The 144,179-nt window shown below is 32.5% G+C and overlaps 2 protein-coding genes across 5 annotated transcripts; one reads left to right on the forward strand and one right to left on the reverse strand.

Annotated features, from left to right (window-relative positions):
* Positions 1-24,733: 24,733 nt before the first annotated feature.
* Positions 24,734-57,266, reverse strand: LOC127712583 (IgGFc-binding protein-like). 3 transcript variants are annotated; one of them, XM_052219093.1, is made up of 22 exons: positions 57,114-57,266; positions 52,657-52,821; positions 51,243-51,379; positions 50,629-50,761; positions 46,236-46,343; positions 45,103-45,344; positions 41,196-41,491; positions 40,019-40,314; positions 38,962-39,164; positions 37,918-38,110; positions 36,774-37,067; positions 35,906-36,016; positions 34,980-35,224; positions 33,885-34,189; positions 33,124-33,419; positions 32,140-32,342; positions 30,795-30,984; positions 28,322-28,420; positions 27,582-27,608; positions 26,646-26,870; positions 25,810-26,088; positions 24,734-24,842 (listed from the first exon to the last, which is right to left on the reverse strand). In XM_052219093.1, the coding sequence occupies exons 1-21, from the start codon at positions 57,172-57,174 to the stop codon at positions 25,838-25,840; spliced, it is 4,080 nt and encodes a 1,359-aa protein (XP_052075053.1). In that variant the 5' UTR covers positions 57,175-57,266; the 3' UTR covers positions 24,734-24,842; positions 25,810-25,837. The 3 variants fall into 3 exon arrangements, with proteins under 3 accessions (XP_052075053.1, XP_052075054.1, XP_052075055.1); XM_052219094.1 differs by lacking the exon at positions 28,322-28,420; XM_052219095.1 differs by lacking the exon at positions 26,646-26,870.
* A 21,630-nt stretch (positions 57,267-78,896) lies between these two features.
* Positions 78,897-96,213, forward strand: LOC127711047 (troponin T, skeletal muscle-like). 2 transcript variants are annotated; one of them, XM_052217001.1, is made up of 5 exons: positions 78,900-79,058; positions 80,354-80,419; positions 93,205-93,264; positions 94,413-94,457; positions 95,964-96,213. In XM_052217001.1, exons 1-5 carry the CDS (start codon positions 79,007-79,009, stop codon positions 96,095-96,097), a joined length of 357 nt encoding a protein of 118 aa, XP_052072961.1. In that variant the 5' UTR covers positions 78,900-79,006; the 3' UTR covers positions 96,098-96,213. The 2 variants fall into 2 exon arrangements, with proteins under 2 accessions (XP_052072962.1, XP_052072961.1); XM_052217002.1 differs by lacking the exon at positions 94,413-94,457 and having other exon boundaries at positions 78,897-79,058.
* Positions 96,214-144,179: the final 47,966 nt, after the last annotated feature.

Consider the following 144,179-nt stretch of genomic DNA (forward strand, 5'->3'; position numbering starts at 1 on the left):
TCTGGCAACGAAATCTTATTATATTATATGTTGTTCAATGTTACTTACATTACATATTTTCGTTAATGATTTATCCAGTAAAATGAATAAGGTGGCCACCTTTTAATTGTTTATAAATAAAATGGATAAAATACTATAAGTTAATTCACTTCAAGGGATATAAAACAAAATACCTTCAAATGTATTTTGTATTTTGACTCCGATAGCATTCCCGTTAAACAAATTATTACAGAACAATCCCTAATCGAACACACCTTAATTCTAAAAAACAATATTTATAGGTATTTTTTATCAATACATTTTATAATGAATGAAAAATACTTTTGTTTAGAAATTAAATGGAAGCGATAGTTTTATCTTAATTTTCGACTTTAACAAAGAGACAGATTCAGACAAACTCTGGTTTCGATATTTTTGAAATTGTAAAAAAAATATCCTTCTAAATATTTCCTCCCAACACATATTACAAAAAGATAGATAAAGTAAGACAAACAAAAAGTGTAATGATCATCTGCAAAGTATACTTACAAATAATTGTCATAATAAAATTCATGAAAGATAGCTCAAATCGTACGTACGTATGATAGGTATGGGATACGTGTGTTTATACGTGATCTTATATCAGTAATCATAAAGGCGGGAATCTGGAAAAACCACGTGATAAATAAAAATGCAAGATTTCTATCATTTTTCGTCATGATAAAATTATATCATATGGACGAAATTCCCAGTGTTTGATTTTAAAATGTCTTGAAATACGTTGTTTAAACTTGAGCGACGTATTTAATAAAATTCAATGGTTGGCAATAACCAGTCCCTTTAGGTCTCTGAGCTAATTACGTATGTCATTCTATTGGAAATTTCTAATAAGGGTAATGGTCTTAAACTTTGTACTTGTTTGGCTTTCTAACTATTTTGATCTGAACGTCACTGATGAGTCTTATGTAGACGAAACGCGCGTCTGGCGTATCAAATTATAAGCCTGGTACCTTTGAAAACTAATAAATGTTATATTCTGTGTAAGGGTTACGGTAATTGTCAGTGCTAGGGTTAAGGCTATATTCCGGGTAAGGGTTAGGGTCAAGGTTAGGGTAAGGCTAGGGTTATATTAGAGGTTTCTCAACATCTTACGAACGGACGAAAATCGCCTTAACTTGACGTAACTTGCCGTAATGAGAAAAGAGGGAGCACTCATTTATTGAATGATTTTGGACTATCGGATGTGCACTTCCTTTCATTAAGATATGCATGCAGGGTTCTTTTAAACCATTTTGAGTTGTGGACATATTATTATATTGAATGCGAGTTCTCTCTGATGTGTACTTAGTGACTGAGTGTCCTTTTTTGTTGAGATTGGAGGGGCAAAGAATATTTTTGAAATTTATCTAGGCTCAGATCAAAGGTAAAAAGTCCTGCGCAGAAAACAGGTAAATTGAATCTAGGAATGAACGATTCTAGAAAAAATCGGTTTTTAATTTGAAAAAAAAAAATCATTGGGTTCGAGATAACTTTGTTGCCTCAAAGCTATAAAATCCAAATGGTCAGTTTTTCACCTTACATAATTATTATTGAACTATTTTCTACCTAAATTGGCAAGAAAATTAATAAAGGGAAAAACTGAAATAGATATTTGAGAAAAAAAGTTCACTTGAATAGATATTCTGTAATGTATTGTTGATTTTTGTTTTATTTTCAAGGCCTTTCTTATCCTTTTTGTCTATGTTTTTATTATCGTACACTTATTAGTATATTAGTATAATTTAAATTGTTTCAATGTACATTTTAATATCTATATTACAATCAGTTTTGTTGGTGCTGTAGCACTCATACTTTCCATTAGAATACACACAACTCTATTACTGACAATATAACTGAATCCCCCAAAAAACTTTTAAAATACATATAAATAAATAGCGGTTTTAACGACGATATCAAAGATACGTAAAAAATACCGCCTTTTCTTGATGTTAGGAGTAGTTCCCAATATTTATTATTGAATACTATCGAATAAATGTGGAGATAGACGAAGAAAGCAAACTGTTTTAAACCACATCTTATCTCTTTATGCGTTTTTATTCAATATGTATATATATTCATCGAAGTTGTTTTACACTTATACATGTATTAACATTAATCAGAATATATGAAAAATGGGTTATTGGTTAACGAGTTTTTGTGTTAGACCTTTCTTGCCACCTTAGATTTGTTTATGAAGTGACCAAATTTCATTTCTCTTTGACTTTCAAAATTCAATCTTTATCATTTGTCTACAAATATTAAGAATAGGAATAGATTAGTCTACTTTGTTTGAACTATAAGAACTAGCTAAGGCCATATGCACTGCTGATATATTAGTCTGTGTGGCCTATAAATCCACGCAAAACATCTCTATAATACAGTGATCTGCTGGTCTCACGCAGGTATAGAGTTGTGGTTTTTAAAGTCCAGCGCGCTGGGGTGTAAAGTCTAGCGCTGTAGATTGTAGATCTAAAGTCGAGCGCTAGAGATGTTAAAGTTATATGAAACGAGTGACTGGTGAAAAATAATGTTTATCCAATTCTTGAACCAGTGCATGTATATATCATAAACTTAGTCTTCTGTACACGATTTTATCATTTTTTACGCAAACATATCGTATAATCGTCAATTTTTTTTTCTCTCTGTCTGTTACATGTATGATGTGAAAATATGGCAGCTAATTAATTGTCGTATTTTGAAGCTGTAGTTTACCGATTGTCAACTTATAGTAAACAATCAACAAATAAGCATGGATATTGAGCACGTGTATAACATGAACAATCAGATAATAGTTCATTTTAATGACAGATCCATGCGTATTGCGATCACCGGAATTTTACGAGGAGGGTCACGCTAATGTCACTTGCATACGGAAAATATGTCGGCGAATTGCTTCCTGGAAGCAAGCAATTTACAAAAAAGTAAACTTCTTCTAAATGTGGACAATTTAAAAAACAATCTTCAGAAAAAAGTATATGCACACAAGTTTTATAATGAAAACTGTCCATTAAGTTATAAAAAACATATACATCATTTTTTTTTTTTTTTAATTTGAGGTTTCATATTACTTTAAGTCCAGAGTTGGAGATTTTAATATAAAGGTTGTGTCCTCTCAACCACTTTCCAATCCTTTATCGAATGTTAATATCGTCGTGAAATGCATGGAATACTCGCCACTGAACGTTGCATAAAAAAAAACACCCAACAATCACTCAGTCAAATGCAAACCAAATGCGCAGATTTTTTTTTAAACAACGACTATCAAAAACATTGTTCTTTTTAAATAGATAAGGGAGATAAATCGAACGCATATTCGACATGTAAATAAACGAAACTCAACGTAAGGTTACTCAACATTCAACAACACAAAACCAATTGGAACACTAATGTTTAACCACAACAATAATTTACAAGGTTGCAAAATGAATATTAAATTGTTTACTGTTGTCTTTAAACACGCTGCAATATCGGTAGAAAATTTTACTGCATAAAATTACAGCTCCCTAACGATACGTTCGTCGAGTTACGTCCGTTCGTAAGATGTTGAGACACCTCTATTAAGTGTAATAATAAGGATTGTATTTAGGGTTAGGGTTATAGTAAGGTAAGGGATACAGTTAGTGTAAGAGTTATATTAGATATTCCCAATAAAATGACATTACTCGACATAACCAACCTATCTGACCGTATATCTGTCTATTGCATTGACGGATGACGGAAGAGAGTATAGACTGCATGAATTTGTGGCTCGTTGAATACACATACTTTGTTGGAATAGCTGCTATTTAAAAATTAGCACAAACTACTATTTTAATTCTTTACATATTTTGTTATTAAATTTTGGATGATTTCATTTACAACAACCTTTCAAGGGAATAATTAATTCAGTTAACGGTAATCAAATGCACCTATCATTACTTCGTCATTTTACTTGACCCATATATTTATCTCTCAAACGATAAATTCTTAAAGCTTCTAAATCAAAACTAAGTTTGAAAAAATAAAAATAATGGAATCTGAAGCGAAATCATATTCTCATTTTTGATTTAAAAGTAACAAGATTGAAACAAGAGTTTCAAACACGCCGGAATGTAAAAAGTGTACACGACTAGCTTTTTTAGCATACGTCTATAATTTATTTCAAGATACTTTTCTCACAGGTAAAAATTCAGATCACTGATGCATCCTTCTGATAGTACTTTGTCACCTTTCCGTAGAATTTTATCAGATGGAATTTATCAGGACGCATCTTCAAGAAAAAATATGATTTCACTTTACTGAATCAGTTAATTTTTTTTATATCTTGTCTTTATTTATAATGATGCATGGATTCTAGGAAGAGCCCGTACAAGCTTATGCATAATTTAATCATTGCTCTTACAAATTGTTTTTCTAAAATGTTTGGCGTTTAACATATACAAATACGGATAAAAAACGGACATGTACGGAATATTTGATTGAAGTTTTTTTTAAGTAGGATGATCATTTTAGTTTTATGACCAACTTATGAAAGAAAGGGGATATTATATTTACTGTTCTGTGCATCCGTCCGTTCTTCCGTTCTGTTCAAAATATAAAACGTTTAAAATTATATACCAAATAAGAGTTTGACCCGTATTAAGTGGTGTACTGACATGAAAATATGATCATGTGAATGGGCACGGTGTCTTAAGGCCACACATTCTTGTTGCAAATGTTTTGATTAATACACGTACATGTATATGTATCTTCCATATTTATAACTGTCTCTTTGGTCGCGCGCTCTTTTCGACAGTAACCCTTCAAAGGAGATCGGAGGAATAGAAATATGGTCACTATTGGTCTTGTTCCGATCGGCGGTTAAACCATTGCCAAAGTGGGGAGTCCGTTTGTTGGGTGGAATGTACAAGTACGCAGTCCTGTCCGGTCAAAGTAGGGACGTTAAATCCGATGCCTCTTGTAGAGAGAATGCAACGCTCTCTACAGGTTAATTACGCATGAAATATTTGCCACTGGACGTTAAACAACCAACTATCAATCAATCGACAGTACCGTAACTTGAATTTTATTTCTGGTGAGACTTGATTTGAATCTTGGCAGTCAAAGCCTCACCTTGGTTAAAAGACGTCAATGCCAATAGGGAGTAGACGATTAATTGAAAATATGAATCGCAAAATAGGTGTAGGTAATCATGTTCTTGATAGGTCACACACTGGAAAAAAAGATCCTGTCTATTAAAAAACCAGATTTGTGGAATTTTATCATGAAATAATATTTTTAGTGCGCATTAAATCAATAAATGTCAATGAAATACTGGTTAAAGGTTAATTATCAGTATTCAGTTAGACAGGTCCTGATCAAAAGAAAAATAATTGACAGAATTATATGTATGACCTCCTATTAAATGCTTTGTACAGATTTGAGGATATTAAGTTAAAGATCCACTATGTCTTATAACTTTATACGTTTAGCTTTTGTAAAAATGTATGGATGATAATAAATAGGTGAACTATGAAGTCTTGCTTATATTAACCAAGGTAGAAGTGAACTACATAAAATGCAGGAATGCCAAGTGTCTGTTGAAAACTTTGTCCACCAAAAGTAACAAGTTCGTTGTCAAAACAAAAATCAAGCATCATATTAGTTTTACAGTTATGACCTCTTGTTTCAATCAGTTTTTTGTGAGGTATACTTTGTTACTTAAAACAGATATTTGCATCTACCTTGTTCATTTTATGAAAGAAAGTTTTCAAGACGTGAATAATGAGGAATGAGTGAGTAAAGAGTAAAGAAGTCAACGTTTAAAACCGTCGTCACTTAGTATACTTTATACTATGACGAACATGATATATAATTCTCTTTATCTCTCTTTTGAATGGTCAAAAATTTGGTCAGGCGATTTTCTTATTGCGTCAATGAAATCTACATCACTGCTCGAGTGCAGGAAGTTTTGGGCTCGATCCTCGCCCGTTTCAAATCGAAAATTGGCTGCCTCTCTGCCAAGCACGTAATATTTAGGAGTTAGAGCAAAGATTAGTCGGTCCGGTGTCAAAAGCATGTGTCCAGGTAGGATGACATGTCTCCCTGCGGTATAATACAAAGTCTGGTTCATATTCATCTTCATGCCCTATATAAGAATATGTGAAATACATATGCAACAAACACTTATATATATGGCCCTACATCCTATTAATACTTCTATTTTTTGTTCCACTTCTAACGTTGCCTACATCCCCACCCCCACCACCACCACCAATACCACTACCACCACCACCAACACCACTTTCAAAATCATTGATCCACATCTGTCAACGAAATCTTATTGTATTATGTTGTTCAATGTTACTTACCTAACACATTTCCGTTAATGATTTATTCAGTACAATGAATTCGGTGATCCATCCCCTTCTAATTGTTTATCAATAAAATGGATAAAATAGTATAAGTGAATTTACTTCAAGGGATCTAAAAAAAAAACTGCCTGGAAATGACTTTTGTATTTGGACTCCACTAGCATTCCCGTTAAACACATTAATACAGAACAATCCCTAATCGAACACACCTTAATTCTAAAAAACAACATATATAGGGATTGTTTTATCAAAGCATTTTATAATAAATGAAAAATAATTTTGTTTAGAAATTAAATGGAAGCGATAGTTTTATCTAAATTTTCAGCTTTTATAAAGAGACAGATTCTAGCAAACTGGTTTCGATATTTCTGAAAATGTCAGAAAAATATCTTTCTAAATATTTTCCTCGCAATAAATATAATAAAAAGAAAGATAAACTATAAAGAAAGACAGAAAAAAGTATATTGGGGCGTTCATCTGCAAAGTATACTGAAAATAATTGTCATAATTAAAACCATGAAAGGTAACTCAAATCGTACGTATGATAGGTATGGGATATGTGTGTTTATACGTGATCTTATGTCAGTGAAAATAAAGGCGGGAATCTGCGAAACCACGTGATAAATAAAAACGCAAGATTTCTATCATTTTTCGTCATGTATAAAATAATGGAATACAATTATTTTATATGGACGAAAATTCCAGTGTGTGATTTTAAAAGTCTTGGAATACTTTGTTTAAATTTGAGCGACGTATTTTATCAAATTCAATGGTTGGCAATAACCAATCCCATTTAGGTCCGTACGTCGAGTTATGTACGTATGTCATTTATGGAAATCTGTATTAAGGGTAATGGTTAACGTTATATTCTGTGTAAGGGTTAGGGTAATTGTCAGGGTTAAGGTTAAGGTTATATTACGGGAAAGAATAAGTGTAAAAATTAGGGTAAGGCTATGGTTATATTAAGTGTAAGGGTAAGGGTTGTAGTAAGGGTTAGGGTTATAGTAAGGTAGTCGAAAGGGTTACAGTAACGATAAGGTTTAAGGATATCTGGTGAAAGTATAAGGGTTATAGTTATATTCCAGGTTAATGTTAGTGTTATGGGTAGGGTTAGGTTTATAGTTAGGGTAAGTGTTCGATTTATAGATAAGGGTAAGGGTAAGGGTACGGGTTAAGTAAGGGAAAGTGTAAGCGTTAGGTCAGGTTAGGTGTATAGTAAGTTTCAGCGTTAGGAATACTGTTATTTTTTAGGGTTAGGGTCATTGTCATGGTAAGAGTTATGATAAAGGTTAGGGTAATGTTAAGGGTAAGGTTATATTCAGCTTTACATTCAGAGTAAGTAATAGGTTATAGTTAGTGTTAGGGTTATGGTTCTGTCAGGGTAAGGGTTATGATACATTCAGGGTAAGAATAATTGATATGATCAGGGAAAGTATTAGGGATATAGTCAGGGTGGAGGATAGGATTATTATCATGAAATTCAAAAATTATTATTTTCATTTTTTATTTTGTAAGCGATAAAATTATAGAAAGTTTAAGAGTAAGAGATATGGTTATTGTCAGGGTTCAGGTTAGGATTATCGAAAGTGGAAAGGGTTAGCGTTATAGTCCATGTAAGGGTCAAGGTAATATGCAGGGTAAATGTTATGGTTATATTAATGGTAATAGTTAAGGCAATAATAATTGTAAGGGGTAGAGTAAATTGTAAGGGTTAGTGTTTGAGTATTAATCCTGGTAAGCGTAAGGGTTATAGTAAGAATAAGGTTTATAGTAAAAGTAAAGGTTTTGGTTATAATAAATGTAAGGGTTAGGATAATTGTCAGCCGTTTCGTTAGGGTTATAGAAAGGGTAAGTGTAAGCGTTAGATTACAATACTTGCAACCTTATATGTTACTACTTTAGCGATCAGTCCATGATCAGTCAATTTCGCGTTAAACTCACGTCACCAATCAATCAGACTTATAGTGAAAATATATGAATATATAAACAGACGGATCGGACGGATTGACCTTTTTGACGGATTGAACTCTGCTACGTCTCGTGTTGAACTCTTGCAAATTACGAAATTTTAGTTTCGTTTCATTCAATTAAAAATTGGCCCCACGGAAAAACATGAATCGTTTTTTATTAATCTTTCAGCAAACTTTTCACAACTAAAATGTTACGATTGTTAGAAGAGAAGTGAAATATGCAGATACAACTTAAATTTAAATTTGATTAAGAGGCAATGCCAGAAAACACCAGGCAGGAGTTTCCAACGAAAATAATTTGGTCAAAAATATATTTCATCACATCAATATAACATACTGACTGGAAATATACATGTATAAAAAAGTTACAATTTTTTTGTGAATTTGACATTCTTTTATGAAATTCAATATAAGAGTTTAAGGTGGTACCCAACACCTTGACTAACATTAATTTGGCTCGTTTGATTTTCATAAAATTTTTACAAAATGTTTACTTTGACCCTTTGCCAAAAATATAAAAATTTCAAAAAATTTCAACCAACCACTTTATCAGAAAAAATTTCATTGGTTATATAGCAGTTTGAAAAACACTAATTTTGATCATTGAGAAGCTTGATATTTCCTTAACAATAAATCGTGATTAAAACGTCTAGCTGATTTTTACAGAGTTATCTCCCTGTAGTGTTAGGTTCCACCTTAAACGGCGAATTTTCAATGAAATGAATGAGAATAAACAAGTGTATACCAGTTTTCAATCATGCATCACCAGAAGAAAATAACACTAATGACTGAATTACCTATATGGAAGTCTAGTACTATGTTGGTGTTAAATAAATGAAAATAACATTTTTGGTTTCTCTTTTAATTTATCCATGAAATACGGTAAAACATTGCAACAATATAGAAAATTGTAAAAAAACTATACTTTGGCAAACCAAAATGGTTTTACATGAATTAAATTGCAAAGTACTACTTACTTCGAATTTTAATTGTATTTAACATATATAAGTGATAGATTTTTTATAAAAAAAGAAAAAAAAAGTGTAGTCTCGTCTACACTTTTTTTCATTTGTTTGCCATAGCAACCATTACTATATACAGTGTTCATTAACAGTTTGTTTTTGTTTATTATTTTGTACCCATCTGCACCATCATAGTACTTAATAAGAAAATGTGAAAAGACTCCTATGTAATAGGCCAGTAGTTCATAAGTCAATGCCACTGTTGCATTTACTAAGATTCTGACTGTACTTTTACATTTGACGTCAAGGTAAACAGACGATTTTTTACACTTTTGTGTCGGGAACACGACCTTTTTACCCTTTGACATAATCTTTTGATATTTGGCACATGGATGCAGCACCTCAAGACAATGTGTTGGGTTCCATGGAAGATGACCTCTGACATTGACATTTATCCTTAAACGTATAATTGACTTGTTTATGTCCACTCCAAAATCCTATACTTTAAATTCAGAAAGTATTGCGATTGTTGGACAATCTTCACACATATGACAATAATTATTTCAATTTCATAAAATGCTGCATACAAACAATGCTTTCACAATTTATGATGTTTTTATTTTTGCTTCACCTAACTTGTTGCAATTTTTGCAATAATAAAAACATTGCAAAAGTTTCTGAATATAAAGTATACTCTTGCTTGCAATGACAAGACCTTTTTAATGCAACTAAAACTTTGCACCCTCAGATCGTGCATCACAGGAACTCCTCATAAAGTAAATCAATAAATATCTCATAAATGGTACAGACCTCAATCCCAAACCATGCATAGTCCTAATTACCTTGGTAAGATCTTTCTAGTTTATCATAGTTTAGTCCCTCTGTGACATGCCACGCTCCCATCTTATCATATATTGTGAAAGTGTTTTGGCGATTTTTTACGTTGGGGTAATCCCCCTCCTCTTCACATCGTTAATTATATTAAAAACTGATTAGATCCTCATCCCTACACCAAATATATTCTGAACTGTCATCTGCAATGACATTAGATGTTGTCCATTGTGAGGGGGAGGGGAAAACACTGCAGATCATTATTCCAAGGGCAACTTCAGTTAGAGAGCTGACACCATTGCATTCATTTATTAACCAGTTTCTACCAAATTAATTGACAGATTGATAAGCACATCGGTGGTAGTTATAAATTAGTACATTTACTAATTCATATGAATTAGGCGCAATGAGGAGGAATTTTGAAACACAGATTTTCGCCAAGATACATATGCACATGTATAATGCATACCTTATAACCTATAGCAGATTTGTTAATTCTTTTATTAATGATTTTCATGACTTTCACTTGTGTTTGAAATTAAAATAATTGCCCAGCCCTAATAAAATAGTATATACAATTATTTACATTTTTTGTCATATATGATGACAAATTCAACAAAAGTCGAACCCTTACTCTTGGCCAAATAATACTATGCAGATGGGTTGTGTGCATAATAAAGGGCCTTGCAGTGACTTATTGTTTTTAACTTTTACGTCATTTTGTCTCTGATGCAGAGTTGTATCATAACAATCATACGACATCTTCTTATTTTTATTTTGTGCCATATCAGTTTCTTTTAAACCTTTGGAAACAGAACCACTGGTTATCTTCATCACTTGGTCTGTATAAAAGTCAGAATCAGGCAACAGCGGAATATTGCCATATATCACAATGATGCTGATTCACTATAAGAAGTTATTGTTGTTGTGGATATGGCATAAAGAGAACTGTTGTAGATACATGTAACTCTCTCATTGGCAATCATATTAGATCTCCTTATTTTATAAGATGGATAACTGGGAAACATAAAAATGTGAGAAATACTTGGTATCAGTGTGAATAACATAACAATCAGGATATTCAACTAATAAATTTAGAACAAAAATAATCATAAACAGCAAAAAAATTACCAAGGACATACCAAATTGATATTCATAATTTTTTTTTTTTGCTGGTTCACATAATTCTGAAGAGAACCAAACTATTTACAACATAATATTGAAAAAAAAACAAGTTTTTGACATTTTGTTTTCTTCAACAGATTGTTATATGAATTGTTCCCCATTTTCCAATACTCTGTAATAATTTGGAATTTATAAACAAATAATGAACTTTTTTTAATTTATAAATATAAACCCTGCATTAAATTTGGCATTTTAATTGCTCCAATAATGAAGTTTTTCAGGAAACAAATAATTAAAATGAAGATCTGTTCATTCCTACTTGTTTTTGCATTAAATTCATAACTACTATAAGGTGCAGGCATGTACAAACAAGTCCAGTTACATATATAGATATATGCTTTACATACATGTCATATAAATGTTAGCCTTTTAATCTCTAAATGGTTTCAGAGAAATTTGAAATATTCTTTCAGACACTCAATAAGTTTTTTTTTTAAAAATCATAAAAACAATGAAATTGACAGTTTGAACATTGTTCTCTATTATGTCTATCAAAAAATAAAGCAACTGCCAAAATTCCAAAAATGTCAAATATATACAAAACAAAACTTTAAAGATATTGAAATGTTCTGTTGGTCACTTTGATGGTCCTGTACTGGTTACAGTTTCATGTGTGTTTTTCATCTTGCTCGGTCACCTGAAATAAAAGAAATCTTAAGCTATATATGTATACACCAGCATTTTGCTGGAAGATGTTTTCAATGATATTAAAATAAGATCAATTCAAATTTTAGATATACATAACATGACTACAGCACATATATTTCAAGTTTATTCTAAATTTTTTGAGGATCTCACACGCAGGACTTAACATACATGTGTAGTAGGATATTGAAACACTTTTGACAAGTCTGGAGTACATGGTCTCATTTATGTTTTTGTGTTTGTGCTATCTGTGTAACTTTTTTTTTATTCTGAAATGAATTACTTAATGATGTAGCAAAAACACATACAAGGAAAAAAACATAAACTGACCCTCATAGTGTCTAACATTTCTCTTTTTTGTGCTTTCTTATTCTGATTTGCATTGTGTATGTACTGATGTAATGTCTAGTATACTAGATTAAAGATTCCACATACTTGTTTTATATGATACTTTATCTTAATAAAGATGTACATGTACCTTTGCGAGATGCTAACATTTCATTTTTCATATTCATTTCTCGGATAGCCTCCTTTAAGTCAGTGTCGTCTGATGTATCATTTACCTTTTTAAAAGAAATAACGGATTAAATTAATTAGTTTCTTAGCTTAAGAACCCAAGGAAAATATATAATGATCTATTGGCATCTTACTACATTACCTATTAAATTTTAAATCATGTGGCACATGAAAGAAATATTATAGATTTCCAATTCAATACATTTTAGCATTTTTTTTTTTAATACATGTACATTTGTACATTTTGTATCTGTGATCTGGTTACAGTATATATATATGATATGCTGAACTTTCCTTACTTATGACTTGGCTTTCTGATACATTTTTTCTTGTAGGGACAAGTTCAAAAAGCTTGATGTAGATCCCTGAATCGATTGATTGATTTAAATTTCAAGTTTTCTTTAAGTGCTATTTGTCATGAAAGGGCATAACTCATACACTGAATCTTGAGCATCATTCATTTTCATAGCATCATATTAATCCTTCGAATTCCTGTTTCAATGTTTTTATGTCATGTGTATGTGAAATTTTACTACCTTCTTGATATTCACATATTTTTCAGTATTATTTAAATGAATGAAAAGGAGGAGGTATGATTTGGCCCCTAAAGTTGCAAAAATAGTAAACTTAATTCAAGCCTTTCAAATTTATGTTAATTTTATTGATAAATGAACAGGTTAATATACAAAATAAACACTTTAGTGCAGAAAGGCCAATTGTGATTTCATAAACATGTCTGACCTTAGATGCTAATCATGCTCATAAATGTATCTAAATTTAAATGACAAGATCTAAAAAATAAGGCTATTTTGGCAGTTTGTGCTGTTTTATACCAAATTTTAGACGTTTGATACTCTAATGTAAAATGTCTAGAGATAGTTGCTTAGGACATGAAGAACAATACACAACAAACTTAACATGTATTGCCGTCCTAAAAGATCCCATCTCAGAAATGGATTAAGAATCTAAATATCGATAGATTTGATTTACAATTTGTATTTCTTAAGATATGCAATAACAAATGTACAATGTGTGTCCCTTCTCAGTCTCTCAAATGCCATAAGGTCATGTAGGTATATGTACATGTAGCAATACAAAATTACAGAAAAAAAAATTGACTCTCATAATTTTTTTTATCAGTATCTTCCTTAGATTTGATTTCCAATAGTTAAAATGGGGCTATATGAATTGTGTATCACATATATCAATGGCAACACTCTGAATTCATTTGTAATATATATTACAAAAAGGGCCATGAAAATGTAACATGTATCCCCAAAATTTGGTCCAAAGAAGAATCTCAATTTCGGTATTTTAATTACAATACTGACACCAAAATTGTCACGAAGGATAGACGGACGAACAAATGTGTGTATGTCTATATATCCCTTTATTTGAGGCGGGTTAAAAAAGGCAACTGTTACTTGTTTATATTGTCTGTTGGGCATGACGTACTACTGAAAAAATATTTAACATGGAATTCATATTTTACTTACAACCATTTACATCACAAATTTATAACATACAGACTTTACAAAAGCATTTAACCAATTGACGTTATGCAATTTTTACAGGATTTTATTTCTTTCAATATCTGTTACAACATGTACTGCTGCATATAAATTTAACTCTGATGAAGCAGCTACATATCTATAAATTATGTTATTGTATAGCAATCTTCTTTGTTCAAAATTCACTAGTATTTAGGCAATAACCCTATATTTTAATTTTTGCATTTATTTAATTTTTTGTAGATGCTAGCAGTTAAACTGCAAACTCCATTAAATAAGGTTTTTTTTTATATTTTCAAAATTTAAAGTTCAAGGAAAAACCAAATCTGTTTAAATTAATACTGGTGAAAGTTACGATTCTTTCAAAATTTTAATTTGAAAGTATAAATATTATAAAAATAAGAAGATCTGGTATGATTGACAATGATACAACTCTCTACAAGAGACATAATGACACAAAAATTAACAACTATAGATCAACTATAGATCACCGTATAGCTTTCAACAATGAATAAAACCCATACCGCATAGTCAGCTATAAAAGGCCCCGAAATGACATATGTAAAACAATTCAAACAAGAAAACTAACGTGCTTATTTCATGTATTTATGTACAAAATAATGATTGGAAAACTAATATGATACACAGCAACAAACGACAACCACTGATTTACAGGATCCTGATTTGGGACAGGCACATACAGAATGTGGCGGGGTTAAACTAGTTTGATTCTACAACACATCAGAATGTTACTAAAACGTATAAATCTTGACATTTGGATTTCCTCCTTTTTTATTATATTTCATTGTACATAACAACTGTATTTCAATGCATAGTCTTGTTTATTTCTTTTATAGATAAATATTTGTATCTTTTTTTCTTTTTTTTTGTAAACAAACGTCTTATATAACACTTGTAGTGTTTTTAATGAAACAAATGAATCTTAGTCATTGTCAGATATAATATATTTATGATTTAACCCTTTCTACACTTTTAAATAACAAAATTATTTTGTCAAGGCTAACCAAAATTGATTGTTTATATCAAGGTGACAATACAAAATCAATAGTCAATGTAAGACAATAGAAAAAGATGGCACATTAAAGACAAACTGCAGTTAACTAAGTACTGCACACAAAAATAAAAATTGAGCAAAATGATTCAATAAAACCTGGGGAGAACTAAGATGCTCCTCAAGGCGAAAATGGGACATAGTTATAATGTAGATGAATGGGACATATATGTGATTATCTATCACATGATGACGAAGATATTCTTTTATATAAAATAAGGATAAATAATATAATTTCCAATGTGACAACTATCCAACAAATACCAATAAGCAAATTTGAAAAAAAAAAAATGATCAAGTCATGGTGGCGTCCGTAATAAAAACGACAATACATCAACCCCTATGAGAGAAATCCTAAAAGGAAAAGCTTTGGAATATGGTGTGAACTCGTTGATTAAAAAATATTTCATATGAGAGTGGTGATTAAAGCCTGAATGAGTCTATACAACTAAATACTCGCAAGACCCGAAATCGTACACCTGGCAAATATATATGCAACATAAAAACATTTCGCAACAGTGGCTTTCATACACTATGTAAGGTCATTAATTCACCCTGATTATTTTCCAATTACAGTAATAAACACAATTATTCCATTTGATTTTACATATAGTAATCATCAAAATGTTGAGTATCTCAGTGTTTTAACACTCCCGTCTGTTCAACATTCAATTTTAGCTGTACCAACCGTCAGCTCAGGGTATGCTGTTTAACTGCCATCAGTCGGTTTAAGTCAATACCAAATTGTCAATACCAAATTTTGATGCCTCAATTTGTAATTCAGCAGATGATCTTTTGTACACGCTTAATGCTTCACTGCAATGACCTTACCTAGTTACTATTTTGTTCATGTTAGCATTTTTGGGATTCTGTCTTGAGTCGATAAGAACGAAATACCTCTCTCGTTTTGCAGAGAAAATTAAACTCGAAATAAAGGTCAGAGGGAACATAAAGTTTTTGAACTTATCAGAACTGGACATATAACATGTATAAATATCATTCATAGACCACACGAACTGGATTTAAATTCAAATTTCAAAAAGTCGCTCAAACTGACAGACAAATGGACGAACGAACAATGGTAAAACAATTCTTTCCGGGATTTATCAGAAAATATAGCTAACGCACATTTTAACTTTTCAAAGCAATAGTGTAAAGTTCTGTTAATTTATCGTTACAATAAATGGAAATTACGTGAGATAAAACTAACAATGCAAAACCTATCATAATACTTTGAAACAAATCAAATTGAATATCATTCATTTGTAAGGATAACAAAACAAAACTGGGAAATCTTGTGGATTTATACCGTAAAAGAAATCGTACTGTGACAATTTGTTTGTGTAACATGTACATTATATAATTTCATGAAATCTTCGTGTCATTTCTTTCTTTTATTTACACAATTGTCAAGAAAAAAGAGATATATTAAATATTCTGAATTAAGCGAGAGGCCAAAGAAACCAATGGTATATTCCGACTCATAAGTCGTAATAAAACTGACAACGCCATGGCAAAAAACAAAAAACACCAAAAGACAAACAACAGTATACAAAACACAACATAGACAACTAAAGACTGAGCAACACGAAGCCCAACATAACCTGGGGGTGATATCAGGTGCTCAAGAAGGGTAAGCAGATCCTGCTCTACTTGTGACACCCGTCGTTTTACTCCTATAACATATGTTGATAGGTAGTAGCAAGTGATTAGTCATCACGCAATAGCAGATTGGTAATTAATATCTTATCTAACCCTAAGACATCACCCAATTCATAAACCATCGGTCATGTAAATTTTCTAACCCTGAAACAAAACGAACCCGTTTTAAACAAAACTAGCAGTGATCTCAGGTGCTCTGGAAGGGTAAACAGATCCTGCTCCACATGTGGCACCCATCGTGTTGCTCATATATGTACAAACCCGGTGATAGATCTAAATCGCTACGGCACCTTCCGGGGAAAAGAGAACAGGATTGTGGTTACGACAATTGGAACATATTTGTCATCACATGTGAAACGAATATTCCATAACGGTCATCACTGAGAACTCTCGGTTTAATAGCTTCCTTGTGAGCTAACCCTCTATCAAGGAAATCGTGATATGAAATACAAGACCTGGAATATCGTATCAACTTGGAGATATATACCATATATACTCCGTATGCAGGCGCTGCTGGAATGTTGCTACATAGATAAGGAAAGTTCACAATTGGGAATCTGAAATCATCTCTTTTGTCGTAAAGATTTGTTCTCAACCAACCCTCATTGTCAATTTCTAGATGTAGGTTAAGATATGAGGCTGATTAACTGTATCTATTGTATCCTTTATTTCAAGTTCGATGGGATAGATTCGTTCTACATATTCACCAAACTTTAAACTATTTAGTGAGAGGACATCATCTATATAGCGGAAAGTGAAGTTAAAAGACAATGATAGCTTCTTTTCATTTTTTCATAAGAAGTTCCCGTATGAAGTAGGCCTCATATGAATAAAGTCGACAAGAAGAGTAGCACATTTGGTTTTCATGGGAATGTTGACAAAAAAAGCCCTCCAAATGTAACACATTTGTTGTCAATCAAGAAATCAAGCATCTTGATAATGTCATTTTTTGTTTAAACCACAATGATTGTTTACAAAGAACGATTTATCCCTCCCTAAGACAAGCTTTTTGTATCTACGTTTGCCATCCTTTTTTATGAAACAAAACAGGACCAACTGTTTCATTTTTTTTTAGTTGGGAATAGGGAATACTTGTGTAAAGGGTAGAAAAGTCAAATATTTTAATACTTCTGCCAGATGAAAGAGTCTCAGATTGTATGTACTCTAACAGATCTTTGGAATTTTTCAGTATAAACATCTGATTCACTCCGCTTTTAGAATAATTAGTTTTACAATAGCTTTGAATCCCGGCTTAGATTGCTGATAAAATTGATGTAAATAATTTAGAAAGAGGTTTCGTGCAGCACTTGGAAGACCCAACAATATAACGTTATTTGTAAGGACACTTATGTAATCTAGGTATCCAATACAGTAAAGGAAGATCCAGTTCTTCAGCTTTGGTTTATATTCCAAAGGCTCACAGAAGAGACATATGTTTATCCAGGATTTCCTCCTTGGTTAGTGTTGTGGGAGAATATGTTGAGTTTCCAAGTGAATTCTCGATACCTAATTCACAGATCAATCAGTTTATGGAATGCGATTTACACACAAAAACGATGTTGTTTGTGGCTTTATCTGTGGGGACAACAACATATTTGTCATGGAGGTAGGACAGGTGCTTTTCAACATTTTGGGTGTTTAAAGAATGATGAAGCATGTGTATTCATAGACCCTTTCAGTTTTTCAATTCTGATTTGTATCAACAACCTCACAGCCTTAATCCATTCGGAAAGATTATCTACGGCTTCGTTCTCACGTTTAACCCTTTGCCTGGCATAATCCTAGACTGAATCCATTAGTATTTTGAATACGTGTTTCCAATTGATGGATTTAGGCTAACGATATTTCGAGCCTTTGGATAACACATTTCGTAGAGAAGTGTTACTGATAATGTTAAGGTCACCAGTAAAAACGTTTTCTGCTGATCATCTTTTCAAATTTGAACTGGTTTGAACAGTCAGTGACTAGCAATATCCGAGATGTTAGCTGTAAGTTTGAATTGGTTTAACAGGGTGTGTGTAACAGTGGTTTCAAAACATAAGGTGTACAGAGAATGTAAAAGTTTTGAAAGTGGTAGTGAATAAAGCTTCGATGCGATATTAGGTGAGAAACACCATGTCGTTCGAAAAACCAGATGTAATCTATAATTATCAATAGTTATTTTTCATAACATAAAAAAATGATGAAAAATGCCTACATATCACTTTAATGTTATGCTTTGCATAGGCAGTAGCCCATTTGTCCGGATTAGAAACAGTCTCTATTGGTAAAGGGAAACAAGTAGTGTTAAAGGTGTGTAATAGTAGAATCAAATCGGTAATTCGCAAATATTCTAGCATACACATTGTTAGAATAGACTATGGTAAGGTATATATTACATTTATTCAGCATGTTTGTTGAAAAAAAGAACTTTAATAAATAGTACTAGTTGTAAAATGATGATGATATTTACTCAATCTTAATTCACCAATTTAGTGTACTTCTGACATGAGAATTACAAATGGAATGCAAATTACTGAAATTGAAAAGCGTAAATTTTCAATTTGAGATTTAGTGTAACAAGAAACTATTAGGTAGCCTATAATCGGATCACATAGATTAAAAACAAACTGCACTTCATCTCTAAGCATAGAAAAAGTTATCAGTAAACATTTTCTACATGCGAGGATATTGATTATTGTTATTTTTAATTTTATATTCCAGAAATTCTGTTTCCTAGCTGGGTTTCATTTTTAGAAGATTTCTGATAACATATAGGTACTGATATAAGGGTTTCAAAAAATACCCAACATAAAAAACAAAAGACTGAGCGACACTTAACCCACCAAAAACTGGGGTGATCTTAGGTGCTCCGGAAGGGTAAGCAGATACTGCTCCACATGTGCCACCCGTCGTGTTGCTAATGTTAGTATTTTAGTACAAACCCGTTGATAAGTCTAATTCGGTAGGTCACATTCGGGAAAAAAGGGGGGGGGGACGTGATTGTTTCACAAGGTAACAGTCCGCAGGAGGAGAGTGGTCTCATTAGCAATCAAAACATACTTTCCTATTTTTAAAATTAAAATATACCTTTTATTCATGCAAGTAGGAAAGATCCTTTCTCTATTTTTTTTCACTATTTTCACATTTCCCAACCGATTGTGAAATATCTGTTCTCGGCAAATGATTGGTCGAAATTTAATTATGACGTCAGGTTTCCTTAGTTTCTTCTGATTTTCCTATTGTGACGTCATGAAAAAAGGCGACCATGCCTGAATACCTCACATATAAACAAAACACAAATTTCTGCAAATCTTTAAAAAGGAAGGATAAAAATCATAAGAGAAACAGATTCCACCACTATAACTCGTTTATTACGATATATTTCTCAACTCTCAACAGTTAAATTTTAATTATTTAAAAGGCTCGGTAAAATTTAATTGTCTTGAGTGGAAATATATCGTAACACACTTGTTGCAGTTATGGAATCTATATTTCTTTTATGGTTGTGGCCTGTTATCTATTTCTTGCATGAAGAGATATCATCTCGTATCACACTGCAAGGATTGTGATATGAAAAAGTGATACGAAAACAGCGTTATATTGATTGGCTTATCCACCATCATGAGACGATATTAAACCATTTCCATTGGCTATTCGTTAGGTCATTTATAAATTTCAAAGGTTAAGACGATGTACATTTCGTCCATGACAACGGACATATGGGATTTCTTCAATAATATACAAAACACTCACACTTTTCACCTGGAAATCTTCTTTTTGTTAAATTTCATTACATTCTGAAGCTTACAAAATGTTTTAAAATGTCTGATGTTAAAGTTAGACGCCGGAAAAGGACATATGACGTCATGCTGGTATGTGCAAAAGACAAGATCAACTATTTGCGGAATTTTTAAAACAACACAATAAGAGTGTTGACCATAAGAGAAATAGGTTTAACAACTCGTGATAATTGGATATCGCTTGATATCAACTCTCTTTATTGAATTTGTATAGTAATAATAAACTCGCAAAAGGCTCGTTTATTATTATATTGAAATCAAATAACTCGAGTTGATATCAAGCGATATCCAATTTTCACTCGTTGTGAAACCTATAATTATATATCATATTATTCGGGAGAAAAATATCTACAAGCTATGTCTCTTTGAATAATAAACCTAGAATCAAACTTTACTTAAACCAGGTGTATCATACGTTGTACATGCTTTCTACATTATGAACATCAGAAGATGTGGTATGATTGTATACATACAACTATCCACAAAAGACCAAGGATCACCTACATACAGCCTTCTGCAATGAGCAAAACCCACACCACGCCAATTTTTATCCTTTGTAAAATATCGGTTATTGACACATGACGTTCCAGAATTCACCTAATACTGGAAATGGAACACCTATTTTCTGGTTTTAAAAAGCCTGCTAGGTAGCAAAGAACCCCACAACATAAAAATATGATTCTGGTGATTAAATTGATGTCTATTGTCTAGTTAAAACCAGTAATGCATATCAGATGAGACCATGTTAATGTGATATATGAATATGACCCTGCTTTGTACTAGGTTGACACGCTGAACCCGAATTTGTTAAACATGTTAGTTCGCAAGGTAACATTCAAATTGAAATCATGTTACTTTACCAGGACACATTAATCCGACTCAGAACCATCCAGTCTTTCTCCTTACTCATAAATGCTTCGTGCTGTCGGAGAAACAGTAAATAATAGATTTTTTTTCAAAATGTTCAAATCTTAAGCTGAACTCGACTGGACGGACCAAAAAAAAAAAAAAAAAAAAAAACTTCAGTCTTCTTCTTTGCAAGATGATTTTCTGTACTGTACATGTATATTTCAAGCACCAAATTGTAATATATTACGTTCTAACTTATCAACGAATCAATATATGTGAACAAAGCATATAATCTTGTAATGTATTTATTAACGAGATCTATAATGATAAAAACCTAAATGTTTAGGAATATTTGTTTATCATCATCATGTATGCATACATGATTAAACGACAATTTCTCCCATTTTCTTTTAATTCATGAATCTTTTAAGAAATCCTAACTTATAACAGTATATAAACTAAACACCAAGATAAGATGAACATGATGAAGATAAGGCTTAATGAGATCAAACCAAAATTCGTTAAAAAAAATAAGTGAAAACTTCTAGAAAAAAACATAGAAAGCAAGATACAATAAGTCTGGCAAAGTGTAAACTTTTTATAGACGAAAACATATAGATCACATATCTATCGAGCCCATATTGATTGTAAATTTGTAAATATCTTTATTATGTGTAGCGTAAACAGCAGTCCTCAAGTATGCTAGTTAGTAGGCACTCTGTTGGTAACTGTACTGTTGAGGCTTGTTTCCCTGTATTTTACTCTTAGGACATTTACATTGTTTGTAGGCTAATAATTGTATGTTTATGCACACCGTTTTGAAAGACAAAGACTGCTTCTGCATATGTTGAACACGTAGTAAGAGAGTTATTGTTTTATTACACTATTGATTTTTGTTTGTGTCTGAAATTTCTAGACAATGATTTATTCCTTTACATCACATGGAGACAGATAGTATTATTTTTATATCTACAAAAATAGAATGAGTAATCTTTTTTTTTGCAGAATTTAATTTTTTACTTTAGTTTCATGTTATAATTCAAAGAATATATATTCAATGTAATAGACTCATCTGAAGCCATAGCACCTCCCTTAAATTATAAATTGATGTTATTTGATGATTTTGATGATTTTTTTTTATGATAAAACGTTTAAACCCGCTGCATTTGTTTGCACCTGTCCTAAATCAGGAACCTGATGTTCAGAGGTTGTCTTTTGTTGAAGTGGTTCATAATTTTTCTCGTTTCTCGTTTTTTATATAGATTAGACCGTTGGTTTTCCTGTTTAAATGGTTTTACATTAGTCATTTTTGTGGCCCTTTATAGCTTGCTGTTCGGTGTGAGCCAAGGCTTCATGTTGAAGGCCGTACTTTGACCTAAAATGGTTTACTTTTACATATTGTGACTTGGATGGAGAGAGTCTCATTGGCACTCATACCTCATATTCTTATATCTATTGTATGGGATTTCAATATGGTTGAAGGCCGTACGGGGAAGAATAGCTGCTTACATCTACGTCATTTGGTCTCTGGAGGATAGTCATCTAAAAAAAAACCATGCCCCCTTTTTTATTTTCTTCATAATACTCGGGGAAAAACACTTTGTCTTAAACCGAGGCTATTATTTTACATGATCAAAGGTAAACACAACATAATCGTGAGTACACCATATACGAATAAGAAGATATGGTATGATTGCAAATGAGACAACTCTCCACCAGAGACCAAGTGACTTAGAAGCTAACAACTATAGGTCACCGTACAGCTTTCAACAATGAGGAAAACCCATAAAGCACAGTCAGCTATAAACGGCCCTGAAATGGCAAAATTTAAACATTTCAATCAAAAAAACTAACGCCCTGATTTATGTGAAAAACAATAAAGGAAAAACAAATATGATATACAGCAACAATCTACAACCACTGAATAACAGACTCCTGACTTGGCACAGGCACATACAGAATGTGGCGGGGTTAAACTATGTATTTAACAGAAGCTAAAATAAGCATATGCAATGTTTAACAAAACTTTACTGTATTAATTATAACATCAAAAAGTCCATTCATTACTTATGTAAAACTCAGAGGAGTAAAACATATTTGTAAAACTTAAATAAATAAAGAGTTGCGCCATGAGTGCATGATACGCCCGTCGCTTTTTCAAAGAATAAAGTTCCATAACTCCTCAATGTCATATCAGAAATTTATAAAAAAAACTATAGGGAGGTTATTTAAATAGATATAAATCAGTCATCAAAGTTTCATGCAAACTGCTCAAAGCACTTTTGAGTTATTGTCCGAAAAATGGAAAATCTCCCTTTTTTATGAATAAAATTGCATATCTCGGAAACGTTAAATCTAAATTTGTAAAAATCAAAAGGGAGCTTACGTCCATAGATATAAACAATTCACCAAAGTTTCATGAAAACTGCTTAAAGCGTATGATTTATTGTCCAAAAACTAGAAAATCACCCTTTTTTTGATGAATAAAACCGAACAACTCGGAAGAGTAAAATCCAAAATTTATAAAAAATTTAAAGGGAGCTCACTATATAGATATAAACAATTCACCCAAGTTTCATGCAAATTGGTTGAAGCGTTTTTTAGTTATTGTCCGACATGTTGACGACGGACGGAAGGACGGACGGAAGGACGGAAGGACGGACGTACGGACGGAAGGACGGACGTACGGACGGACAGACGGACAACGGTATACCATAATACGTCTCGTAAACGGGCGTATAAAAAACGAATAAACACGGAATAGCTAGGAACTATTGTGTGCCTTTCGAATGTTACATCGTAAAGTTTGACAACTTTGACTTGTTCTTGTATATGTCATAAACACACGATACATACATGCACCTCGGTACTTTGTGTCTTTTTTGTTTATGTAACAAATAATTCCTTCAAAATTTCGTGCAAATCTGATGAGTCAAGCAATTTCAAAACTGACTTTCAAACTTTGTTCTTATAATGTCCAAACACCACTGTCCAAGGTAAGGGTTGGGCTGAGCGCTTCCATACATGTTTAATCCTACACATTCTTTAGTTAAAACAGTCATTGCCTTGTGTTGCTGTTTCTCATATTTGTTATTCGTGTATTGTTTTGTGTTGTCATGTTGGAGCTTTTTATAGCTAACTATACGGTATTGATTTTATTCATTGTTGAAGACTTTACAGTGTCCTCTAGTTTTATGTTTTCATGTAATTTGGCCTATGGTGGATAGTTTTCTCATCGGCAATCATACCACACCTCTTTATTTCTAAATACTAAACATTCAATCTATTGTTGTATCCATGTCTAAAAGCTAGATGCATGATCTATCAATACAATTCATATGCTTAAATCTTTCGAACTATTTTGTTATAATTCTAGATGAATGAATATTGAAAAATAATATCTGCAATTTTATTTTATTAGATGATGATATAGTTAAAGCTTAGCACACAATTATTGAGAATGCACTATGTCTCTAATTCTTTTCAGTCCTCATAATGATATGGAATCTGCAAAGAAGAAAAACGTGTCTAATTATAAAAAGAAAATATATAAAGCGGTTAAATTTTTCTGTATTTGATTGATATTGTAATGTTTTATAATGCAATTAGTTTCATGTAACTATGTATTGCTAAGTCAAAAGTAAAATAACAAAAATACCGAACTCCAAGGGGAATTTACAAAAATGGCAAAATCAAAAGCTCATTCACATCTAACGAATGGAAAACATATTCATGACTTGGTACAGGCAAACCCTTAGGTAGAAAATGGTTTTATAGCTATCTAAACCTGTCAATTGACAGTCGCATTGAATTCCATTATATTGGCAACAATATTAATGTGTGAGCAAAACAAACAGACATAATAGGTCAAAAAGTCAAAAATATGGATACAGAATATATAATCTTAATCACTATACAAACAAACTATGTTGTATGGTTCTTAATCAATTGAATGACGTTTGTTTTACATCCACTTGTAAATGATACATGTACATGCAAAACGATAACATGCGAAATGCGATCAAAAAAAGTTTTTGCTTAGTCCAACCTGCTAAATCGTATTTTAGTTTGCAATCTCAAAATGTTACGTAACAATCCACAGGAAGGCATTAACTATTCATAATGTTCTTTTTATATCCAGTATACACACGTGTGAACATTGAGCGTATTGAATGGAGCAGCACGGATGACAAATAAATTATCGAAAAACGAATACTGTTAGCATATCGATTACGGAATCCTGTATTTCTTAAATTAACCGCTCTATATTTCGTACCTACAATACATTAATATACTTTGAATTGTTTGAAAATGTCACATATCAATATATTTTATTCATATGGCAAATAGTAATTTGAAAAAAATACTGTTGTTTTTATTTATATAGATTTGTTTTTATTTGTCCCCGTTGTGTCCTGATGGTACATATATTACCCCCTTTTAATAGATAGTCTTATCAGAAAGTGATACATACAATGTTATGCAATTAGTTTATCCATCAGTTAAAAGCATTTGCAGACGTCATCCTCTATTTTCAGTGTTCCATCATTAAAGGTAAAAATAGCACATTCAGCCAGATTTCCTCCATTTGTAAGTACCATTTCCTGTGTTGATGTTTTGATGATTGCTTGTGAATCTGACAGCTGCGCGGTGTAGACACAGCTTGATCCTACTTTTGATTTATAGAAACATGAACCAGAGACTCTAACAGTAGCTTTGCATTGTACTATCTCTTCTCTCATAGAACAGGCAGCTGTTGAATAAAACAAAAAATATTAAAATATGAAAAATTCAAACATCAAATCATATTTCTTAGACATTTTGGGGTCCTATATATCTAAAAAAAATTTCAAAAGCTTGCGTTGACATGAACAATGTTTCGTTTTGTATAATTTTGCCCGAAGTATTCCTGTCTATGAATATATTTGGAACAAAAAGTTGCAGATACCTTAAAGTTCAATGCGGAAAAAACAACGGTAATGTTTGTGTATTAGATAAATCAAATATTTTGTATTGAACTTTTCATTTTAGACACTAGTGTATATCAAAAATTATCTGAATAATTTACCCTTATTATTGTAATATAAAATTACAGAATAAAAAGTAAATGCTGTGCACTGCTATTCCTTAACAATAAGTGAACAAAGCAACAATAGTGTTTGCTACTAAATAAAGATATAGCAGTTTAATTTTGTCAATTTATTTAAAAAAAAGAACAAAGAACAATATAATGATTCCTATATTACGACTTCTATACATATTGTAATGCGATGATTTAAAATTAACACAAGTTAAAGCAAGTAAACTTACCACACATAGGTATCTTACAATATTCCCAACGTGTGCTTGGATCATTTGTATAACACCATGGTTGTCCGCTGTTGTCAGGATTTCTACAGTAATTATGTTCCGTTTTAAGCTTGCTAAACACGTGTTTGTGTGGATATTGCCGTTCCCAATACTGACAGGTACGCCCAGTTTGTGTCAAACTAATTAGACCTTTGTATTCCGTACCCTTTGTAGATTTTCGACATTCTGAAATATTTATGAATAAATTGAGATGTGGTTTATACGTCGTTGAGCCTGCAATGCAACGACATAGCAAATAACGTTAAGAGAACAACACACTTTTAGGTTGTCTTCAATAATTGATCGATTTCATTTATATTTTTTTTAACTGAAAAAAGAATTTTCCCAAGCATCACAATCCGGATAATCACTTTGTCATTCTTCGGACAACATATGTGTACCGATTTTTATAACAAGCTAATCTAAAAAGATGTGGTATGATTACCAATAAGACAACTTTCCACCAGAGACCAAAATGACGTAGACGTTAGCAACTTTCGGTCTTCGACAATAATCAATACATATACCACATAGCAAGCTATTAAAGGCCCCGAAATGACAAAAGTAAATCGAATTCAAACGAGAAATCTTATACTCGTAAAAAACGATGCATGAAGTTCTATTACTGGACGTTAAAAATAATATTTTGAATAAAGTATGAATTAGTTTTAACATTACTTGTTCAAAAGCTGCATTCATTTTCTTGAAGTTGTTTTAAAGTGTATACGAATGAAAGTAACTCTTGCATATTTCAAAGTTTAATTAAATAGTTTTATAATTAAAAAACAAAGTTATGTCGAAATACGCAACTCTTGAGTAAAAAAGATACCATTATATAAAACTACTATATTAATTTATAAGGAATTTATTTGGACTAAATTTGAAGAAAATACTCACCATCAACATCCTCTTGATCTTCAGGTGCTTTGTATAAAAAATATAAATACACTTTATTCTAATTTCAATTTCGAAGAATAATCCCAAAAGAAATGTGTTAAAGTTCGTACACATTGACTAAAATATTAAATATGATTATTTTGTAAACATATCAATGAACTAGTCAACAAATTGTTAACTATCGCTAACTCTAAGGAAATGTGTGCAGATTCATGTCACTATATGACAGTCATATCTGCAAAGATTCGTATCGTTTACTGGGTAACAATCACACCGAAAGATAAATCTGCATATCATATTCAATTCTACCGTTGTGATATATTCAGATTAAAAAATATGTAAGGGCCAACTCCTGTCCACATCCAAATAGAAATAATAAGAAAAAGAAAAAAGAAAAAAAAGGAAATTCTACAAAGACAACGGGTGTTGACTATTTATTGAATCCGATCGTAGTTCATTATGCTGTGTTCAAAGAAAGCCTTACAAATAGTTCAAAGAAATATACACACATGCTGAAATTGATCCTGTCCAACTGATCTTTAAAACACGATTTAACTTAAAATTTAGATTTACCTTTTGGTCTGCACATTTTGTTACCTTGAATTTTCTTTAAAATTGATTCGATTCATGAGATTTAAACATCGTTAAAATACCGTTGGTTTGATTATGTAATAGGGTAACGCAAGTAACAAATTGTTTGCAAACATGCTAAATAAAGAAGTAGAGGTTAAGACACTTACTCTTGCATGCTCCCAATTTTGTCCTGACTAAACCATTCTCGCATCTGCATTTTCCTTTGACACACCTTTCATTGATTTTACACTTTTGCTTACATTCAGCTACAAACAGAATAGGAGTGCAAGTGTTTATTGATCTCAAAATACTTTTTTACAATTTGACAAGGGAAGAAATATGTCAAAAGCATACTGAAAATTTTTTTTTTGAAAATTTAAACAAAGAGCTTTGCGAGGAAAAAAGAAAAACCAGAAAAAAACAGAAAAAAGTAAAGACGTTAAAGTGGATGGATTAACTTGCAAAAATGTTTTAAATGCATATTGATCACATAGATAAATGAAGTTCGTCATTCATGCTATTTCAGCTTTCCAACATATACTCTTTAAAATTAACACCCCGCAGCACCTTGTTACGGATTTAACATCTCAAAGTTGATAAGATATTCCAGATTGTATTTGTATTCAAGATTGGATTACAAATTTCAGCGTTGAACAGATATACCAGATATTACCAATGCAATAAATAAATTAACTTAAGAAAATTATGCAACTAAGACAAGACTCATTTTTTATAATTTTGAAGTAAAAGTGTTATAGAAGCTATCATGACTTGGTTGATTGTTTTCGAAAATCCATGTTTCTAACATTCACTTGTACTTATTCTGTAGAAACAACTTCACTTTGCTTATGACACATAAAGAAGTTGGCCCGGTAAGACTCTTTTTTGGCCCCAAAATATAGTGTTTTTATAAATTTGTTAAAAACATAAACTTTTAGCTAATTTTTGAATAGTAGAATACTTTTATTACATTAATATTGACTGTTTTTGACAATACAATGCACATGCATCAGGTACTAGTATCATTAATTGATGCAAAATTACTTTATTCTTCACAATTTTAGCATTTGTGCTAATATGTAGACAGTTTTTGTCTAAAATGGAAGTGACCGCACTTGTATTCACTCTTAATATTTAAATATATGTTGTATTTGATGATAACACATAACATGTATAAAGATTGAGGCTGAACATGAATGCGGCCATTTATATTTTACACAAAAACCATCTGAAAAATGACGTTTTATAGCATATTTGATAGATTATTTTTATATTCAAGCTTAAATCTGAGCGTGTTTAATGACAAAATCAGTTCAAATCTAATACATAAACTAATTGAATTGACTGAAGAAAACACTTAATTTTCTAAAAAATGTTAAAAATCTTTTATCAGAAGTACTTCAAATTTCAGGCCAAAACAAGCTGTTACCGGACCTTCTCCTTTCTGATTGATAATTAATTTTACAATTATTCTATTATAATGATACTACAGCTCCAATTTGGTTATTCCCTGTCCCCTAACCGGTCGCAATCCTTTAGGAGTTCATGCGATCCTAGTTTTGTTTCTGACCTTGATTTTCTTGATTTTATTCGATTTACGAAATTTGATCATCGGAAAACAACTACTGTCGCCTGAATTCATGACTCCCCGAGTTTTACTTATGACTCAGGCGAAACAGTTCATTTGATTTTAAGGATGTACTTTGGTGAATTTAAAAAAAAATCTAGAATTTAAAATTAATACTATTACTCAGAAGAGCATTAGCTAAGGAACAAGATAAGCTAAAAATATTCATAGGTCATGGAGCTCCTTTTCAAGATATTTATTTATTTTTTTTTAAATGGCGGGAAAAGGCTGACTCGGACTTTTACCTTATATTTTCATTGGTATTATTTGGGTCTCAAATCGAAGAAAAAGAAATCTAAGATCTGCTTAAATTTTGGTAAAAGACCTTTTATGAGCTATTGAAGTCTTATATAAAGAGAAAAATGGGTGTCATGGGGCAAAATATTTTAACCTGTTTCGAAGGAAAAAAACAAAGGAGTCCGAACATCTGACACAAATTCCTAAACCTGACCTAAGTACATCCTTAATTATAATTTCAAGTGCAATTTCTTGAAATTATAAGTACTATGGTATATTTTACGATTTTTGTTTGTATGTGTACACACATCAGGCAGAGCCTGGGCTTAGTTTACACATCAATTAATTCCGTAAAAATAATAAGTAGATTATTTTATTTTTGATTTGTTAATTTTACTTTATCAAACATTGACCAAGTTCAATAAGGCTTGGGTATATCAAATGTTACGAAAGACTTCAAAAAAGCTACCTTACAAATGTTTTCATTGTAAAGTAATGTGACATACTGGCAAAAGAAATTAACTTTTGATACATTTCGAGAGAATAGACAAATTCCTCCAAGGTCAAATTTGCCTGATGGAGTAAAATATTAAGTTCAATACACAACAGTCAAAACCGTCTAAGGTCAAAGGTTAGCCTTATGTGAGTAAGTTTAAATATAAATTCTAGAGCAATTACAAAAACATATTTCACTTGAAGGTTCTATCATCACCATACTCCTTGTTATGACAGAAGTGCAAGACTAAATCACTATACAAAACAGTTAATGTACTTACGAGTGCAAACATCCACACCATTTCCCTTGAACTTCTTTTTACATATACAACTATATTGACCTCTTCGGAGACGACATTTAGCATTTTGATGACAAATTTGTTGTTTAACAACTGTCAAAGTCGGTTTCCCGTTTTCACTGGAACACTTGGTTACAATTGTGCAGTCTGATGAAGTAAATTGCTTTCCAAGCTGAGAAAATAATAATTTAAGAAAGTTGACAACCAGAACATATTTATGAATGGAAAGATAATCAGCTTTTTAGTACCAAAAAGTATTTGTCAGTTTGATGGAAACAAAATATTTTTTTACAAAATTAAAGTTCCCTATACATTTATTTATATGAATAAAACAAAATGTTGATAATACTCCTATGACACAGTATCGACAAAAGTCACCTTACAATGTGGGTCGAAGTCATACAAAATGCTGTTTTTTTTTTTTTCGGGCATAGCTTGATAACTAGTATGTTGTACTTAATGGAATTTGGTTTTGATGGCAGATCTTTAAAACTCTAAGTGTGTTTGTTACTAGATAGACCCAAATATATTGTCTATTGCTGAATACAGTATGCTATTTTGTAGGTAGTTTTTTAACGTTGACTTTGCTGCTTGATGAACGTGTACTGCACATTATTGCTTGATGTCAGGTTCTGTTTCATTCTTAAAATATTGATTAAGATTTATAGCTTATTAGTTCGATGTTATCGTAAATATAAGTCCCTTTCCTATACAATTAACTTTCAAGAAGCAGACTTCAAAAATATAAAGTTCTAGTTGTTATAAGTAATGGCCGTTTAAGAGTTTGCAAGATATGGCCCTGTCCTAAACAATTTTGATTTTGTTAACAAAGAGAGGCAGTAACAAACTTCATGTCATGTATGTTTAATGTAATCAGGTGAAAGACTTAAAAGATCATCGCATTTATGTTATAATTGCCTTGCAATGTATAAACAGAAGATATTGTTGTGGAAACAATCGAAGTTGTATGCACTTTGAAAAACTGGAGACCAGGGAATGCAGTTTTTACTATGTATGCATACTCTGTCACATGATTTCATTATACGTCAAACACATGTGAAAACTATCAAAGAATTCGAGCTTTTGATTAAATACACCACAAGCGAGTTTGTCTACACAAGATTTTTCTTAATTGGGAGCCTAATATAATGCTCTTCTTCATCGTAATTGATTTTTTTATCTTACACACATTTTGATATCTGGGCTATTTATGAGTCTGGTGTTGAGAAAAAACGTCTAGCATATTGAATGATAAGCCAGATATCTTTGATGAATGTTTTCTCTATCAAGAATTAGTCGTAATACATAAATATATGTGTATACATACGGGATAGTATTCTCCCTCTGGTCCACGACATCCACATTGTTCTTTGGGCACACATTCATTTCCACTCAGGAGAAATCCTTCTTTACATTGACAGCCTTCTGTATTTGGTAATCTGCATGTTAGTGGAGCATCTGGGTCCACACAAGTTGCTGGACATCCACTCCCAGAAGTAGTATAGTCCATGTTATCTGGACATGTAAGTGCTAGAAAAGGAAAATGACTATTTTATCTTTTTTGACTGAAATGTTATATTTCCATCTCGATTCAGGTCTTCAGAATCGAAAAACTATATTATCATTGGAATGTTGCACACTGCCTGGCACAATTTTTTTTACAGTTTATATCGAAGTTTAAATTAGTAACTAATTTTCAATATTTTTTCACTTCCCTTCTGAAAACAAATTGGGTAGAAAAAAATGAGAATAAAAAAATTTACTTGAAGAAACATCATCACTCCCTCCTCAATTGATAAATAATCGTTGCCTTAAACAACTTGAATACTGTTCATTAATACAACATATAATATCTATTGTAAACCAACTTATTTTCGCGGATACTTTTTTTCGCGTTTTGCCGTTTCAATTCGACTTCGCGGCGATTTATTTTTAGCGATGTTTTAATTTCATTAATGTATAAATATAAGAGAAGATCGAAGTTTAACATATTAGCGACGATTTATATTCGCGTTATTTTTCTACTCGCGAAAGTAGCGAAAATTAATCGCTCGCGAATATTAGTTGGTTTACACTATTTGGTAAATTTGTACTCATATACACTAAGCATAAATCGACAGGTCTTCTTGGAAGGTGTATAAAATGTTTTTGGGTTTCAGTATTTTGATGAAAAAAAATACACTTTTCTGTACGTTTGTAACGTCATTAAGACTGATTTCCTCATGTCGTCTCATGAAAATATGTAGTAATATGTCGAATGAGATGAAGGCACGAAAATAGTATTAAGATATTTGTGAATTTGAATACATACGACAAAAATCCTTTTTCCGCCAAGTTATTGATAAACCCATGTCTTCGCATTGTTCTTCGTATCCCTCCAAAGACTCACAAATAGATTGTGCGAGTTCAGGTGATCCTTCTATACTACAGTAATCATATAAACAGGACTCATATAAATCCTTGGCCATATCCATATCTTTGTTCGCACAAGACATGAATGGGCTTTTTACATTTTTCGGATTCAATAAACCACAGTATTTATCGTCAGCGGCTTTACTGGACTGGTCTGCAGAACATGGTTCTTCCATTATAGGAACAACTACACACCTGCAATATCATTCGATGATTTATCAGTTTAACCCTAGGAACTATTAAATCTCGTTTTGTTTTAATGTAATAAAAAAAATAACACAAAGAACATTTAAAATCGACAAAAGGGTATCTTCAAAAATAACAAATCGTCAAAAAGAAGAGAAAGATCTCTAAATGCTCTCTTTTTCCCAAAAGTAATTTTTAAAATGAATAGAACCACTTATTCAGGCCCGGTCGAAAAGAACATACAAGAAAGTAGTAAACAAAATGGTTTTTATCGTGGGTACAAAATGGTAAATGCTGGTTACGAAATGGTAATTTTTGGTACGAAATGGTCAAGGTACAAAATGACTTACTACCAGAAGACTACATCCTTAAAAGAGAGCTTTCACAAAAAAGGGTAAGTTGCATTAAATTTTCACCTTTACACCAGTACGGGGTACTTGCAAAATTGAAATTGTAAATTTGGGATTGGCTTACTTGTTATCCTGTGTTTCAAAGATTCCTGGAACTGTGTAGCTTTTTCCAATAAGTTCGAATTTGTCTTTCTTTAGACTAACATCCTCACCAGTTGCTGTTCTGAAATCGTCTTTCTTTCCGTTGCAATCACCACAAAGACCAGTTACAATTCCCGCATATGTCTTTGGAACGGATACTGCCACGGTACCGACACCATTCCATGTTATCAATATGTTACATTTTGTTTGTAGCCGTACATATCTACCAGAAGTCGTAATTTCAAAGTTTGTACAAGAATAGGGAGTATAAACTTGAACGTCATTTACCTAATGATAGATAGAAACATTATAACAATATAAACATATGGATAGCGAAAGACTAATACAATATATATTTACAGGGCGGGCATAAAAATAAAAAAACGAAAGAATCATTTAGCAACAGATGAAAAAACATGTAATTGTTACTGATACTGCGACTAAAATATTAATCATTAGCTGATTGTTTTTTCATTACTTGAAAACGTTTATAAATGTATTTGTAACGAAAAAGTAAAATAACAAAGAAACCGAACTCCAAGGATTATTCAAAACGGAAAGTCTATTATTAAATGGCAAAGTCAAAAATAAATATGTATATCAGAACGATGATGCTTCTAGCAGTTGTTTTAAAGTAAACATGGTAAATACATTTAATCATTATTTACTTTCTTAAAATTACAGTATATTAACGTCTACGTCAATTAATCCCTGCTGGATGTGTGTCTCATTGGCAATCATGTCTCGTCTTCTTTTTTTTATATTAGTATATAGAGTATAGCACTTTGTATTTTCGAATTTGACAGATATTCAGTAGTGAAAATGTCTTTCCATGCGTCACACAAGGTTCGCTCACCGTTTTGTTTTGAAAAATAAACAAAATATTTAACGGATAATTTTATTCTAGTTATTGTACAATTTACCATTTATAGAACTTTTTTGTTTTGGTTATAAGATATGTACCTGAATAACAAAACTTAACATTTTCATGATCGAAAAAATAGGAGGTGACTTGTATAAACTATTTGATCTTGTTTCGTCTATTTTTGTTTTTATCTACCCACAATCAGTTACTTACAAAAACGACGTTATTTTTATCTAGCCGAATTGTAGCATCTGCTAACTTGACCAAAACATATTGTGTATACGAGACTCTTGTGTTTGATCCACGGTGTTCATTTTGCACTTGAACTTCAAAACCACCACATTTATCAATGGATGTTGATTTGACCATGGTATAGGTACATATTCCCATAAAGTGAATAACTTGTCCATCAAAACTTTTATAATGTGGATCTCCACTAGCAACACAGGTGCATGTCTCTGTAGTAAAATACAATAAATTTAAAAAAAACATCTTCAGTTATTCCATTACCTTTGCTACCTTAAACATAACACAAATAAATTCACTAATAATTAGTTTAGTACGCACGATAGATGTTGATGGTGTAACCGAATGCTTGTGACCAAAATTTGGAATGCAAAGTAAGATGTCATGCTTATAATTAAAAGGTCGTATTATCTGCGGAATCTATACCTTAATATAGGTCCAATCACATTTCTCATAATCAAAACATTCATTATAGATAATTATAATTTAAATCATATCATCAACATACTGCCAAATTGTATTTACGGTATTATAAATGTATGCATTTAAACAAGTTTTAAAATAAAATGCTTTCTTTCTTCATACACTTTAATAATGAATAAGAAGTGGGTCAAGAAAAATATAGTTAACACAACTTTAAGAGAAGGTGGTCAGCATTACTGTTTCTTGAATATCTTGAAAGTTTAATCAATACCCCTCATCTTTTATTTCTATCTTTGTTACAATGAAAATGTTGTATTTATATGTACTTCACAGACTTTTTAACAGTTAAGGCCGAAAAGATGAATAAAAGGTTAAGCACTCAAACATCTTGACCATTTAGTTCGTTCCCATGCACAATTAGCTAGTATATTCCCTTGACTATTTATTCTACTAAACATAAAACATAATACCTATGCAGCTATTTACACCGTCTCCGATAAACCCTTTTTTGCATACACATCGACCATTGTGACATGTAGCTTCTGGATGACACACGCTTGATCCACACTTGGGTCCTGTTTCTAAAGACAACATAAGTTCTTATCAATAGCTATACCGATTCATTACGTGTATAATATTAAATTGAGAATGAAAATGGGGAATATGTCAAAGAGACCACAACTCGACCAAAGAGCAGAAAACAGCCGAAGGTCACCAATGGATCTTCAACACAGCGAGAAAATCCCGCACCCGGAGGCGGGCTTCAGCTGGCTCCTAGATAAAAATGTGTACTAGTTCAGTGAAAATTGACGTCATACTAAAATCCAAAACAAGTATTAAATGAACTAAAATAAAAAAAAAAAAAAAATACAAGACTAACAAAGGTAATTTAACTGATACTAATAGTAAGCTTATGATGTATTTGTCAGCATATGAAAAAAATACCATTAAATGTTTTGTATATAATCTCCTTAAAACTCGGCATTTTTATGATTGTAAATTAATTCTACAGTAAATGTTGTTTTAATCTCGTTTAAAAAAAACCCAATTTCTTGACGAGTCTGTTTTAATTCATTACATAATACAGAACTTTTACGCTGTATTAACCTTCAACTCTTATCCAAAGCTAAACATGTAAAATTTGGACTCACAAATGTATTAATAAAATGTGTGCTTTGAGAATCAATTACTGTCCATCCTCGAGTTGTTAAAATCCCCTGCTATCTTTAGTCCTTTTTTGTAAGTAAAAAGACTAAAATAAATATACATATTAAACGATGTGAAGTACCATTACCACATAATTGTGACTAGGTGCATTCTAAACAGTTTAAGAAATACCTTCGCAGACGTATCGAACAGTAACGTATTTGTATGTGTACGCACAAGGATCGCCGTACAAGCCGTTATTTGCTGATACCATGCATGATTTCATTCCATCACAATGTTTTCTTATTATAGGAAGTGGTTTGTCAGATGAACATGATGTCGTTTTCACATTTGAACTTCTACATTTGCCCATTTCAGTTCTTCCATATGTTGCTTCCAAAATTCTTATTGTTTTCTTCCATGGACATGTAATTCTACTTTTCAAGCCCTCACATATCACTTTTTCTGTACCAGGTTGTGACTTTCCTTTGAATACCATTTTTGTATTAGTTTGATAAACAAAGATTTAATCACGAAAACATGGATACTTTTTTATTTGTTTTTTCATTAAATAATTAGAAGAAATAAAACTTTATATATTTTTTTATTGTCGTTTTGTCTGTTTGGTTTAAACGAGCTATAAAAAAATGAGAGATATTTTTCACTCTTCCCATCGGTTAATGACGTTTGATTTCGTCAGTTCTTATTGGTTTCTTCTTTTGAGATTTACCTTGTTATACTTTTTTCTAGTCAGAAATGGTTCAAAGACAAAATGTCCAGCCATAATCACATTACGATATTAAAGTGAAACAAGTTTAGCAGATGTCGTCTGTCGTTAGTCAAAACTTTTGTTCAATATATGCTGGGAGTGGAATATCATAATTGTCTCAGAATAAAGAAAAACATGACAAACCGGAAAAAAACATGATCTCAAAGGAAAATAAATGCAGTTTGCAGCTTTTAAAAATCAGAAAAAAACAAAAATGAACCAAATTTGCTTTGCATCAACAGATTACGTTTAGGTCAAAATGTATATTGCGATGATTAATATATTCACTTTTCATAGCATATCCATATTTTAACCTGAACTTCACATTATCTTTATTCTTAAACATTACGAACGTAAAACCACACAACTATTAACGTATTTACACATTTAGTATTTTGTCACCTAATAACCTTTTGACTTCATTCAACAATCAATTTTAAATTAAGACCTCAAATGTTTTAAATTGTGATGCAATAATTTGCCGGAACTTATGTGGTTTTAAGTAATGCAGAACAAATTTGTATGTAAGGATTAATACGTCTATTTAGACATAAAAGGTGTCAATACCTTTGCATTGTTTGATTCCATCTCCTTTGAAACCTTCTGCACAAGCACAATCATAAACGCCATGGAGTAATTTACATTGTGCATTACTGTGACATTTTTGCCGTCTAATGACTTGCATTTTTGCGTAACCCGATTTTGTGGCAACGCATCTGGACACCGTCCTACAATCTCTGGATGTAATTTCTGTATCAATCTAATTGCAAAAAGACAAAATTGTATTTTACAGTTGAATATGGGTCTATCAAGCAAACACTCAAATGAGTTTCGAATTTCAATTAAAGATAAAAAAAGATAGTCAATGTCCAGCTTCTTTGGATGTATCGTTCTTGAATCGATACAATCGTTGTTAAGAGTATTAAACTAAACGATGAACAACCATGAAACAAAAGTAGGATGAATATACGGTCGCCTTCAAAAACCGAAATGAGAGTAACAAATCTTTCCATTGAAATATTATGAATACATATCTTATTTTGAAATGTTGAATTATTCAATACACTTAAGGATGAACTTAGGTGAAATTAAAAAAATCGAGAATTTAAAATTGATACTATAAGTCGAAAGAGCATTAGTTTAGGAACAAAATAAGCTAACAATATTGATAGGTTATGCAGCTCCTTTTCGACATATTTAATTTTTTTTTAAATGGCGGGAAAAGGCTGACTCGGACTTTTAACTTATATTTGCATTGGTATTTTTGGGGTCTCAAATCGAAAAAAAAGAAATCTAGAATCGGCTTAAATTTTGGTAAATGACCTTTTATGAGCTATTGAAGTCTTATATGAACAGAAAAATGGGTGTTATGGGGCAAAATATTTTACCCGGTATCGTAGGAAAAAAACCAAGGAGTCCGAACATATGACACAAATTCCTAAACCTGACCTAAGTACATCCTTAAGACTTGAATTGTTTTAGCCTTATTTGGCACACTATTTAGGTTTTTGTTTCAGCGCCAGTGATGAGTCTGATGAGCATGAATCGCGCGTTTTGCTTTCCAAATTATTAGCTTGATATCTTTATGAGTTTTAAAATTTAATAACTTACTGGATAGTATTCACCGGTAGGTAGCCTGCAACCACACTGAGCTATCGGTATACATTTGTTGTCACTCAGTACAAATCCTTTTTTACACTGACATCCTTCTGATGGGGGTAGTTTGCATGTTTTGGGGGCATGTAGATCAACGCATGTGGCAGGGCATCCACTACCGGCACTACTGTATTCCATATTGTCTTCACATATAAAAGCTATTCAAAATAAATAAATGTAGTTGTAATTTCAGATATAATGCATGCCATGTCAATACTTATAGATTACATGGAAACAAACGGAGCTGAGGGAGTAGTGACATTTGTAGACTGCACAACTTTCATTCAAAATTAGATACGTATTGGTATCTACATACATAGTACGAATATATTTTGATTTTTTTTAATTTTCATTTGTAATTGAACTACACAAAAGTGTTTGAAAGTGTAGATGAAAATACGAGAATAATCTGCGCAATATAAACACTACATCTTTTTCAGTTGGAGCTACGCGTTTTCCTGAAAATCCTGCAAATTTCGTCCTCAAGATTTATAGATTTTTTAAAGAATATATGTTAATAAGGTTAAAACCAACAAACATGTAGTAAAAAGTTAGTTTCCCTGTATCAAAATGCAATTTTATATGCAATTTTATATCGTTATCGTTTGAATAATAACAAGATAAATAAAAACATGGATTATATGAAATATTGTTTAACTCACAGTGAGGAGGTTTCACAGTAAACTATTGTCAACCAATCTATTTTCACATAAAAACAATTTACTAATAGAGTTATAGGCTATTTATTTTTCCAATTTTCAGACATTAATTGTTGTTATTTTCATTTATGAGAAGACAAAAGTTTCACATATTCGCAAAGATGTGTTTTTCGCATTATATTTCCACTTCCGATAATCGATTAAAACATCGTTACCAAAATTCATTGTTTGTACATTTTTCATATTTTGGCATAGGCACAGTGACGAAATCAACATTAGGATTCTTAAAAAGTAAATTCTAAAAGGATGATTTATCGTTAACACTAGTTATAAATTTGAAACAGCACACTTACGACAAAATTGTTTTGTTCTCCATGATATATCAACACCCATGTTTTCACATCTTTCTTCTAGGCCTTCAGCAGCTTCGCAAACAATTGTATTTAATATATCTGGTTGATCACTGTATGCACAGTAGTCATATACACAAGTGTCATATATGTCTTGAACTAATGCCGTGTCTTCTTGTGAGCAGTCTTTGAACGGGCTGCTTGGGTTAGCTTGATTCAACTGCCCACAGGCGGAGTTTCTATTCGCTTTGTTTCTCAGTGCTGACGTACAAGGATCCGGCGGGGTTGTCACGCCACACCTGAATTGATTTTAGAAAAATCATGTTGACAAACGATTTATAATTTTGATCATGATTTAGTACAATCAGGCACTTGTTTATTTGGGAAAATTTCTGTTTTTTGTTTGCTTAATGGCAACACAACTTGAGACACGAACTAATAACAGTTTTTAGAGTTAATGACAAAATAAATAAAAATTAATGAAAAAATATCAATGCAAAAAGAAGTAATAACAAAAATACCTAACTTAAAGGAAAATTCAAAACGAAAAGAGCATTATCAAATGGAAAAAATTAAATGCTCAAATACATTTAACGAATGGAAAACAACTGTCATATTCCTGACTTGGCATTTTCTTATGTAGAAAACGATTAATTAAACCTGGTTTTATAGCTAGCTAAACCTCTCACGTGTATGCCAAATAGCGTTCAGTAATCATAAATTTAATATTGATACACTTAATCCTATCAATATATTAAAATTTTCCATGATCTATTCTGATGATTAACTATTTATGTAATACGCAATGGTATAAACGTCAATGACCAAACAATATGGCCAAAAAGAACAGAAGAAGAAAAAACGGAGAAACAAAATAAGAAAAAAAAATCCAGTTTCAAATTCTTTGATCAAGCAAAATGTTTTGAGATCATGTATTTTTTTTTATTTTGCTCATTCTTTCATCATTGTGAAAAACTATTCAATTATAAAGCACTTTTAAAGACCAAAAATCTTTATCTTGGTTAAGAGCGGATGGGCCGTATCATTCAGTATAGATATTCAGTATTGTTTCGTGCTATTGTATTAAGTTCTGAATTATTTTTTTATGTTTTTTTTTTGTATTGATATTGACTATAGCCCAAATTTCTTGTATGTATAACTGTACGTGTTGTACGCTTACTTTTCGCTATTGCCTTCTCGAATCAGGTAACTTTCACCAATAAGCGTAAACTTGTCCGGTTTTGTGCGCACGTCCAAACCATCTTTTGTTCTAAAATCGTCTTTAATGCCATTACAATTTCCACACAAGCCAATTAAATTCTGGCTGAAATGACTCGGTACCGATATAGTTACTGCGCTTTTCCCGTCCCATGTAATTAAGACGTTACATGTAGTTTTTAGTCTCACATAACGTCCTGAAATTATGATACTGAAATATCCAGTTTGATATGGTAGATATCTTTTAATTCCATCCACCTACAAATGAACAAAAAACTTGAAAAACCAATTAAGAAATGAATGCTTCTTTTTGTAATTTTATTGGGGTGTAAAAGTGTTTACTGAAGCACATTTTGAATGAAGCGTGGAAGTGCTTCATTCTGAAAATGTGTGCACGATCAACACTTGTACACCACAATAAAATTACAAAAAGAAGCATTCATTTCTTATAATTACACTTTTATGCTAATAAAAAATGTTTTATCAAGTTTTTCTTTTATTTACCTGTGCACTTTCGTGTGGAAGCACGTGTCATCACAAATGTAACATTCATTTAGATATGTAGGATTAATTTTTGAATGACGCACGATTGGTGTTAGCCAATCAAACTTGCGAATTCTCGTGAAACATACATGTAATGTAATTATTCATATTTGTATATGATCATAGTACTATATTACTGATTGAAGGAATGACAACGTCTTTCCATTTAGTTTTGTTCTAAGTCAGTCCTGTTTTAACTCATTGTATACCATAAAGCATCATATTAAAAATTGAGATTAAAAAGAGATCTTTTCGTTCTTGTTGGGGGTTCCATTTTTACAAAGTATATGCATTTAGTACCAATGGACTGTTTTTGAGTTGTTTGAGTTTGGTTTAAGAAATGAAATATGTATACAATTTACAGCAAAACTTTTAAAGGCAATGATACTTAAATGGCTATTAGGAAGATAGTCTTAAAATTGTTGCCTTTTTAAGGCATATTATTTAATAATTGTCACCCCCTATTTCATCGTTCTCTTATTTTCCCTTGATATTTTTTATCGAGCTTATATGACACTTTTGATATCAACGATTCTTAAATGAGACAACATAGATGATTTCAGCTTTCTATTTGGGAAACTTCCATTTCTTTGTAGCAACATTCCAGCAGCGCCTGTATATGGATATTCCAGAGCTTGAATTTTCTACCATGATTTCTTCGATAGAGGATTGATGCTCACGGGGAAGATGTTGAACCAACGGTTCCAAATGGTGAAGTTGAGGTCACCTTTTCGACATTTTTACGGACGATATCACAGGTTAGTGGACCGTTATTGCATATCTGTGTAACAGATGACCACGGATATATTCCAATTGTCGTAACCACAATCCTGTCTTATTTTGTACTCGATTGCGATATCACCGATTAAGACTTTCAGCGTATTTGTACTTGTATGAACAAATCGACGGCTAGACATGTGGACCAGGAACTGCTTGCCCTTCCAGAGCGCAGAGTTCATCCCTAATTTTTAGTTGGATTCGTGTTTCTCAATCTTCAGTTTTCTATGCAGTCTTTTATTGGACTTTTTCGTCTCGTTTTTTTAATTTTTCCGTGTCGTTGTCTGTTTTTCTACAACTTGTGAGTATTGAATGTTTCATTGATATATTCACCTCTTTTTGTTTATGTTTCATAAAGGTTTTCCTGATTATGTTCGTATCTCAGATGCTTCTAGAGGGGCCTCGGTGGTCGAGTGATCTAAGTAGTCGAACTACTATATAACAGCTTGTCAACACTGATGTTGTGAGTTCGAATCCCGCAAAGGCAGGTGCGCTCGACTCCAATCTTAATTGACTAAGAATGTCAGTTTTCCTACCTAAGGTCTGTGGTTCTCTCCGGCCACTCTGGCTTTCTCCACCAACAAAAACTGATCACCAAGAAATAGCACAATATTGCTAAAAGTGGCGTTGAACATCAATCAATCAATCAATCAATCAATAAGATGCTACCGAAAAACAAATATGACATACGGCAACAAACGACAATCACTGAATTGCAGGTTTCTGACTGGGGACAGGCACATACGGCGTAAAGCGGGTTTTGAGGTAACCTTAACCTTGGACAGCGGTGTACATGTATCATGTCGAAATTTACAGATGTTTGATTTTAGTGTTTTTACACTTTATTTGAAACCCTACTGCTTTTTGCTAGGCCATGTATTAAATTGTTTTGCCAATCCCATATATCTTTCAACATTCTATATTAAAAATAAAAATCACTTCCAGACACAAATTTTGAAATTCTTATCATTTTCTATATAACTTTGTTGTGTAATTTATCATTAATTTCTTCCAAACCAACATGACCAATTCAGTCAAATAATATATGTCGTTTATCATTATATACCAAGAATCATATAAAACGTAGTTGTGACTTTTTATAAGAAATACTAGATGGTATTGAGAAAGAAAGACCTAAACAAGAAATAAGGCAAATAATATAAGCTCACAGCTGTGTTTATTTAAATAAAACATTCGAAAAGGGTTCAACAGAACAGGCTGCTATTTATGATGTTAGCGTTAAAATGTAATGTTGACTACCAAACACTTAGTTTATTCATCAACAAAATGCAAAATCTTTTTTTTTTAAAGTCGATCTGTTTTCTTCACATGTCATTTCGTAATATTAAAGAACCCCCTGTTTAAGTTTTGAACATTCCACAAAAAGCTGATAAAATGATTGATGTATAAAGTTTTTTGACCGATTGTATGTAAAATTCTATGGAAACGTGAGGAAAAAAATCAAAGTTTTGCTTCAGACATTAATAATGTTATCAGAAATTAATATTGTAGATTACCCTACGACTACTCTTTCAAGGGGACGCTTTGGGTTTTTTAGGTAAGAATAAACAGTCAAATCTTGTATGATTATGATCTAGTTGGCATTTACAACTACTCTTATTACAAAGAGGATTGGCTCCTTGAGATGTATAAATAAGCAGTCACATTTAGATTGATAGTAAATTTATAATTTAACCAATATCGATTCAATATATATTTATAGCTCGGGTCAGTCAAGGTTTATAACTCTAGAAGGCTGCATTATTCTTGATTGTCAAGGATTGCTTTGAAAGGATTTATTCATTTATTTTATCATTTAAAATGATGGGTACCACACGTTGAACAGGACCAACTGGCCCCTACTGAGCACGTGAAGTACCCCGGGTTTTGGGAGATCGTGGTGGTCAGTTTTGTAGTTTTATGCAGACTGTTGTTTGAGAATTCGTCTTTTTTTTTTCTTTTTTTTTTTTTTTTTTGCCATGGCTTTTGTCGGTTTCCCTTCGATATGAATGTTGATTGTCCCTTTTTTTCCATCTTTCGCCGCTTTTTATCTCAAATTGCATACATTGTACATGTATGGTTCATATTGATTTGGAATATCATAGCAACGTTATTCGGGATCATGTTTATAGTTCACAGAGTCTCAGATATAATGAAATTGTTCCTGTTTAAATTCGGCTAATATGTTTGTATGTTTTTTGAACATTCTTGAGTCATTGTTATGCCGTTATTTGCATGCACTGATTGTAGTGATGTGTGAACTTGTTTGTCTTTTCTGTCGACTTTTGTGTTTTGTTATAATATTGTCAGTTTATCTTCAATGTTTCTTTCGTATCTTCCGCCTCTTTTTATGAGAGTGTGTATTTACTCATTTCTTATCTTTTCTCTGATACCTAATAAAAGATCCTCTTGTCTTTTGATCGTTTTTTTTTTTTTTTGCCATGGCATTGTAAGTTTATTTTCGATTCATGAGTTTGAATATCGCTTTGGTATCTTTTGGCTCTTTTCTTCAAAGCTTATTATATCAATATTGAATTTTAAGATTTTACCTTGACAACTCTATTCTTTAACAAGTCAATCTTCGTCTTTCTGACGACTACGTGAACAGATCTTGTATATGAGACTCGTTTATTTCCTCTGTTTTCATTCTTGACTTGAACATGAAATCTGCATGCACTGCTTGGGTTAACATATTGAGACAAAGTATATTTACATGTTCCCATGAAATGTAATACTTGTCCGTCGAAAGATCTGTAATGTGGATCGCCGCTCGCTGAACATGTACAGCTTTCTGGTGATAGAGAATGTACAGAACATATCAAGTTCATTGAAAGAAACAACATATCTGCAAATTATCATACAGCTTTTAGAATGAAGTTGAAAACTTTGACATTAATAACTAAACTAAATTTAAAAGAGTCTTTGTAACCTTTACTCCATGTGTATGCAAATTCTCTACTTAAATTTATTATCAATTATCTTTCTTTCTCGTACTCAGCACTTCATCATGCTTAATTTTCACCGCCGTCAAATGATCTGTTCTAAACCAAGAATTATAAAGTATTTAGTAAAAAACAACCACTTAAACTTTTTGTTCGATACAGAACTAAATCGAACGACACGTGGAAATAAGCTGACCATTGTTGCCTTGACACAAAACTAATAAAATCTAAACCTTAGGTGATAGACTGATGGTGTGTCAAGTTTAAACGATGGCGTAAACGCTTAGATGTTTTCCAACCATGTGTGGTAACTCTAATGAGAAACACACTTCCGAGGAAGTGACAAAAGTAACAACAATTGGTTAATATATTAACCTTTGAATACACAAAATAACAGTAAGAGCAACTGCAATGTTCATATAATAAGAGATTACAGCCACGTTATGTAATAAATGCGAAGAATAGAACCATAACCCGAAGGTGTGTTGAATCACAACTGTTCGGTCTTTTATAAGCCATCAAACCAGATCAGCTATATTTTTAAAATCTTCCAACCTTTGGTTTAAGTCAAATACAAATTGAAAGATGCTGCATTAAATACACCATAGTATCCCCTTTAGTCCAATATAATAAAATTGATCCTCAGATGTGGACAAGTTTTTATTTTTCAAATTCAAAATATCTTTAGCTGAAATATACATAGCATGATGCCCTTTTATATTTTTGTAAACGGTACTTACTGTAACACACGTTAATGCCATCTCCTGTGTATCCTCTTTTACATCTACATCTTCCTCTTTTGCATTTACCATTTTTGTGACATTTCTCCTTGCAATTACTTAATTTGCCTGCATAGACAAACAAACTTTTATTTATTTTTAATTAAATAAGTTAGTCCATTCAAAGCCACCATAGCGAGAAATTGTTCTTAACATTTAGAAATTAAATTGAAATACCACTTACAGATGAAGAAGAGGGCTACCGAACTTACTTGAATAGCTTACTATAAAGTAAAGTTTTTGTTTATTGATGAAGGTCGTACGAAGACTTCTAATTCTTATCATCCACGTCATTTCAACTAATGGGATGGTATAGATTTAATATATGTTAAAAATGATCCCTGACTATGTGTAATCTCAAGTTTATGGCTCTTATAATATTAAAGGCTATATCATAGAGGATAAGTGTAAATAAATAAATAGGATCAAGAGTTTTATTAAGCGATGTCATGCACAACTTACTTAATGATAAATATAGTAGGGAGTAAAAAATTGTTTTTTTAATTATTCATAATAGACGCCATAAAGAAATAATAATGTGGAAGAAAAAAGAATTTGCTTAGTTAAATGTATTAAAAAAAGGACGCAGAGATGTTTTACAGCGAACCCACATATCCTTAAAACAATTCCATCCTAATTTTACAACCAATCAATTATTAAGATATAAATGTAATTTACATCAGTAGAAAGAAAGAAGCATAGGAGACGGCCAAATCGCACTAGTCGAAGAAAAACAGAAAACAGCATGCTCCCCTCCAATACAAAAGACATTCAAGTCTTCAAACCTCTGCAAAGAAAATTTATACACATCACATCTTTATCGAGGAAAGCATAATAGGAAAACTAATCTCCTGTATATCTTAACAACTACTAGTAAATGAGGATTTAGATAGGGGTCCGTCATTTCTGTTTTCTTTAATTGTTTAGGTTATTTTTATATATACTTTTTTATTTTCTGCCCATTATTCTGTATTCTTTATATTTTAGCACACCATTATTTTCTATTCTTTATTTGTTTGCCCTACTTGTCTTTATTTATTTTGCCATTTCTTCCGCACATTTTCCCCATTATTCGATAATTCTCTACTTTGTTAACCCAATCCGGACCCTCCTGAAAGTGTCAAATTGGTTTTCAAGGAAATTTGTTATCAACGAACTCACCTGGAACAAACATAATCGCATTTCCTTACGAGAAATTATATTTTGACAAATATAAAACAGAAAGCAGATACCTTGACACGGAAATGACCATTTTCCAGTTGATTCCCAGCCAGTTGATATTCCAATGTTTTTGATTTTTAATGGATTTAAAGTATCAGTCCATTGTATGATTTTCTTTCTGCGTCCGTCCTCTATTCGGATTTTTCCTTTATTCCATATAACCTTAAATACTTTTGATTTATTATGACGAAGCACTTTTCCTTTATGTTTCGCCAAGCTTCGGGCTTGCCTCTTATAACGGATTACTGACTTTGAGTTACCCCAACCACCTTGTACTAAGTCATCTCATTCTCATTATTTGAAGACACCAAAGCCATATGGGCATCATTACTAGCCATTATTTTGAACTTGATACTAAATCTTCCAGGATTATCTACACTGATGCCATAATCTGAGAGTAGTTCGTATTAGGCGTTTGGATTTTCTTTCGACATTTCAGAAATATTTACATACAAAGTACTATGACAAAGTTCAATAAAAAAGCTAAAACTAAATCTTTAAGCTAGGCAACACAAATTTAACTCCCAGCCAGTATTGAACCACAAATTAACATCCAATTCATGAGAGTAGACTTTTCACATATATTTTCGTTAGATACAAAGGAAAAATATGCACAACAAAACGGTCATCAAGAATTATTATAATCTGGCGATAAATCATATCAAAAAAGAATTTAGCGATAAAGTTGCTACCTTTACAGTTACAAATCACAGGACATCAAGTCAATAAACATACAATTTTGCCGTACAGTCCAAAATGATAAAAAAAAATAAAAGAAGAATGTGTCTGAGGACACGAATGTCCCCGCTCAAGCTTCAAACAAACGGAAATGGACGGAAACACGGACAACCGCAAGGACGGAAAGACGGACGGTCAAAGGTAACACTTTATGCCGACGGCGGGGGTATAAAAACAATGTTAGTTGAGTGTTGTAACAAGATCCATTATCTAAAGTAATTGTATAATTAATAGATTCTATAATGACCGATATCAATACAATTTACCCTTTAAATCTTGAAAGGTAGTTCTGTTTGTTTTGCCTCACTTAATACACACAGACATCATGCAGCGATGTGAAAGAAATTGACTCTCAAGATAACCATGGAGTATAAAATTGAACCGTGTTTGTTCCGTTCGTGTATATTCACTTCCTAGCAACGGACACCACCTTTGCCATTGAGATTAATAAATATCCACGAGAATTGAGAGATTGCTTTATAAAAGGCAAAATCTGACAATTTTTGAAATGGTTGAAAAGGATAATGTACTAGTATATTGAAATGTTTTGTCCAACGTTCCATAAATATTTTACACAATACAATTCTTTCAACACACTTATATACTTCAACTTATTATAAACAAAGACACAACATGCGTAATAAAAATAATAGGTTGTTATTTTAGCAGTATAAGATATCGACCTTTCATCTTTTGTGAGGGGGAAGAGTGGCAACACAACAATTCATGTAAATTAAAAACAAATACAAAATCATCAAACCATTCTGAAAGTTTGTTAAATTTACATGAAATCTTTGTTTCGGAAGGAAAGTAAAGCAGTGGGTTGCTTTTATTCACAACCTAGTAATAAAATGAAAACAACATTGATTAAAAAAGAACGAATGTTGTTCCTACTTTATTTAAAAGTTCGTTTTTGATGAACATTTTTAAAATGTGTTACAAAAACCATTGCATTCCTCCCTCTCTTAAAAGAAGATGGTTGGTTCTTAACTAGATGTAGATCAATTAACTCATTACTGAATGGGCAACATTAATACCAGAACGTATATATCTTTGACTAAAAATATGTTAAAAGGTTGTCAATATCACGTTTTATCATATATTTAGTAGTAAATACAGTAGTTTTGAATATTTGATAAATAGCCTGCTGTTTAGTCCATATCGGTCAACTTAGATGCGCATCCTTTATCACACCCCTACTCAAATTTCTCATTTATGACAGTAGTGATTCCGACTAAATTTACATGAAGTCCATGTTTTAATTTATGCAAGCTTCTCAAGAATTATTTTTCCTCATTGGGTCCTAAATGAAACGGTCATTAGGGCGTGACGTCATTTATCAAATGACTTCATTGTTTGGCATGTGACGTCACAGACGTTACCATACAAAACTTAACAAAAAACAATAAACAAAATATATCTATGAACAACAGGACGCAGATTGTAAGGTTACCCAGGTGCTTCGGATGAATAATTAAGCAGTTCTTTTAAAGCTGTTAAAACAAGACAAATGTAAACCTGAAAGTAACCCAGGTGCTAGGGATCAGAAAGCAGTTCATATATACTCTCCTGTTTAAATATATGATAAAGCATATAAAACATGGCAAAATCCGTATCACATGCCGTATCACCCTCGACCAATATCATCTCTTGGGCCTAAAGGCCCTCGGGCTGATATTGGTATATCGGGATGATACGGCATATGATACGGATTTTGCCATGTATTATTCTCTATTAATTGGTACTGATATTGATTTTGGTATGACTGATTTAGATATAACAAAGTATGTAATCCTATACAATAATGAACGAACATTAACGGTCCTCTATCCTGTCGATACTTATATTTTGGCATTGCACAAGGTCAACTTTTTTTCAGACTTTTTATGTCGTCTTTACGCAATATATATGCAGGAATATTTATATTATGGGATGCATTTATTTTAATGCTATTTGGGATAAATTTCCATATTGATTTGGAAAAACGTACGAACGTAAACTATGTTGATAGGCTGCTTCAAATAAAATCTCTATTTAGCTCATAGTAAAACAATTAACAGTTATTTGAAAAAAAAATCTGTGATTAAAATTCTTATTAGTCCAACCCTTAGGCATCTCTTTAAATACTACCAAACACAAATGTTGAGAAGATTAAGAAAATCAATGATGCTATTGTCTCTTTTTGTGGAACTCAGCTATATACAAAGATTGAAAAAAAGAAGTGTTACAGATAAACTTTAGTTTATTTTGCTTGAATCAACTTTGAAATAAAATGAACTACAATGTAGGAATATCTCATTCGCGTATCTCAACGTGCCAAATAAATAAAGATCACCATCTCATTATATAGTAATCGGTGTAAAGGAAGGGGAAATATGTACAAAGAATCAGTTACCTGTATAAATAGAGATCCTCCATGCACCACCACATATCTGACGTTTATTGCCTGAGCATGGCATTTTACAATCACTTTCTTTTCTTTTTCTGTCTTTTCGTAAAACATTCCCACAAAAGCATTCGTATCCATACTATAAAAGTAATATTCTTTCTATTATAAGTATCACCTTTTTGGTAACATAAGCTAATCAAATACACAAGGTAGTGCAAGGTATTTGTCTATAGCAGAGTAATAAAGTCTATATGTCCTATGTCCTTATGGTTTAAATACGATCAATCAATTAAAAGTGTAAGGCATAAAAACTACGACTCAGAAAACGTTTTGTTTTGGTACTTATTTGTAAGAAACGCTCCTCAGACTTAAGATTGATATTACCCCTAGGACATATTTTTTGAAAAATGTACCATATTTATGAAAAACTAGGGTTGACTAAAATAAAAAAAACACGTAGGGTATACATTCACGAGTCTAAAAACCTTACAAAATAAAACTAAAAAGACCGTGTTTCGGTGAAGAGTGATGTGAAGCACATTTTAAAAACTAATACAATGTATAATCAACCTTATTTTATACATTCATGAACACAATCTCCTTAACTATCAATGACTTACCTCAACACCTGCAAACTTGAATCCGTTTTGACCGCAAAACTGTTGGCATTTTTGAACTGTCATACCTTTGTCTTTCAGTACTTCTTTAGGTAAAATTCTAGTGCTGTCATCCTGATAACAACCAATATATCCTGATTCTTTAATGAATGGAAAAACATAAAAACTATAGATTGAATATTTTCAAAATAAATTATGCTAGGTTTCCTGTTTTATTAATGTGTAAAATGTCAAAGATGGTTTAAGAAAATCATCATTTTATTGTTTGATAATCGTTGATCAACGTTACTCAAGTTTTCTTGATCGTCCGCGTACCAAATCAAATTTCAAAGCAGAAGGTATTATAATGCCATTTTTGGGGCCCTTTGAATTTGAAAATCAAAAAGTATGAACAAATTTACTTAATAATGTCCTTCAGATATTTATGAGACATTATCTATGGACAGCAGTATTCTTTATTCATTTCGAAGCCTTATAGCTTACTTTTAAAATGGTATGGGTTTTACACATTGTTTGCGCAAGGTCGTACGAGAACATATAGCTGCTTACATCTACCTCAATTGATCTATTGCGGATATTTGTCTCGTTGATATAAATACAGCATCTTTTTATTTGGATATTTATGTTGATCTATTAGCTTGTTTGATAGTTAAATGATCGATTCCTTGCTAATATGATACGGATAATGTTTATCGTCGATTTGGAGCATTTCTATAGTAGCGATGTATTAAATAACAGTTAAAAAAATATATATAATGATTTTGATTCGTCATATATTGGTGTTGTTGCTGGTATTTTTCTACATTGGCATTTAAAACTACAAACAAAATATACATACATTTGCCTTTTTTACAAGATCTAACTCCGTCACCCTGTTCTATGTTTTTGTTTTTGTTTTGTTTTGTTTTTTTTTTTTTTTATCGTTTTGATTTCTGCCATTGTGCTGTAAGTTTCTCTTTGAAATGTGAGTTTCGAATGTCCCTTTAGTATCTCCCGCCTTCTTTTTTTTTTTAACGTCAGTAAAAGTTCATAGATTATTTGGTATGGAATTAGTGGATTGTTATAATATATATTTGAATTATAGTTTGGAATAATATAAAATCATTGTAGCAGGAGTTAGACCAAGACTAATAATAGCTCTCAGTGCTGGCTAATATATGCAAATTCAAAAGAAAAAAAAAAAAAACATATGATACCGTTTTAATAATAAGATCAGCAACCAAACAAAGACGGCGGTGCTCAGTAGGATGCTTACAAAACTGGAAGGTAATATAACAGATCACCTAACATAAATTAACATATTTGTCCTGAGGCCAACGGATGTAAATAAAATACCCCAAGTTTCCTTAGACGAAATTATATTGATAATTTCCCAAGTGATTCAAAATTTGTCTTTATTGTTTTAAAAGTGTTTTACCTTTTGGCGCCTGACAGCACCAGCAAGTTCCACAGCCTGGATAGTTTTTATTTATGCCTTTCGTGTACTTCCGTCCATGTTTTTCACATATCGATTTTTCTCCAACTAGTATCATTGCAAATTTGTTTGCGAATGTATAATGATAGCATTTCCATTTACTTGAAGCTGAAAAATATTTTCCGTTTCTTGAAGTACTTTTTTCTTTATATTACTTAAGCAAAATACTGGTAAAGTTAGTTTTTATTACTGGTGAAATCAACATCAGCCCATTATTTTTCTCGTTTGGATTGTTTTACATTTGTCATTTCAGGGGCCTTTTATAGCTGATTATGCGGTATGGGTTTTACTCATTGTTGAAGGCCGTACGGTGAACTATAGTTGTCAGTCTCTGTGCATTTGGTCTCTTTTAAAGAGTTGTCTCATTGGCAATCATGTCACAGTGGAAAAATGGACAAAATTAGATTTTGAGACTTTTCGGACATTTTGTAAAAGATTTTGTAAAATCACTGTTTTTATTATATTTGCAATATTTTACTAAGGGATTTTGTTGTATTTATTGTGAAAGGTTTTTAAAAGTCAAGTTTAGAAGATTTATTTTAAGCTAATCTAATTTCATGTTTTAATTTATTTTTTCAATTAGCGACATTTTACTTCAATTGATCTATTATTCGTATATGTTTAATTCCATGAATTAGTATGTATGTTCTATTGTTAATTATTATTTATGTGCTAGTTTTTCTGTAATCCCGTAGTTGAATTTGTCACTCATTTAGAGAAATATTTGTCAAGTCTATTCAAGTATTTTTTGGTTTGTTATATAAACTGTTTTATTATTACGGTGTGGCAGATTGGATTTAGTTTTACACTGAGCAGTTCCAACTCTGTACAATTGTATTCCATGCTGAACTATTAAATTATACATCGCGCTAACCAGAGTCGTCATTTGTTGCAAGAGTTAGTCCCAGAGTCAGAGTCGGTGCAGATTCTTCTTATTGTTTATCGTGTGTGTGTAGTTGCAGGACATCACACATCACCCAGTCACAAGATACACCCAGTTTCTATTCGTGACATTTGGTGCCAGGTCCGGGTCGTTTTGACTCTTCAGCTCAACACGCTTTCCTGATACCTCAAGCAACAAGCGAGTTTCCAGTTCCCCAGAGACGTACATATACATGTAGCAGAAATGCAGTGATGGAATACAACTTCAGGCCATAGTGGAGACCATGATTTTTCCAGATGCGTCAGATTCCAGCGTGCTCCAGATGTGGAAATCAGCATAGACAAACATTTTGTTTTGCAGCAAGTAAGCAATGTTTTAAGTGTCATCACGTAGGACATTACGCCAGAATGTGTGTCTTTTGTCCTAATCAAGAAATTCAAAAGTGCAAAGATGTAACGCAGACAAAAAATAAAATCAAAATCGCAAAAGGATAGAGATTCGAGACGGATAAAGGAATATTTCGATTCAAAATCATTGACCCGTAGTTTGCCATTTGCCAATCTTTGTGATTCAGTATTTAAAAGTTGTTTGGACTCTACTAGTATACTTAAACGCGAATTAACGTGTGTTAAAAAGAAACTTTCAACAGAACAGAAAAAAGGTGAAAGAAAACTTGTGAACCAAACTTCAAAATGTTTTCAGCCAAATATAAAATGAAATTTCCAAAATGTCCAAACTATTGAACATAAAAATAAGAATATTCCCTAAAAAAATCTAAAGGAAATTTAATGCAATTTCTAACTATGCAATCATACCACACTTTCTTTTTTTTATATATATACAGACATCTTGCATATAAACAATGAATAATAATATGCAAAATTCCCTTGCATTTGGATAATTGTAATGAAAATAAAACATTTGGTATCTATAGTGAAAACTACTTGATATTAAATTAACTACTTTGTCCTAATGGTTTTTGGCCTGTTATTTATCACACGAATGAAGAGATATATCTCGTATCCCACTGAACGGGAGTTTATACGATGTAATTTGATATTGTAACATTTAAATTAGATGTTCATGGGGTCAATGATGACTAGCAAAGGTCATGATGGAGTAATTTTCTATTAATTCTCCTTGGGAAGGGCTTGGTTATTTTTGAATTTCACGATGTCGTCTACATTATAACTCAATTTGCTATAAATTGTGGTTTGGCTTCATTTGTACTAACGTGTCTTGTCTGCAAAATGGAAAATAATCGAATTATAAGTTATAATTCTTGTAATTTTATTTCTGAGAATGATTAATATCTAACAGTTGTGTCTAATGAAAAACCAAAGGATTTGGGGTATACATCCATGACACAAAATCAGTACACCAAAAAGCACACAAAAAGCAAACGAAAAGCGCTTTTGTTTCTGTTCTTCATCTCAAAGTCACAGTGAGACCTTAATTTAAAATGAAGCAAACAAAGTCTCACCTCACTGAAAGTTTAATACGGCCCCAAGCATCGGCTTAAGCGGAATCAATTAATTTTTACTATGTATTGCAACGATCCGCTCGACATCTAGTTTTGTCGATGACTCAGTAAGTCCTAATGGAAAAGGGAATACAAAACATGTTAAGCATGAACTTGAATGATATATACCGTTGACTTTTATACAAGATTTTACTACGTCTCTTTGGTACCCTGCTGCGCACATGCATTTTCGATTTATATACAGAGTTTTAACATGATATTTACCCATGCACTTAGATCCCTTGCCTAAATTTTATAATTTTTCACAAATTACGAGAGATCATATAATTTTTCTTTCTTTGTTGACAACGATAAACGTTTTTGTTTTATTCTGACTCTGATGTTAAAGAAGCTCAACAACTTCTTTGGTAAGAAAACTATTAAATGATATAATAAAATAGTACATACATTTGACTTTTGTACAACATCTTACTTCGTCGCATTAACGTTTTTAACACTTAGCTCTTTTATGAAATTTTATCATGACAAATTTACAAACTACGATGTACTGTATTCGTTGCAATTTCTTTGTTGACACTGAGAAACATTCAAGTTTTATTCCGACTCTGATGTTTAAAAATCGCTTCGACAACGAATAAAAATGCCCATCAAAATCCAAAAAATATTTTAACTTTCTGAAACACAAAATGCATTTAACTTTTATATACCTAGTGGATGCCAGGTTAAAACTGCACCGGTAAGTCTGTTCTCGGAGTAGTTTTTGTGGTCTAGCCATTTTTGTCCATTTGTTATGATGAACCTTAAACTCGCAAATATCATTTAATAAATATAAAAACGAAAGCAATGCGCATGTCTGGAATCCTATATGCTTATGTGCTTTGTCTAGCTATATGCCATTTTGTTTTGAAAAAAATCTGACACATTGAATAACAACACATATATATATTCCATGTAAGCCCTTAAAAAGTTTTAAGTAGTGTGTGTTGATGTGTAAAAGATAAAAGAAAATTGATTTCCGAGATAAAAAAAATATTGGTGAACAATTTTGTTATATCTTGACAAAAATATACAGTCAGTTAGCAAAGAAAACTATTAATACAACGTTAGAATTTTGTTTGTAATAGCAAGCAACATGATACACTTATTTTTACACCAAACATTATATCCTCTATAAACTGAGAGCTGTACCTATATGTTTATCCTATTTGTCTTAAGGATGTTCGCTCCTCTTGTTTTTTATTTTTTGTCAGATAATCGGAATCCTCTGGTTTTATCCATGTTTTTCCATTAAGAAATTTTGTCCACTAACCCCTACTTTTCTTTTCATAATTTTATTACATATAGTTTGAAAGGCCATATTTGAAAATCTTTTAAAATCCTTGTTATTTATTCAATGTTTTTTGAAAGAAAAAGGGTGCCATTATTAAATGTATGAAAAATCTAGAGATAATCATTTCCCGCCAAATTTCCAATGGCTTATATCTCGAAAACAAGCACACGGACCCTTCATTTTTTTCTGCTTTTTTAGTTCCTCCATTAATATACTATCAATTTATGACAGTCTTTCAAAAAGCTTGTTATTTGAAACAGAGTAGCGAAAATCCTTAAAACCCTACGTAAATTATGTATTATCTTTTTCAACCTGAATATGTATGAAATATATTTTGCTAGTCTGTAAACCAATATTTTTTACTAAGATCAACAACCCCAACCCTAACCCCTTTTTCCAACGAAAATAAAACTATAAAACAATCAAATTAAAGAATAAAAACAAATAATAATTAGAATTTAGCAAATATCGATCTATGCAATAATACATCATCGATGTTCAAATTTCATATATTCTCTATTCTAATTTGAGTTAAATGATCCATTTTTTTTAATTTATTTTAATTTTATAATTAGAATGATCTTTGAGTGCAAATGCACAAATTTAAAAAAATATTTAATTTAAAAAAGGAAGTTACTCTAACAAACCTTTCAAATGTCTACATACAGATAATATTTACGTAACATCTTTAAATTTCAACTTACCAACTACTGCCTGTAGGACTGTCACAAGCAACAAAAGGAAAACTCCCGGTCGTGCCTCCATGATTCCGGCTGTTTGAGTGTCATGTGATGCAAAGTTGCTTATGTACCCTAAATAAACCCACGTGTGGACACGTACATTGATCAGATATATTGACGAATTCGGGTACGTATCTGTCAATCGAAGTTAATATTATATTGTCCTTCCAATTTGAAAAAAAGGTTTAAAAGAATTGTCGAAACAGGTTGTGTTGTTTACGCACAAGAGATGCAAAAAAAAAATTTGACAATAATTACACTTAAAGATTTTTGATTGTATCAAAATTTGAATAGCTTTTATGTATATTTTTTTCTAATATGTTATACAAAATCATCAGTAAATTAAATGAAGTAACATGAGCTGGAACATGTTATGGTGATTGTATCGTCTAGTAGGTTATAGGCTATCTATATTAAAATGATACTATTGTCCATCCGTAAATATTAATTTAAACATACATGTCTAGTACCTTCTCATATATCTGAAATTATCATTATTTAATGAAAACCGCTATCATGCAATTGTTTCCGAATATTGCATCTCCTTGTTTTGGCTACGTAACACATGTTTTAATTGTATTAAATACAATTATATTTCATCGATGTAATAACTTACACCGACTCATGTTGAATATGAATATTGTATTGCTTCTTTTTTTTTCGAAAAATACTTTTTGGAAGTTACACATGTAGAATAAGGCAAACCGAAAATTTTTGATAGGTCTAAGCTTGAGAATATTGTTTGAAAATGAAAATGCAAGCAGTTTCCCAAAAACGAAGATTTGTTTCATTCATCTTTATAATCTGTATGAACTGTGTTATATTTAAGTGCCAGTCTTTGTAAAAATCAGGCAATTTAGAAGAATTTCAAAACATGACCGAAAAAAACCCAACCAACTTAACCATCCAATTTGAAGTTACGTTCATCCTGAGATAGGAATGGTAGGTCTTTCGTTTTTCGTTATTCTGAAAACATTTTGCCGTAACCTTGCAGTACTAAGATATATAAGAAATCACTGTGTCCTTTTTAAAACGGTCTTTAGAACCGAGTACAGGGACTCATAATCTTTTCCATTTCATTTCATGCTACCTTTGTTTTACAGTCAAGGATATTTTATGAATGATATATATGACCGTGACGAAAAACAAAGGAGCAAGAAAACTAAGAACAAAACAGTAAAAGATAAGAAAAATCTCCCCCCCCCCCCCCCCCAATAATATTTGAATTGAATGGAATATTTAATGAAAAATGAAAACAACACTATATGAACTTCTTGCTTCCGAAGTGCTTTTCTGGATTACCTTCATCCGTAACGCTCAAAGTCAAATATTTGAAAACCAAAAACCGAAATATTTGAAGACTTGTATGACTAAAAGCACCTAATAAATAGCCAAATCCATTTAAGTTCAACTTTGTCTGATGGAGTTGAAACCTAAGTTCTTTATAATTTTTAAATTTGTAAACAGACAATGTTGAATGATTAATTGTTGGTTGCTTAACGTCTAGTGACAAATATTTTATGCATGTTCAGGACGAGAACAAATTAACAATAAATCCAATGGGTAGGTCCTGCAACAGAGGACGTTTTAGATGAAGGTTGGGAAATTTAGACTGCCAATGAAAACGAGGGTATAATGGATATTGACATAAATGTTACCTTGCAACAGACCCCCTACGGAACCCTCAAAATACTGTTGCAAGTGTTCGTAACGTGCAGTGAGCGTGGTATTTTCTCTGCACGCCCCATTCTGACCGGACGTGGCGTACTTGAGGCAAGAGTTTTACTGCCGGTCGGAAATGGACCTAAGTGACCATATTTCTATTCCCCTGTCCCCACTGGAGGTAAACAATTTTAGAAATATTTGTTATAAATCATGCAAGCACCAAATTACTGACTACTGAGCTGATGATAAACTCGGGGACTTATCCAATGTATTTAATAAACAACGAAATATACAATCTGTAAGCTTTAATACGATCCTTTAGAAATGAAAAAAAAAAACAAATAAAAGATGTATTTAATATGAGTACACCCCATAAATGAATATACATTGTAAGTTTTTATTCTTTGTATTTCTGATGGAAATGAAGCTATGAGGGTGCTTTATGTGACCTCTTCACAGTAGAAGCATTTGAACATTATTCTAGATTTCCATTTCTAGAACGATACAACATGTTACCATCAAGATTAATAGTAACTGAAACACTTAGGATGTATTTTCTGTTAGAAAAACACACATTTACCCGCTTTACACACTATGTGTACGTACGTCTCAATTCAACATGTCTGAACTCACATAAAGATTGTTTACATCACGAAATATTTACTGTATGAATCCATATCTGTACACTAACATGAAGATGTCTTTTAACGAAATGAACGTGTTAATATAGCATTATCAAACTGGTTTAATGCATTTTTTCGTGCTTTGCAAAGTACTTTATTTGAACTTTTTCATTGTTTTTTAAACGTAAATGCACTGACATATTAAAGTTTAAGCCATAGGAATTTTGTTTTTCTCTCGATAAAACATGGATGCACTCGAAAAAAACACGGACTTATAAAATTTAATTTACTCTGCAAAATGTCATTTTCTAAGAAAAAAAAAAGATTTTTTGTAAAGTGTTTGTAATCTAAGTATGTAAAGATTCAAGTACTAGTACGCATTTCCGTTGATATTTGCATTGGTTGTAAGGTTAAATTAAACATTTATTAAACAAAATATTGGAGGGTTTGATAATATCTTTTTAACACAAATACTAATATACCTTCTTTGATCATGTATATGAGCTTCTATCATCTTTTTAACGTCTTTCCAGAAAGGAAGTCTGTCTGTTTACATTTTTGATCATATTCACTCGAAGAAAAAAAGATCAAATCACTAACAAAAACACCATCCAAGCCGGAGGCTATACATACTTTTAAAGACATGTACAAGAAACGAGATGACATATTCTCAACATTGTCAAATATAGTGAAAATCTGTACACGGATAACCTATTTTGTAAAAATATTTTCTTTTTATCTTAATCTGCACAGACCTATCTTTAAATCGATATATTTACGAACAGACAATATTACTATATTGAAAGTTCATGCGGCAACAATGAGCAGATCTGCGTATTCGAAAACTTAAATCTGTAAAATGGGTATATTTTTGGGAAATTGTAACATGCTAAAGATTATGTGAAATACTCCTAAACTTGTTGACTTGAAAGAGCTTTAGATATTGTAAGTACATAATGTTTTCCATTGTTTTTTGTCAATATGCTGCAAAGCTTAGCAATTAAAAAAAGTCATAACAACAAGCTTCTAATGCATTTATCAAGATAAATAATGAAAATAAAACATTGTGCATTTGTATGTATGTTTCAAATATTACAGTTTAACAAATACTTTCTTTAAAATGTATACGTTCAATTGTTGTTTAGAAATAACTTTTAAGCAGTATGGTTATCGGCATTGTTTCACTATTGCTTTTGTCTACTTTTTTTTATAAGATACTAGAACACACTTGCGACATCGCGTGTCCGTGACTGAATTAAAGTACCTATGCCTTTTTTTTAGCCTTGATTTTAAGTATTCGCATTGTCATTTGTTAAAGTTATGCTGATTGTAAGATGCACAGTTTTTTCTGTTTTAAAACTCTTTCTGTTTAAACCCGTCCTGGTTTTCTTCCTACAATAATCTTACTATAAACTAAATTATGTTTTTAAACTAATTAACCAAAATTATTTGTGGTATTGAGGTGGAAAAAACAGACTTGTTAAAAAGTGTTCTATAGTTTAATATAGATTTAAACAACTACTGGAAGAATTCCAGGTTCTCCTTTACAGAATACAGGAATTTACAGAAGGCTACAGGTAACGGAAACTACATGTGACATATACTATTGGTATTGGTTTCGGATTCGACCCAGAACTTGTTAATTATTGGTATTATTAATTATGTGGAAAACAAAAGGACCTGGAATGGTGTAATTTTAAACAACACCATTGTCCTGTATTAGTTATATATAAAGATGATTTCTTTGATTCGTCGTTTTTACATTATGCCGGCTAACAAATTGGGCTTCGTTATATTAGAAGTATAGATACTTTACAATTGCTCTTGCGACATCAGTTTTCCCACAATAAACGCCTAAATAGAGCTCTATTTTGACAAGGTTTGGCAAATTTTAATTAAATATCTTACCCAAAATGTATGAGAAGGACATCGTTTACCGAACCAAAATTCTTTCGGAAAGTTAGCAACGTCCTTTGATGTAGGATTTGACAAAACATGTATAATTTACAAATGTGTATCAAAATGCCTTCAACATTAATATGTAGCACTGGATAGCTATCAAACTGGAAACGTGTAAATTTTTCAAAACATATTTTAATCATATGATATATACTTTTCAATACTCATTTTCCAATAGGATTTGACAACTTAATAATTCTGATTATTTTTTCAAAACAAATACAGACCAAATTGGCCCTACCTCTTTGAACTATTTTTTTTGCGTAAAGAATGTCTAACTATTTCTTACATTTTCGGAAAACACGCTTAGTTTTTGACTTTAATGCAACCACCTTTCACACAGCTGACTATTTTACAAGCGATAGTTGAATATCTGAACTTCATTTGTTTGCCCAGTCGTAAAAAAATCGTGCGGAAAAAAATTAAATCAAAGTTGAGAAATATTTTCAAACTGAAAATTTACACCCTGTATTTCAACATAAATTATTAGCAAATAGCTTGCGTTTCTTTTGATACAATGGATTGATTTTGTGCGTATTACATATTTAACTATAACCAAATAATTTTGATGAATAATATTGTGTGTTTTTTTAAAGAGAATTACATTTTTGTAACAATTTTATCATTATTTCAAAACACGACCCCTTTTTTCAACTTCTTTTAGATGTTTTTTTGCATATTTGATTTGATATTTTTTCAAACCAAAATCATATCTAATACTTATTCCAAGTTCATAACGCATTCAATACATATAGTTGTTACTAAATTATTCTGATTTTTTTGCATTTTTACGCCCTCATGAATATTCCAACGCAATTACGGAATTCATTTTCGCTGTAATCACTTCTTTACCTGTATATGATAATGTCAATGTTTTCGTGAATATACATGATTCACATCCACAATTGAAATATGTTTTCGCTAAAATTGTTTGGAAGATTGATTTTGCCTTACTGTATCCATTAAATAAAAAATATAGCATTTTATAATGGTATTTCAGAAGTATTTGTTTGACAAATAAATGTGATCCATAAATAGAAAAATCTTTACGGGAATAACATAAGGATTTTTCCGGACAAAGTTTAACTGGACATGTTGTCCTGTCAAACTACCCTCTCCCCCCTGCCGCTAAAAAAGGCAGACACTCTGACGAATTGCAACGTTATATCGTTTGTCAAGTATTTATAGCAGAGCGGTTACGTTTTACAGATGTAAAGGGAAAGGCAACTTTTCTTTGAACCGTAATTAGCGAAAGGATGAAGTTTATATAAGTCTTATTAATGAATAAATAAAACGGTAGAGGAAGCACCGATTGATAGGATCAAAGTAATGAAACATGTCAGAACTCATGATCTGAGCACTGTTTCAACACCTGATTGTGATGAAGATCTCATACTACACAAAGCTGTCGGTATTTTACGTAAGCAAATTGGCGATCTCGTCATACTATTAGTTACGTAGTGTGCTAGTGACCTAATACGATATATAAGGGGTAAGTAAATTCCATATGGGGTGAGAGCGAATCTTGAATATCAATATTGAATTTACTGACCCCGTATATATCGTATTAGGTCAGTATTACACTATGTAACGAATTTATCTTACCAACTATCTTAACATGTGGTAATTAGACTAGTGGCCTATCAAAGTGGTCAAGTCTTCAACACTTAGTACTTAGAACCTACTTGCATTGGCCTATATATAAACAAATGCCAACAATAACAACTTGTTAGCTTTAAATGTGTTTTATGAATTTATTTCAATCGTTCATCATCAATTTCTTCGTCTGTTTAGACCTTTCAGATTTTTTAACACCGTGTTGTTTTTACAAAAGGACGTAACACAACTACTAACCGTGTATTGAAATAAACCACGCCTACTAACCCCATATGAAATGGACACGGTCTCCAAGCGGCTGCTTTTAACCAATCATTTTCCTAGAAATGTATAGGAGGTAAGATAAAATGTGATACATATTCGTCACCTGCAGATACTTCATTAAGTCTTTGAAACTTATGCCCCCTATTTTGAAAACATTCTTGTGTTGGCTTCTAAGTGGTGAAACTTTAAATAAAGACAATGAACTATCCACGGAAAAATTACGAAAATACCTGGGCTTAGCGGAAACAATATTGTCGGTAAATAGAAATTCGTTTATGCCTTTCAATCTTTGTTTTGGTCTTATAACTGCATCATATATATCATGATGTATATGGTCTTGTCGAAACTTCGCATTGTCATGGGCTGTACGCTACTAACAACGAGACGGTTTCTTACTAGCGTAGCAGATCATTATATTGACAAGATGGAACATATGTTCCTCTAAGTATTTGCTCGTATCCTGTGGAAGTAAACCACATTCAAGACAGAGCAGGCAATGTTGACATTAATACGGAAACAACAGATGGTAAAAATATGTTCCATTCAATGGCTAGGGCGTTATTTCAGGATCAGTCTTTGTCTCCTACATTTTTTTGTATCAATTGCAATGAAACATTGAATGATATGAAGATCAAACGTAACCAAGTGCGTTCCCTTCCAGTGACAGAGGCCACGTCTGCTCTGATCAGTTGTCTACCTAACAACAGAAATCTGCGTTGATAAGGCGGAATGTTACAAGACACACAGTAGGCCAGTTCAGTGCAGCAATGAAAATGAGATGAAGCTTGGTCACTGCTGATGATAACACACATGATGAAAGTAGACCTGCATCTATCAATCGGGATGAACAGCAAGTCATCAACTTAATCAGTCATTTGCAGGAGTCAATAGTGAACCCATTTGACATTCAACAGCATCCTCGTGGGTTGGTCAATATCGCAAGTGACCTTAAAGCTTCAAAGGAAGTCTAGGAATCTCGTTTGAAGGCAATTGACACGGGAACTGCAATGAACAAAATGTTTGTAGATTTTATCTTGTCTGATTGTATGTCTAGAAGCTTCTGGGAACCCATTCAACGCTCTAACATAAAGATTTTTTCAGATATGAACAAAAAACAAAATTAAAATGCATATCAGGAGAGACAGTTAAAGGAAAAATCATATATAGAGCTCATATTTTGTCGTGTCCTAGCACAGACGAAATGCAGAGATGAAGTGCTGTTGACAAATTGCTTTCGTTCCATATTGGACCCATACCCACTTCTCTTTTTTACGATGATTGAAAGATGTTTCAAATATCATCTTATGCATGAGCTTGAACGTTAGATTTGTCCGTCTTTTAATCTTCCACTATGTGACCCATAAATTACGGCTTTGATCAGGGATGGCATGGCTATTATTCAATCTTTGGATGTGAAAAGATTTTCCAGTTTTGATGATCTGCTTTTGATCTATTTGAAGCAGCTGTCAACTCTCTTTTAGCCGGCGTCGACAATTGTAGATGTGTTTGATAGGTATGACAGAACAGACTCTTTCAAATTGGCTGAAAGGGAACGTCGGATTCAAGCAGCTGGTGGAAACAAAGTCTATCATGTAAATAAAAGAAGCAGTATCCCAGACTGGAACAAAATCCTGGCGAAGAAAAAAAAAACTGCCTGTGGAACAAACATTATATCTAGCAATATACGTCCAGTCAATACGATTTGAACAAACTATGTGTTAAACTTGCAAACAACAAAGACTGCTCTCTTGTTAAAGAAAAGGGGCGAAAGATACCAGAGGGACATTCAAACTCATAAATCGAAAATAAACTGACAACGCCATAGCTGAAAAAGAAAAAGACAAACAATAGTACACAAAACACAACATAGAAAACTAAATACTAAGCAACACGAACCCCACCAAAAACTGGGGGTGATCTCAGGTGCTATGTTTGTTAGGCTTCCACCACGCAAATCAGCATTCAAACAACACGTTCTAAGATCAAGCAAACAAAGTAACATATGGAAGTGCAAAAAAGTTGTAATGGTCCAACCCCAGTTCTGTTCACTGGTCTTATGTCATTAGACTTTTCTCAGGATTTAATTTGTTCTCACAAATGAAAAAAACAAAATTCAGTAAAGAACGTGTTTGTGTTGAACAAAATTTGTGTTTGATAGGTATAACACAACAGACTCTTTCAAATTGGCTGAAAGGGAACGTCGGGTTCAAGCAGCTGGTGGACAAAAAGTCTATCATGTAAATAAAAGAAATAGTATCCCAGTCTGGAACAAAATCCTTGCGAAGAAAAAAAAAATAAACAGGCTTTGGTCTGCTTTATCGGTGAATTTATTTCGAAATTCTATTGTGCCAGTAATCCACTGCCTGTGGAACAAACATTATATCTAACAATATAAATATAATATAAGTCCAGTCACTACGATTTGAACAAACTAAGTGTTAAACTTGCAACCAACAAATACTGCTCTCTTGTTAGGCTTCCACCACGCGAATCGGCATTCAAACAACACGTTCTAAGATCAAGCAAACAAAGAAACATATGGATATGCAAAGAAGTTGCAATGGTCCAACCCCAGTTCTGTTTACTGGTCTTATGTCATTAGACTTTTCTCAGGATTTAATTTGTTCTCACAAATGAAAAAAGATTTTCAGTAAAGAATGTGTTTGTGTTGAACAAAACCTGTGTTAATTATAATTATGTCGGTTTCAGGGAAGCGATCTCTGTTCTAATATATTGACAAATCAACAGAGCCCTAATGACAAAGATGAAGCAGAAGCTTCTCAGGCTTGATTTGAAATTTGAAATTTGAATTCAAATTTTGTTTCAGTGTAAATAAATCACAAGATGAAATATCGCATTGTGTAATTATTTTTTTAACATTGCGTTCCATTAGATAAAATTTTGACATAGACACTCGCAATTCAAATAATCAAAACCCCTTTGGTGTACCTTATAGATTATAGGAACCAATAAAGCTTTGCTGTTTATACGATTATATATGTGAATATGATTTGTGTGAATAAGACGGACACGTTTTTCTGGTATAACATAAACGATAAAAAGTAATGATGGTTAACTCAATAAAAAATTCTGATTTATTTTTTTTTTTAAATGTAACAGTAATGCCATTATTTGAAGAACACCTTACATTCGAGTTTATCTATGTGGGCACCTATATTTAAAAACAAATAGCGGCATTAAGGCAGAACACTTATCTTAAAGTATTCTGTCGTAATTTTTCTCTTTTTCCAACAGTGAGTAAACTGGTTTAATGATTATTTCCCTTCCAAGTAATACTCTTCAGTGTTTGGCCTTTTTGCCGCAAGGAATCTATTGACTATATAAGTTTACAAAATGTGTTCTGGTAGATATAGAAATAAGGGGGAAATAACAATAATTTTCATAACTTTCCTTAACATGACAAACAATGAGACCTTAAGTTTATTGGAGTTTTGTATAAAATCAGTATGGGTCTTCGCTATGAAAACAATTCAGATCCTTACGGGCCAACCTCTATGCATTTCTTTTGTAGTTGTTTTTATCACAGGAACATGTCAATAATACATATATGTATGAAGCTGGAGCAGGGAATATATAGAAACTAATATTTATTGATTGTTGTTTGCTTTACGTCCAGTGGCAAATATTTCAAAATAATTTAGATAAGAACTTATTAACAATAACTACAATTATCAAGTACTGTACTAGGGGTCGACCGAAAAAAGGACGAGAAATTTGAAATGCCGCTGGAAAATGAAGATCAAGAGATGACATTATTTCTATACCCAATCACATGTGGGGTCAAAAAGAACTAATAAGAAAATCAAATGTTATCAGGCAAAGGTTAATAATTACTTAATTAAGACATCAAGGTAAATTCAGATGAACGTTATCTGAACATCAAATTTCAGACCCGGACAGGCTTACTTGCCAAAAAATGTTAATAATTTTACAAATATTAGTAGTAATCACAAGCCAAACATTTCTTATGGTGATATACCTGCATTCCAAAAAAAACTAGGTCTACATCAAAAGATACAAACAGTTTTGAAACATACAAAAAGGAAAATAAAGAATTTAGTGTAACACAATATCGTTTCCCTTGCCTGAATATGAGACATACATGACTCTGTGTATGGTTATCTTGCTACCTTGTCCTATTTATTTGGATGTTCGGTCAATAACTCAATTCCAGATTATTTCCATATACTACCGTATGAGTGGTGTCTTGCTCATCTCGCATAGTACAGGAGGACGTCAGGTCGATCGTTGGTCGGTTCAAATAAACTACTTTGATTTTTTTGTCTTCTTCTATGCCAAGCAAGAGCAAAGACTGGTGAATAATATGCAGGTTCTTACTAGCACGTTAAAGATTTAGAAGTTTTATGTATGTTACATTTCTATACGCGTACAAATGTTTATTTTATTTATATGACCTAGTGTGGTTTAACAGAATTATTTTCACACATTTCTTTTGCTGTTCATAACCGATAAACGATTATTTGCTTAAGTGGAAAGAACAGAACACCGATAAAGTATTATTTTGTTTTTAAGAGTTTGATTTTTAATTAATATGCAATAAACAAATATGAATCACTGAGTACACTCCTAGCCATTCTTGCATGATTGATCAATTTTTGTTTGTTCCTTAACGCTCAGTTGCAAATGTATAGTATATATATATATACTATAAGTTCATTCTGATGACAAATGCCATTCGTTTTAACAACCTGTATAAAGTGTTCAACAAAGAACCAAATACTAACGATTGTACAATTTTACTATGGATATTTGACAGATATTTCTTTTTTTTTAGTTTTCAAACTTTAAATTCAAGTTCAGCGTAGATAAATGGAAACCAACATGCTTTGGTACAATAAGTTTTTTTTCATTGCAAATGAAATCGTTTCAGCTTTGACAATTTTGGTCTGGACATTTTCCTTTACGACGAGAGACTGTTCTTTAAATGATCCTCACCCAAGATTAACTTGGATAATAGTATAGAAATATGCTCACTTTTGGTCTTTTTTCTGACCGGCCGTGAAATCCATACCAATGTGGAGCGTCCGTATAACTGTGGGGGATGTATAAATACGCAGTCACGTCCAGTCAGAATTCCAATATAACCTCATTCACAAGTGGCAGTCCAAATTTTCTCCAGGCAATATTTTTTTAAGGACCTACATGTACTTAATATTGTACTAGTTGTTCATTTATTTCTCGTCCTGAACATAGGCCCAAGACCACAATTAATGACCTAATGACCCCGCTTTTCGTTGTCCACGAATATAGTTCCTTTTAGAGTGTATTATTTCTAATTTTTTTTACTTTCCCTTCCTCACTCATTTCTTATTTTTTTTGGGGTGGAAATGAAAGAAGAGAGGTGAAATAAACTTTTGGATGTTGTATTTTAACTGATTTTGATATGGAAAGAGTGAGTAGGCCAGGTGCAAAAAGGTGATATTTACAGTTTTCGGAACATCTCTTGACTTGTCCATAGGGGTATGGATGTGTATTGGCTAAATTTGTAAGAGTGATTTGTTCAATCTTTCTGAATTTTGGATATATTTTTGGACTAGTACTATACATTACACACACAAAAGATTTGACAAAAATGCATGGTGCAATGTTTTAAATGAAACAAAACGTTATAAAGAACTAACAGAGGAATTAAATTGTGGTCTGTGGCCACATATGTTTGAAATATTAGCCATTGGATGAAAGGAAACAGCAATCAATCAATCAACTTCACCCTTTAGCGGATTGTTTTTTTTTATGAAATAGCTAATCACACTTTGTAGTAGTAAAGCAAAATATTGCAAGGTTGTAGATTGCCTTATACATGTTATATTTATAGGATTATGGTATTGCTTACATACCAGACGAGAAGTGCTGTCTTGTCCATTTAATTATTTATTCTCACAAGGGAGAGTATACACAAGTTCAAATACCACGTTAAACTTTACCGATTCTATGAACTAGATTTGTAATTACGACCTGCACATGTGTCGGACTATTGGGGTGTCAAACTACTAGGGTTTTGGAAAAATTGGGTATCGGACTATTGGGGTGTGGGACTAATAGCGTGTTGAACCAATGGAGTGTCGGAATAGCCCGTATATAAAAAAAAAACGTTATTTAACTTCACATAGCAGCTCACACCAGTCTCAGTCCTTTGTAAAAAAAAAAAAAAAAAACGCGTCAACATGAAATTTTCAGAACTTATTGCAAAGTGCCATTCACATAGTTTTTCTGGATATTCATTTATTTTCACTAACATTTTTTTTTAAATTTTCAATCGTAATATTTTTCATCTTAGATTTAAATTATTCTTTGGCGTAATTTGAAAAAAAACATAATAAATGTAAATTGCTAAAAAAAGATTCTCCTTAAACATTTTAATGACATAGCTAAAATACTGGGAGAACGACGATTTTACATTATCGAATCAACTGAGAAATGTACACTCTGTCTGTCTACTCGTCTGTCCGTCAACGCTTCTATTTCATACCATAAGTCCGACACCTACTCGTCCGTCCGTCAACATTTCTATTGCATACCATAATAAAGAAATAAGGAGATGTGGTATGAATCCAATGAGACAACTATCCACCAAAGTTCAAACAAGTTGCTTTCTTTAAAAAAAGAAATGCAATCGTAAACCCAAATGCTTGTTTGGCATTAGATATAAGATAATTGTTTAAAAAAAAAGATTTATTGTTTTATATCATTTTTGTTATATAAATTAGGAACTGACAGTGACTGTTTACTTAAAGTAAATACTGTTCAATGTGGGGTGAAATATTCTTGTTAAAGGAATATTTTTTTCTCTCCTCTCTCCCAAAAGACATCATGTTAAGCCACCCACTTGATGTTCCATTCTAAGATGCTGGTTTTTGTTTTTAAATTAGAGTTAGTTTTGAGGCTAAAGTTCAAATGCAAATGTAAAGAAATTTAATCAATTAATGATTATATGTGTTTAAGAATGCAATACGTGAACCTGTAAAATAACCGTTTTTATTGGAATTTGAGATATGTTCATGGTTATTTGAACAATGGCTTGATATTGATCATTATTAAGATCCTTACACCTACTCTGCAAGGTTTTTTATGCTTAGGGTAGTAAGCATTGGCAATTTTAAGTTCTGTGCTTTGTGTATGCTCTTAAAAGTTTTAGATGACAAACCTCTTTTGTTAAAAACAAACGCTTTTAAAACCTCTTTTGTTAAAAACAATGGCTTTTAAAACCTTTAATTCGCTTTGAAGATATTTTCCGGATGTCCCTTTTTATTTTGATGTTTTCTTATATTTTAAATTGTGAGTCATGAAAAAAGGCCTGCAAGTTTAATTGTAAATATATACAATTTGAATCGCACTGTATCCTCTTCACCTTGATGACCGAAACCAATTCATTAAAAAAGATATTTATAGCCTAGACAAAACAGCTTACACCTTGTACTTATATCAAACAAACAAACAAAATTGAAAACAACAAAAAAACTTACATGGTCAAACCTGAAATTACCACTGATCAGTATACCCATCACCTAAATATGAGTTTGTTTAAAGGTCACATTTATGAACTGTTGTAAGGTGTTCCTTTTTGTCGAGCCTTCGACTTTAGTCGAAAAAGCGAGACAAAGCGATTCTACATTCCGTCGGTGTCGTCGGCGGTGGCGTCCACAAATATTCATTCTGTGGATAAAGTTTTTGAAATTTTAATAACTTTCTTAAACTTTTCTGGATTTGTACCAAACTTGGACAGAAGCTTGTTTATGATCATAAGATAGTATCCAATCTAAGTAAATTTTGTAAGAATAAAATTCCATTTTTCCGTATTTTACTTATAAATGGACTTAGTTTTTTCTGCTGGGAAACAATACATTCACTCTGTGGTTAAAGTTTTTAAAATTCTAATAACTTTCTTAAACTATCCTGGATTTGTACCAAATTTGGACAGAAGCTTGTTTATGATCATAAGATAGTATCCAGAAGTAAATTTTGTAAAAATGAAATTCCATTTTTTCCGTATTTTACTTATAAATGGACTTAGTTTTCTGCTGGGATACAATACATTCACTCCGAGGTTAAAGTTTTATTTAAATTTTAATAACTTTCTTATACTATCCTTGATTTGTACTAAACTTGGACAGAAGCTTGTTTATGATTAAAAGCTAGTATCTAGGAGGAAATTTGTTGTTAAAATTTTGTACCTGTTTATCTGTATTTTACTTATAAATGTACTAAGTTTTTCTTCCAGTTAACATTACATACAGTCTGCAGTTAAATTTTTTAGATTTATAAACTATCCTGAATTTTTACCAAACTTGGACAGAAGCTTCTGAAAATAAAAAAAAATAGTATTGAGAGGAATATTTTTATTGATGTTTTTCCTCATTTTTGTTGAGCCTGCGATTTACAGCAAAAGTAGGCGAGACACTGGGTTCCGCGGAACCCTTACGATTTTTTTTTATCTGAACACGATTTTTTCATTAAATATTAAAGGGTGTCTTTTACATGGTAAAATTACACTACTGTCTTATGGTATGTATGTAAATTCTTTTAAACCAGGTGTATTCATAAGCACATGTCCCAAGTCCGAAGCATGTTGTTTAGTGGTTGTCTTTTTTTGGTGCAGTTCATATTTGCTTTTTGTTTCTGGTTTGAAGTTAAATTAGATCTGTTTGTTTTTTCCTGTTTAAATTGTTTTATAACAGTGTTTTGGGGCCCTCGGTAGGATGCTGTCCAATGTGAGCCAAGCTTTTGTGTTGAAGGCTGAATTATAACCTATAATTGCTAATTTTGACTACACTGTGTTTTGATGGAGAGTTGTCTTCCTACCACATTTAAAAAGATATTCTCTGACATTTGACAAATCCATTAGAATAATCGAGATATTGAAATTGAACTGAAGTTGCCTAGTAGGTTTCTTACATTGACCCGGCTATCCTTTTTCTCTCTTGCTGGATAGTTTTATACTGGTCATTTGGGGGCACTGTGTAGCCTACTGATCAGTGAGATGGCTCAAAATCTTCTTACACTATTTTACATTTTCGTACTTAATATATTAAAACCGAAAATTCATCATCTGATCGTCTTTTAGAAATAATAATTATTTATTTTTATTTTGACGAACATTTTGAATATGGCACGGTACAGTATTGGTTGCAAAAATTTGATATTTTTCATTGAAATGCAATATTTTTTTATTTGAATGGTATATTTTTTCATTTAAATGCAATATTTTTTATTCAAATGGTATAATTTTTCATTCAAATGGTATAATTTTTCATTCAAATGATATAATTTTCATTCATATGCAATAGTTTTTATTCAATTGGTATAAAATGGCATTTGAATGCAATATTTTTTATTCAATTGGTATAGTAGTTTTTTATTTATATGCAATAATTGCATTATGGGAAATTCTTTGACGTCATAAGGTCAAATTTGCAACAACGTTTGTGATTGGTCGGAAATTATTTGGATTTCTCCCTTTTCTTTCTAAACCTGGGTGACCAAGAATTAAAAACCGCGTCAGAATATCGCCCCTCTAACTAAATCTAACGTTCGTGAGAGTCCTGCACTGGCTGTTAAAATCTTGTGGTCATAACTAGTATTTCTATTGCAAAATTTCGATGGTCAAAACGTTCGGTCCACTTTTCAAAAACCGTTTCATTGTATATGGATTTATATGCAAGTATATTGTTTTTTTAAAATAGATTAGACACCGTTGGTTTTCCCGTTTGAATGGTTTTACACTACTAATTTTTTGGGGCCCTTTATAGCTTGCTGTTCGGTTTGAGTCAAGGCTCCGTGTTGAAGACCGTACGTTGCCCTTAAATTGTCACTTTTACATTTACAAATTATGACTTGGATGGAGATTTGTCTCATCGGCACTCATACCACATCTTCTTATATCTTTATACAACGTAAACCAGAAGTTTCTCAGACTGTTTTCTCTTTTAATAAATCCTTTGCCAAGCGTTGTGTACTGATTGATAACTCAGTCTGGGAGAACAAGATTTATTTCAGTACCAGTTGTAATTAGGTTTGAGCAAACTTCCAGTAATTGCAAATACTCTTATGTCGGTGCTTTGTGTCTATTGTCTTAATATTAGTTTTTTGTGTGTCTCGTACCGATCTTTTGAGTTAATTTGCTGATTTGTGCAGGTTGTTATTTTATTGTACTGTTACACCACTGTCCCAGCTTCGGGATGGGTTGCTCACAAACATGTTGTTGTACTGTTACACCGCTGTCCCAGATTAGGGGGAGGATTGGGATCCCGCTAACATGTTTAACACCGCCACATTCTGTATGTATGTGCTTGTCCCAAGTCAGGAGCCTGTAATTCAGTGGTTGCCGTTTGTTGCTTTGTTATACATATTTGTGTTTCATTTTTTTGTACATTAATTCGGCCGTTAGTTTTCTCGATTGAATTGTTTTACATTTTTGATTTCGGGGCCTTTTATAGCTGACTATGCGGTGAAGGCTTTGCTTATTGTCGAAGGCCGTACGGTGACTTATAGCTGTTGATTTCTGTGTCATTTGATCTCTTGTGGAGAGTTGTCTCATTTGCAATCATACCACATCTTCGTTTTTATATCCACCCTACCATATTCTTTATTTGCCTGTCCCAGAGATGGTGCCTGTAGTTTAGTGGTTGTCGTTGGTTCCTGTCTCGACTCATATTTGATATTTTGTAAATTGTTTTGTTATGTATAATTAGGCTGTTAGTTTTTTCGTTTGAATTGTTCACACTTTTCATGTCGGGCCTTTTATAGACGACTTTACAGTATCAGGTTTTTGTCATTGTTGAAGGCCTTACGATTGTCTAGAAAAAGCATTTGTCTACATGACGGCAAAAAGCTCTAAAGAGCTTGTTTGTAGTGTTTCATGTAACCCGACTTAAAATAAATTTTTCTTATCTTATCTTATCTTATCTATAATTGCTTACATCCACTTCATATTTGAACTCCGGTGGATAGTTGCCTTATTAGCAATCATATTCCATCTCTTCCTTTTTATATTATATACGTGACTTCTAAACTCGTGTTTTCCTGAACAAGCATGAAATCATTTTCACTGGGCGTTAAGATTACATGTAGCAACAAACAATCAATCAATTTAAACTTGTGTTAAATAAGAGGAAAACCATTTGATATTTATTTATTTGTTGGGGTGGGGGACAGAAGGATTTCATATATGAATATGGTTGCCTGGTAAGAGCTGAAAAATAGGCATAATTAGCGACAGATTGAAAGGAATAATAATGCTCTCTTTTACCTTCCCCATCCTTCATCTATAAATTTAAACTGACCACCACGGAATAGCCCAATAGTGTTGAAAGTAGCGTTAAACACCAATTAATCAAAATCCCTTCCCTAGAATATCAAATAATTGTCCCTTAACTGTTATTGTCCATGTAGTTCTTATATTTATCAAGCTTATCGTCCTACAGGGATGTCCTACTAAGGCTGTCATACCATAAAAACGTTTATAAAACAGCTCACATTCTAATATATCTGCATTCATAAATTTATTAATTTCACTTTAGACTAAACGACGCCATGTTTGTTATGTGCCTCTGCCGTCAACCTATCAAAAAAAAAGAGGTGGAAGAGAGCCAGAAGATCTTCCCAATGCAAAAAAAAAAAAAACAGAAATGGACTTCTTCTGGCTCACTTCCGAAGAACAAAAAAAAAAAACGCGCCCCATTGATATGTTTTAAAACGCCTTGCCCCTACCCTTTTTTTCTAAAATGGCATTATTAAATATATAAACATATATATAATCATCAAAATTAAAATGCTATTGCATTTGACCTGGGACTAATGACATCTATCTATAAGTCCTAACATACATTAATTATTATAATATGAATATGTTTCTTGTTTTAATAGCCACATATGATGCTATGCATGAGTCACCATTTATCAGGACATGAATTGGGTTTACATAGAGAGGATAAGGGACGACATCAGAAAATCAATGAAGACTAAAAAACTTAATTCAAATAGTTTTGTTTTTTTTTTTTTTTTTGGGGGGGGGGGGGGGGTGTCAAAATTGCTGCAAGTTTTGTTTAATTAACATCGATTTTATATATATCCTTATTGGTCAATCTATTTTTCCCAAATTAAGTTGAGGTGGGGGTGGGGGGGGGGGGATGGGGGGTAGGGGGTCAGTGAAAAAAACTATATGAATTAAGTTTTTTTTTATCCTACATTGAACTTTTGATGTCGTCCCTAATGTGCAAAAAAAAATAAGGGGAAATGATGAAATATACAGAATACGTTGATAGACTTTTGGTTGCCTTATGTCCAGTGGCAAACATGTCACGCATGTTTAGGACAAATATAATAGAGATCAAAGGATAAAGAATAGAGTGAAATGGTAAAAAATAAAAGATATAGCATTATAGAAACGATCTTTGATCTGAAACCCGTACCCTCACACACACACACACCATAACCATTACTGCCAATACTCGCATATATACATCTCTATACAAATATCTAAATTTGAACCTACTCACTTAATCAAAGACATATAGTACTTATTGAACTACTGTGGGGCTTGAAAAAAAAATCTATTTAAGGGATTCGGAGACGAGAACAGTAAAAAAAAAGCTCAGCAACGAATCCTAAATGTAAAATGATTTGCAGCATAAGACATGAGAGCACATATTATAGATAGTATTAAATATGAAGTTCACGCCTCATATATTGTTGTAACATGGGTTAGGAACTGGTTCCAATTTATCCTGAATTGTCTTTATTAAAGAATTAGTTCCGGAGTATAACAGCTTATGTCTCTACTTGTGGGTTTCTGGTTCTGCTGTCGTAATTAGGTGATTTTTTTTTCTGCATGTAGTAAAAAAGAGGGGGCTTAGTCCAAATAATTGTAACGTCCTGGATGCTTTTTATTCTTTTTTCATGTGTGCCTTCCTGCAACGTCTCTGAGGATCAAGAAAAGTAAAAAATGATATAGCACTAAAGAACGTCATGATTACATGTATCTGGACTTAGAAGGGGGAGGGGGCTAGCTATGTATTTTTTTTTATTTCAATTTGCAGACTGTAGGAGAGTTTCTTCAGAAAAGGTTTTCATTGGAGGTGTTTTTGTCATGCACGCAGGCATCTGTTTCTGTCCATGAACAATTTGTGTGTCAAATTAATTATTATTACTTGTCACTCGCAATTTTTGCTCGTCCTGGCCATTATTGGCATTAACAGCCAGTGCAGGACTCGCACGAACGCCAAATTTAGTTAGAGGGGCGATATTCTGACGCGTTTTTTAATGCTTGGTCACTCAAGTTCAGAAAGAAAGGGGAGAAATCCAAACAATTACCGACCAATCACAAACGTTGTTGCAAATTTGACCTTATGACGTCAAAGAATTTCCCATAATGCAATTATTGCATATAAATAAAAAACTACTATACCAATTGAATAAAAAATATTGCATTCAAATGACATTTTATACCAATTGAATAAAAAATATTGCATTTGAACGAAAATTATACCATTTGAATGAAAAATTATACCATTTGAATGAAAAATTATACCATCTGAAAAAATATATTGCATTTAAATGAAAAAATATACCATTCAAATAAAAAAAATATTGCATTTAAATGAAGAAATATACCAATTAGATAAGAAATATTGCATTTAAATGAAGAAATATACCAATTAGATAAGAAATATTGCATTTAAATGAAAAATATCAAATTTTTGCAACCAATACCATGCCATATTTGAAGAGCATTAATCACTACAGGCCGAACATATAGTTAGATAATCTGTTCCCTGACCAAGATAACTATAAATAGAAATTATTTTTTCTTATCTCTGCCTGCATCTGTCATCACTCGGTGTCTATTAATTAATAGACATTTGATAAGGAATAACATTGCAATATTTAAACAAAGAAAATTGCAATTTTAAAGAAAATAAAAACTATTCAAGGACGTATATCAATTTAAATTATATACGTCCTTGGTCTATCCTAGACGTAAAATTTCAATAAAGTGCAAGAAAGACTTCATTTTAATTTCAGTATTGTCCTTTAGTTAGTCCCACAAGGGCGTTGAGGTATGAAAATTATGAAATAGCCTGCTTCGTACATTATGTACATTTTCCCTAGACTAGGAATCTTAAGTGAAATGCTAGTAATACTTCTTTTATAGATTTTAGTTTTAACAAATCTCGTTTCGAATATAAATTGCATTGTTTACGTGAAATCTTATCTCATATTTAAACACAGCTGGTTTCAACGTTTGACTCTAATTAGAATAACTACGCGTATATGTAAGGTAAATATTAGCAGCTTGTAATTGCGTGCAAGGAAGTATTCAAAAGCTTATTAAAGTAGCTTGCGTCATAACAAATTTTGCATCATATGTAACATATCTCTATAGCAACTTTAAGATGCTAATGATTCAACAGGTCAAATAATAAGCTATTGCGCATGTATATGAAAGGTGGCCATAGAAAGAAACAGATGTATTCCGAATAACATCCGGTGTTCCGAAAGACTACGGACATCGTCCAATATATACTGCGTAAACCCTCAGGGGTTTACGCAATGAAATGGATGTAAGCAAATATAGGCAACCGTACGGGCTTCGACAATGAGAAAAACCCATACCGTATAGTCGGCTATAAAGGGTCCCGACATGAAAAATATGAAACAATTCAATTGAGAAAACTAACAGCCTAATTTATAACAAAACAATTTACGAAAAAAAAAATATGACAGACGTTAACCAACGATAATTACTGAACTACAGGCTCTTGACTTGGGACAGGCACAAAAGAATGTGGTGGGGTTAAACATGTGTGTAAGCGCTCAATCCTTCCCTAACCTGGGACGGTGGTGATATAGCACAACATAAGAACAAACTATAAAAATCAGTTGAAAATAGCTCAACTCATCAGATCGATACAAAGATAAATCATGATTTCTTCAACCAATTTCCATACTTTGTATGCAAAGTGTTTGAACATGTACCTATGATAGAAAAGTCGTTTCGAATTCAATGCAAACTGAAAATAATTGTGACAAAAACTTAGTTTTTGTTGAAAAATCAGAAATTGTTAAAACATTTTTCGCGCTAGGATTCCTACAAAAATATTTTATAGAAATGATATGATTGATAAACCGGTGTCAAAATTTAATTTTGTGAAATTGAATATTGGTAGATAAACCTTTACTATTGATAAAAAACATGGAAAAAAATGTATAGGCATCGAACGCGATTCACAATTGATTCCCAGTGTAAACTTTGCAGTAAGTGAAAATTGTAAGACATAATTTGTGGTAAAAACAGAAGAAAAAAAAACACAAAATTTGATAAACATCTTTTTGCGCTAGAATTTCAACATAAATTGATACTGTACTGAATGTTGTACTTGAATAGAATTAAATAGTTTTATTGTATATATCTTTACTTAACATTGGACAGTTTAAAATATTGGAATAAAACATATAATTAAATTTTTCGTCGCAAGTTGTCAACTGGTCATATATTAACTGGAAATTAATTTAGAGTATCAATCCGTCGTTTCAATACAATATAATAAGGAAAGAATCGAATGCAACCCACGTATTGTAGTTCAGCTGTTACACTTTACTTGGGTATAAACGCAGTAATTTAACAAAACAATTGCAAAACGGTTGTCTACCAGTCATTTACAACAACAGTCTAGAAACATATCATCCACCATGAAGGTTTTCGTAATACTGTGTGCCTTTGCTGCTTTCATGTTTACTGCAGGTAAGTGTCTTTAAAATGTTTTATAAGATTTTAAATATGCATATACAATATATATATTTATTTTGATTTATCGACATTTATTGATATTTCAGTTTCTAGCTCGATACCTTTTCATAATTTTGATTTTGATTATTAAAATTTTTAGATTACGTTGCCAAAAAGTACTTTTTCTAAGGACAAGGTTTAATTTGCTTTTTAGCATTCTTTCATATTTTATTGTTTTATGAAAGTAACTTAAATGAGACAACCTGTTTTACGGTTATTCGTGACATAGAGAGACTGCTAAGCATGATATTTCAAATCTCAAAATATTTCAGGCAATATTAATTAATGTTATCATACAAACGATTTATTGGTTGCATAACGTACAGTCGCAAATATTTCTTTTAATTTAAGACGAAATCAATTAAATGTATCGAAATGACAATGGATATATGGTTTAAAGTTTAAAAACAGTAAATTAGGTAATTATAATTGAATATTAAAGGTACATTTGTAATTATAATAAAACTATCAATATTTCCCGTAATTACATGTCAGTAAGGAGAAAATATGCATTATCTGAATGATTCTATCTATATGCCGATGAAGCAATCTTCATTATATGCTTTAAGCATTCTATTTATGCGAAGCATTTAGTTGTCTTTATTTAAAGTTAGCTTATCTTGTTGTTTTTTTGTTATTATTTATTTATTTACTCTTTTTGATTTTCCGATTTTTGTTTCCGTTTTATTGTCTTTGTATTTTTTATGTGACACGAATAAAAGAAAATAGAGACTAATCTATCATGTATTATTTCATTTATTTTCTTTGTATACCTCATGTTTTGTCAATCACGGTCTTATGGTGAACCTAAGATGAACTCTATTCGGAAGGTCTTTTTGGAAATTGTGTATGTCAGTTTCAATATTCCTCAAGTACTAAGTGAACATGCTGCATACTGGAAAGGGAAAATTCCATCCGCTTCGATTGTTATATAATTATTTACATTAATTTGTTTAGCTATACAAATGTTATGTTTGCATTTTGTATGTAAGTTCACATGACGATTATATCAGTTTTTTAGTCAGAAATAGAATGGTCTGAAATTGATTGCAATAAAACGGAAAAGTAATACGTGTTTACTTAAAAGGTGTTCTGTAAACAGTAATTTACAACTGTCAGTTCTAGCATAGTCCAATAACTTTTTTCACGAAGAAAAAGAACCAAAATACATGAAGTCAGTAACAGAAAACGGGTAACAATCGTCCATTTTGATTCAGCAGACTTTTAATGTATACCTTATTAATGTACAGGAGATCCGGTTCCTGCAGTTTCTCCTGTGCCTGATGCACCAAGCCTTTCATCGGAGAAAACTGAAGGTACTTATGTAATAAATTTCTAAGAAGGTTCTTTGGTCATAATTGTGAACATTTTGTCATATTTTTTTGCCAAATACAATTTTAGTTTATAATGCATTGACAGAATATGCAAGGTAATTTTTTAATAGTTACTATATATATATAAAAATATTAATTTTCGCGAACCATTTAGGTCACGGAAATTCCATTTTTTGCCATCAGTAAGGAGAGTTGTACAAATAATATGAATACACAGAACCCCGATCCAATTCATCTTTTGCTTAAAATATTTATCATTTTCTGTTTTATATCTCCTAACATCATTCCATTTTTCTCTAATTTCGATTAAAATATGCCAAAACCTGCAGTAAAAATAGATGTATACCCCAAATAAACATTCCCCGATTGGTTGAACTACTATGGCGTCAATGTAAGCCTCGATGTAAAGCAACGCAAGCCTCGATGTAAAGCACACGCTTCCCAAGAGTAAGGAGAGTTGTACAAAAAATGTGAATTCACAGACCCCCGATCCAATTTATCTTTTGCTAAAAGTGTTCATCATTTTCTGTCTTGTATTTACCAACAACATTCCATTTTTCTATAATCCCGATTTAAACATGTCAAAACCTGCAGTAAAAATAGATGTATGCCCTAGGTAAACATTTCCCGATTGGTTGAAAAGCTGTAGCCTCGATGTAATGCAACGCAAGCAAACGCAAAAATTTCCGTTGATATGTTGAACTTCGACCCCGGGCCTATTCACAAGGAGACTTTCTTGCGCTCAAATGTAATTCTAAGTGAAGTATACTGGGAAAGTAAAATTATATTCTTTTACAGAAATATTTACACATTTTATCATTAATGTATTGTCATGCTTCTGCATATTTACGCTGAGCTTTAGTAAAATATAATTATATACAAATTTTGTTACGTCAAGCATTAAGAGTAAGAATATATTTCGCGCCAAAACAAGAAAATAATCTGTGTCACCAAATAAGTTTATCAGCATCTTTCTGAAATTTTCCAACAGAAAATAGCGTTTATTATAGAGAAATTTTGGTGAGTATTACTTATTGATGTTAAGGTTCTCCAGAGGTGGTTCTCTACACCTTCTTGGCGGTCAATTTAATCCCATTTATCAATTATCCCCGATGGCGATGACACCCAGTCAATTTGTGTCATGAGTGAAAATCTTATCTAAATATCTATTTGATGAAATAACTTCTTCATTAACTGTACATGCAATATTTTTGTAGTTTTTTGCACATTCCCATTGCATGTCCGCAAGATAAATGGGTTATGCATTTGTGAATTGTGCAAGTACAATAATATTGTGTAATACGAATAATGGCGGAGGATAAAAATTTGTGACGGTCAGTGCGTGATCACGTGACATTATTATTTGTAAACAAACGGGCTCCCCATGTAACACGTGTCGGAACTAGCCATACAAGGTGCAATCAATCTTATATTTCACTATTTGATGATATTTCTGTGTCTGTTTGTAGGTTTTGAAGATCAGATGTCATAGTGTAGTTTCATAGACAAAAAAGTACCATGATTGTTCCTGTTCAGTAGTTGTGATTTTTTTTTATAGAATTAGAAGGTAAGTCTACATTAGTCATTATTTAAATTAAGTCTGAAAAAAATGACTCAATGCTCTGTAATTTTTCCCCAATTTTTGAAACATGCATAATTTAAAGAGCATTTGCTTCCCTTGAACCCTCCCCCCTACAAATTGCCTAAAACTCATACCCATAGGCTGAGATTACTCTGATGTCCAATCTGTTTTTGCGATTCCTGCATTTTAACTCTTTTATTTTCAAATTGAACACACTCGGCCATTCAGCTTATTTGCATCATAAATGAACGAGGTGTTAGATTATGTTTTCCTATTGAATAAGGGTCATTTTCATAAATCAGCTCTCATAATGCATTGAAAATAACTTTTTCTGTTGGTCATGTCCAGGGAAAAAACTTAACGGTCGCCCATGGCGACCAGAAATTGACCTGGGTGATCTTTTTATTCAGTTGTGGTAGCCCAGGTGGCAAATTGAAAACGAAGTACCGGACAGACGGAAATCCGCTGTTTACCGTGGCTCCAAGTGCCGGCTACTTCACTGACAAAAATATAAATTCAAAAAGAAAAAAAAAATTTTTAAAATGTATACAGGCAAGTGTTGAGAGTCGTATTGTCGCAAAGTCGCGGTTGCGATAAACAAGGATGTAAAATCAGAGTTTACCTTTGACTAAATATAGTTCACGTTAATTCAGGTCACTGATTGGTCGTCTATTTAAAGTCCGGAAAGTATTGTATGTTTGCAAGGATAACAAGAGAGACGTTCCGATGGTCATTTACAATATGAAGCGATCAAATACCCTGTTCGGTTTTGGCTTCATGAAAGCGAAGAAATTCAGAGAAGATGACAATAGCATGTTATGAAATAATATCAGTCAAATAAAAGAACGTATAATATATAATGTTGTTAAGAATCTGGAAAACAGTACCTTTTGTAATTCCCTTTTCAAATCCCACGTGGTGTCCAGAGAATGAAGGTCAAAAACGAAAGAATATTGTCGACCACAAATAAATAACATTAGTTCAAAATGATTTTAGTTTCCTACTTACTGAACAGTTTACAAAAAAGAGAAAATCAGAGGAGATATCAATTTTATGACAATGCTTTTGAAATACGTGTACAAGTCTTTTGAGAAAAAATGGGGGTCATTTGTTTACAAATGTACATAGTTATGCAAAATAAATCGTTCAAGATATTTAATAAATTAGATTATTAAAGAAATAAAATTAAATATTTCATCGATCATCTACATGTATTTAAGGACAGAGAATTCTTTAGTTGTCTTAAAAAGATATTAAAAAAAAAACTGGTACACAGGGTATGAAGATTCCCATTTTGTAAATGATTTTTTTTTTAATTAAATTTGATTGAAGTCAACAACAAAAATAAGACAAAATTTACATTTTCCCAAGCATCTAAATCACCTCCAGGTATGCTCAGAATGCAGGGTTTTGAGTCTAAAATTTCAAAATTTTCTTGGGGGGGCATGCCTCCAAACCCCCCTAGCAAGTTCAGCCCGCACGCAGGCTTCACCAGTGATATAGTGAAATAAATTGGGCTACTAACTTTTTGTCTGGGCTAACTGATTTTCAAGTCTAGTAACCCAGCTGGCTAACTGGCCTTACAAAGTTAAGTTTCACCCCTGATGTCACAATCTTTTTAAGTTAAAAGTAAAAATACCAGTATTGATGTGTCAATGTGAAAACTGTCCAAATGTGAGAAAATAGCGGGTGGCAGGTCGATTAAACTTATTTAAATGAATAGAAAAATGAACTAATTGAGGCTTGATTTATATAGATTGTTTTCATATTGAATAAGGGTCAATTGCATAAATCAGTTCCCATAATGTTGGTCATGTGACATTCTTATAAAAAGAAAGTTAAAATGAGGGTGGTAATTGGGGTACCTTCATGATGAATAAAGGTAAAAAATCTTGCCAAATGACGTTAACAGTAATTTTTGGTGCATGACGATAAAATGACGACTTTCTTCAAGACGATAAAAAAACTGACAGATTTTGACGAATCACGTTAATTTTTTGCCAAAAATAACTGTAACGATTATTATTTGAGACCTTTGATGAATCATGATAAGGATATGTTGACGAATCACGGTAAAATGTTAACATATTTGATGCTAACGGTAGCCGAAAATGACCGTTAGACGTCTGACGGTAAAGGGCATTCATACCCTCTAAAATGTCAGTATTGATGGCAGAGGCGGATTTAGGGGGGTCCAGGCCCCCCCTTTTGTGGGATAAATTTGGTTGATTATATAGGGAATCACTGAAGCATGACTGGAGCAGGCCCCCTCTTAGGCAGTCAGTGGGTCCCCTCTTATGAAAATTTCTGGATCCGCCACTGGATGGGTCAATGTGAAAACTGTCCAAATATGAGAAGATAACGGGTGGCAGGTTGATCAAACTTACTTAAATGAAGAGAAAATTGAATAAATTGAGGCTTGATTTATATGGATCCAGTCGACTCCAGAAGCAACAAAGCAGCACATCCACTTTGGACGGGCAAATATCATCTATCTGATATGGGACCAGCTGAAGTCCCACTGCCCTAGCTGGTGTCGCAAAACAGTCGTTGGAGGTTAGAGTTATCTCCGACTACAAAACTCAATTCCAATGACAAAAATGTCCTAATCTTAAATTAAAAGTATTGGAAAAGTAAACTAAATTATAATTTTGACAATGACCACAATTTGTTTTAGTTCAATGTACATGTAATAATATGCGGGATAATACATGAACCTAATACTGCTTCAAGGTTATACAGGTTTGTCAATGTAAAAATAAAATAATTTGTCTGCTAACTTAGGGAGCTACCATTTGATTTTTAGGGGGGGGGTCTAGGATGTAATTTGAAAAAAGGTAGGATGAGACTGAAAAAAAAGGCAGGATGACAATTTATGTAAAAACAAGTCTGGGTAAACTAATAGAAAACAAGGCAGGACAAAAAAGAGTGCAAAATAAAAAGGCAGGACAGATTACATCTCGAACTAAAAAAAAAATGCAGGACAAAATTTTTCATCCTAGCCCCCCCCCCCCTTTTTCCCCCATAAAAATGGAAAGGAAGCTCCCTTATAGTGTTTTCTTCAGAGGGTGTTGGCCTGGAATGGTACCCTGCAGTTTTCATACGCCTGTTCATGAGAAATATGGTATGCCTTTGTCCGTCTGTCTGCCCTGATCTGTCTGTTTCTAGCATGTTGTTCACTAACTCGGTAATATTTTCACCAATTTGCATGAAACTCTGGTGAATTGATTATATCTACTGACGTGAGCTCCCTTTTACAATGTTTTAGATTTTTAGGAATTTTATAATATACATTTTCAAAATGTGAGGTTTTATTCATTAAAAAAGGGGGATTTTCATGTTAACGCCCATTAACTCTAAAAATGCTTTGTTCACAAACTCTTCAACGCTTTCACCAATTTGCATGAAACTGTTGTGAATTGATTATTTTATAAATTTTAGTTTTCCCGTTTCAGAGTTATATGGGATTATACTCATGTATTGATGTGAGCTCCCTTTAGATTGTTTTGGAATTTTAGAATTTACATTATCCAGTTACAATGTAAGGGGTTTTATTCATTCTAAAAGGGGGATTTCCATGTTTTACTTTTTGGACATTAACTCGAAAATGCTTTAAGCAGTTGTCATTTGTCATGAAACTTTGGTTAATTGTTTATATATATCTATTGATGCAAGCTCCCTTTCAATTTAATAAATTGTGGAATTTTATTCATAAAAAAGGATGGCTTTCCCAGTTTGCAGATCAAATTCAAAAGTTTGTACATGCACTTCTCTGGCATGTTTCAGTAAATGTGTAAATTATAACTGACATAACTAACTTTGACAATTACCACATATTTTTAAGTTCAATGTACATGATATATACAAGGTAATGCATGTAGACTCGATACTGCTGCAAGGTTATACAGGGTTGTCAATGAAAAAAAAAAAAATTGTTTGCCAACTTTGTGTTTCCTTCAGAAGGTTTTGGTGTGGTATGACACCCTGTCATTTTTATACGCCCCTTTACGGGACGTACTATGGTATACCGTTGTCCGTCTGTCTGTCTGTCGTCAACATGTCGGACATTAACTGAAAACCGCTTTAACTAATTTGCATAAAACTTTGGTGAATTGTTTATATCTATTGACATGAGCTCCCCTTCGTTTTTTATAAATTTTAGATTTTACGTTTCTGAGTTGTGGGGTTTTATTCATTAAAAAAAGGGGGATTTTCCAGTTTTCGGACAATAAAAGCTTTCACCAACTTGCTAGAAATTGTGGTGAATTGTTTATATCTATTGACATGAGTTCCCTTTTGATTTTTATATATTTTAGATTTTACATTTCTGAGTTACAGGGTTTTATTCATGAAAAAAGGGGGGATTTTCCAGTTATGGACAAAAATCAAAAATGCTTTCAGCAGTTTGTATGAAACTTTGGTGAAATGTCTATATCTATATTGATGTAAGCTCCGTTTAGAATTTTATAAATTTTACATTTTACATTTCTGAGTGATGGGGTTTTATTCATTAAAAAAGGGGTGATTTTCCAGTTTTTGGACAATAGCTCAAAAATGCTGTCAGCAATTCTCATGAAACTTAAGTGAATTGTTTACAACTATTGATGCAAGCTCCCTTTACATTTTCACAAATTTCTAATATGACTGGGAATTAATTGAACTTTATTTGTTTATAGTCTGACGACAGATTTACCAAGTATTGCGCAACAGCACAGTGTATTGCACAACAGCAAGAAATCTTTAATTTCATCACGTTCTAATGAAGTAACAAGCTTATTTTGCCGAAAGTTAGAATGATTTGATCTACGCTTGAGTAACAAGTACCAGAAGTGATAAAAAAGTTGTCTTTATGAAAATAACATGCAACTTACTTTAAAATCAATGCTTTAACCTCCTAAAGAAAATAAATCGCTTATGTCTTTGAATTTCTTTACTTTCAAATGAAAAATTTCTGTTTCATCGACTTGGTAAATGTTGAATATTGCCGATGACGAAAGCGACTGAATTTGAGTATCGTAAACAACAGGGGGACTACATTTCGCTTTTGAAGGTCGGTCAAAGCGAAGTGGCGACCGGGAAAGCGACTTTGTCACCCCAGTAGCATGATAACGTGAGCCCTGCACAATGCTTATTACTTTAAAACACAGTCCTATAATATTTTTTATTCTACTTTGAATATTGCCTGCTTATTTCAGCAACTATTCTTACAAATCAATCCTATATTTATCCTAGGTGTTGCACTCAGTATTGTTGATTATATTTATATGTTTATGTAGTAAAGTGAATGCAACCCCCTTTTTGAAGGTACATTTGTAAGTAACAGTTAACAAACTTTATCACTTATCAGTACAGGGGTTTTCTGGGTATTTTGGGAAAAAGGACCCTGGCCAGTTTTGGGAATTTTTTCACGCGCTTTTCAATGAAATTGGGAAAACAGCAAATATACCAGATTTGAGTTTTAGTGTGTTTAGTTCATTAAAAGTTATCTTTTATTGTGAAAATAAAGTAAGAAACTTCCAGAATTTTACTGGCCTTTCAGAATTGAGAAGAAATTACCTGTTGGAATTGTAGTTATATGTTTACACTATAAAAACATCTACATGTAATATCAACATTTATTAATGATTAGGAAAATTACTGTCACATTTATATGATTTAATTGGATTTTGACTTGAAAATTTGTGAACTAAAAGTAATTTTGAGTTTCTGTATAAAATATTTCCTGATTTTTCTCTTTTTTTTCCATATATCTTTTGGTTTTCAATTCTAGTGTTTATATTTCATCATCAACATGTATTTTGTCACTGGCCTGGAATTATTTTTTTTTTTTTGTATTTGATCGGCAAACCCGGAATTACCCTTATCCGCCCCCGAAATCTGACCCCGTATTGTAATTTTCTTCATTTCCGGTTTATGACATCCATTGTTTTTCAATGTTGTTTTTGTCAGTCAGGTAGGATTTTACTCAGATTTACACATTATTTGTTGGCGATTTTCGGCATAAAGCTAGCGGTTGGCTGTCATGAATAATAAAGATGAAAATAAATTTTGAGATCGTTTGGGAATTTTGCTCCCAAAATTGGGAAAAATGTACGGTATTTGCCATTGGGAATGGGTCCGAATATCGGACCCTGTGGAATGCTAGAAAAATCCATGCAGTAGTTTAGAATGGTTTAAAAAAAGATCTAATAGATGTTACATGCATTATGCCTTCCTCTCAAAAAGTTTGCATGTGTTTTAAAGTGGTTATTTAGCAATGTAATTTTTTCCCTCAGTATTAACATTAATTTGGAAGTAAGTTAAAGGATTTCAGTTAACCAAAATTATTTCACGCCTAATTTATATAAACAAATCCCACGTCGATATATAACATGTACAACAATCAAACATCAACCCACGCCAAACTGGATGTAATTGAAAGACATCTAGAGGTCAATATACAGTCTCGAACAAAAGACAAAATACATTGTGTAAGGAAAAATATAGCGAATTTTTGAGAAGAATTATTATTACATGTATATTTGCAATATTTAAAATGCATAGTTTAAAATCCTTCGAGTTTTAGGTTCCACCTACCATTTTAGAAAACTGGGATTTCATTGCAGCTAGTCTATTAGATAACATTTTATAGTTTTGAATGTTTCTTCATCAGTTTACTAAAATTAGGTGGAGGTATGTTCTTATTTCTGACAGAGGGGTACTCAACCTATATCAATTTGTGCATGAAGCGATTGATAGTTGCTAGATACTGAATAATTTTGCCACAAATTTGTGAAAGTTTTAACCGGTGTATATACTCAAAATATGTTAATAAAGTTCATGTCTTTTTCAGGACTTCTGATCCAACCATGTAGTATGGCATGTTTGTGAGATATGGTTTTGGCCAGTAGGATGTTCATGAAGGACCTGTAGTACAAAGTATATCACTGGATTGAGCTCATTGTCTAAGTGTAATATTAAAGTGCTTTGCTTTGAGCTCAGTTCATTGTTATGCAATTCATTCTTTGTGAAATAAAGATTTGACAGACAACTCTCATGTACAAGGAATTGTCAAAGTAGTATCCATTCTATGTACAATGTAAGTAATAGGGAGATAAAAGCATTTTATTTAGATTTGAACCAAACATTTTTTGTCCATTAGCCAAATTAAAAAAAAAAAGCACAAATTCACCAAGCAATGCTACTGGCGCTACTAGCAATATGATGCTAGGTTCTTTTGTTACACTTTATTTTTATGCACCCGCCGTCGTGGAGGGGGCATTAAGTTTTACCCTTGTCCGACTGTAGGAACGTACGTCCGTACGTCCTAAAATTGGTTTCCATTCTCTAACTTTAGTTTGCCTCAACCAAATGTTATAAAACTTATACGCAATGCTTATTACCACAAAACACAGATCAAGTTTGAATTTTGGTAGCGTCACTTTTACCGTTCTAGAGTTATGCCCCTTTAAAAATGGAAAAATTGTTGAATTTTTCGTTTCCGTTCACTAATTTTAGTATGCCTCAACCAAATGTTATGAAACTTATACCCAATGCTTATTACCACAAAACACAGATCAAGTTTGAATTTTGGTGAACAGTTCTTGAGTTGTGCCCCTTTATAAATGGAAAAATTGCTAAATTTTTATTTTCTTTTAAATATCAAGTAATTTTAAAATTGGAGTTATCTTCCTTTGTCCATGAGGCCTAAATTAATATTTTGTTTGTTTCCCCAATCCCGACCCTGCCAAGCAGGTGTGGGTAGGTAGGTAGGGAAATAATTTTATTTTTCCAAAAAGCTTGAACATTTTCTGATGATCCTGCAAGCCTGAAAATTGGAAATGAATAAAATAATATTTGACTAAGTTTTGACAATAAAATTTCATGAGTAGGACCATTTTTGCAGGGTCGGTAGGGATTGGGGAAACAAACAATATTTTATTTTAGGCCCGATTATAGTTGAATCAACTACAATCAATGCTTTATACAATGCAATGTTTAATTTTGACTTCCACTGATAAAATACAGATCAAGTTGAATTTGGGTAGGGTCACTTTAACCATTATTGAGTTATGCCCCTTTATAAATCGAAAGATTGCTAAATTTTTAGTTTCCATTCTGTAACTTAAGGTTGCCCCAACCAAACATTATGAAACCTATACACAATATTCATTACCACAAAACTAAGATCAAGTACAAATTTTTTGTTTCCGTTTTCTAACTTTAGTTTGCCACAACCAAATGTTATGAAACTTATACACAATGCTTATTACTACATAATACAGATTAAGTACGAAATTTGGTGGCGACACTTTTACCATTCTTTAGTTATGTCCCTTTATAAACATAAAAATTGCTGAATTTTTCGTTTCCGTTCTCTAACTTTAGTTTGTTTCAACCAAATGTTATAAAACTTATACACAACCGTTTTAGAGTTATGCGTGTATACAAATAGAAAAATTGCTGAATTTTGAGTTTCTGTTCTCTACTTAAATTAACCTCAACCTAATGTTATGAGACTTACACACAATGCTTATTACCACAAAACTCAGATCAAGTTCAAATTTGGGTAGCGTCACTTTTACCGTTCTTCAGTTATGTCCCTTTATAACTATATGATATGCAAGCGGGGGCATCATCTGTGTCCACATGTGGACACTATCCACATTTTTTATACGCCCGTTTACGGGACGTATTATGGTATACCGTTGTCCGTCGTCAACATGTCGGACATTAACTCAAAAATGCTTTAACCAATTTGCATAAAACTTTGGTGAATTGTTTATATCTATTGACATGAGCTCCCTTTCGTTTTTTATAAAATTTAGATTTTACGTTTCCGAGTTATGGGGTTTTATTCATTAAAAAAGGGGGATTTTCCAGTTTTCCAGTTTTCGGACAAGTAGTCAAGAATTCTTTCACCAACTTGCAAGAAATTGTGGTGAATTGTTTATATCTATTGACATGAGCTCTCTTTGGATTTTTATAAATTTAAGATTTTACGTGTCCAAGTTACAGGGTTTTATTCATAAAAAAAGGGGGGATTTTCCAGTTTTCGGACAAAAACTCAAAAATGCTTTCAGGAATTCTTATGAAACTTTGGTGAATTGCTTGTATGTTTTGATGTAAGCTCCCTTTAGAATTTTATAAATTTTACATTTTACATTTCTGAGTTATGGGGTTTTATTCATTAAATAAAGGGGTGATTTTCCATTTTTTGGACAAAACTCAAAAATGCCGTCACCAATTCTCATGAAACTTTGGTGAATTGTTTATATCTATTGATGTAAGCTCCCTTTTTATTTTCATAAATTTCTAATATGACATTGAGAATTAATTGAACTTTATTTGTTTATAGTCTGACAACAGATTTACTAAGTATTGCACAACAGCAAGAAATCTTTAATTGAATATAAATTCAATTCATATAACCAATTTCAAGTTCTTTGACTACATTTATTCAGAAACCTATAATATGTCAAATATTTAATTACAATCCAAATTCAGACCTGAATCAAGCTTGAATATTGTGTCCATTTTTGCCCCAACTGTTCAGGGTTGGACCTCTGCTGGTGTATCTAGCTGTGCTCAGCGAAGCAGTTTATTTACATCTGTACTGCCTACTGGCGACTCAGTCCTGAATGTAAATGGTCATTCAGTATGTTAAGAAAAAGACCAAAATTTATAAGGCCTATCTGGCCTAATTGATTTCTAAAATATATTTCATTGTACATGTTCAACATTTATCATTCATTTGTTTATTTCTTAATTTGTGTGAATTAACAGTAAATGTTAATTACTACACTTTCATACCATAACAAAACTGCCTTACTGTATTGGTATCACTTATAATTTGTATCCATATAACAAAAAAAACTGAAAAGAGAATACTTTTGCAATAGCTTTTTCATATTGAATACTAAAACTTTTTAGATATTTAGACATATTAAGTAGATGTTCATAATATCCACTTGACATTTTATCATATGACTTCTGTAGTTAGTTATGAGTCTTTGAAGCATGCTCACAAAGGTTCTTTTGTTGATATCATTTTCATACTGGTCAAAACTTTTTTTTGCTTTTACCAGCTTTGGAGGAGATATTTTCAAAGAATTAATAAAAAATAACACAGAAATTCACGTTCTAGCTCATCTGGCCCCAATCATCATGTCAGGCATTGTCATTACTAAAAAACATTAAATGTCTTCTAAACTGAGAAACAATTTCCACATTTAACCGAAATCTTTTACTTATGATACTGACAATCCCCCACAAAGTAATATAAATAGAACTATACAAATAGTAAGCAAATACATGTTCTCAGATACCATCTCCCATGTAAAAAAATCACATTAAGAAAAAAATGAACCTATTATGTGTTCCTCTCCTAGCTACAAAATGTATCCAAAATCAAAGATGTGGAACATATATATTCTATCATAATCATTTGGTAATTAATGCAATTAGTATCTCTTCCATGCCCGTGTTGAACATAAACAACACCCCTAATGCTCATATTGGTTGTCATTGTGCAACACAGTTAATACATAGAAAACATAAAACATAGAACTCCTTTTGTCATATAAAACACTGTCAAACATCCAATCATACTATCCACACTGATCTGTGTCCACACTTGTATTTGTATAAATATAAAAATAACAACATTGGCAATGGGACGACGCTCCCCTGTTTTTCCATCGTCGTCCTAAACATGCATGAAATATTTGCCACTGGATGTTAACCAACGAACAATCAATTAATCAATCTTTTTTCCATCGTTGATTTTATATATTTTATGTGTAATTGGAGAAATGAAATTAACAAATTAACTTAAGCTATATATGTTTTTAATTTTAGTTCATTTACATGATTCGGAGTTAAGTGTGAAGTCCATTTTTACTGAACTAGTACACATGTTTGTTTAGGGGCCAGCTGAAGCCCGCCTCCGGGTGCGGGATTTTCTAGCTGTGCTGAAGACCCTTTGGTGGCCTTAGGCTGTTTTCTGCTCTTTGGTCGGGTTGTTGTCTCTTTGACACATTTCTCATTTCCATTCTCAATTTTATTGTTTTTATTTTTACAATGCTTTAAATCGTTGTGCCTGAAGCATGTATATTTTTTTTTATGTAATACAAGTATGGGACTGAATTGAACAGTAGCTCTTATTTTGAATTAGTTCATTTTTATATATAACTATGTATTTTAGACGTGGCTGTTGAAGCACCAGCAGTAGTTCCGGAAGCGCCAGAGGTAGCAAGCGAAGAAGGTGTGTACTATTTGATTTGAACAATTGGTACCGATCTCAAACCGGTACTAATGTCCGCCTTGAACTTGCAATGAGATGTGAGCTCACATGTGTGTTCCTAGTTTAACTCCCCTTTTGTGTCACGAATTAATACACCGCATACTGTCGTTACCATCACTTTAAGATAATCTTTTGTGCTGTGTTGAGGACACATAATTTTACTTCGTATACATTGTGTGTCACGAATTAATACACCGTACACTGTCGTTACCATCACTTAAAGTTAATCTGTTGTGCTGTGTTGAGGACACATAAGCAGGCTAAGGTTACTTCGTGTTTAATATCTTGTTCAATATGCAGAAACAAATTTGTCCTTTTTATATTCAATATGCAGAACCAAATCTGTCCTTTTTATATTAAATTTGCAGAAACAAATTTGTCCTTTTTATATTCAATATGCAAGGCCGAATGACACTTTATGTTATATGTAAAAATATACGTCTAAATATGTGAAAACTTTACGACAGACGTTCTCCATCGGATAACCTGTGGTCATACAGGGCTAACACCATAATTCGTATATATACTTAGTCTCAACAATGCAAGATCGGCAAATTTGTGTTAGTAAATGTTTGTTCTTCCCTCAGCGGGATTCGAACTTCTACATCTGAGAAATTGTGGCAACACCCTCTATACTGTGTCCAGCGGCCTAGACCACTCCACCAAATATGCTATACTAAATATAGCTTTCGTTAGTCAAGTAATGCCTTTCATCATCGGCTATTTGTATGATATGCCTTGTCCATACATTCTTACCTGCCGAGCTATCTGACTCATAAGAACAAAATAGTATTGATATGTATCTATAGATTAATGTAAATTATATGCAGGTTTATTAATTTTTACAATGTTTTATATCGTATTTACCTGTGTCCATCCTCTCTCACTCATTGTTGATTATTATATAATTATTCAATTTAATATTTGATAAATAAAATCAACGATTAATTATAGCCTAACGAAAATTATACTCAAGTTCATTTATTTTTAACAAGTTTAAAATCGACGTTTCTGATTCATGTATTCCTTCTGTGTAGTACACGTATTGGACTGGATTTAACAAAATTGTCCTTTGAAATATTTCATGATTATATATCTTTGTATTTTAGTCGCCCCTGAGACCAAGGAAGAACCTGAAGTAGCAAGTGAAGAAGGTGTGTAGTGTATAAACTTATCAAATTCTACCAATCTCAAACTGAAACTAATTGACGTCTTAAAATTGCAATCAGATGTGAGCTTTTGCTCCATGTCTAAAACCTTCGTATGACTTTAAAATGAAGAATAGCAATTTAACCGCTAGTTTTATTTTGCTCAGATTTTTGTCAGGTGCGTAAAGGGATATTTATTTACGAAGTAATAAAACGTCTCCTTTCGTTTCCTTTACTTTAAGTTTATAACTTGTGCTGTGCTGTGTTTAGGTCGAATAAGGCTTCCTCAGGTTTAATAACATGAATGACTTTATATTTTAACAAATATGGTGGTGAAATAATTCTCATGCTTATGAGTACTTATTTACATTTTGTTTGGTCCTTTTATTAATCAAAATGGTTTTGCATCCATTCCATAATATTTGCCTTGTTCATACATTATTTGCCTTGTTCATACATTATTTACCTTGTTCCTACAGTATTTACCTTTTTCATGCATTATTTGCCTTGTTCATACATTGTTTACCTTGTTCATACATTATTTCCTTTCATGCTGTCTAACGAATATACTGATGTCTTAGTGGTTTTTTTTTTCTGTAACTCGCGGGAAAGATGTCGGGTGAATTATGAATTTGTGATTATTCTATTTCTTTATTCTTTGGTCGTGTGTTTGTAGATTAAACGTCTGTAATGATTTACTTGTGTAAGAAAGCAAATGAAATTAGAATTTGCTTTGCAAGTTGTTTCTTGTTTCCACGTTTATATCTAAAAAAAATCCGGGAATTAGAAAAAAAATGTAGATGTATCGAAACGACACGAATGACCCTGATCGCAAAAAATGCTTGAAGCCATTTTTAGGAGTAGAAATTTGAGAATGAAAGTCTGTATAACTGTTATTTTCACAAAATGCTCAAAGTGCAAAGCCCGTTGTTTCGGCAAAAATCAGCGGAGAGGAAACAAACGTAAACTCGATCTGTAACTCATCATAGTAGACTCACATACTAAAAATCAGCTCAATATGATAAGGTGTTATTTTCATGAAAATCAGATCTTAGTGTGTTTGTCCATCTGGGAATTTAATGTAATTTAAAGTTGTTCGGTAGTCTAATTCCTCCACAAGCCATTTACATTTACAACATGTCAAGAAGAAGTGCGATTAAGAGTTTAGCATTATGATATAGTCAGTTCTCTATCACTGAAGACTGTATGCTGACCTTTAGATGTATTTTCGGTTTGTTGTCTAATGTTGTTGGATAATGTCTAATTAATAATTATGTGATACATGTACGTCACAAGTCTATTTATTCACACATATATATTTTTATACTAGAATTATAAAGGTAGTTAACAAGTTCTGCTTAAACTTAATCATCCTTTAATTGAATATCTTTCACTTCTCTCAATATTAAACACTTGTTATATCTCGAAGAACCTGGATATACTTTAAAAGTCTTTAGTCTGCAGACAAAACAGTAGTATTGATTTATTCTAATGATTAATTTTGATATTCAGAAGTTGACAGCGGCAGTGACGAAGAAGAAAAACAAGAAGAACAAGAACAAGAACAAGTAGAACAAGGCGAGGGAGAAGAAGAAGAAGTGGAGGACGAAGAAGAAGGGGATGATGAGGATTCAGAAGAAGAGTGAACATTTTATGTTTCATAAACATAGTTTATATGAAAGTGTTCATAAAAATCATGATTACAAAAAAATCTTACTATGTCCCAAAATGCTGAATTTAAATAAAGTATCTACGAAGTTACTGACTGCAATAGTAACTGTAACCATAAAACGTTTCCATGTACAAAATTCTCGTGGGTTTGCTTAGCAGTTAAGCTGAATCTTTTGAATCGTCTAAATCGAAATATACGGAGGATTTTTTCTTTTCTCTTCATGTTCAAGGAATTTGCTTAAGTCGAATTGTGATAGCGCAAAATCAGTCTCAACGTCAATAAACGTCCACATCCATTTGGATATAGGGATGGAAAATGAAAGAAAAAAAAATGCCACGTGATCAATACTTATGTCTATTCGAATATCACATTACTGTAATGAGCATGAAATTAAAAAAAAAAAAAAAAAGATTTTCAAAAAAAGTGGATACAAACATTTAAAACGAGACAAAAAATATTTTTGATTGAATGTTAGTCCCCATAAAATAGAGAAACAGCTTTTTTCTATATGTTGTTCTTTATTTTATTGATTTTGACAATATTTATACATGTAGTATTTACGTTTGTCTGATTACTTTTTCGTATTTCATTTGCATACGTCGTTGAATTTTTAAATGTCTTAAATCGGCAATTCATATTTTTGTTGTTTATTTTCTGGTTTTTTTTTGTTTTTTTTTAAGGGGGGTATGAGCCGGGGAAGGGGGCAATCCCCCCTCCACTTTCAAAATTGGGTATGGAGGAGGCAAAACATAATCCTTCGTTTGGCTTTGTTTGTTTGTACGTATGTATGTTTTTTTTCTTGGTGTAGAGGGGTGTATATAAGTGCAGGAGCGTAGGAGCCATGAAAGGAGACCTTAACCGCATTACATACTTTCAAAGGTGAGGGGAAAAACTATAATACCCCCCCCCCCCCCCCCCCCCCCCCCCCCCCCCGTAAAATTGTGCCAAAGAACAATCACCGTCCGAAAAGAATAATAACTTGATATTTGACTCTAACATGCATGTCTAATGAACATTCTCAGTAAATGATCTTGCCGTTTTAGAACTATGTTTTGTTAAAAATCATAAGTGTTACATTTCAATTCATTTGTTCATCTGCCTGTAAGACAGAGAACTGATAGTATTCGTTGCTGATTCCTTGTTTTTAATTTTAAATAGCGGAAGCAATGTTGCTTAATTGAAAGAAAGTGTGCACAACACTTGAAAATAGCCACTGCAATAATATTCGTGGTTACGCCTGCTTCTAATCGGTTAAGCGAAATCGTGGGATTATTTTGAAAAGGTTAATGAAAGACAGATGACGTGTGATGACCATTGCTTATGTATCTTCTTTTCCAATTGGATTTGTTCATTTTTTTCCATACAATGTCTGTTAACATACAGATACACAATCATATCACGTCAGGCTATGTGGACAATGAGTTGTGTCTTTGTTGTCTGTACGTTTTTTTTAAAGTAGATTGTTGGTATTATTTTTGCCATTACTGTTTTCTTTTGCATATATTATTAAACTAAAGTTTTTCATGCTTAATGTAAAAAGCTCACCAAATTACCATCGTTCCTTTTAACAAGTATGTTTCTATGGTGTTAGAAATTCAAGCTTAATATAAGAATGCATCTCTTTATTAAATGAATGCATGTGTATTGATCAAACGTCAAGCAGGTACCGATTGAGCGCAGAATCTTTTTACCTTTCTGCAGCACCTGTGATCTCCCCCGTTTTATTTATGAAGTTCGTGTTGCTCAGTCTGTAGTTTTCCATGTTTTGTGAACAAGTATTTGTCACTTTGTCGAATATCCTGCCATTCTTATATCAGTTTTCGTCGCTTTGATATGTCCAACCTATGCAGAGAAGCAAAACACTAGCAGAACAATACATTTTTCTATGACGACACATAGAAATTGAAAAATTGAAATTATGATTGTAGAACATCGTGTTTTCTCTCTTACAAGAGACACGATGTTCTACACTTTCATATATGTGTGACACTTACTGTGACAAAAATGTGCTAGGTAAGGAGGAGAATTCAGCGCTCGCAAAAACTTCCTACTCCACCATATTTTGTATGCTCCTGTCCAAATTCGGAAGCCTTTTATTCAGTTATTACCTATAGTTGCTGTCTGTCACATTAGTTTTGTGTTTATTCATTTGTCTCTAAATCAAGCCATTGATTTTTCTCATAAGAAATTGTTTTACATAATGTCATGTCAAGGCTTTTTGGAGATGATTACATGGTATGGGTTTTGCTCATTGTTGAAGGCCGTACGGGGTCCAATAATTGCTTAAACGCATGACATGTGCACTCTAGTGGATAGTTGTGGCATTAGCATCCGTAACCATAACCCCTCAAGCGTACATTTATATATATTGTAATATTCATTTTTAAGTAACAAAATTATATTTTACTAATTGAGATTAACAGGATGCAAGTTTTGTGTGGAATATAAAGTTCTAATTTTACTACCCGAAATGTATACGTGCTTGTGCCTACGGGACGAAACTAGACCTTGTATATTGTTCATATCTTATTGTTTTACCTAAAGGGAGATACATGTTAATTAGATATCGGTGATATTATCTTTCAGCTTGTCTAAGACTCGGGGCAATTTAGAGCTTTACATTGTATATGTTAAAGACCGTATACAACGTTGACCTCTAAATGCCTTTTGGAATTTGTATTGTTGGATCATTGACAGATACTTCAGAGGAGTAATTTTTTATTCGCGTTGGTCACAAGCCTAAGTTCAAAATCTCGAACAAATTAAGCAGCACCTTACAGAAACAGAAAACGGGATAAAAGACATTTCCTGGGTTATTGGTCTCCTGTATTTTCTCATCACATCCTTCATTTCACCTCAATATTGTAATATCTATAAATTAAATATTAATTTAACACAAAACATATGTTTTTTAATTAAACACAAAACATATGTTTTATACAACGGATATGATTTCTTCATTGTAGACACAATCTCGCCCTCCTCTCTTCTTTGTTGACATACCATGTAACTTCAAAAATACAGTTAAAAGATCCTGAAATATTGGACGTACATGTAACAGACCACACAAACTACAAACAGTCGACTCCTCCAAAAACATGAATGTACGAACAAAGACAAACAGCAATGAACAACACAGGGTTAACATAGGCTCATTTGGTACAAGCTTAATCCAGTTTTAACATGTTTAAAGAGTTTGTTTTTTTACTAAAACTCATCTGTGGTTTTTCGCGCTGAATATTTAATTTAACGTGTTGGTCTTGTTGTTTGTAGTTTTATTTCTCAGTGTCCTTTTCTGTTTTTTTTTCCATGGTGTTGTCGGTTCGTCATTATCTTATGATTTTGATTGTCAATAATGGTTTCTTTTATTTAATTTGTTATTTTATATACTTTGCCTTCGGGTTTATATGATCCGTTCATCCTATTTTGACTCTTTCAAAATTCAAGAGTCTATCCTAAATTGAGGTAAATTTTATGGCCTTCCAAATACCGTTTCGATTCCTAACATTACTGAAGAGACATTAATTGTCGAAATCCTGATATGGTGTACAAATTTTTGCACCTCATGTTTGCGGTATACCATCTTTTCCGCAAGTTTATTGTTTTCTATTTGGTAATAAATTAATAATAAGATCTATTTTGTTACATCTTGTGATACGTTTATTTGGCAATCGCCAATGGCAGTCAGCAGGGTTTAAGAAAATCAGTTGTTCGACCAGCTGGTCAAATGCGTTTTGTTAAAATATACTGTTTCACTCATTTGGTCTTTTGGAAAATGTTGTTTGTGCTGTATTTAGACCCCTCTACCAAGAAATTTGTTTTGCATGCACACGTATAAAAATTGCGGTTTTTATCCAACGCAATCATAGGTTTGAACGTTGTTTTCAATTTAGACTTGTTTATATATATATATATATCGACTCGTTTTAGAACGAATGTTACGGAAAGGTATTTAAATAGTCCGTCCCACAAAATGGTATCTGCTAAGTACAGTCACCGATATTAGAATGTAGGACGGCATTATTTAGTGGGATCTTTGATACAGTGTTATCATGTTTAATACTTTTTGTTTTGTTATCTAAAATACCGTTAATGTAAATGTTTTCATGTACACCTTTTATTGTGTGTTTTTATGTGTCCCCTTTTGTTGACACAGATAGAGATAAAAAAAACAAAGTGTAGATTTGGGTAAAAAATATGTCAAGATTAACCCGGCTATGCTGCATGTGCCTTTCCAAAAGCAGGAACTTCGTCCGCGATTGTCTGATGTCTTATCATAATGATTCTTTTTGTTTTTGTTTTGGAGAACTAGCTTGCTGTTTTGATGGCCGAATTTTAATAGTCTGTTTTATTCACAACTTTACTTTTGTGAGTTTTAATTCTATGGCTAACAGATACATGATTATTTTTGTAAATTATAAATAAACCTTCTTATGTCTTTTGCAATTTGTGAATGTGAGTTTATGTCGCCTTGACATACATACTAAATCGCCTTATATAAAAATATATACGTCAAATATGCATGTATTTAGGAAGTACAAGTCGGAAACACCACCAGTAATGTGATATAATGTTTCTTGTGGTTTGGAGAATTGCAGACAATAACGATGTGGTGATACTTTATAAACGAGACCATTTTGATCTGTACTGGTACACATTTCTCCCCATAGTTGTCTCGTGGTGTTAATGGTCATCACATTCGTCATAGTGTATCAATGGATATGATTCATCCGGTGGATTTCTTCGACCTGAATAAATAAAAAGTTATGACAGAACAGATTTATGTTTTTTTTTTTAAACTTAATAATCTGATGACGAAAATAATATATTTAAACACATGAAGCGTGCAACAAAAGCAAGACGCTAAGCTATACAAATGTTCCCGGTAAACACAATCTAAACAAATTAAAAATTCGAAAATTCACTTGGTAGATTTTTAAATTATATTTAGGGTAATATTTGTTTCCTCGGTAAACTCGACTCTCATTTGCTGATTTAAAGAGAAAATACGCAACAGATACTTCTGAATCGTCAACTTTTTGTACGAATTTGTTTAGATTTCAAAAGCCTCTCCCATCGATATTGACATTTTCTAAAAGTAAATGGTACAACAGTTATACTTGCATTATTAAATGGAATATTAACTTGGCGAAAATGTCATTATTTAAATATAAATAACCGAATAAAGTAGCTTGTAAAGGGAGACATTGGCTATATACAAAGTATTTTTTTGCATACATTTCAACATTATAGATTAATTTTTCCTTGCACGTAACTTCAAAAGAATTAATTCATAAAAATCCGAAATTTCGATATGAAAAAAACAAAAAAAACTGACCACCCGTTTTTCTTAATCTTTCTTCAGACACCTTAAACATTCGCAACTTAAAGAAAAGTGAACACAATTTCGTACCGTAACGACTTAATATGAAATCAGGAGATGTGGTATGTGTCAATGAAAATTCAAATAAAGTGGATGCAAGGAATTGAAGGCAACATCACGTCCTTCAACAATGAAAAAAACATACCGTATAGTCGGCATTAAAAGGCCTCGACATGGAAAACATGAAACAATTCAATTAAGAAAACGAACGGTCTCATTTATAACAAAGCAGTTTACGAAAAATCAAATAAAACTGACATTTACAAACGACAACCTCTGAACTACAGGTTCCTGACTTAGGACAGGCACATACAGAATATGGCAAGGTTTTAATGTTTGAAGGCGCCAATCCTCTCCCTAACCTGGGACAGTGTTGTGGCAGTAAACATAAGAACAAACTATAATCAAAGTACTGAAGTACTGAACATCGGATGACCGCAAGTTCTTGTGGATGGTCACAAGCACTTGTCTCAGAAAAAAAAATCACATTTCTATACCTTATAGAGAGGTTAAAGTACATAGATATATTTTTTTCTGAGACAAGTTCGTGTTTGGATAATGAATAAATGACAGGGAATTCAACCTCACCGTAATAACTATTATATTTTAGTGATTCAAATCAGTATACTCTGGTTTGTTGTTATATATTATATTACAGTTACATCGATATATAAGTTTCATCCATTTGTATATCATTCTATTCTACTATTCTAATATTAGTGCAGTGCAAGTGCATGGTGGACACTCTTCTGTAATAATTCGATTTTTCTAATAGATTGGATGTGAGTAGGCAATCATATTTTCCCGCAAAACGTTCTTGAGATATTCTTCCGCATGCGTTAACACACATTTTCGGTATTCTTATTTTGTTATTGATATATATATTTCTCACGACAAAACATTTTCATATCATTTATCTATGTTCGTAAAAATTATTTTCATGAATATTTATTGATGAAATTTATATATAACAAGCGATAAGGAATGTTATTTTGCGTTCGGTTATCAGTCAAAAACAAAAGTCACGTGGGTAGAAATGTCTGTGGCAACAATACACCGGAATGCCCTCACGATCATCCGATGTAGAAACCAGTTGGAAAAGTCTCAAATCATCAGATCTATACGTTAATTTAATATGTACATCATTCAGTATATGTATATTTATATTATCATGTTATATTAGTTTAATATAAGGGGACATTTCTTTTGACTGACAGACGACAAAAGACAGGGTTATTATCGGATTCGACTACCGATTACAGAATGGCAACACGTAGATAATTGAACTTCTAGCTTCGATTGATTGATTGATGTTTAATGCCACTTTCAACAATATTGTGCTTTTTCGTGGCGGTCAGTTTTTATTGTTGGAGGAACTCGGAGTGCCCGGAGAAAACAACTGATCTTCAGTACGAAAACTGACAATCTTAGTCATTTAAGATTGAAGTCGAGTGCACCTGCCCCGTGATGGATTCGAACTCACAACCTCAGTGTTGACAGGCTAATGATACAGTAGTTCGTCTACTTAGACCACGCGGCCCCTCTAGCTTCGACAGGTCAGTTTTAATAATTAACTTGCTTTACGCGTAATTGCAATTATAACTGTTATAATAATAAACTCAAAATCTTCAGTCAACATGTACAATTTCAAAATTACTTAAAAAAATCAAACTTACAGTGTAATAAAAATTCAATTAGGCCAAACGCTATACAGAGATAAAACACAAAAAATCCTATCCAATACTCGAAATATTCCATCTCCTGACAATGGACATCAAGTCAATAAAAATACATAAATTATTGACATATAATTATCAGTTATAAATACATATGGTAACATCTTTACAATAGTTTTAAAGGAAATACAAAGACAAATGTCGACAAGTATGAATGAACAAAAAAAAAGAAAGAAAAAACTGATGGAAAATCGATATAATGAATATATTTATTAATCAATGATTGTTTTAGATCCAGCAGGAAGTATGTTATGCATAATTTAGAAGATCATATGTAATCATCTTATGAATATGAAACCTGGTTAAAAAAACGATACTGATTGATTAGTAGTGTATGCTTATTTATGCCTATTTAAAAAGAGATTGAATGAGTAGTGTATGCTTATTTATGCCAATTTAAAAAGCGATTGTATGATTGCTATTTGCTTTAATTCAATGGTCAAACATTTCATGCATGTTGAAACGAAAACAAATTAACAATACATACGATACAATACAAAAAAAAGTCCTGTTGTAGTATTGAACGGCGGGAAATTTAAACCAACTTAAAATGAGGGAACATTAGATCGAATTAATATGTAGCTTTGCAACAGGCCACCTACGGACCCCTGAAAGAGTGTTTGTAAAGGTTCCTAACGTATAAGAAACGCGGCACTCTCTCTCTACTATAGGCATCGGGTTTATCGTCCTCATTCTGACCTGACGTGGCTGCGTACTTGTACATCCCGCATAGCTGAACGGATGTGTCACTTTGGCAAGGCTTTTACCGCATGTCGGAAGAAGACATGGGCGACCATATTTCTATTCCCCAGTCATCCTCGACGGGCATTGGCATGGACTCAGTTGGATAGTTGTCTCATTTGGCAACTGGTATTTGGAAAGATTGACCACAATGCTGGAAGGTGAATCAGTCTCTTGTGACCTACGTTTAAAGCGTCGTACTTGTTTCCTCTTTTCCTCAGATGGTAAAGGAGGATGGATGTATTCAATGCCATCCCTGAGAAATGTTCTTTTCTGCCTTTCACTCAAATTTTGGGATTGTATGGTTGTTATGTCTTTAAGGCGAGCGTTGATAGCGTCACAGTTGTCAGATGTGAGTTTTTTCAAAAGGGCGTTAAATTCGCCAGTAAGGGTTTTGAGATGTTCTTCGCAATGTTGTTTGAGGAGGATCATTAACCGCTTGGAACAATGGTAGAGGGTTTGATCCCATCTGCAAAGTAATGTGTTGGATAGATTGCCAGGTATTTGTGGCATGAGCTTAATTTGTAATCCGTTAGGAATACATTTATTATACACATAATGGACTAAATTAGATAAGTGGTGTTCAGTTCTAATTTGCTTTTGTTTAATAGCTCTTAGTTGTTTAAAATAATCATTGGTGTTCATGTTGTAAGAGTTGGAAATTTAAATTCACTGGGATTTTGTGAGTAGCATAATACAGGTCATTAAGAGGAAAGATAATATAGAAGTCTATAAAAAGGACCAACCAGAAAATTTAATATGTACAGGATCGTCTAGAATAGACGATACTGCACAGATAAGAAAAAAATATATAAGTCTAAAGATTTGCACAACGGTACTAATATAAGATGGAAATATACGAAGATGATGTTATAAAATCGTGTTGACAAATATTTCGGCTTAACAAATAGCATCCGTCAGTGTCAATAGTTTCTACAATTTTACAATAGTATGTTTAAAAATAGCTCAGTAATACAGGTAAGTTTTGGTCTTTTGATTTAATCCCAAATCTTGAACATCATAATTTACAACAAAACTCGATACTTAAATATACATGACGGTATTTATGTATATCTAAAATGAGTGTGAAATAAAACTGTTAGTATTTCTTATTGATGCCGTTTGGATGATATACATTTAGTTCCTTTATCCAAAAGCTCTCCCGAACCTGTCTCTGGGCATCAGTCCAGTGAATGTTCTGTTCAATCTCTAGGATTTTCATGCGGTTAAAGTCATCAAGTTTATGACCCGACTGTCTGAAATGCTGAGAAACTGGGAGAAGTAGCCTCTTAGAGATATCACTCCTATGATCATTGAGGCGTTTGTGGAAAGGCTGCTTTGACTCACTAACATATTGGAGACCACAAACCGAACATTCTAGAATGTAGATAATATTCATACTTTTGCAGGTAACATTGCAAAATATCTTAAAGTTTTTTTTGGTTGCCTTACTGTGAAAAGTTGATGAGTGATGCATCTGTGGGCATCACACATCAATGACACAACCGATTATTTTAGAAAAATGCAGGCCTTAAATCCACTTCCCTCCGACAAGACACTTGTCTCTATGGACGTCACCTCCCTCTACACGAATAATTCACATGCAGATGGCATTGATGCATGTACAGAAGTATGAAATTTACGACCAATAAAATATCCACCTACTGAATGCCTGGTCAAAATGCTCACGCTGGTACTAAAGAACAACAACTTCACCCTTAATGGAGATCATTATCTGCAAGTTAATGAAACTGCTATGGGCACTAAAATGGTTCCATCATATGCCAACATATTTATGGGGAAATTAGAAAAACAACTCCTTCAATCTTCAATCGAAAAACCGCTTTCCTGGTTTAGATTTATAGATGATGTGGATATGAAATGGAATAAAAGTGACGAGGATTTAGATACATTCATCACTCATGCCAAAAACATACATCAAAGTATCAAATTTACTCATGAGAAATCTAAATCCAAAATCACCTTCCTCGATACTTCCAGCTCCCTAACAGATGGCATTATATCAACAGACCTATATTCTAAGCCTACTGATACTCACCAATACCTGTCCCCTAAGAGTTGCCATCCAACTCATTGTACTAAGAGCATCCCGTACAGTCAGGCACTCAGAGTCAAGCGAATATGTTCCAACACAGAAACAACTAAGCACAACTACGTCAACTCGAAACCCGCTTTAAGAGAAGGGGCTACAAACACAGAACGGTTCAAAACAAATTTCAGAAAGCGGAAACTATTCCAAGGAGTAAACTGTTAGAATACAAAGATAAAAATAAATATAAAAGGACTGCATGTGTTTTTACTTACCACCCATCTCTCAAAAACAGCTTCGGTGTCATTCGTGAGCATTGGAAAACAGTTGAATAGAATTCCAAACTATCTAAGATTTTTCCCGAACCTCCAATGATAGCTTTTACATGTTTTAGGCAACCCAACAGTCTGCGGAACCTTTTGTTGCGGGCTGAAGTATCTGATCATAGAAGTGCTTTTGGAGAATGCCGTTCGTGTGATGAAAAACGCTGCAAATGCTACCCACAGATGCATCACTCATCAACTTTTCATAGTTCACAGGCAACCGAAAATAACTATAAGATATTTTGCCATGTTAACTGCAATAGTATGAATGTTATCTACATTCTAGAATGTTCGGTTTCTGGCCTCCAATATGTTGGTGAGTCAAAGCAGCCTTTCCACAAACGCCTCAATGGCCATAGGTCTGGAGTGATATCTCTAAGAAGCAACTTCTCCAAGTTTCTCAGCATTTCAGACAGTCGGGTCATAAACTTGATGACTTTAACCGCATAAAAATCCTAGTGATTGAACAGAACATTCACTTGACTGATGCCCAGCGACAGGTTCGGGAGAGCTTTTGGATAAATGTACATCATCTAAACGGCATCAATAAGAAAACCTAACAGATTTATTTTACACTCATTTTGGGATATACATAGTCACGTATATTTGAGTATCGAGTTTTGTTGTAAATTATGATGTTCAAGATTTGGGATTAAATCAATAGACCAATACTTACCTGTATTACTGAGCTATTTTACACATACAATTAGTATTGTAAAATTGTAAAAACTATTGACACTGTCGAAGGCTATTTGTTAAGCCGAAATATTTGTCAACAGGATTTTATAACATCATCTTCGTATATTTCCATCTTATATTAGTACCGTTATGCAAATCTTTAGACTTATATAATGTTTCCTTATCTGCGCAGTATCGTCTATTCTAGACGATCCGGGACATATTAAATTTGGTTGGTCCTTTTTATAGAATTATATATATATATATATATTTATATAAAAGTCTAAATTGAAAACAACGTTCAAACCTATGATTGCGTTGGATAAAAACCGCAATTTTTATACGTGTGCATAAAAAAAAAAAATTCTTGGTAGAGGGGTCTAAATACAGCACAAACAACAATTGCCAAAAGACCAAAAAAAGTGAAAAAGTCTATTTTAACAAAACGCATTTGACTAACAGGTCGAACAACTGATGTTCTTAAACCCTGCTGACTGCCATATATAACGCAAATTTACAGATCTAACATTGGTGGGCTGTTGTTTAGACGAATTATATATACAGAATGTATTTTCAGCCTTGTATCACCATCACTGCTGGTGATCCGATGGATAAAATCTGTTGTAGGGTCGTCACTGGTTCAGACGTACTAATAATATAATTGTTTCTGTGACTGCATCTTACATTAATTTGTAGGATCCTTTACAATAGACAATTCAGCTGATCTGTAACAATTCCATCTTCATGCCTTATATATCATGTACTGTGTTACGACGCTAGATAAAAACTGACGAGTAAAGGTAACACCCGGCCACCGAAAGCTTTATTATTATAGAGCCTAGGTGGTCGAGTGGTCTAGCGCGTCGTGCATAGTGCAAGGCAATTTGGTACCACAATATCTCAGTAACATGAATTCGAATCCCGGCTAGGGAAGAACAAAAAAATTGCTAACGCAAATTTACAGATCTAACATTGTTGGGCTGTTGTTTAGACGAATTATATATATATATATATATCCCAAACTATTATAAGAATGGATATATTTCTGATGTAAGGTTAAACAATCTAAGTGATTTTGTTGGCTGTTGACACTTCAGGCAAAAAGTTAGTTATATAACAATTGTATGTAACCATGAAACATATGTAGTTTTTATTTAAGAATTAAGGAAAGTAAAGTTTTGTTAAAAAAAAAAAAAAAAAAAAACACATTCCAAACACAAAGCACCTTAAGATTTTGTTAAGGGGGCTCGTGGGTTTTAATTTTCGCGCCTACTGCGCAGGATGCTGCACAATGCTATCGTTAGTCATAACTATTGTCGTAATTGGCAATAACAATTAATTTTGATTATTATGAATAATGTATTTTATTTGATTACATAACCAAAAAGTGTTGTAATTGAAAACTGTAATATAAACATTTTATAAAATTTATTATTGGAATTTTCCTTGTTCCAAATGTAATTCCTCTTTTGGGGAAAATAGCATGTTCTTGCTGGTGAAACTGAAAGGAGACAAAGACAAGATAATTCATAATAATCGAACATATGGGCTACTTTTCATGAATACTGAAACGCAGATCGAAAATAATAGAACACGATCTTCATTTTAGTAGCTTATGAAGCAGTTTCAATCTTGTGTTACACTAAAAAAAGACCAGAAAATGTGCGTAAAATGTATGTAATATTTTGTAAACAAAGGAAATATACTGTAATGTAAGTATTGCTTCTTTAAGTTTCTAACGATCATTCATTTATTGAAGATTTTTCGTCTGATAGTTTACATCGCCTGCAAATGATCCCAGCACAAGAGTGAATTAAGACCATAAAATCATTTATTAGCGCAAAATTAACAGAAATGATTTTCAGCTAACTCGTGAAAAAAACAGTGACAACCATCAGTCTGTATTATAAAATATATAACATTAAGAATGAAAACGGGGAATGTGTAAGAGACAAACCCGACCAAATAGCAGAAAACAGCCAAAAGCCACCAATGTGTCTTCAACACAGCGGGAAAATCCTACACCAGCTAGCCCCTTAACAATAATGTATACTAGTCAATAAACATATAAATGAACCAAAATTAAAAAAACCTGCAAGAATAACAAAGGCCAGAGGTTCCTGACTTGGGACAGGCGCGAAATGTGGCTGGATTAAACATGTTTTGTGAGATTTTAACCCTCTCCCTATACCTCTAGCTAATGTGGAATAAGCAAACACACAGCAATACGCACAGTAAATGCAGCTCATGGTACAATGTACTTGTGATTAATGTTTTGACAAATTATTTACAGACCTCAACCCCACCTTCCCCTTTTTAAAAAAAAATCTGGATCCGCTCTTGTAGATTACTCATGTAAAACTTGCACCTATCAAGCTGTGTTGAATATTTAATAATAAGGTGAAGTTGCATATTAAACTATATTTTTTAAATAATTTATTATTGGATTAAAATGTTGTTCTCTGCAAAATCTTATGTCAAGTGCCTTAATTAATAAAGTTGTACCAGTAAGTGTTTTGTTAGAACAGTACACTTTTCATGGACAGAATTAAAAATTTAAATCAATTCAAATCAGGCTATGTGTAATCAGTTGGGATTAAATAATAGTTCTTATAGTTATTATCACAGCGGCAAAATGTAAAAGGTTATTCATGTTATTTCACTGATTTGATACTATTATAATTTCTATATTACATATAAATGAACGTACATATAAACATATGGGAAGTGACCTTTTGTGAATTTCCCTATTTCTACATTTGAATGCCATGATACAAACGTACAGTGGATCTGCATAATATAGGATCCTTGCGTCACTAATTTAGCAAATGCAAACAGTATAATACAGAACATAACTTTCTATTTTGATAGATTAATGTTTAATTTTATAGTACATGTATAATGAAAACAACACTCTAATTCTCTGTATTAACATGATTAAAGAAATATACCCATTTTCTTAATGTTTTAATATTGACATGTTGACTGAAATGTCTGACATTTGAACCTGGAACACAGTTATCATCCTTTGATTTTCAGTGTCTACAAATATACATGTAATCCCTGGTGTGGACAGTGTCTTACTTAAAATAGTAATTATAGGGATAAAAGTACATGTAAAAAAACAATAAAGATCATAATTTTTGAGGTCAAGTAGTGATTTGGATTAGTTGAAGAAGGCAAAAATTAGTACATGTATGTATGGAGCTGTCAAACTGAAATACAGACCCCCAAATTTTGAAGTAGAGCTGGTACAATGTTGTAGACTATTCTATAATTTTGATATAATTTTTCCTAAAAGTAGTACATAACACTGTAAAAATCTTATTAAGAAAGTGCAAGTGTGATTTTTTTTTTATTTCATGTTTAAAAGAAATGCACTAAACAGATGCTGATCCAGGATTTTGAAATTTTTACGGTTTTTTGGTGTAAATAATTCTTCCATATATATTTAATGTACCTTAAATGGAAAAAAAGTTACAAATATCATACCACAGGAGTATAAAATTGTCTTGGCCATGTATGATTGAAAATTATTGTTTGGTCAATTTAGGCCATAACACATATTTACACATAAAAATGAATACAGAAACTATAGGAAATAAATTTTTGTTTACTTTTTGATCATTTCTATGCTAAGATGTCACGATACAAGAAGTACAATATATGCTGATGCAATGTTTTTTTCTTCAATTTTTAGTGGAAAACTTGCATGTAATTTTTGTCCCGAAAGACATAAACATGTACATTGTATTTGGTCAACTTACTATCCTACCAAAGAAAATAAAAGTAGTATTTGAAATGACACAGGTACACTTAGCAACATAATTAAATGTTGAAAACTTTATAAGATTGGATTTTAATATGCCCCGCCACAAATGTGGATGGATTATATAGATATACCCTTGTCTGTCCATAAGTATGTACATCCCTATCAAGTTAAGTTATGCATTTAGCCCCATTTCTCAGAAACTTATGGTTATATATCGATTTTATTTATTCACCACAGACATCTTGTATATTAGTAGTACAACACATTACTTGAGTCACTATGACCTACATAACATGCTTTGGTGTCTTTGATTAAGTCTTGCGTTTAGGTTCATTTCACAGAAACCTATAGTGATATATCACCACTACAGTATTCTTTTATAGTACGACAGAGCTCATCAACAATTTGATTACTGTGACCTACATTTAATGGCAGGAAATCCAGTGTCTTATAGACACATTTTCTAGTTATTACAAATCTAACACACTATTGAACCTGAAATTTTTTATGTATGTAATTTCAAAAAGCATAAAACGGATACATTGACAGATATGAAATAAAGATTAAATGGCTGGTGTATATTGTTTAACTATCTCGTGTATCAATTGTCCCCCGCGTAACGCGTTGCGGGGGACATGGAAATACCGGGCATCCGTCCGTCCATCCAACATGTTAGCGCTCTCACGATTACAATTCTTGCCAGATTTTTATGAAACTTATATCATAGGTTTATATCAGCAATGTCTTGAAAGAGTTTGAAAATCAGTGCCGATCCATTATTTTTAAAAGAAAAATGCCCGTTGGAAATATGATTTTATGGAAAATTACATCGTTATCGCTCTCATGTGTTCAATTCTTGCCCGATTTTTATGAAATTTGTATTATGGGTTTATATCATCAATGTACTTGAAGAGTTCAACAATCAGTGCCGATCAATTTTTTTTAAAAGAGTTATGCCCCTTGAAAATATTGATTTTATGGAAAATTGAATCGTTATCGCTCTCATGTGTTCAATTCTTGCCAGAATTTTATGAAACTTATATCGTAGGTTTATGTCAGCAATGTCTTTGACACTTTCGAAAATAAGTTCTGATCAAACATTTTTAACGAGTTATGCCCCTTTGAAATAAAATTTATGACGGAAATCCCATTGCATTTGCTCTGAAGCCTTCGTATCTCTTATGTTTTATACATAAACAAGAGTATTCCTATGAATTGAAAGAAGAATTTGTCTATCTCAAACTTAGATATAAATGGCTCCTCTAAGAATTCATTATACAACAAACATAGTAGCTGTCCTGTGTGTTATATTTGTCAGCATTATGTCTAAAATTTCAAATATATATAAGAAGATATGATATGATTACCAATGAGACGCGGTATGATTGACACAGAGAACACTTTCCACCAGAGACCAAAAGACATAGAGGTTAACAACTATAGTTCACCCTATGGCCTTCAACAGTAAGGCAACTCCATACCGCATAGCAAGCTATAAAACGAAATGACAAATGTAAAGCAATTCAAAAAAGAAAACTCACAGCCTGATTTATGTAAAAAACGCAAAAAAAAAAATAAAATAAAATATGATATACAACAACAAATGAATTACAGGCTCCTGAGTTGGGACAGGCACATACTACATATTATTCTAAACCTTTAACTTTTTCAAACACACCAAGAAAGTGTAACATAAGTCATGTAGTTTGCAGATAATCGTAATTCCAAATGCCATTATGCACCTATTCTATTTTTTTTATGGAATTGATGTTTGAGGTTTCTCATATCGGACTTGGGGGACCATAAGGGAAATTAATTTTGTTTATCTATCTAATCATTTAGTAGACTATCTTATTACATCCCAGTAGGCCATCTATGAAAGTTTGGTACTTTTCCTTCTAAATATTTGGAATTCAAAATTATTTAGATTGTTCCCTACCATCCACGTTTGACTATTTCAACAATGGCTACTTTGACAATTGAATTATATAATCATTCAGTTCCACCTTTCACTTCTTGTTTTACATAAGGTATTAAAGTATATCTGTTTACCTTTTCCTACTAATCAAATGAGCTCATGAAAGTACTTCATGTATGAATTAACATTAATTTTTGAATGCCATGATCTTGACCTTTGACCTTACGATTTGACCATATGACCTAAAATTCAATGTTGTTCTGCATATCACTACGGGGTATTGTAAACCAAAATGAGGTTTTCGTTTCATATAGTTTTGGCTAAGAACGGGAGAAAAAGTAGAATTTTAAATTTTATCAAAAATAGCCATTTTTTTTTGTTTCTATGGTTTCCCCCTATTAGAGATTTATCTCTCTTTTCGGTATCCCCCATTTTTTTTTTTTTTTTGCTTTTTCTTAACTTTATTTATAATTCTCTTAGAATAGAAAGTTTATTGGAAATCTGAAATTTAGTTCTCTTGATTTTTTAGGGTGAAGGTAATGCAAGTGATATTTTCCCTTTTAGAACAAACCTATTAGTCTTTTCCCGCCAAAAATGGATAACTGGATTAAGAATGTGAAATATCTTTCTTAAACCAACGGTGACCTTTATATTTGTTTAGCTGAACATGTAAAACTATACTTGTGCTTGTTGTAAAATAAATTTAAACAAAATCATAGATAAATTGTATCCGTTTTTAAAATCTAAGAATGTCAACACACAATTTTTCTTATTATTCCGCAAAAAAAAACCCTCCTTATTTCGGTGGCTTATTAAACGTTTAAATGAACGGTGACCCCCTTATTATATGTCATTATTTTGATCCGCTCACTTTAGGGGATAAAATATCAATTTTTCAGGAATTTCTTATATAAAGTGTTTTTGCCTCGAGCCTCCTTGATAAGGTTTAATTACCCCCAGTACGGGTGTGGTTTTCATGCAAAAGAAAATCTTGTTTTTTAACAAGACTCAGACTTCTTCATACCTATGGTCGAGTATGGTTCAGACTGAAAAAAAATAGGTCGATTGCAGGTTCGCGATTGCGGGAGGTCGTTGGTTCGAATCCAAAACGGGTCAAACAAAGACGTAAACATTGGTATTTGCTGTTTCAACGCTATACAAGCGGCATCAAAGAGTAAGAGCACATGTGTGTAGGCATTGAATTAGAAATGTGTCCGGGTATGGTGACTTTTCTGCCTGCGAACAGTTAGCTTGTAAACTTACACGTTAAAAATCCGGCTCAGCGTGTTGGTCTAGTACAAAGCAGGGTTGATATTCATATTATTCTAAATTTACATGTTTTCGTCCTGAATATGCATTTATTTTACCGTTACTATACAGTGAAGTGTTTTTGTTTCTAATGGTTTATAATACACCTTTTAATTTCAACTGATCGAAATTAAAAAAGGGCAGGTGATATTTTTATACCAAACACTTGAGTCTGTTTTGATATTTTTGACGGTAAATATTATTAAATTAACTCCGTATTTCTTAGTCATGGGGCGGTTTTGAGCTTATTATTCTGTATAGGCATCTTTCTATTACAAATGACTGTATGTTGACTCTTTTTAATATTTTGATTTGTCTGTGTCGTTAGGTTGCTGTCAAATTAATGTATACCTTTATCTCTTTTTATTCAAAACCAAAAGGATTGACTTGGGTATAGAAATATTGACGTCTGTAGACTTCTCCGGTCCGACAGTATACCCTTTCTAAAGTGCGTCCGTTTGTTTGTTGTAGTGAGAGTTTCACGCTAACTATACGCTAAAGAACCATTTGAATAACTCTTTGAGGAGGAAATACGATCTACGCACAAGTTAAATGACTGAAATCTCTAAACAACAACAAAGGTCAGCTAAATCTTGAAATAAGTCGCATGGCTGAATTTAACACATTTTTTGCGCCTTTTGATAAGAGAATTGTAGATGAAAAAAACTTTCAATATCAAAACCGCTCAGAAAGACAATATCTAAAGATAAATTGTTGCCAACTTTTTTTTTTCTGTTCTACTCCCGTCCTCCTAGTTTGGCTGGATAGGATACAATGTAACCCCTGATGTGGACTACGCTTTTTAATGTTAAAAAAATATTAAATGAAAAGAGAAAAATGAGGAAAGAAATGTTAAAATTACGCTTAAAATATCAAATATGAATAAAAATCAAATATATAAAACTGTTTGAGACAATTGTCAACTGAAGACTTATGATTATACGTCACTAAATGCAGCTGATTAATTGATTGCTCCCTTAATTTCCAGTGGCAAATATGTCATGCATATTCACGACGAGATGCAAAACGAATCGACCCGAAGCAAATGATAACAACTTTAGGGTGACACTTTAATAAGATAGAGCGTTGACTAGAGGTTAAATATCGTAGAAGTTAAATGTATATCGTACTAGAATAAAGTTGAACCATGATCAAAATGGTAAGTTAAGCTATCAAATGAGATATGGACTTATTTTGTAAATAAATTCCTATTGCAGCCAACATTTCCCGGTTTCGGACAGGTTTGTATTGAAATACCGTCTGATTATTGACCGGAGATATTAAATGAACCAAAAGCACTTTGATTCTCTGAAATTGTAAAATGTATTTCGCTGGCTGTTTTTTCACGATTTAATTTTGGACCCCCTGATTCTAGCAGGGCGTGTCTAATTAGTCATGCCCGATTAACTTTTAGTAAATTAAACCTCAACTTAAAGACCCACACCGTGTTAATAAGTTCAAGGTACAATAAGTAAACAAAAGAAATCCTTTATGAAATGAGATCGTCCCAGGTATCTTAGATAATTATTTTGCGTTGAATAACAATGAAATTTGCACAAACAAGGCATTCTAATAACTGATACAAAATGAATGCGTTTCTTTACAATAATAAATAAGACTTGCTACATATCAGTTTTTCAAATCTTAAAGATCTATTACGCATGAAGATAACATTTAAAGACTTAGTATTCTACAGTTGTTATAAAGAAATGTAATTCTTTAGGTTTTTAGTGTGTAGTTCAAATTCTTCCGTCTTCTTTTTAAATTTGGTGTATTTGTATCGTTATGTTAATTGGTTTACACACATTTCTCCATCAAGGTAATGTGTAGACTCCTTTAAAAGTTTGCTTTATACATATGTATAACTGTATTGAACAGACAAAGACATACAACGTCAAACAGCAAGATTCTGAAGATGAGTTAGAGACATATAATCATAATGTAAGTTGTTTTTTCAAAGTAGTTAAGGAAATAAGGAAACATTATTTCATTTTGAATATTCAGATTTACGTTGAACCCATAGTAGACAGTATTTTAAATTGGATTGTCTGATTGTCTTTCTTTTGTGCAATGATGTTATATTACGCATGACTTGGACGCAACAGTTTAATTATTCACTTCTGTTACGTTTATATTAGAATTAATTGTGGTGCAAATACGAATGGTTGAAACTAAACAATTCGTGACTTCAAATTTAGTTGAACATATATTTGGACTATCTATTTGTGTCAAAACCTGCCATTTTTTTCTTTTTATTTAATTAGATATGTTCTTCGAGCACGAACAAAAAGTAAAATATAGGTAAAAATATGAATATAATCAATCGCACACAGACAATTTTATTTTGGAGGCGACTCAATAATCATTAATTGTAGAACTATTTGAATCTGCTCAAATCACATACATTCAAGATACAACCAATCTTGACAGTGAATAAAAATCACCTTGGCAGTTAGACCATTAACAAGTCTGTTTGCAATCAACTAGAACAAAAGTAATCTTCACGTGTATTTTGTGAAGTTTCAAATATATAATTGAAGTCACTGGTTTATATAAAATCCAAGAACCGCTAACAGTGATTAGATTTGATATCATTTACCGAAGTTGATGTTTCAAGTACCGCTGGTAAGCCTTAAGAAGAAATGCACATTTGGCAGCCTCAACTATCATGACGATATCGTTGATAAGTTTTAACACAAAATGTACAATAAAGATCACCCAAAGCAATTAAAATGTCCATAATATAAACCCGTAAATATACAAAATAGTACGTGTAATTATTATCCAAAAAATAAAATTCTAAAAAAATATACATACAACTGATAACTTTGTTATCAATGAATCACAAGCGTTGTACAGAGTACATATTTGTTTTTATTAAACATATGCACTTGCATAAACAGTATTTTTGTAAGTCAGAATAGCCTATCGACTGACTATTACCATGACAGACTACATCACTGATTGGTCTAGGGAGGATAGACTTACTCGGGAAATATTTTGGACAAGAAAATTTCAAACGTTTGCACAAAATGAGATCAATGAAAAGGTGTAGTTCTAATGTTCGCAGTGCTTTTCATTAGAGTTGTATTACTACGAAGTCTCTATTGCTAATCCGTTCCCTTTGTCAACTCTGAAACTCTAGAATTAAACCAGTTTAAATCGAACTGCTATTTATTTTGGGATGTGTAAATACGCAGCCTCTGTTGTAATTATTGTACCTTCGTCAAATTTTAAATTTCAGTATTATACCAACTTAAATCAGTCAGTGATATTCATTGGCATTGTATTTCTAGCAATCTCAGGAACCGGAACCTGTGAAATTGTATTATCGTACCAGTTCATATCGCACATTAATTACTATTCTTTTTAGAAGCATATCTATGCCGTTTCTGTTGTAAATAATTAACTTACGTCATTTTTGAAATTTTTGAATTATACAAGCGTTGTTCGGTCTTATTGTATACACTAAAAACCAGTAAAAGTCTGAAATTGCCTATATCTGTACTCGACTGTACTGTTTTTACTCGACCAGTCTGAATTGGCCTGAAATTTACTTGATACTACGCGACTGTAGTCTGAACCACACTTAACAGTCTGAACTTGTACTCGAACTTTACTCGACCAGTACTTAACTATTTTATACGTATCTGAACCATACTCGACGTAGTCTTTACCATTCTCGACCAAGTCTGAACCATGCTCGATCTAGTTTGAACCATACTCGACCAAGTCTTAACCGACCTTTTTTTTGTATCTATATATTGTATTTCCAATTCAGGAACTGTTTTTAACAACAGCTATTTCTCTTGGCTAGGAATTTGAACAATAATTTGAATTCCAAAATGTATTTAATATAGCACTGAAACCAAAATTTCACAATAAACAAAATATAACCTCAACACCATATTCATTTACACTTATATATATATATACAATGTATATCACCTTTTAAATAGATATAACACAAGATGACCAAAGGAAGTATTAGTCGGATTAAAAAAAATATCAATCAATCAATTAAGTTTTCGGTTAAATGAATTTTTATATACATGATATCATGTTCACATTGCATTATGTACATCAAAAATACTAGAACTTTCGACCATTATACAAATATCTTAAATGGTATTCACATTTTTGTTTGAATGTTTCAGATTTATTTTATGGTTACTGAACAAGTTTCAATACTAACTTAAGCCTTGTATAGATTTATGGTGTCAGTCTAGGTTAGTTAATAACTCAGTGAACATTTTTTTATTGTATATAAAGCAACTTAATAAATTAAAAAAAATGACACCTTTGTTTTATAAAACTAAAAATTTTAATATAATAGAACTTCCAGAGCAATCCTTAATAACCTTTTAAAAACAGAATTGTGTTCCAAAGTTGCAGTAAAATTTTAGGTTGATTAATTAAGTTTTGTCGAAATTAAAGACATGGCATACAAGGAGCACTTTAATAAGGTTTAATTACCGCAGTACAAGTGTGTTTTATGGGCAAAAAAAAAAAACCCATTCTAGTGAATTTCAAAGGCCTTGTAATTTAAGTTTTACAGGATGTTGTTTAATTTTTAATGGATGTTATTTAAAATGTATTACTCTCTGACCAGGTGTGATCTTTTTAATGAGTGTGCCCCAAGCAGGAGGTTTTACTTTATAGTTTACCCCTATTCAGAAGAACAATTTTAATCATTTCTTAAATTTGTATCCCTTTTAAATATATATGTTGTTTAGCATTAAATTTATAATTTTAAATTTATAATGCGTTGGATAAAAACCGCAATTTTTATACGTGTGCTTGCAAAACAAATTTCTTGGTAGAGGGGTCTAAATACAGCACAAACAACATATTCCAAAAGACCAAAAAAGTGAAAAAGTATATTTTAACAAAACGCATTTGACAAACAGGTCGAACAACGGATGTTCTTAAACCCTGCTGACTGCCATTGGCGATTGCCAAATAAACGGATCACTAGATATAACAAAATAGATCTTAACTAATAATTTAATACCAAACAGAAAACAATAAACTTGCAAAAAAGATTGTATACCGCAAACAAAAGGTGCAAAAAATTAGTACACCATATCCGGATTTCGACAATTAATGTCTCTTCAGTGATGTTAAAAATCGAAACGGTATTTGGAAGGCCATATAATTTACCTCAATTTAGGATAGACTCTTGAATTTTGAAGAGTCGAAATAGGATAAACGGATCATATAAACCAGAAGGCAAATATAATACAAGCCCAAACGAAAAAATATAAACAAGTCTAAATTGAAAACAACGTTCAAACCAATGATTGCGTTGGAAAAAACCGCAATTTGTATACGTTTGCTTTAAAACAAATTTCTTGGTAGAGGGGTCTAAATACAGCACAAACACAACATATTCCAAAAAACCAAAAAAAGTGAAAAAGTATATTTTAACAAAACGCATTTGACTAGCAGGTCGAACAACGGATGTTCTTAAACCCTACTAACTGCCATTGGCGAATGCCAAATAAATGGATCACCAGATGTAACAAAATGAATCTTAACTATTAATTTAATACCAAACAGAAAACAATAAACTTGCCGACAAGATGGTATACCGCAAACAAAAGGTGCAAAAAATTAGTACGCCGTATCCGGATTTCGACAATTAATGTCTCTTCAGTGATGTTAAGAATCGAAACGGTATTTGGAAGGCCATATAATTTACCTCAATTTAGGATAGACTCTTGAATTTTGAAGAGTCAAAATAAGATAAACGGATCATATAAACCAGAAGGCAAATATAATACAAGCCCAAACGAAAAAATATAAACAAGTCTAAATTGAAAACAACGTTCAAACCTATGATTGCGTTGGATAAAAACCGCAATTTGTATACGTGTGCTTGCTAAACAAATGTCTTGGTAGAGGGGTCTAAATACAGCACAAACAACAAATTCCAAAAGACCAAAAAAGTGGAAAAGTATATTTTAACAAAACGCATTTGACTAGCAGGTCGAACAACGGATGCTCTTAAACCCTGCTGACTGCCACTGGCGATATATATATACCAAATTATAATAAGAATAGATATATTTCTGATTTAAGGTTATAATAAGACTAGATATATTTCTTATATAAGGTTAAACAATTTCAGTTATTTTGTTGGTTGTTGTTGCCTCAGTTTAACAGATAGTTATATAACTATTGTATGTAACCATGAAACCCATGTATTTTTTCTAAGAATTTATGAAAAAAAGTTTTGTTTAAAAAAAAAAGAAAAAAAAACACATGCCAAACAAGAAGCACCTTAATAATGTTGTATTACCCTCAGTACAGGTGTGGTTTTCAGGTAAAGGAAAATCTTTTTCTTAACAAGACTGAGACTTTAAAATTATATAATTTGACTATCTGAATTTGATGAATCTGATAATCATGAAGGGATATAAACATCGGCTTTAATATGTATTTACTTTATTGGGGCTGTTGTCATGTCAGTTAAAAAGAAAGTTATTTAAACAGTTAAAATGAAAAAAAGTAGAGGTTATTTGGTCAAGTATGGTTCAGACTGGTCGCGTATTGTGCAAACCTTTGGTCGAGTATGGTTCAGATTAAAAAAAAAATATGTCGAGAACTAGTCAAGTATTGGTCAAGTACTGGTCGAGAATGGGTTAAGACTGTTTCAGACTGGTCGAGTAATAGTTCAGAATATTTCCAATTGCAAAGATAAGGGTCAAGTACATATCAGTACAGTCGAGAATGGTTAAGATTGGGGTCGAGTAACATCAAGTAAAATTCAGACCATTTCAGACTGGTCGAGTAAAAATCAGTACAGTCTAAAACAGATATAGGCCATTTCAGACTTTTACTGGTTTGTAGTGATAACTAGAAATATTCTAAAAGTTAAATCAGAATAGATTGATATTATTGATATTATTCATTTTACATCATCATAATTATACTGATGAAGGATACCTGTTATCCGAAATATTTATAGATACTTACATTCAATGTTTCCTTTTTTTCAAGTTGGTGTTGTATTTTGCCTTTTTGTTTTTCTTTGAACACATAGTTGCTTGTTTTATACTGTTTAAGATTTTAGAACAATGTTGACTGTTGCACCTCAATTTTTGACATATTTATTTATTATGCCTGTTTGTTTTGCTTACACATCGTTGTTAATATAATGAATTTTCCTTGGAGTTCGGTATTTTCGTAGTTTTACTTTATTGTACGCTTTTTAGGCATTTATATAATTTATTTATTGTTTACAAGTTTTGTTAATCGTAACGATCCAGCGCCCTCGTAAGAGAGATCGTTGACGTATATCTAGACGTTTTATATATATATATATATATATATATATATATATATCTGTGCACCTTATTTGACTATTATATATATACACGTCTAAACATGACAACTTTATGACAGAAATTCTCCATCAGATAACACGTGGTTATACAGGGCTTAAACCATAATATATATATGACAACACGATTTATTAACAACATCTTCGTATAATACCATCTTATATTAGTATCGTTGTGCAAATCTCTAGACTCATATCATTTTTTCCTTATCTGCACAGTATCGTCTATTCTAGACGATCCGGTACATAGTAAATTTGCTGGTTGGTCCTTTTTATAGACTTCTATATATATATATATATATATAATTCGTCTAAAATGTAGCACAACAATGTTAGATCTTCAAATTTGTGTTAGCAAATTTTTGTTCTGCCCTCAGCGGGATTCGAACCCTTGCTCATATGACATCGTGGCAACACCGTCTGCACCGGGTCCAGCGCCCTAGACCACTCGATCACCTAGGCTACACAAAGATATAGCTTTTGGTGGTTGATGTAATTCCTTTCCTCGTCGGTTTTATCTAGGATTGTAACACTTATATAAGAAGTAATCTTATAATAGTAGCGGACCTGTATCAAAGATAACTTTTTCGGCAGTCATAAAAACTGTCCTAGGACCAAGTCCGCTTTTCAACTTGATTGTGGTCCTAGGACTGGTCAGAGTAGTCCTAAATCCTGCCACTGGTTAACTTTGAACAGTCAAAATGACTTGTTAGCAAGTTAACTTGCTGTATAGGTTAGGACGGCAACCATCTGTACATACGCGAATTTTAATGTTTAACTTTGACAATGTTCATTGTAATTATGTGTTACTATAACACCAATAAGGTTCCGCGAAAGAAGACCAGTATGATTTTAATTATATATATTAATAAGCTATTAATACCAAGGCATAACGAATAAATTGCATAGATTTTAGTTTCCATTTGTTGAGATACACATCAATGCTGCCTTTAAAATGGCTTGATTTACACAAATAATGTTTCTTATTTAAAAAAGCTATGTTTAAAACTATCTTTTAATGGCATTGTAAACATGATGTTATTGTATTTTTTAACACAAACACTGAGTATTCTCACGACGAACACATTAAGAGATTTGTTTGAAGCTTAGCAATGACCAATGAAAAAGGCACAAAATATACCAAGGGTACAACACAAGATCATAATTCGACAGACAAAACCATGACCGAAAAGAGAAAAAAAAAAAAAAAAAAAAAAAAAAATCAAAAGACAGTACATACAAAAATTAAGACTGAGCAACACGAACCCCATTTAAAATTGGATAGAGTTTAGATGTAACGGAACAATAGCAGATCCTACCCAATAGTTTCTCACATCGTATTAGTGTGTGGTTAAATAACTTATTGTGGTTTCGACTTTGTTTATAATGAGACTCAGAGCCTCACACACACACACACACACACACACATACGACCAATTGTATGTACACCTGAAAGTTTACTATAAACTGGGTACACGCATATTTTGTGCTACTAGTACTACGGTAATTTAAATTAACGAACAACTCACACTAGATCCCTAGTTTTAGTTTTTGATGTTTAAATTTGCATAAATTCATGGCTTTAAACATGATAGTAAGAAAGCAACTGAGGACACTTTCAAATCAAACACTTCTGACACACTCTTAGATGGAACACTTTTATACCGATAACATCTAAAAAACACATAAAAGTTGGGACACTGTCTTACTGAGGACGTCTTACACACACATCAAAATTGGGACAGATTCACACTATGGACCTTAGTCATACGGTATATATAGACGGGTTTCTCAAAGTAGGGGTACCCAAAGGGATTTATTTATATGGTATGAAATGGGATTTCAGGAAAAACACCCTTGTCAGTATGGTCTACCTCCTCACAAGACATCCGTCTATCTATTTTCTATGTGTAACTTGAAAGGTGCATCACATTCTTTACCCTGTAAAAGTAAAACAGTATAATGTTAAATTGTAAAAAACAATCATCTGACTGAGGAGTAAACATTAATGATAATTATGATTTACGCTGTAAATATGTTACACGCATTTTCCAAATTCAGACATTTGATAAAATGCCTAAATGTTTAGTCAAGTTACGTTACTTATACTATCGACACCCCTTGTATAAATTGACATCTCTGCTAACCAAGGGTTACGATCCGACTAGCTCCTCTCCACCATTGGCAGATTTAGTCATAATTTGTGATCCACGAGGTAATGATTCTCATTGGACGCGGTTTGTAACTAGCCCAGTCCAATCAAAAAGGCTTTTAAGATGGTCACGTGTAGATATAGAAAATGTAAATAAACAATTGCCACGTGCAGATTGTGCAACCCCAAAACACACGACTATATCTAGTGACACTGTAAAGTAATTTATTAACTTATTGAAGTTCTTGGGTATTTTTCTCGTGAAATTGTCAATTTTTCTTGCCTAAGGTTGGTGGTTCACTCCAGCCACCCCAATTTTCTCAACCAATAAAACCGACCTTCAAGAAATAATAAATAGTGCTGAAAGTGGCGTTAACCCCAAATCAATCAATCTGACATAATGCTCTGGTTGGTCGCAACAGTAGCACAATGGGACATTTCTAAGGTTTGTATTTCTGTCTGGGTTGTTTATAACGGCTGATGGTGTTTTAGTTTTGATGGCTGTATATACTTATGTTATCTGCTATCATGATTATTATGTTCTGCTAGGACATATGGGTGGCTTGGTCTCTTCAATTCTTTTCTTCTCCTCATACATTTTGTCAAATATTTTCTTTAATTCAGTTTTCTTTGTACTGCAGTAATTACATATTGTTTTGTATCTATATTTCTGAAACCGTGTTTGTTAAAATTTTTGTTCTGTTTCTTTTCTGCTAACGGGTATGGTTTCGGGGGATTCATTTTTTGTTTCACTTTCTTCTATTTTTTCAAAGTACCATCCTGTGTTTCTGAGGTTTTCTCACAATATGCAATAACCTATTGTATTGCTTCCACAAGAGTTCTTGGTCTTTTGTTAGTTCTAGATGAATTCTTGCACCATGATCTCACAAACCCATAACAAATCTCTAATGCAGAGCGTAAGCAAGTCTGCTTGACAATGCGTTGTCATTGATTCACTTTTATTCTGCAGCATCTTCATTTGGTTTTTGTGTACTTTGTAAATTCCTTTATTTTTACAGACCCCAAATCTACTTTTAAGTTCTGTTGCTAATTTTGACTATTTTTTTGTTAAGTTTTACAGTTTAAGTGATCAAATATAAAATCACTAACTTACCCTTTAAGCTTGGTCAACAATTCAATTTTTTAAATTTACAACTGCTTCAAATCTATTTATTCCAATTTTCCATTTTTTACCTGTGAAAGAAGGAATTTTAATATTAGAAAACCCCATTTTAAATTAGCAAGAGTTCTTACTTATCGTTATAATATCTGTGTCAATACTATCAGTATTAATATCAGAACATGCATCACTAAATAGTTCATTCATTACATTCAGCAGCTGAAGTTTTATCTGATTTTTGTTCCAAAAGCATAAATACATGTATAAATATAAAGATTGAATCATATTCAACTTTAACCTTGACGTATGGTGAATATACTCCTACCCTTAAATGTGACAATCACTTTAATAGTTGTAACTGATGTTATTCCATCATTTTTTTTGTCAGAATATTTTAAGATATTAGCAACAAATGTCCGCCAATTCTAACCCCTGAGGTTTAATGTTTTATTTTTCTTAGGCTAAACGCTTATATTTGAAATAATTGTTTATGTCTAAGAACCTCAACTCCTTGAAAAATCACTTATATAATATTTAAATTCTTATGATAGGAATAGAAACCAACTACCTAATCAATTGGTTTAGTTATCACAGAAAAAGCTTGTGAAACCTGGTATCTCCATCCAATTTTTATGTTCAAGGACCACAAATTCGGCAAAGACCACTCAACCGGAACGAAACTTATACTCAATCTGTAACATCTTACAATATATATTTTGTACCAAATGTTTAACAAGTTGGTTCAAGTACTTAAGAACAAAGGCGGAAACCTTGCCAGATGGACTAACTGACTGACGTTTGGACTGACGGACGGTCGGATGAAAAGACATTGTGCAAACATAAAGTCCCCTTCACCTCGCAGGTGGCAGATTCAAAATTTGAGACGATTACATATAATCCTAACAGAACAGGAACAAATGCGTCGACTTGGTCAGCGTCTACTGATGCATGCAAAATTTTGTGCATCACCCACCACACATATCCATACTCATCCAAATATAAACAAGGAAAAAGTCAAATCGGCTTTCATAGAATCGTGCTGGAGAAGTGTGTTGCAATAAGACCGCACTCCTGATAAAATGCGTTCGTATAATGGGAACATGCGTAAGTGTAACGTTATTGTGATATGTAAACCATATACGATGGGACAGTGGTTGTGATTCAACTGAGCAAAAAGTAAAATCACAAAAATACTGAACTCCGAGGAAAATTCAAAACGGAAAGTCCCTAATCAAATGGCAAATTCAAATGATAGAACACATCAAACTAATGGGCAACAACTGCAACTGCAACAACAGCAATGGAATGTTGACACTATGAAGACTGATACTGTCACATTGGCAATAAATCTAAGTTTGAAGTCGTTCATCTCTTCATTAAAAAAAAATAAAATACATATAACAATATATGAAGCGGACCTGTTCGTGTTGGTAATGTCCTTTATTTGAAAATACTGGGATATATGACAGGTATGAAATACAACATACTAATTCAAATGTGGATAATTTAGTCACAGGATGCTAGCAATACATGATATTCTAATGAAAAACCAAAGAACCTGGCAAGTTTTTTTTTCATTGTTTGAAGAATAAAGGCAACAGTAGTATACCGCTGTTCAATAATCATAAATCGATGCAGCAAAAACAAAACCGGGTCACAAACCAAAACCAAGGGACACATCAACTACAGGAGGAAAACAACGGAACAACAGAAACACTGAACTACAACAAAAACAAACGCCAACATACATAGAAACGGACTATTTGATAACAACTGCCATATTCTTGACTTGATACAGGACATTTAATGACAAAATGGTGGGTTAAACCTGGTTTTATGGCTTACCAAACCTCCCGCTTATATGACAATGTTAAATATACGTTTATATTATCACTTGTAAGTTTCTGAAAATGGAATAGAATTGTTTTATTGTAGAAAGTAGAATAACAAAAATACCGAACTCCTAGTAAAATTCAAAACGGAAAGTCACTAATCAAATGGTAAAATCGAAAGCTCGAACACATCAAACATATGGATAACAACTGTCATATTTCTGACTTGGTACAGGCATTTTCTGATGTAGAAAATGGTGGATTAAACCTGATTTTATAGCTAGCAAAACCTCTCACTTGTATGACAGTTGCATAAAATTCCATTATATTGACAACAATGTGTGAAAACAAACAGACATTATAAGTAAAAATGTCGAAAATAGGGGTACAGCAGTCAACATTGTGTTATAATCTGAATCACTACAAAAACAAACAAATATGTCAATAAAGAAAACACGTACAAGAATATAAACTTGGGATTGAGTTTGTAATGGTGTTATTTTATGTATTTTTAACCATGACAAGAATATTAAGATGGAATTGTGTTTGTAATGGTGTTATAATTTGTATTTTCTTACCATGTCGGTTTTTCTTCTCAACCAAAACTGTGTATAAACAAAAAAAAAATATCCTGTGCATATAGACTATAGTTGCTTTAAACTAAAAATCATATAAATAAAAGAGCTTGTTAATTATCTTAACTTGTACATGCATATAGAAAATAAAAATAAAATAACTGTAATATAAGGCAAGACCATGTAAAACCAAACAGTAAACACACTTGAAAACAAACAACATAAAACTAAAACACTGTAGACGAACCACGAGTAACTCGACTATACTGACAAATAAGACATATGTGCAATGTACCGAAAATACAGATTTCAAACAACATACGATAAGACATAACACAATATCCAACCAGACTTACAAAAGAAATATCATAACTAAATACATGAATGTTGGATGTATAAATACCGAGTAACGTCGTATAGCAATGTGAATTCACACTCGGCAAACAGTCATATTCGGGAATAGGTCAACTAAACTGCATTATCAAGTCGGTCAGAAGTTGTTTACAATTAGTGTCCACTGGAATTTTTTCTTGTTTTTTTTTACAATATTAAATCACCAGATGCCGTCGATCAGAGAGTCCAGAACTTTGGAAGTATGATCGTTAGCGTATTTGTTGTTGACATACGTCTAGATGATTACATAGTAAAATTGTTCATGACATTTTGAAAAAAAAAAGATTTGTACATGTATCTACGAATCCTATTTTTGTAGAAAGAGGATATATAGTAAAAGGATGAGGTCGATATTTCAATTGGGCTCGAAGAATTATTGGGTAGTGTTCTGATAACCTTTAATTTTGGTGGAAAATTGTAATACTTGTTATTGAAGATGTTTTAGTAGATCTTTTTAACTTTGGTGAAATCACATCTCATAAAACAACTATGTTAACGTAATCTTTTCCTTATAGAAGAGTCAAATCTCATAAAGACGTTTAATAATAGATCTGGACAAGAATAGCCATCTTGATAGAGTGAGAACATACAAAGGGGAAATCCGAATCAATAAGCCGACAGAAAACACTGTGGCAAACAACAGTAAAAAACATACACAGAACATAAAGACATATCAACATGAGCCCCGCCTATAAAATCAAGGGATCCGTCAGGGAAGAAAGCTGATGGTACCAGTGGCGCCCGCCGTATTTTTCCCGTTTAAATGCGTTGATAAGTCACATATGATTAAGCATAGACAATTATCCTGTTTGCCAATATAACAACGATAAAAAATAATGAAATACGCATTCGCAATAATTTAAAATACATGTTTCTTTGTAGAGACTAATTACAAAATTGGACAGTGCATTGTCAAATTGTGGTCAGCCACGGATTTGTCATGAGCACGTTTTCGTCAAAGAGTTTTAGATTATTGGCGACAAGTTCCTTTGAGAGACTTGTGTATAAGAGAACAGTTACGAAATTTTGATATCATAAAAATATTGTAGAGAGTTGAAAAGAATGATCCCCTGAAGATTCCTGAATACATAAACATGATTGGAAATTGAAAGACTAAATAAAACCGATGGATGCTAACCAAAAACAATACATTTATTATTAATTGACTACGCTAATTATTTGAACCTAACACTATGCGATTGGGAAAGAGTGAACTAAAAATACGGTACTCTAGGACAAAGCTTAAATAAGACGGTTTCAGTTCGACACAAAAATGACATTAAAAATGAAGCAGCACAAGTTTAACTCTGCAACCTAAGACAAAAGCATGACGAACCCTTTAAAACAATACTAGAGTTAAACTCATGTTTTTCGGAAGGGAAAGCAGTTTTCTGTTCATTACGTTGCACACTTCATGTTGCCCATGGGAAGTAAAAATACGGTCATAAGTCGCATTCGATGATATAACAATCTAAGAATAAAGGACGGCATTGAGGATACTCAAATTGTAACATATCCCATCAAGGTCAACCAAAGTATGGTGACGTACGTAAAACTTTGGAAGGAATGATTTCATCTTTAAGAATTGGAAGATTTGATAAAACAATGAAGTCATGAGGCACACTAAATTGTGTCTGTGGTATCCTTTATTTCAAGTTTTATTGGATGGATATCATCAACATAGTCTTCACACTTAAACTTAAATTAATAGTTATTATCTGTACGGCGGGTCGTAAAGTTAAAATGATAATGCCAAATTCTAGTCATCATTCTTGAGAAACTCATGTATGAAATCTACCTCATGCCAAAAAGGGAACTCGTCAACCATAAGAAGAGCACGACTGGTTCCGATAAGAATGCCGATTTTATATTTAAAAACACGTCTTCCCTAATTAACTTGTTCTCTGTTAACTTGTCTTGAGCTGTAAACATCAACATTTCTTTAATTGCACTGTATAGCGCACTGGTTCACATAACTCAGGAATATCAAAAAAGGTATTTCATATCTGAGAAACCGGAAAACTGTGCCCTATATTTGATGAGCTGTGTATTTTCAAACTGTCTTTATGGTAAAAATATGACTTCGTCAAAATGTTGTTTTCTACAAAGATTAAACACACAGAGATATAAACATAAGGAGAAAAGGTATGATTGCTAATGATACAATTATCCAAAATTGAGTTCAAATAACGAAAATAAACACAAGTATAGGTCACCGTACGGCCTTCAACAATGATAAAAATCCACACCGTAGTCAACTTTAAAAGGCTTCGAAATGAAAAATGTGAATCAATTGAAGCGAGAAAACTAACGGGCTAATTTATATTATAAAGTTTAGGAAAAACATGTATTACAGACATTAACTAACGACAACCACTAAATTACAGGCTCCTGATTTGGAACAGGCACATAAAGAATGTGGCAAAGTAAAACATGTTTGTGAGCACTCATCCATCCCCCTAACGTGGGAGAGTATTGTTACAACACAGCAGACGCACAAATTGTAAAACTCAACTGCAACATTTGCAAATGGCACAACTTAGTAAGTCGAAACAATACACAAATAAACCAATTAACATAAGAACAATAGAGACTTAGCATCGATATAAGTGCACTAGCAGTTACTGAAAGCTAGTTCAAAGCTAAATAAAACTAATACACAAAGCATAGTTTCCAAGACTAAAATAAACGTTTTGTTTTACAGAGAGAAGATGGAAAGGGAGTACCTGAATCAGGTAGATCTAACTGAAATTATAACAATAATATTAATTGAATTTTGCTAACAAACGATATAGTTTGTTTTCATTCATAAAAGAAGACATGTATATATTGGATTCTGAATAAAAATGTTGACGTAATATTTAACTTATTACAACATTCCCGAGTTGATACCCATATTTCTGTGGAAAGACCTACTGTATTTTTTCTGATTTTTTTTTCTTCTTCTTCCACCAAACCCTTTTCTTGTGGTGTATAGTGGTTTTTCAAGATGCTGCTTAGATTTTTTTTTTACATTTGATATCGAACAGTTATTGCAATTTTGAAACTCACCCTGTTTAATCGAACACTTTTTATTGTAAGAGTTATCTCCCCAAACACTGTTTTTTTTTTTATGTACGCATCTCCTTCGTAACTGTAAAAGAAATCGACAAAAAAAATGGCTCGTTGAATCTTCAGGATGCTTCAATTTTTACCGAAGCGATATTGAAACTCCATATAAGTGATATGTTAATGTAACTTATGAACCGTACGTGCTAGGAACCTAGGGTCAATTGATTTGAGGTCCTAAGTCCACCAAAATGAAAATAAGGTCAAGGTCAAAGGTCAAGGTCATGTTTTAAATTTTGATTTTAGCATATTTTGGCTTTTCCTCAGAAACCGTGTAAAATATCGACAAAATTTTGTACGAAGTTGTTCGTTGCGACATGTCGTAACACATAAATGTTTGTTGAAAGGGTACGTTGACATTTGATATGAGTGTTCTTCCCTCTTTTACTTAAAATTAGCTGTATGGCGATATAACTCATTAACCATACAGAGGGGAGACCTAGGGTCTTTTGGTTTGAGGTCCTTGCACTAGTAGCAAGATTTCAGTCTGAAACGGTCATTTTGGTCTGATTAAGTCTTAATCGACTGGATTTACCGCTAGAGAAAAACTTCAAGACTTTTTTAGACTTTCAGACGCTGTCACGATATACCGTGTTACGTCCATTCAGTCATGTCAAGATATACAAGACAGATTGTTCTTGCGTCCGTTTAAGATCTGTTAAGACGGTTTCAGACGAGATCAATCCAAACCTTAAAAATTACTTTCAAATTTGTCAGACCGTGTTTAGATCCGTTCAGTATGCTAGTATGATACTACAAGTTACGCCCCTTCTGATTGATGATACATTTTAACTTGAGAAAAATTTGCTAGAATTAAAAGCGTAACTTTCGAATAAATAAATAAAGAAAGTTATCTGTTGATTATTTATTTCTGTTGTTGTTTTGTTGAGGAATTGAAAAAAAATCGTCTGTAAATGTCGTTGGTTTTATTTTTCTAATTAATGTTAGTTTATTTACTTATTTATTTATTAATTGTATATCGGCGAATAAAAGTTTACCATTACTTGCTGAAACCTGTATTTGAAGATATAGAATTTATACATGTATATTTACTAAGGGTTATAAAAGTTACCCTTAGAAGTTACCGTATTAAAACAGATTTGAAATAGACGGAAATTGCGTGCATTGGGGAAATGTTTTTTTTTGTTTTTTTGTTTTTTTTGTTTATGCAATCGTTTCATCGTTACTTACAAAACATGTACATGTATGTTATACACTTAACTCTAACATGTTGTTAACTCGGCAGGTAAAAAATGTAGTCGTTATCCCAAATAAAATGTGTACGGTAATTGATTTTTGTGCTTGAAAATAAGTAACTGCACTGGAAATTTTAAACTTAACAATATCAATTTAAGGAGATGTGGTATGATTGCCAATGAGAGAATTATCCGCCATATTTCAAGTGAAGTGAACGTTAGCAATTTGATTAGCACATATTTAGTACGTTTTATGTCAGGTGCTACAAATCGTTATCTGTTGATACTTTCCACGTAAACTAGAAATTTACTTTAGAGCATTTTGTAAACTTGTTACTTTCGTGCGGGTTACATTGTAAAACTTGGACAAGTTTCTATTTTCTTAGCTTGTATTGTACAATATATTTCTTAACAATGATTTGCATCACACAGTTGTGCATCTAAACGCTACCAAGGCCGCCTAAGCATGTAAGTGCATTTAGCTTTTAAAACTGCACTTAGCCCGTGATGAGACAGTATTAAAATTAAAAATAAAATACCACCGGCTTTTCATTAAAATAATATATTTTAATTTATTTTTCAGTACCCATAATAATAATTAATCAATGATTTATATAGTAAGATAAAACGATAACCCACGAGAGTCCAATCCTTCCTACTATATAAATCCTTGGCGTAATTTGGTATCTTCTGTTTTTAAAGATTAAGATCAATGGCACGTGCTATTAATCAACCGGGTCAACAGGTAATAAACCCAATGATCCATAACGCATGAAAGAAGATTGGCAATTACATGAATATTTTATATCTATAATAGTTTCATAGCTCAGTGTGTGTAGTTTAAGGTTCGAACAATATTAAAATGGCTTCTTTCTGAACACTACAGATGACACAGTTAACCCTAAGCATGAAGAACCGCAATTTTGAGTAGTCATTAAAAAGATTGGATAATAACTGTAATAAATAAAAACCCAAAATTCCGGAGGAAGCAGTATATTTTTATATCTCGTCTTTCGGAAATACATTATTTCTTTTTGTTCATAGTTATGTTCTTCGATACTAAATTTTACAAACACAAGTTTTTTTTTGATATGCCTTCAACAGCAATTTGTTGAAATAAATTGAGATTTATTTATTTCTTTCTTTATTTATTTATTTATTTATTTATTTATTTATTTATTTATTTATTTATTTATTTATTTATTTATTTATTTATTTATTTATTTGTCATCTTCGCTAGGCAAGAGTTACGCTCCAGTCCCCTCCTCTTCACATGCTAGCGAAGATGGGGCACTTACTCAACCCCATTAGGCAATATTAACGCACGTGTATCGCAAATACAACCTAGTCACAGTAGTGTACAAATGTGATATATGTGTGAATTTATTGTAATTCAGCTACACATGTGAAAAGCTGAATGTATGGACAAAACTCTGTAAAGTCCAGGATTTGTATAGTAATATCTTACTAAACAAGTCCTTTGTAAAGTAAACAGCATTGTCTAGAAAGATTTGAGATAGAAGAGTTATTAAAGTCATTAAGTACTAAGTAAATTGTCTATAAACGACATGGAATTTTAAGACTATGTAAATCAATACAGGTTCTGTAAGGCCTAGACCTATGTTAAATTTATGTAATACAAATCGTTCAAATAATGACAAAAGGTGAATGTAGACGTGTCAATTCAACCGTGTCCGAACCACTTGCAAAGGATAACTGAAATAAACATAATTTGGATTTTGTTTATGATATGCGGCAGAGATGTGCGGTTAAATTCCGTAATTTAACAAAAACATTGATATGAACAAATATCGGTATCTGTGTAGAATGTACATTTTGTGTATTATAAAAATTCTCAATTTTAATGTATTTTAAAGGATTTTTTAAGTAACAAATACAAATCCATTTTATATTGAAATAAGCTTTTCGTGTCGAAAAAAAGACATAAAAAAAAAAAATGCATGCAATTATTTTGGCTAGTAGTCCATACATGAAATCGCATTAAACATAAAGGTCTCAAAAAGAAGATTGCCAAATCAAATCTAGTCCGCAATTCATCCTTTGCAAGTGATTCGGACACTTTAAAACAGCGTAATGGTGACATGTCATCTGACAGATGCAAATTGCATGTACTAAGAATAAAAAGTAAAATCACAAAAATACTGAACTCCGAGGAAAATTCAAAAAGGAAAGTCTCCAATCAAATGGCAAAATCTTAAGTTCAAACACATCAAACGAATGGATAACAACTTTCATATTCCTGACTTGGTACAGGTATTTTCTTATGTAGAAAATGGTGGATTGAACCTGGTTTTAAAGCACGTTTGTGTACTTACAAAATACGGCATCTTAGAGAACAGGAATTAACAAATATATTATTTTCAAATTTGCAAATCCAATTCACACGGAAAATCACTGCCACAATCCTTGACCACTGATTCTTCACCATATTTAACACAGATCACATTCATACGATTTTCAAAATAGAAATATAATCCAACAATATCATACAACTTAGACACGCGTATGCTTATGACGCCTTTTCGTTATTTTAAAAATACGTATACAAAATTGTGTGCAATATTAAAATTGTGTATTTAATACTACTGTTCTGGCATAGATACATCTCTCACTTATCCAAGACGTTTTGCAATCTCACTTCAAATTTGCAATTTTTATTAACTCTTTATTGATACGGATGACAACACAAGACTAAAGTAAAGACCATAAATGTTCGCGGAAATTTCAAGTGGAAGCCCATCCGTGTTAATAAAAACAGAAAACTTTTCGTTTGTTACAAAACAATCTCGATACATTGGTAAGATAATATTGATTGATTGATTGTTGGTGTTGAACGCCACTTTCAGCACTATTGTGCCATATCGTGATGGTTATTTTATTGGGGGAGGAAGCCGGAATGCCCGGATAGAACCGCAGACCTTCGGTAGGAAAACTAACAAATTAAATCCTAATCAATTAAGATTGGAGTCGAGAGCTCCTGTCAAGTGCAGAATTCGACAGGCTAGTGACACAATAGTCCGACTTCTTGGATTACTCGGCCAACGAGGCCGCTTAGATAATACTGAATGATGACCCTAAAATTATTCTAATTTTGTTTTCATTTTTAAATTGCCATTTGCGAAGTTTTCGATATAGTTAATCTAATTATGACTGCTGTGACTCGTTTAGCGTTCAGCGAACAATATCACTTCCTATACAGTGTGACATCTATCGAAATGATAACAAAGAGTATACAATTGTAAAATCAAGAGCATTCCTTAATTCAAATAATTGTGTTGAAACAGTCGTATTTATACATGTTCTAGTTTCCCGATGCAAGTATATTTTGTTAAATTTCATATTTGTTTTTTCTCCGTTTAGCATGAATAGAGAATTTAGAAATAAAGTAGGAAAATAGATTAAAGCCTAGCTTGGATTAAAAACAATGCGTTTTGACTGAAGGACATTACCTTCTTGCTGTCAACATATATATTGTGCGCTAAATTTCAGAAAAAAGAATTCGGTCCTATAAAGTTTATTAATACGAAAATGAAGAATTCCCTACCCCCAATCAAGACCCTCGTAAAATTATACGGATTTAAATACGTTTTATTCTACGGCGTGCCTATTGTTTCGGCTAGCCGGATGCGCAAATGTTTAATATCAACAGAAGTGTCATGTGGCGCGGAAAGTGTCACGGATGAGGTGTATGATTGCAAACGAGAGTTGGAGATCCTGTTTAAAATTTAAAGATGTCCTAAAGAAAACTAGAGAGAACGTGACTACTTTAAAACAAAGTTCTATAGAACAGACCCTTGGACAATAGCGTCTGCACGTAAACTGAGAGGAAGAAAGCGTGAAATCAAACAGAAACTGCTGATTTACCCTATTACCTTTAACTGTATTAATGGAGCCAAAATGCATTACAACACTTTATATGAAAACGATCAAAATCAAATATACTTGGATGAATTATTTCTAAGTTCTACTACAACGGAGATCTATGAACATGCACTGATATTCCTGGACTGGGAATAGTATTCCAGGCTTGGGGTAAACCCCCCTATATCCTCCCGCTGAGCCAGTAAATCCGGATTCCCTCCGACCGGGTCCGGACCCAAAAATAAAAATCGTCATTATTTCAATAATTTATCACTCAGAATAACCATTCATACTTTTTTATAAACTCTGAATATGTTGCTTTCCATTGATCATTCGCCGATAACTGTTCATTCTTTGGTATTGGAGGGAAAAAAGGATAATAATTTATGAACCCTATTCAAAATTGGATTCCCGCTCGCCGGATATACACCTTTTTTTAAAAAAATGCTTTATTTTTTTTACTGCGCAAAATAACCGTGCCATTCAAGGCTAAACATTTACATATGGACATAAATGAATAACCGAAATAGAACCCATTGATTTATTTCAACAACCCACTCGATTTTTAAGGTAAAACAAATTAGTGTCATATTTTGATATTTTGGGATTTTGATATTTTTTACCCATGGTCATATACAAATACAAAATTTTGTCTATTTAGCTGTTATAACTGTATTTCTTCAAGTGTTTATGATAGATTATGTATTGTTTGTTAAGAATCAATTAGTTTTCCCTCAATAAATGAATACTAATTGCAGAAATCCAATATCAAAAATGTACAAAATATACACTCCGGAAAATTCCGGACTGAATGAGAAATTAGAAAAAAAAGGACACATTAAAAGCTTCGTATTTTTGTAACCATGTGATATATATCGGAATAATGATGTTTTACATAAAGGATAATCAATATACTACCATAAACTCAAAAACCCATCGATCAGTTGTTACAACCCACTCGAGTTTTAAGGTAAAATAAGTTAGTGTCATATTTTGATATTTTAGGATTTTGATATTTCTTACCCATAATCATATACAAATACAAAATTTTGTCTATTAGCTGTTATAACGGTATTTCTTCAAGTGTTCATGATAGATTATGTATTGTTTGTTGAGAATCAGTTAGTTTTCCCTCAATAAATTAATACACATTGCAGAAATCCAATATCTAAAATTTACAAAAATATACACTCCGGAAAATTCCGGACTGAATGAGAAATTAGAAAAAAAGGACACATAAAAAGCTTCATATTTTTGTAACCATGTGATATATATCGGAATAATGATGTTTTACATAAAAGATAATCAATATACTACCATAAAATTAAAAACCCATCGATCAATTGTTACAACCCACTCGATTTTTAAGGTAAAATAAGTTAGTGTCATATTTTGATATTTTAGGATTTTGACATTTCTTACCCATGGTCATATACAAATAAACATTTTTTGTCTATCTGGCTGTTATAACTGTATTTCATCAAGTGTTCGTGGTAGATTATGTATTGTTTGTTAAGAATCAATTAGTTTTCCCTCAATAAATGAATACAAATTGCAGAAATCCAATATCTTAAATTTACAAAAATATACACTCCGGAAAATTCCGGACTGAATGAGAAATTAGAAAAAAAGGACACATAAAAAGCTTCGTATTTTTGTAACCATGTGATATATATCGGAATAATGATGTTTTACATAAAAGATAATCAATATACTACCATAAAATCAAAAACCCATCGATCAGTTGTTACAACCCATTAGATTTTAAAGCTCGGATATGTTTATACTATAATTTTAGAGTATAACATATGATAATTCATTTCGAAGGCTCACTTATTTTACTGATATTTTATGATTTCAAACAAATAAAACATATTTTCTTTACACGTTTGCAATAGTGTTGATGTATTTCTGTTCGAATTTATAACTATTTCCCACATTTATTCTAATTTAATCACTTAAACATAAGGTCAAAATTTTTCAAAAAATATCACTCCGGAATATTCCGGACTGAATAGGAAATTAAAAAAACAGAACACATAAACAGTTTCCGCCATCACCGCCCAGGAAAAGCATTGGGATATATTATATCTCAAACAAATGCTCAAGGTCTCTGCTACATGCCTGAATCGTTACTTATACTAAAATATGCGAACGTAAGCCAAAAACATACTTAATCGACCCCTACCCTCAGTTTGGATAGCCAGACGCCAATATTGACCATACCATCCCCGGATCTTTTTACCCTAGGAACCAAACTGAGCATACTATAGGTCTATACAAGGTGTCATTTTCATTGTAAAGGCCTTACCTATCTTTAAGATGTGTTTTCCTAAATAAATAGGTGCTTCATTAAGCAGAAAACACGATAAACCAAAATCAAAGCCTAGAAAACCAACATATAGGCAATTACTCAAAAGATTAAAAATCTTCCCCTAGCACCGCCCAGGCATGCCATTAGGGTATATTATAGCTCAAACAAATGCTCAAGGTATCTGCTACATGTCTGAATCTTTACTTATCCTAAAATATGTGAACGTAAGCCAAAAAAATATTAAAGCGACCCCTACCCCAAATTTGGATAGCCAGACGCCAATATTGACCATACCAAACTCGGATCTTTTTACCCTAGGGCCCAAACTGAGCATATTATAGGTCTATACAAGGTATCATTTTCATTGTAAAGGCCTTAACTAACTTTAAGATGTGTTTTCTTACATAAATAGGTGCTTCATTAAACATAAAACACGATAAACCAAAATCAAAGCCTAGAAAACCAACATGAAGGCATTTACTCAAAAGAGTAAAAATCTTCCCCCATCACCTCCCAGGCATGCCATTGGGGAATATTATAGCTCAAACGAATGCTCAGGGTGTCTGCTACATTCCTGAATCTTTACTTATACTTAAATATGTGAACGTAAGCCAAAAAAATAATTAATCGACCCCTACCCAACATTTCGTTAGACAGGCGCCAATATTGATCATACCAAACCCGGATCTTTTTACCCTAAGGACTAAACTGAGCATATTATAGGTCTATACAAGGTGTCATTTTCATTGTAAAGGCCTTGGCTAACTTTAAGATGTGTTTTCCTACTTAAATATGTGCTGTATTAAGCAGAAAACACGATAAACCAACATAAAAGCCTAGAAAACCAACATAAAGGCAATTACTCAAAAGATTAAAAATCTTCCCCAGCACCGCCCAGGCATGCCATTAGGGTATATTATAGCTCAAACGAATGCTCAGGGTCTCTGCTACATGCCTGAATCTTTACTTATCCTAAAACATGTGAACGTAAGCCAAAATAATATTAAATCGACCCCTACCCCAAATTTGGATAGCCAGACGCCAATATTGGCCATACCAAACACGGATCTTTTTACCCTAGGGACCAAACTGAGCATATTATAGGTCTATACAAGGTGTCATTTTCATTGTAATAGCCTTGGCTAACTTTAAGATGTGTTTTCTTACATAAATAGGTGCTTCATTAAGCAGAAAACACGATAAACCAAAATCAAAGCCTAGAAAACCAACATGAAGGCAATTACTCAAAAGAGTAAAAATCTTCCCCCATCACCGCCCAGGGATAGCATTGGGGTATATTATAATTCAGACGAATGCTCAAGGTCTCTGCTACATGCCTGAATCCTTACTTTTACTAAAATATGCGAACGTAAGCCAAAAACATATTTAATCGACCCCTACCCTCAATTTGGATAGCCAGACGCCAATATTGACCATACAAAACCCGGATCTTTTTACCGTAGGGAACAAACTGAGCAGATAATAGATCTATACAAGGTGTCATTTTCATTGTAAAGGCCTTAACTAACTTTAAGATGTGTTTTCCTACATAAATAGGTGCTTCATTAAGCAGAAAACACGATAAACCAACATCAAAGATAAGAAAACCAACATAAAGGCAATTATTCAAAACATTCAAAAATCTTACCCCATCACCGCCCAGGCATGCCATTAGGGTATATTAAAGCTCAAACGAATGTTCAGGGTCTCTGCTACATATCTGAATCTTTACTTATCCTAAAATATGTGAACGTAACCCAAAAAAATATTTAATCGACCACTACCCCAAATTTGGATAGCAAGACGCCAATATTGACCATACCAAACCCGAATCTTTTTACCGTAGGGAACAAACTGAGCAGATTATAGATCTATACAAGGTGTCATTTTCATTGTAAAGGCCTTAACTAACTTTAAGATGTGTTTTCCTACATAAATAGGTGCTTCATTAAGCAGAAAACACGATAAACCAACATCAAAGATTAGAAAACCAACATAAAGGCAATTATTCAAAACATTCAAAAATCTTACCCCATCACCGCCCAGGCATGCCATTAGGGTATGTTCAAGCTCAAACGAATGCTCAGGGTGTCTGCTACATGTCTGAATCTTTACTTATCCTAAAATATGTGAACGTAAGCCAAAAAAATAATTAATCGACCACTACCCCAAATTTGGATAGCCAGACGCCAATATTGACCATACCAAACCCGGATCATTTTACCCTAGGGACCAAACTGAGCAAATTATAGGTCTATACAAGGTGTCATTTGAATTGTAAAGGCCTTGGCTAACTTTAAGATGTGTTTTTCTACATAAATATGTGCTTCATTAAGCAACAAACACGATAAACCAACATCAAAGCCTAGAAAACCAACATAAAGGCAATTACTCAAAAGATTAAAAATCTTCCCACATCACCTCCCAGGCATGCCATTGGGGTATATTATAGCTCAAATGAATGCTCAGGGTGTCTGCTACATTCCTGAATCTTTACTTATACTTAAATATGTGAACGTAAGCCAAAAAAATAATTAATCGACCCCTACCCAACATTTCGTTAGACAGGCGCCAATATTGATCATACCAAACCCGGATCTTTTTACCCTAAGGACAAAACTGAGCATATTATAGGTCTATACAAGGTGTCATTTTCATTGTAAAGGCCTTGGCTAACTTTAAGATGTGTTTTCCTACTGAAATATGTGCTGTATTAAGCAGAAAACACGATAAACCAAAATCAAAGCCTAGAAAACCAACATGAAGGCAATTACTCAAAAGAGTAAAAATCTTCCCCCATCACCGCCCAGGGATAGCATTGGGGTATATTATAATTCAGACGAATGCTCAAGGTCTCTGCTACATGCCTGAATCCTTACTTATACTAAAATATGCGAACGTAAGCCAAAAACATATTTAATCGACCCCTACCCTCAATTTGGATAGCCAGACGCCAATATTGACCATACAAAACCCGGATCTTTTTACCGTAGGGAACAAACTGAGCAGATAATAGATCTATACAAGGTGTCATTTTCATTGTAAAGGCCTTAACTAACTTTAAGATGTGTTTTCCTACATAAATAGGTGCTTCATTAAGCAGAAAACACGATAAACCAACATCAAAGATAAGAAAACCAACATAAAGGCAATTATTCAAAACATTCAAAAATCTTACCCCATCACCGCCCAGGCATGCCATTAGGGTATATTAAAGCTCAAACGAATGTTCAGGGTCTCTGCTACATATCTGAATCTTTACTTATCCTAAAATATGTGAACGTAAGCCAAAAAAATATTAAAGCGACCCCTACCCCAAATTTGGATAGCCAGACGCCAATATTGACCATACCAAACTCGGATCTTTTTACCCTAGGGCCCAAACTGAGCATATTATAGGTCTATACAAGGTATCATTTTCATTGTAAAGGCCTTAACTAACTTTAAGATGTGTTTTCTTACATAAATAGGTGCTTCATTAAACATAAAACACGATAAACCAAAATCAAAGCCTAGAAAACCAACATGAAGGCATTTACTCAAAAGAGTAAAAATCTTCCCCCATCACCTCCCAGGCATGCCATTGGGGAATATTATAGCTCAAACGAATGCTCAGGGTGTCTGCTACATTCCTGAATCTTTACTTATACTTAAATATGTGAACGTAAGCCAAAAAAATAATTAATCGACCCCTACCCAACATTTCGTTAGACAGGCGCCAATATTGATCATACCAAACCCGGATCTTTTTACCCTAAGGACTAAACTGAGCATATTATAGGTCTATACAAGGTGTCATTTTCATTGTAAAGGCCTTGGCTAACTTTAAGATGTGTTTTCCTACTTAAATATGTGCTGTATTAAGCAGAAAACACGATAAACCAACATAAAAGCCTAGAAAACCAACATAAAGGCAATTACTCAAAAGATTAAAAATCTTCCCCAGCACCGCCCAGGCATGCCATTAGGGTATATTATAGCTCAAACGAATGCTCAGGGTCTCTGCTACATGCCTGAATCTTTACTTATCCTAAAACATGTGAACGTAAGCCAAAATAATATTAAATCGACCCCTACCCCAAATTTGGATAGCCAGACGCCAATATTGGCCATACCAAACACGGATCTTTTTACCCTAGGGACCAAACTGAGCATATTATAGGTCTATACAAGGTGTCATTTTCATTGTAATAGCCTTGGCTAACTTTAAGATGTGTTTTCTTACATAAATAGGTGCTTCATTAAGCAGAAAACACGATAAACCAAAATCAAAGCCTAGAAAACCAACATGAAGGCAATTACTCAAAAGAGTAAAAATCTTCCCCCATCACCGCCCAGGGATAGCATTGGGGTATATTATAATTCAGACGAATGCTCAAGGTCTCTGCTACATGCCTGAATCCTTACTTTTACTAAAATATGCGAACGTAAGCCAAAAACATATTTAATCGACCCCTACCCTCAATTTGGATAGCCAGACGCCAATATTGACCATACAAAACCCGGATCTTTTTACCGTAGGGAACAAACTGAGCAGATAATAGATCTATACAAGGTGTCATTTTCATTGTAAAGGCCTTAACTAACTTTAAGATGTGTTTTCCTACATAAATAGGTGCTTCATTAAGCAGAAAACACGATAAACCAACATCAAAGATAAGAAAACCAACATAAAGGCAATTATTCAAAACATTCAAAAATCTTACCCCATCACCGCCCAGGCATGCCATTAGGGTATATTAAAGCTCAAACGAATGTTCAGGGTCTCTGCTACATATCTGAATCTTTACTTATCCTAAAATATGTGAACGTAACCCAAAAAAATATTTAATCGACCACTACCCCAAATTTGGATAGCAAGACGCCAATATTGACCATACCAAACCCGAATCTTTTTACCGTAGGGAACAAACTGAGCAGATTATAGATCTATACAAGGTGTCATTTTCATTGTAAAGGCCTTAACTAACTTTAAGATGTGTTTTCCTACATAAATAGGTGCTTCATTAAGCAGAAAACACGATAAACCAACATCAAAGATTAGAAAACCAACATAAAGGCAATTATTCAAAACATTCAAAAATCTTACCCCATCACCGCCCAGGCATGCCATTAGGGTATGTTCAAGCTCAAACGAATGCTCAGGGTGTCTGCTACATGTCTGAATCTTTACTTATCCTAAAATATGTGAACGTAAGCCAAAAAAATAATTAATCGACCACTACCCCAAATTTGGATAGCCAGACGCCAATATTGACCATACCAAACCCGGATCATTTTACCCTAGGGACCAAACTGAGCAAATTATAGGTCTATACAAGGTGTCATTTGAATTGTAAAGGCCTTGGCTAACTTTAAGATGTGTTTTTCTACATAAATATGTGCTTCATTAAGCAACAAACACGATAAACCAACATCAAAGCCTAGAAAACCAACATAAAGGCAATTACTCAAAAGATTAAAAATCTTCCCACATCACCTCCCAGGCATGCCATTGGGGTATATTATAGCTCAAATGAATGCTCAGGGTGTCTGCTACATTCCTGAATCTTTACTTATACTTAAATATGTGAACGTAAGCCAAAAAAATAATTAATCGACCCCTACCCAACATTTCGTTAGACAGGCGCCAATATTGATCATACCAAACCCGGATCTTTTTACCCTAAGGACAAAACTGAGCATATTATAGGTCTATACAAGGTGTCATTTTCATTGTAAAGGCCTTGGCTAACTTTAAGATGTGTTTTCCTACTTAAATATGTGCTGTATTAAGCAGAAAACACGATAAACCAAAATCAAAGCCTAGAAAACCAACATGAAGGCAATTACTCAAAAGAGTAAAAATCTTCCCCCATCACCGCCCAGGGATAGCATTGGGGTATATTATAATTCAGACGAATGCTCAAGGTCTCTGCTACATGCCTGAATCCTTACTTATACTAAAATATGCGAACGTAAGCCAAAAACATATTTAATCGACCCCTACCCTCAATTTGGATAGCCAGACGCCAATATTGACCATACAAAACCCGGATCTTTTTACCGTAGGGAACAAACTGAGCAGATAATAGATCTATACAAGGTGTCATTTTCATTGTAAAGGCCTTAACTAACTTTAAGATGTGTTTTCCTACATAAATAGGTGCTTCATTAAGCAGAAAACACGATAAACCAACATCAAAGATAAGAAAACCAACATAAAGGCAATTATTCAAAACATTCAA

The sequence above is a fragment of the Mytilus californianus genome, unplaced genomic scaffold (genome assembly GCF_021869535.1).
Source record: "Mytilus californianus isolate M0D057914Y unplaced genomic scaffold, xbMytCali1.0.p SCAF_8, whole genome shotgun sequence".
Taxonomy (NCBI): Eukaryota; Metazoa; Mollusca; class Bivalvia; order Mytilida; family Mytilidae; genus Mytilus; species Mytilus californianus.

What these genes read in the sequence shown, in the direction of transcription:
- LOC127712583 (XM_052219093.1), bottom strand. Translation starts at nt 57,174, where the DNA reads ATGGAGGCACGACCGGGAGTTTTCCTTTTGTTGCTTGTGACAGTCCTA. An exon ending in GTGCTGTCAGGCGCCAAAAG is followed by an intron (nt 51,380 to 52,656) that starts GTAAAACACTTT and finishes CATTCATTAAAG; the next exon opens with AATCAGGATATATTGGTTGT. An exon ending in TGGAATCAAACAATGCAAAG is followed by an intron (nt 37,068 to 37,917) that starts GTATTGACACCT and finishes TGGTATTCAAAG; the next exon opens with GAAAGTCACAACCTGGTACA.
- LOC127711047 (XM_052217001.1), top strand. Translation starts at nt 79,007, where the DNA reads ATGAAGGTTTTCGTAATACTGTGTGCCTTTGCTGCTTTCATGTTTACT. An exon ending in AGAGGTAGCAAGCGAAGAAG is followed by an intron (nt 93,265 to 94,412) that starts GTGTGTACTATT and finishes TTTGTATTTTAG; the next exon opens with TCGCCCCTGAGACCAAGGAA. An exon ending in TGAAGTAGCAAGTGAAGAAG is followed by an intron (nt 94,458 to 95,963) that starts GTGTGTAGTGTA and finishes TTTGATATTCAG; the next exon opens with AAGTTGACAGCGGCAGTGAC.